The sequence below is a fragment of the Eleutherodactylus coqui genome, chromosome 1 (genome assembly GCF_035609145.1).
Source record: "Eleutherodactylus coqui strain aEleCoq1 chromosome 1, aEleCoq1.hap1, whole genome shotgun sequence".
Taxonomy (NCBI): Eukaryota; Metazoa; Chordata; class Amphibia; order Anura; family Eleutherodactylidae; genus Eleutherodactylus; species Eleutherodactylus coqui.
Window position 1 is genome coordinate 200,793,024 of NC_089837.1, and position 144,179 is coordinate 200,937,202.

The 144,179-nt window shown below is 44.0% G+C and overlaps 1 protein-coding gene across 1 annotated transcript; it reads right to left on the minus strand.

Moving 5' to 3' along the window:
• Window positions 1-1,837: 1,837 nt before the first annotated feature.
• Window positions 1,838-80,491, minus strand: LOC136573863 (deleted in malignant brain tumors 1 protein-like). Its single transcript, XM_066574976.1, has 29 exons — window positions 80,396-80,491; window positions 76,942-77,086; window positions 73,282-73,596; window positions 62,435-62,488; window positions 59,658-59,708; window positions 57,407-57,721; window positions 53,581-53,637; window positions 43,905-44,219; window positions 39,131-39,187; window positions 36,274-36,588; window positions 33,700-33,768; window positions 32,212-32,368; window positions 30,426-30,637; window positions 25,105-25,131; window positions 23,971-23,985; window positions 23,778-23,925; window positions 22,210-22,406; window positions 20,049-20,069; window positions 17,159-17,319; window positions 16,607-16,695; window positions 15,385-15,416; window positions 15,137-15,290; window positions 11,652-11,872; window positions 11,116-11,254; window positions 8,919-9,139; window positions 7,008-7,183; window positions 6,192-6,580; window positions 4,659-4,906; window positions 1,838-2,004 (listed from the first exon to the last, which is right to left on the minus strand). The coding sequence occupies exons 1-29, from the start codon at window positions 80,489-80,491 to the stop codon at window positions 1,838-1,840; spliced, it is 4,563 nt and encodes a 1,520-aa protein (XP_066431073.1).
• Between the last annotated feature and the right edge of the window lie 63,688 nt (window positions 80,492-144,179).

The window sequence follows — 144,179 nt, forward strand, 5'->3', positions numbered from 1 at the left end:
CCGGTGGCTTCCTGGCACCCACCCATGCTGTGGGTCCACAGGGAATTATAAATGCATCTGTTTCCACTTGTAAAGAACCCCAGTCTGACTGGGGCATGCAGTGTGGGCCGAAGCCCACCTGCATTAAGCACGACATTACTACCTCAGCTGTGTTGGGCAATGCAATGGGATATTTCTATGTACCGCCGGTGGGTTCCAGGGAGCCACCCATGCTGTGGGTCCACAGGTAATTATAAATGCATCTGTTTCCACTTGTAAAGAACCCCAGTCTGACTGGGGCATGCAGTGTGGGCCGAAGCCCACCTGCATTAAGCACGACATTACTACCTCAGCTGTGTTGGGCAATGCAATGGGATATTTCTATGTACCGCCGGTGGCTTCCTGTGCACCCACCCATGCTGTGGGTCCACAGGGAATTATAAATGCATCTGTTTCCACTTGTAAAGAACCCCAGTCTGACTGGGGCATGCAGTGTGGGCCGAAGCCCACCTGCATTAAGCACGACATTACTACCTCAGCTGTGTTGGGCAATGCAATGGGATATTTCTATGTACCGCCGGTGGGTTCCAGGGAGCCACCCATGCTGTGGGTCCACAGGGAATTATAAATGCATCTGTTTCCACTTGTAAAGAACCCCAGTCTGACTGGGGCATGCAGTGTGGGCCGAAGCCCACCTGCATTAAGCACGACATTACTACCTCAGCTGTGTTGGGCAATGCAATGGGATATTTCTATGTACCGCCGGTGGCTTCCTGGCACCCACCCATGCTGTGGGTCCACAGGGAATTATAAATGCATCTGTTTCCACTTGTAAAGAACCCCAGTCTGACTGGGGCATGCAGTGTGGGCCGAAGCCCACCTGCATTAAGCACGACATTACTACCTCAGCTGTGTTGGGCAATGCAATGGGATATTTTTGTGTATCGCCGGTGGGTTCCAGGGAGCCACCCATGCTGTCGGTCGACAGGGACTTCACAATAGGGAGTTGTACCTGCCTGTGTCTATGAATTAAAAAGCCCGGTCTGACTGGGGCATGCAGAGACACCTTGACAGAATGAATAGTGTGTGGCACATAGGTTCCCCATTGCTATGCCCACGTGTGCAGCTCCTGATGGCGGTGGCACAGGATTCTATTTCTCATTGCTTCTGTACAGCATTGTGGGCTATCGCCCCGCCCCTTTTAAAGAGGGTCGCTGCCTAGCCGTGCCAACCCTCCGCAGTGTGTGCCTGCGGTTCCTCGTCATGGCAGACGCACTTCTAAATAGACATGAGGGTGGTGTGGCATGAGGGCAGCTGAAGGCTGCGCAGGGACACTTTGGTGTGCGCTGTGGGGGGGAGGGGGGGCGGTTGGGCAGCATGTAACCCAGGAGAAGTGGCAGTGGAGTGTCATGCAGGCAGTGATTGTGCTTTGTTGTAGGTAGTGTGGTGCTTAGCTAAGGTATGCCATGCTCATGAGGGCTTTTCAGAAGTAAAAGTTTTTGGGAGGGGGGGGCCCCACTCTTGCCGCTATTGTGGCTTAATAGTGGGACCTGGGAAATTGAGATGCAGCCCAACATGTAGCCCCTCGCCTGCCCTATCCGTTGCTGTGTCGTTCCCATCACTTTCTTGAATTGCCCAGATTTTCACACAAGGAAACCTTAGCGAGCATCGGCGAAATACAAAAATGCTCCGGTCGCCCATTGACTTCAATGGGGTTCGTTACTCGAAACGAACCCTCGAGCATCGCGAAAAGTTCTTCCCGAGTAACGAGCACCCGAGCATTTTGGTGCTCGCTCATCTCTATTCATGACGTGATTCTGGAAGATCAGGAAATTTCTGCTAAGGCAAAAAGCCAGGGCTATGAACATTTCCAGAGAAAGAGTTGGATCCATAAATCACAATAATCTAGAGAAGAGGAAAGTATCTGCCAGTTGGGTCCCGAAATGTTTGTCAGCAGATCAAAAGCAAGTCTCCTGGGGAATTCTGCAGCTTTTTCGGCAGGATACTGATATTTTCCTTGCATGACTGGTGACGTTGAATAAAATGTGGGTTTTTAGAGTGAAGAAGTAGTCATCGAAGAGGAAGGTGACTGTCTTCTGGGATAAAGATACTGCTTATGGGCTACCTTCCAAAGGGGTTTACTATCATAGATTTATATTACACAAGCCTGCTAGATAAATTGAAGGAGACATTGAAGTCAAAAAGGCAAAGAAAGTAGACCCAAGGTGTTGTGTTCTTGCCTTCTCCCAAACAGAGTAAACTGGCTGACCTGGGCTTTGAATTACTGGATCATTCTCCTTATCCACCTGATCTGGCACCCTTGGACTATCATATGTAATTTTAATAAAAATCTCAAGGTAACCAAATTTGCTTTCATTTCTGGCACAATTGCAATGGCTGAACAAATTCTATCCCCCTTGTCTGCTGCAGATAAATACCAGCAAACTCTTGGGAGAGACTGCTGGTCATCTTAGTTCTTCACTGTTAATCCCACTCAGAGCTGGTGTGGTGCATGCGTGTCAGAAATGTCCCTCTTTCCTTCCCTGAAGATGGTCTGGGCACCTGCTGTCCCTCCCCTCCTTGCGTTCTGGGGTGCGTGCATTGTGTAGTTTGTGGTACGGTGACCACACAGCTGCAGGCGGGCAACAGGTTTCTCCCTTTCCCTGGGCAGGTGTGACCCCCAGACGTCTGATGTCCTATGTGTGTGTCAGATGGGTGATGCCTGACACTGTTCCCTATGTCAGCACAGTGGTTGACTCTCTATTCCCCTGGTGTGAGGACACTTAAACTGGCTATGGTATTCCATCTGTATGCATGTGAGCTCTGGGTGGGGTTCCCATTATATGTGGTATGCACAACCATGTGTGTTGGTGTGAACAGTGACATGTGTTATGTCTGTGCTGGTGGCCAGACATGTGCTTTATATGCAGTCCTGTTCTGTGTTCTATGGGGTATGTGTTAAACTGTATGTTGGTGTGCACAATGACGTATGTTAGGTCTGTGCAGGGTGCCAGACATGGGCTTTATGTGAAGTCATGTTCTGTGTACAGTGTGTGAGTGACCAGTGTCATGTCCCACATGTGTTTAGTGCATCGTCTCCAGGTTCCTGATCAGGGATAGCTGGGTCCCAGATGAAGACTGTGGGGCCGACCTTATCAGGGCGATTACCTAGCTTTTAGGCAGTTTCCTGGATTTCCCCACTTTCCTGGATTAGTAAGGGACAGGGGTCCTTCCATCACTGCCTGTGGAGGTGCAATTGGTCCTTGCAAACACTATGTGGGTGTTTGCAGTTTTAAATAGGACACATTTGCGTTCGTTCTGAGGAGTAGTGCTTTAGTGCGCCGAGCAGACATAACACAAGCTAGTTTCATTTATTAGCCTGACGAAGGGGGCGATATCCAGAAAGCTTGCTGTAACATCGAGTATTTTTGTTAGCCATTAAAAAGGTATCACATCTACAAGATTACTTAATTTCTCTTAGGGCTGTTACCCACTAGCGTTTTTTTTAACGCTGCGATATCGCTGCATTTTTTTAATGGGACTTTCTAATGTTAAAATCGCAAGTTTGCGCTTCTGCAGTTTTTGTACAATGCGATTTTAACATTAGAAAGTCCCATTGAAAAAAAAGGAACAATATCACAGCGTTAAGAAAAACACTAGTGGGTAACAGCCCTTACTGAGACAATAACACTAAAACAGGCAATTCACTGCAAATAACTTTCTACTCCTTTTTTTCCTGTTTATTTTCATAAAAAGGTGACTTACGATTATCATGTCCAGTTTTATATCTGTAGAGTACAAATCTATTTAATAGCTTGGAAGGCAAAGATGATTTTTTAAAGCTCTCCAATTGTCACAAAAAGAATTCTCTCATCTGCATACAGTATTTGTATTCGGCCTCATGCTTGTAACAGAACTGTGCTTACAGAGCCTGTATGGGGACATATAGAGTCCCTGCAGTCCTTGTGGGTATTCCATTTGCTGCCTTATGGTGCCTCTATATGGAACTGTATTACAAAGATATTCTACTTAGAAGCCAAGGTTCTTAGTGAAAAATACCTTTGTAATATGGTATCCAATGTAACAGGTTACCGAATCTGCATTGAAGAGGTGCAGTGGTATGGCAAGGCCCTATGTTAAGGTCGTATTATGGCTCAGTGAGTCTACTCATATACTGTGTGTAACATAAATATTTGCATGTACTACTGATTGGTGGATTTATGATGCATAAATATGTAAAGCCTGTTAATACAATACTAGATTCTATCTATGTCCTATCTTGTGATCCGACATTTAAAAATGGCCCATACACACAAATTGCAAAAAGCAAATATCACATGATCGTTTAGATTAGAGCAAAAATACCTTTACCAGCAGAATAAAGCCAGGCCTATTTAATATGTAAGGTGTAGTAAACTATGTAAAGTGCCTATTGCATTCAAAAAGGCTTTCATTTAAAAACATCTATTTAAATATTTGTATTTCTTTATTTGACATAAATCTATATATGATACAAACTAAATACATACCATTGCACAGCATTTCAGTGTGATAAATACAATATTCTCTACCAGGTCTCCAATTACATTTGCTCATAAAGGATCAAAGTACAATCTACAAATATTAGTTATAAGTAGATGATTGCATGTTTGAATTGCTTATTTATTTCTTTGTATTACTTTTCTCAAACACAACTGGTCCTACTTTTACATTCATTTGCGTATCAGAAGCTGCTAAAGCCCTTTTGCGCCTATTGATGCATCCCCGATAGCAACGAGTGTTGTAGTCATATTCTGGGCACACAGTCACTTTACACTGCAGGTAAACTGTAGAAAACCTTCGGACAAATGCGAAAGCACGGAATCCAAAGCGAGCTTGGTTTGAAAAGTACTTCGGGTAAGTCACATAAGTAGGATCTCTAACACATCTGTAAAAACAAGGAAAAAAGGTAAGCTTATTTATGTATTACACATAGTACATCTTAAAATAATCATCAAACCAGTAGCAAGTGTATGTTTTCTTGAAAGTCTTATTTTGATGAGAAAAGTGTTATCCGCGTCTTCCCTTTACATTTCTCTTTGCCCAAAGCCTTCACTAGAAGGTGGTTACTGCATACAGATTTTTACAGTTCTAATGGAACTCCATAACCAATCTATATAGCGTTAGATCCTAAGTACTCAATAGTACAGGCAGCCAGAATGTGAAGGAAGTATGGATTTGGAGTTCTTAATCAGAAAAAACAGAACTCCAGCTGTTATAAAGACATAATCTGAAAAGTGCACAGTATTGGACCTAAAAGGAAATGTTGTTTGATATTGGAGTGACGCATTAAACCCCAAGAGTATAAAAGCAAAGATTGATATTTCTAATGACTATTTTAGTAAATAATTTTTCTTCAAGCTTCTTTTCTTAAGTATAAGAATTAACATTTATCACAATTTACAAATTACAAGAAGTTTACATAACACACAGTTTCACAACATTTCCTTCCATAGCCCAATTTAGGGCTCTTACCCACGAACATAGGCGTTTTTATGTGTGCCCGCTGGTGCCGTAAAAATGTGTGAACAAGCGCAAAAATCTATCATTTGTACTCTGTTCAGACAGCCCGAACCCGCCATGCCATCGGGCAGGGAAGACAATTTAGCTCTGCTAAACTGTCTCCCCCTCGCCTGCTCTCAACAAGGAGAGGAGGCGGAACGGTGTGGGTACTAGTCTGCTAAGCTTTTGCCTCCTCCCATTGCTGGCTGTGGACAAGGGGCAGAGAGGGGGCAGGAGCTTAGCAACTAGCTCCGCCCCACCCCCTCCCATTGCAAACAGCCGGAAAGGGGCGGAGAGGAGAAGAAAAGGGGGTGGAAGTTTAGCAGTCACGCTGCTAAACTCCCTCCCACTTACCTTCTTTGGCAGCTGTCATAGGCTCCCATAGGAGTCTATGCAGCAGCCAATGTATTTCGGCCAGGAAAGATAGTTCCAGGACTATTTTTCCTGCTCGGCGTAAAAGTGCCCGGCCAAAATGCACTATCTTGACCGGCCAGGCGCTTTTATATGAGGCAAAATCACCTGTCAGATGTGATGCATTGGAATCCAATGCATCAGACGGTAGTGTATATCGGCCGGCTGTGAAAACGGCAGACGATATATGCTTGTGTGAAAGAGTCCTTCAAGAGATTGCATTAACAAACAATTAACAAAAATAAATGAAATAACTTTACCCATTGCGTATTAAAACATAAGTCTGTGTCACAAAATCATTTGGATCTGGGGAGGCCACACACGTATCCAGAAACAAAGTGAGGTTGGTATCAGATGAATGTAGCATCGCCTGAAGATATAAGTTCTGATTCAGATTTACGTAGTATGGATAATTATAGATTGGATAGTTGAAGTTTGGATCCTGGTAGAAGTTAAGTGATGCATAATATAGGCCATATTGGGTCAGATTTTGGCTCGTGGCATCGTCTGCATGATACATGATCTGCATCATGGTATTTTGAAACATTTGACAGCGGAGGTTCAAATGGAATCTTTGGTTACGCACGATCACTTCATCAATATGGTAGCCCATTATTGCATTGGAATAGCTGATTGTATCTTCTTCACCCTATTCAAAGAAAAAGAATATTTGAAGGCTGTCCAGCTAACAGGTACATATCATGTATTCAAGCGTTCAGTGTAGCTTCTTTTATTATTTTGTTACAAGACATTTCCCCCATTTTCTATATCTTGGACAACCGCTTTAATTTCTTTTAAATATCCTACTTTTTGTAAAAAGACTAGCAATAAATCTAAAAATCGATTGCTCAGTGATTTTCAATATAGCATGTCATGAAATGAGGGGAGGGCAATTCCTTATTACTGTCTGTGGTTTTGGACTTTGATATTTTCGTGGAGATATGAATATGAGGTTATGGTTACACCACAGTTTTGACTTGCATCAATTGAGTGTAAGGTATTGGCATTCTACAATAGTTTTTAAGTGTGGATTAATAAAATAGGGGATTGTAAGATTTAAAGAATTAAAATCTTACCTGTCTAATTGTACCACATCTATCAAACGGTATGGAAAAGAATAACCAGTTTCCATTATTATAGGGATGGCATTGGGGATCATTTAGAAAAATGTCATTTGCAGAATATCCTAAAGACTGTAAATATCCGATTCTAATTTGGGCCTCCATAGAGCTGGATGAGCATGAGAGCACAACTGTTAAAAATAAAAATAACACATGTGAATAAATGTACAACCTTATATAAGTAAGATGTATGCGATAAATACATTTTTATGTCAGAAACAGCTGTATATCCACTAACTTTCTAACACTGTACTTCTAAAACATGATTTTCATTCAATGTTTTTTATATGTGAGCATTGAGATTGTAAAAAAAAAATATGAAAAATCTTTCTCTTGATTGCTCATTTATCTGGTATAGAAAGAGAGAGGAAACCAAGACAAACATCACTACACTCAGTTTTAATTCACATAGGGTCACATTACAGTATATGGACATTTTAGAGAAGACAGTCAATTATTGAGCGTTAACGGACAATGCTGGCCCAAGCTTGTTGTCTGCTCTGTGTCCACTGTTTTGTGTGTGTTTTAACAAAAAATAAAGAAATTAAAATAAAAAAATCAATTTTGTTGAGCATACAGATCTATTCATACTACATGGTCAAAAGTATGTGGATACCCCTCCTAATTATTTAGTTCTGATGCTCACACTTGAGAAAGGCTACAGATATAGCCAAAACACTAAAGCCCCTTTTACACGGGGGGTCTCTTGAGTACTTCAGTGCCAGAAAGCCGTTCCAGTGATGATCACTCCGGTGCTTTTAAACAGTAGCGATCATCGCTCAGTGAATAGAGGCGGAGCGGGTCGGAGATTGTTTTGGCCGCTCACCTTCATTCACAGTAAACAGGCAGTCATTCATACATGTTTGCACAGAATGATGTATCGACAGACCAATTTCGATTTTTAGGTCTGCATGAAAGATTCGATCAGCAATTTATCACTGATTGTTCTTTCACTGCATGAATGATTTTCCATTTAAAAGCAGCTTAAATGGTGTAAGGGTTTTTTTCTGAATAAGGAAAGCCATTGTTAGGTCTCTTTCAAACGGGAGACAGCGATTTCGAAGCGAGAAAATTGCGGAAATATCACGTTTTTGTTTCCACGATTTTTCAGCTGCTTTTTTTTCAGAATAATCTCGCATTTCAATTTTTTTTATCACGAAAGTCAATAGGACTTTTTAATGTTAAAAAGGCATCGCACGAAAATCGCAAGTTTCTGCAATGCGATAAACAATGAGGCTTCATAGGGAAACATGGGCTGCAAAATAAAAAAATCGCAAATCATGGCACTATAGAGCATATCTCAATTTTTCAATGCAGCAAAAACATTCAAGGTTTATGTACAAATGTACTGTGTATGGTATTACAGGCACAGCTCCTATTCATTTCAGTAGGAGCTGTGCCTGCAATACCATGCCAAGCCACTGCATAATGTACTGACTCGCCGGTAATTCTCTGACTTCCCGGTGTCGTACAAACATGAATTTTGGCAGGAACATTCTTTAGGTACTAAATAGGAAAAGTGAAGGAGTCACAACTCGATCATTCAATGCTAATTGCAAAAGTATTGGTGCCCCTGTGTAATGTACCTAATCTAATTCTCTAACTTCCCGGTGCTGTAGAAATGTGAAATTTAGCACGAGCATTCTTTAGGTCCTATGAAAAGTAAAGGGGTCACAACTCAATTATTCAATGCTAATTGCAAAAGTAAGTTCACCCCTATGTAATGTAACTTAGGCACAATAAAAAGAGAATCTGGTTGTGTTGCTTTCACTTCACTCCCCAGCTAATACTCATAGTAACTGGGACTGGCTGTAAACTGTTTCCATTATAGGTTTTACATTACTGTGTAGTAAACTGCATATTTACCATTTTGATTGTTTTGGTAAGTAGCATAATAATTTGCCCGGAATCCCCGGATAAAGTTGTTGTTGCTCCCTGTGCTCTTGTAGACAACACTCAAACCATTTAATGAAGAGGTAAAATTCCGTCTTGTTGTCCCACAAAGTTTTGCCAGTAATGGGGAACCAGAGGGTGTCCCATCATATACTGACACGGATCCAGATGAACAGTATGGTGAATTTTCAAGGCTGTTGTGAAAATAAAAAAAACAGCTAAACTTTTAATTAACAAGAGTCTAAAAATTTAACAAATAATTTAGTATCAATGAATTTATGGTCAAAGTGGACAACTTTCAATGTCTCATTGCATGTCTGGACTACATTTGTAAGCTTCACTGCAAACACAAAACTTGTATTGCTTTCTTCCTGTATTATATGTACGGTACTTTCCTGCTCTCTACCGGTACTACATGTAGTACCCTGCTCTGCACCACTGCTACTCAAACTGTACTGCTGTTTACCTGTGCTACTGCTCTATTTGTACGTCTCTACATGTGCCACAATAAGGATATCTCTATTTTACATTTACTGTACTCTGAGTAGCACCCTAAAGAAGCTCATGTCATCTACATAGGAAGTGATTCCCCAGCTTTCAATAGCTCTTTCTGACTTCTATATATGTACGGTCTGACTGTAATTGTATACGGTTGTCTAATCCTTATTTTTTCCTATTTTAGGTTGACCTATTAGGGAATTTGGAAGCAATTACTGGACTTGCTGTGTATATATACATATACAGAAGAAAGGAGTCATGCCGCACTGATCACACATTTCTGTTTGGTATTCTCCTTCTAGTTGTGGTTCTGCTCCAGCATACTGCCACTCTGATTGTGGGGCGAGTGCTTCTGCTGGTCCCCTGCTTTTTAAAATGAAAGTATGTTCTAAAAGCCTATGACCTTTGCCAATTTGCCCCCAAGCCCTTTTAAAGACCCTTTGCACAGTTCTCTGGGCCTGAGCAGTAAGGTCTTATTAATAGCTTCTATCTGGATAGCTGTTTTTGCCTGCTGCTTCTGTTACCAAACTGGCTGGTGTACTTGACCATATCTGCCTGCCTGCTGCCCATACTGACCTTTGCCTGTATACTGCTGATGGCCAAACTCTGCCTGCTTTGACACATGCACTGTCTTACCATGAATCCTACTTGCCACCTTTGTACCAAGTTCTGGTGTCTACTCTTTATTTATGCAACATCCTTTAACAGAGATTACTCCATTAGTCACCTGGATATTTCTTGTAGGAAATTCCAAATATCCTTGTAGGGAATAAGGATGAAGAACGAGCAACCCCTTGGACTCCATTCCCTCGTTTAGCCTTTACGAAAACCCTCTATACCTATTGACCTCATTACAGAAGGTGGAGCATCAGTAGCTGATTTCCAATGCAGCAAGGAAAGCATAATTACAGATGAACAACAACATACAAATATACCACCAGTTAAAAAAAATCATCAAGTAACAGCTACATAAATGCGGAAGCAAACAAACCCCAGTAGGGAAAAATCTATCAGCATTGTTCCTTGCATTAGGTATTGTTCTAAGCACATATATAGTATCATTGAATCAATAAAGAATAGCACATTTGTCTTTACCCTGCTGATCAAAGGTTAAATAAAAGAACAAAACTGTAAGTAACAGTGTTGTATGGAAGTTAATCAGTGTTCCTCTTCCCACTTGCTATGAATCCTTTGGGTAATATACAAATACAGTACGATGCAATAATTTCCTATACATTGCAGATTTCAAAGACCACATTGTTTAATTTCATGTTCAATCAAATCAACCACAAAGTACTGTATAAGATACAGGTTATCAGCAACCATTGATATGATACATGCACAAACGTGATCAGATCCTCTGCCACACAAGCCTAATGGATGTTCAAACATCTAAAAACTTACAATTCAGTCAATAAATCCTCACTCAGGTGTAAAGTTCTGGGGTTCTAGTCTTCTGTGTTGAGGATTCATTTTTTTGTTTCAGATTTTAGATGCAGAGCAGAAGAAAGTTGCTAAGTTGTATTTAGAAAGCTGCTTGTGTGAATGTAACTCCTTGAATGGTAGCATAATGTCAATGTTAGCTTTATCTTTTTTTGTTGGGAAAACTGATACCCAATATACAGCTTTATATGGTAATGTGTGGATCAAATACATTTAAAATATTACTTACGCAAAATCACTAAAATAGATCTGGATTATGCTATTTGGGACTTGAATATGCCAAACACAGTCTGCAGGGTTACGCGAGTTTGGATATCCAGGGCTTTCAATGACACCCCAAGAATCTGTCAGGATCCCACCACAGCTAGCTGTAAGAAGCACATGTCAAAGGAAAAACTGTTATTTCTATGCGATAAAATGGCAGCAGTCTATGTCTGTAATTGTGCAGTTTCTTAAAGGACATCAGTCTGACAAAAATGTGGTAAGATATTTTACAAATGTGACAAATCTTTCCAAGTATTTTACTTGTATGCTGACATGTGACTTGTGAACGTACAAGTCCAAGGTCAGATATTGAATTATAGGCTCAGAGGCTTTAGCAACACACCATATAGAAAATACAGTATAAGTCTCTGTATTTCATAAATATATACTATAAGAAGATATTGCTTTACCTTCTCCTTGATCAAGACAGAAATTATAAAAAAAAATTAAATGTGGCGCAATGCTTTCTTTCCATTATGCCCACTACTACAACAATATTACCTGGAGAGGTAATGTTTTTGGGAGTTGATGAGTATACAGCCTGGAATCCAGTCCTTTGTACACTTCCATCAGTTTGGAAAACAACGCTCATCACATTAGAGGTAGACCTAAATCTTGTAGCGTTAGAAGCAGTACAGAGTCTTCCCAGCTGTGAGGAACTGAATGGGGAACCATCATATATTGTCACGGAGTCATAGACGCAGGAATATTGTTCTTCCAGACTGTTTTGAAAAGAATATAGCCAAAGAAATAATATTTATTCTTGGAAATGGTGGAAAAATTAGTTGGCAGAAATTAGCATATTGTAGAATACAAACTAAATTGGTCTAATGTAATATAGGGTAAATAGTGAATAGAATACCAAGAATATAAAAAGTGAGATAAAAAACACTACTACATGCATTCCTTGCATTGTGAAACATGGCAAACATACACTAACTATCTTAGGGCAAATGTAAACTAGCTGTACAGGGGGTTTAAAAAGAAGGAGCAGATTTGGGGATTTAACTACTAACTGCAAAAGACAAGTACTCAATCCACACATCACTGACAAAAAGCAGGTTCATAGTTTTTATCACATGTTCCATTCTCTGCCCCATCGCAGCACTTGACATCCCGTTTACAGTTTTATGCTCCCTGAAGTGCGTTTACATATGCAACTAAGTTCAGTTTTATGAAACTCGTAAATTTGCTTGTGCTGTTTGTGGAAATGACACTGGAATTTACTTTGCACTTAAACAATGTATTCACACTTTGCAGGATATTGTCAAGTGTGATCTAACCACTGAAAACCCTCCACTTGCCAGAAAGGAGGACCAGTTGGCATTTACTATGTACAGGGCCACTCCTGACCAAGCCCAGCGCAAGTAACTGTAACATCATTCAAGTATCATGCCAGTTAAGTTTCACACTATGCAGGAGGGAAAAATCAAGACGCAGCTATGCTGCTTTTACCTAGCACTGTGGCCCCTTCAATTCAATTATCAGTTTATCAGTGGGGGCTTCCCGCAGTTGCTCTCCATTGATTAGTACGTTAAACGTCGCTTAGTAAAATGTCAACAGTAATAACATGACAGTATGGTTAACCCATTTGATTATTTATTAGATTTTGTTTTGTAACTGCTAAACAAATCAAATGATTATGCAATAATAATTTTACTATTAATTATACGGGGTGATTCTCTCATTAGGAAACCCAAACATTCCTTAATAACTTTTTAACCTTTGTACGGATCCCTATGACAACTGATATATACTCGTATTTACCTTGTATGTTGCAAAACAAGGGCTGCCTAGAACATATGCTTAAAATGGCCTCTCCAGCATCCAAACACTTTTGTGTGCAAGTCTGCATATTAGCGAGAACATCAGCTAATGTTACATTGGTAATGGCAGCAACCTTCTGATGTACTGCGTCTTTCAGGGCGTCATTTGTACGCTGTCTATTGCTGTGTATATATAGCCCTTCAGTAATCAGGTGGCATTAGGTCTGATGATCGGTACTGGTGCATCTTGTCTCCACCGAAAGTATGGGTGGAGACATGGGTTGGCCATCATCAGTGACAGGTAATGCCTTGCTCATGCCCCCAGCTGTGGATTGGGTGCTGTTGGCTGGGATCTCTGAAGTTGAAGTAGCTATAGGAGCCATGTTCTGCTGCTGACTCCTGGGCCCCGACTAGGTATTGTGCTTCTACGGTAGCCACTGGGCTCAGCGGTATGTTTTCAACAGAAGCGCTGTGCGCTGCTGTGCTGGGCTGGTAAACGGCTGCGGCTTGTAGTGTAGGCGTTTGTCCGGCCCCTCGCTGCTGTCATGGCTCATTCTCCTCCGCTGTACTGATTAGCTGGTAATGCTGGCCCATGCATTCAAGGGCGGCCAGAGAGCAGTGTGAGAGTGCAGGTGGAAGCATAGTCCCGAGGCCGCAGTGGAGACTAGCCGCTTGCCCGTGAGCACAGACATCACAGGGAGCAGAGATTGGAGGGTGGCAGGAACTGTAACAGCGGGGCAATTAGCAACAATAACACTGAGAGTGGGTCTATTGCGGGCACACTGCCAACGGAGTGGGAAGGGGGTCAGAAGTGCATATGCCACACTCACAGCTGCGGGGTTGCCAGGGAAACTAGACAGTCACAGCAGCAGGCTCTCAGCGGGTGGAGATGGGAGCTGTCAGGAGTGGGGATGGGAGCCCAGCGGGGAAATTGACAGTCAGCATCAGTAAGGAACAGGGATGGGAGCCCAGCGAGGAAATTGACAGCCAGCATCAGGCAATCACCACCTGTGGACGTCACCAGGCCCTCCCCTGTATGTTAGATGTGTGGCAGTTTGTGCCATCTTCTTTAAAGCAACCATCTGGTAATTGATCATCTGTTTATTGATTCTTCACCAATTTGTGAGAACAGGTTTTGTCTGAACATTTACTTTACCTTACCTAGTCCAGAATGCCCTTTGACATTGTTTAAATGAACCCATTTGCCAACATTCCTAAACAATAAACACACACTGTTCTACAGAGTACATGTTTGTGGTATACACATGGCTGTGTCTCGATGTCATGGGTACAGTTCACTTCGTTAAGAAGTATGATGGTTTCCGTTGATATCAATTTTCATAGTGAACCATATAAAAATTAAAAAGTTCTTGAGGAATGTTTGGGTTTCCCAGCAAGAGCATCACCCTATATAATGCACTATATTATGCAGCACTCTACAGACTGAGGCTACCTGGAGAGTTTTTGAGCACGACTTTCTAATTTTAACTATGAAGCTACAGCCTGGGGAAATACTGCAAGTTGCATGCGACTGAGTACACTCCTGTCAATTGCAGACGTGACTCAATAGTTAAAATTAGAATGCTTCGATACAGAAAGTCTTCATGTAGTCTCAGCCTAATAGTAAAATAGAATAAATCAGATATGTAGATGAGGCAAAGGAAGAGAAGTGGGTCAAAATGATGTTATATCTAAGAGGTGACAGAATGGTAGCTACTGCACAACAAATAATGTAAACGCTGATAGTTTAATGACTGGGAATAAAGAGCTATAAGGAATAATTGGGTAAGAGTATGTGGCTTGCAGATTTGAAGTGGCAGGTTACTAAGGAATGTTCTTTTTTTTTTCAAAAGGGACAAGTCTGAAAGCATGAGAAAGTGAATTTTAGTGAATGGGGAGTTCCTCGTTGGATTAAGTAATGAGTGTTGAGAGCTGCAAAAAGGCACAGTAGATGTGATGAGAATGGTATGGAGAGAACTGTACTTTACAATTTCCAAGATATAAGTTGACTTTACAGTCAGAAGTAAAAATTGACAATTATGAATCTGAAGATAAAGCACAACATTTTTATTCTTCTGTTGACTGGAAGCCAATGAAGAGACTGTCAGAAAGGGGCAGCAATAAAGAATGGTTAGTTGGATGGCTAGATATGTCAAGTGAAAATCAATGATGACCAAGTGTCAGAATAAAATATACACACTATGGAATATGGACACTTACTCCAGGTGTGTGAAAATTAGATCCACAGAACGGCCAGGTGACACTCTGATCTCCCATACGCAATTAGCATTGTTAGGATACAGTCCAGGATAAAATGGACTGCTTAATACTCCAGATGATTGATTTAGAACTCCTCCACAAGTATAGTTAGGTGCTAAAAGAAAAGCAAGCACATGTGAACTTTTTCTGCTTGATCAGTCTCAACACATAGAAGTGAAAATACAATGTAATTACTCACATGATGTTACCCAGGGGCCGGGCCATGTAACATTTCCTGGACCTGGCAAGTTAAACAGAAACAACAGAAGTCATTGTAAAAAGTATACTACTATGTGGACAAGCGCCAGTCATGGGAAATTAAAAACAGCAACAATGACAATATAAATGAGGTATAGAGCCACAGTGCTGCTTAGCTAAGATACCTTATTGGGAACTACATGATATTTTACAATACATGGAAATATACAACTTTTTACACTTCCTAATAACTTATTACATTAAACATTAAAGGGGTTTTCTGGTTGAACAAAGATATTTTAAAAATGGATCTAAATCTGTAAAAACAATAAAAGCAACAATTTTGAGTGAACTTTTCAAAAGCTTGGTTTGGAAGGTTCAACAAATTCCTGGAAAAAGTTTGGTTCAGTCTGAAATAATTCGAACAGAATTGGAACCTCACCACCACCCCTAAAACTAGTGTATAAAACTGTTTAAGAGCAATGTCACCTATGAGTGTGTCCTAGTACTTCTGAGCAGTTTATAAACGGTCAAATTAATATAAACATTAGAGCAACATGTATGGCTATAGGTAAACGGATGGTAACTGGTGGTAACTAACAGCTTGTTAGAAACAAACTACACTAGTGTATTTTTTATGCCCTTAAAATGAACCCTGGTGACAGATGCCTGCCAGTGTTTATACCTATATGGTGGTAATGGAAGAAACAATGGATTTTTCTAAGCATAATGTATAGTTATGCTATACATTATATGTCTTTAAAAAATGGTACCAATAAAACTATAGTCTGGCACCAAAAACGAGCCCTTGTATGGCTATGTTGACAAGAAAATAAAAAAGTTGTGATGCTTGAAAAGTGGAGATGAAAATCCCCAAAACATCATGGTCGAAGATCTAATATAGGCAGCATCACTAAGAGGCTAAACAATTGACAGGAGATCTTTGATGTTATAGGCCTGGTAGTAGTCGGTGGTAGTAGGGAGAGAACAGCAGGGTGGCAGAAATATTAGTATTGAGTCAAGAGCAGCAATCGTAGATCGGTGCAGATCAGTGGCATTGGGCATAGGGGTTTTAAAATTCTCAGCGATCCATGCTAGATTCATTTTCACAAATGTGAGTTTTTTTACAGCTTTTAGTACTGAATCTTGCTCTTAGGGCTGAATACCTTCTCTTATGCTACATTGGAAGGTGTACAAGGCAGTATATCTATGATAGACTGGTCCAGTACTTGCCAATGCTCCAATATGCTGACCCAGAAGTCCACGGGATCTGGGCTCAGGGTATCTGTTGGAGAAAGGGCACAGTCCATTGTCAACTGAACCTGGATGTTCAGGTAGTGGTAGTAGTTTACATCCCTTTGATGATGATAATGATGTGTGTCAGACCAGCATATTGGGTGTAAAACTTTTGTAATCATGTTCTCCAAACAGAATGGCCTGCTACGTGTTGGAGTGGTAGCATGGGCAGAAAAGCGTTCCCTTAGCAGGAAGCGACAAATGGCCTCCCCAGTCACATTTACTTGTAGCAGGTATCTGCCATTTAAAAGGGATGGCAAGCAGGCTGCATAGTTTTTCTTAATAAGCCAATTTTGCCTCACTCCCAGAAGGCATACAAAATTCCCCACTTTGGTTTTATACTGATGGTCTAAAAGTGTGGCTATCCATCAATCAACTCTTTGCTTCATGCTAGCAATATGGCTGTCAGTACACAAGCAATAAACTATACAATTGGCCATCCTTGCTAGCATTCCCAGGGGTTCAATTGCTTCTAACTTCTCTCCATACTGCCATGGTTGTTTGTTGATCGTCGTCGTCGTCATCATCATGTCGGATGTCTACATTGTCCCCTATCCCTTCCTGGGATGACTCCATCTCCAAATCCACCTCCTCAAAAATAGAGCTGTGAGCCAGATGTGATCCTTCCTCCTTTCCTTGCTGAATAATCACTGTGATCGTTTGCGCCAGAATGAGTATCCGTAGCATAACATGATTCATTTTGCTGATATCTACCGACAAATCTTGCCTCTTGTAATAATTGTCATGCATTAACTATACCCATGTATAAACTAACACACAAAGCTTATTTTACATGGAGTATGTTCTAACCTACTAATATTATTCCGTTCAATCTGTATAAACAGATACAATACAATCCTTGAATCCAATAATTTCAAAATCCTCCTTAGAGGAGAGCATACAAGTGTAATCTAAAAGCGTATTACGTCAATGAATGGAGTCAATGAAAGTACATTGATTTTCATTCATCCATTCACACTTACATGTATATACTGCGTATAAAATGCTTGTATATTCTACTGCGTATTATGCGTGATAGATCCCTGTTGTTCTCTATGGCTGCGTAAAAAAACCCACAACATTGCTTAAAGGAAGAGCAAGAAATTAAAAAATCAGGATGGGGGAGATTCCCCTGCCAATGTTACCGAGCGGTGCAAACAGTGCAAACAGTACTAGCACAGGTGCAAGTGTTTTTGCGCTTAGGCTCATCTGAAGTTGCTCTTACACATGCAGTGTTTTGCAACACAATTATGTGAGCCGCCCTTAGTCAGTTAAGTTTCAGGAATATCAATCTGCCCAGTTAGAAAGCATAAGCGAATGTGAATCAATTTCACCTGCTTTGGTGCAAATGAAAATGACAACAGGTGCACTGAAGAGGCATTTGTTTTGCGTTTTGTTAGTGTCCTTGTCATTACTGGTAGCATGAGACAGTACCTGCGGCCCAATCAGGTTGCACAGGTAGCCCTGCTTGTTACATTCTTGTGAGCAAATAAGCACAGGGACTACATAAACGTGCCCAAAACAGGCTGGGTATAACACAAACAAGGACAGAGAACTGCATACTGCAGACAGGATGGACGGACAGACATAATATAGGGACTGACAATCGACCAAAACGCTCACCTTGTATACCTGTACACATAAGCAGATGATATGGCTATAGAAGCACAAGGTATTGGTTCGTACATTGGCCAATGAACTTAAGCCGCAAAACCATGACAAGGCTCCTCGTATCTTGCAGTCCCTACACTAGCAAGACACATCTACTAGAGGACCTAAGGCCTCATGTCCACGGGGAAAATCAGGCCCGCTACGGATGCTCCATGGAGAATCCGTAGCGGGTCCCTCCTGCCCTGCAGACATGAGCGCTGAAAATAAGAATAAACTTACCCGCAGCGGCAGGTCTTCTCTTCTTCACGGCCGGATCTTCTTTCTTCGGCCGGCGGATGTACTCGGCACGCCGGCAGCGTGCCGCGCGCATACGCTGGGCACATACGCCGGGCCAAAGAAAGAAGATCCGGCCGTGAAGAAGAGAAGACGTGCCCGGTCCGCTGCGGGTAAGTTATTCTTATTTTAGGTCTCCCGCAGATCCGGACGGCTTCCATAGGCTGTCCCCGCGGGAGACTCGCATGAAAATGGAGCAGGTCACGTTTTTTTTCATGCTCCATTTTTTTTAAATTCACTTTTATTGACCATCTGCGGGTATTTATCTACCTGCAGGTGGTCAATGCATCCCTATGGGATGCGGATCCGCATGCGGGTGATCCGCTGTGGATTTAAAATCATATTTTGCCCTTGGACATGAGGCCTAAGGGCCACCCTAGCCCAGAAATTGCAAATAACTCAGCAGGACAAAGCAGAGACAAACTGACAGAAAATAAACAAACAAACGAACATGAACCAACAAACTCACAGCAAGCTGCAACGGACAAGGATACATGACTGCTCACTCTGGACACCAAACAGTCACTGACAGGAGCTGGGTTTCTATGTGAGCAAATACCTGGGGATTGGCTAGCAGGAGATCACCACAGCCAGCCAGCTCAATCATGTTGCACCTGTGGGCTTGTGCTGCTAGAAACCAGAGTACAACCGATTCCAGATTGCACAACCTAACACTGCTTCTCCAAGTTAGCACAGCCATATGTACCATGAAAAGAAAGTTTGCTGTGTCTCTAAGCACAGTCTCAAGACCATGGAAAAGTTAGCAGGACACAGGCCGTCACAGGAGGAGAGCTGAGCTGTAGAAAACATCTCAGCATCAGGGCCGGTATTTGTTTTTTTGTGTGAAGAGAAACAGGAGGAGGAAGCTTCCGGTCTACATGTTTCTGACTAAACTCTCAGAAATAGATTCCATGAGGGTGGCACGAGGGCCTGACGTCCAGATTGGAATTTGCCAGAGACACTGATTTTCTGGATGATTTGTAATCTAGCAATTAGTTGATGATTTTGTTTTCCATTGACTTTTGATACAACATTTAGTTCTCAACGAATTGCACAATTTATATCAGTAAAGATTTTCAACTAGCATCTTTTGTTCATCCAGATCTGATGCGTAATTTAAGTGCTCCCTTAATTTTTTTGACCCTTCACAGACTAGACTACTTAATTTTTTTTAATAGTAAAGTACGAGAAGATAGGTCTTTCAAAACAAGTAGACCACCGTGCAGTTCATATGATACACACGTAAGATGTTAAGCCATAATACAAAATTACATCATTTTTTAAAGCGTCTAAGCAACCAGTATAGGTTGGTGAAAGTAACAAAATGCAGTACTCTAAACCACGATATTTTACCAATAAATGACGCTTTAGATGTTATACAGTATACTCTTCAAAAGAATAACATCAGAATTACAAGAAAAGTGTAAAGCATTACCTGCAGGAGTGGGAGAAGCAGCTGCAGAAATAAAAATGAACACAATTTAGAATGAAAATTGTTAAAATATAATAACACCTCAAACTCATATTCCTCTTCTCTATGTTACTTCTTTTATTTCCATGATCTTCTAGCAACAGGAGGATCCTAGTGGGCCCAAGCTTTAACCCTTTCCAATCCAATGTCGGGCCTGCCCCAACATCATCATTTCCCTCCACAGCTCCGATGTCGGGGCAGGCCCGACACTGCAGTGCAGGAGTGCATCTGTACCCGATCATCAGACACATCGGGTGCAGATAACTCCTGCACTGATCCTCATCAAGCACCCCCAAGGAGAAGGCAGAAAGGGTTTTTAACCCTTTCTGCCTTTTCCTTTACACATTACATAGCGCTCAATTAGTGCTCATCATGTGACCGCCGGTGTTACCTGACCCCCAGCAGTCACATGAACGCCAAGCCAGGAGCCTGTACCATGGGGGGAATGGGGAAGTAATGCTTCCGCATTCTCCCTTCTGCCTTCTGGCCCGGCGATCATGTTCACGCTGGGTGCCACCTGACTCCAGTGGTCACATGATCGCCGAGCCGGGAGGCAGAAGAGAGAATGCGGAAGACGCCAGACAGGTAAGCAGGTCCCCCCACAGTGCAGTGAGTACCTGCACCCTCCTGAACTCTGTCAGTTCAGGAGGGTGCAGGGAAAATGTATTTTTTCTCATCCATTCTCCCCAGCTCCAATTTATTTGGAGCTGGGGAGAATGGATGAGAAAACATAAATGGATTGGAAAGGGTTAATATATAATAAGACTGAGCCAGATCAGAGTCAAGGAGTATTAGCATAGACAATCCCACCTGCAGATCTCTTGCAGGTCTTGAAAAATTTTGAGCATGGTCACTAAATCCTTAAATGGGCACTGACTTTTCAAACAACTTGTGTTTATCTGATAGCCAATGTGAAAGACTGAGAATTAGAGATTCAGCCCGTAGAAGGGAAAACTGTTAAAAATACAAGAAACAAGTGATATAATGACCATAAATAGTGTTATTCCTGGCCAATATATGAATCTTTTGATTACTTGATCAACTTGGACTTTCATTCCTCTTACTAGACTTGCCACTGGGTGATTTCCCCTAACCTGTAAGCATACACAAGTAAATTCCCCTGAGAGCCCTGAGCCAAGGTATACCCCCAGCTTCCATCCCTGCAGGAGCTATGCACAGGATCTGCACATATTTGATGGGATGACTACCAAATATATTCTCCATATACTTCACTGGAAACAGAGCCACACACATATGCCACCACCTTTCTATTGAAGTATATGGAAAATGTAGTAGCGGGGAATTTGTAAGTGAGGATCAGGTAACATTTGCATATAGCTATGCAGTGAGCCCCCAGAATGAATTTTACTAGTCGGCCCAGGGCACTCCAATCCAACACAGAGCACACAGATCATGCATTGGTTAACAAACACAAATTTCCGATGGACTAAGGCCTAATGTGTTAGTTAAAAGTGGCAGAATAAAATTAAAATATGCATCTGAGACTTTTTGCTTGTGCATGCCCGGTGTGACTTGATGTGGAGTTTGCGTCCTGAAAATATTGCATGTGCCTTATATGTTTGGAACACACTTATGACAGATTGAACTATACCTCTAAACTGAAAATTGTTTAACATGAGGGAAACCTGCAAAAACTAGTGGTAGGGCAGGTATAAAAATAGCTTGTGTTGTCACTATTTTCAGTGCAAAATGTACTCTAAAATAACTGTCTATGACAGTTTCAATATATATAATGCATCACTTTATGTTGCGCTTCTGTTCATTCTTCAGAATTAACTTAGTTGAAGCTCAGATCTGTTGTGGTTATGTGAACATTCACGAAGTAAACCTCAGTTAATAAAGTTTTAAAGTGTCTAAAATATGTCCTGCACTTATGAACTATGCTTTGATCGCTTTGTTAATAACTAAACATATGATAAAAAAAGATTTAAAATAGATTCTAGATCTCCTCAATTCATTCCTAACGTGTCTTGAAACATCAAAAGGTTGGTCTGAACCCCAAGCAAACCTAACAGGAATCTCAGTGCTCAATCTCTCAGTTTCTGGATTTTATCTTGCTTTTGAAACTTACTAAAATCCTTTTTTCTTATATTATTATACTGACCATATATTGCTGAAAACACTGCAAGAAAGCCGGTATGATGTACGACACTGTCACTTCTGAACTCAATGCTCATGATATTAGCGGATGAGCGGAAAGTGTAGTTTCCAGAACAGATTCTTGCTACTTCAAGGTAGTACTGAGGAGGCCCATCATATATAATCACCCGGTCATGAGGACAAGAGGGATAAGGTTCTAGACTGTTTAAGTAAAAGACAAAAAGTACTTATTAATAGATCATAAGAGAAAGTGAAAGAAAGTAAAAAAGAGCTCTAGAAATTAATGGCTTCCTAGATGTATGGACTATCCACCTCTTAATAAGCTTATGCAGTTTAGACTACTAAACTCTGAATGGAAACTATGATCCACTGGAACAACAGGAAGTGCAGCCATATTGGTTTTCACTGAATCTCCTTCTAAAACCGATTAGCCAAAATGTAATGTCAATAACACAGTGACAAGTTAACAAGTGTTGCTGGGTTCATTCAAATGTTACAGCCAATGTCTTGTTGTTTCTGCTGGCTCTGACAAACTCTGCAGATTAATCACTCTCAAGTATCTGGACTGCATAATGAATATCGTGTATGATGCTGAAATTATATTTTGTTTCCCTTAAATGAGGAAAATTAGCTTCTACCTCACTGGGGTTTTTGCCTTTCTCTGGATCAACATTAGGGTGGGGCAAAGGCTATACTGGATGGACATATGTAGTTTTTCAGCTGAACATGCTATATTATTATGTTACCTGTTGTGCGGGGAACTACTATATGAGGCTTTTCCATTCAAGATAATATGGTTGTGCTGTAGGTACCTGTACAGCCAATGGCAGTTAGCATGGCTATGCTAAGAAAAACTTTAATGGTGCACCTTATGCTAAACTGATAGCCATTCACTAGAACAATTTTTTCACAGATGCAGCCATACACATTTTAGTCTATATTGGGAGTCACTGTCCTTAAAATTGGTCATACATGTTCAATAACACTGGCTAAAAACTTTTCATTAACAATGAATGATCATTTTAGCCAACCAATGACAAACTGCCATCGTCTAGAAAGAAGTTGGCTTGGTCTGAAGTTTTCGCCTGATAGTCAGACAATAAATATTTTGTTTAAGAAAGACCTTTCTTTTAAACAATGTTCCAAGAAAGATCTTTCATCCATCTTCATGTGTCATTGAATATGTATGGCCAGTTGGAACAACTGTAATGGCCAACATGAACTAAAATGTGTATGCCGAAACTGCAAAACAATCCTTCACCAAGCAACCTACTCCAAAGAAAGATCACTCGTTGATCAAAAGATCTATTGTCCAACTATTGGACAAGAATTTAAACGTAGCTGACTTCTTTCTAGACAATGACTGTCTTTGGTCTACTAAGACAATCATTTGTAGTTAAATTCCATCCAATGATTCATTAGTTTAGTTGAAATTGTCCCTTTTTATCAACTTAGTCTAATATGTATAGAGAACTTTAATGATGCAGAATGACCAGCACCTAAATAATTTTTTGTAACCTCTTTGAAAATGGCTTATAAACACAAAATAGATTAAAATGCAAAATAACTTACTCTAAATGAGGAAATGATAGCTGTATAGAGTAACCACTTGGTACATGGATTTCCCAAATACAGTGAGAATTAGGAGGGTAAGGATTTGGAAAGAATGGACTTCTTATGCTCCCATGCATTTGGTTCAAGATACCGCCACAGTTTGGACCTGAAACAAATAAGAAGTGGTCACTTGAAATCTTTGTACACATACCTGTTGTGAAATGCCCTGGGAAGTTAGCAAGATAAGAATGAGAAACTGAAGCTGAATTTACAACAATCATGTTACTACTGTGCATTGTTATGATATTGTATAACAATTCTAGAAAACTTATTCTGGAATCTATCTAAGCAGCAGTAATAAATAGCATTACGTGTGCCCATGTAATCACCCATTGGGAGCAGCTGTGATCAACAGCTACCACCCAGCAACAATATCATTTATCCTCCTTGAAGCTGCAATCAACAACAATAATAATTAAAACAGCAATGTCAGTAAAAAAAAAATACAAAGTATAATTTATTACAGCTATTGCCCAGAGTGTGTGTGCCAATGCAAGTGCCAAAGTCTCACTTCAGTGGTCCCCACGGACTGAAGGATCCACTGTTTATTTTCTACCTCTGCCTGGCACTGTTGCAGCCAGCTTTAAATACATTTTTCAATGGCTTTTGTTGTGTTAGGGTGCCTACCCACTTGCGTTGCCGATTTTCGCGCGTGAAAAACGCAGCGTTTTTCGCGCATTTTTTACGCGTTTTTTGAAGCCCTCCATTGATAATCATGGGTGCATTAAGAGAAAAATAAGGAGACATATGCAACTGACAGTTCCTATGTGAAAAAACCCCACGAAACGGAAAAAAAAAACCCAGATGGACAAGAACACATTCTATACTGATTGCTCTTGAGAAAAAACGCAAAACATCGCAGGAAAAAAAATCGCAAGTGGGTAGGCAACTTTAAGTGTCAATTTACAGTTTGCTGCAACTGTGCATTTAACGTGTTAAGTATAAAGTTAAAGTTTGCTACATCGGTCATCTCATTTCCCAAGCAGGTTGTGTCATCCACTGCCAAGAATATGCGCATAAAGGCCAACTGCATGAGTGGTCTGCCATAAACAACTACGTATCCCCCGATCGGTAGGATCACATAAGACTTTAGGGCTGGTCACTTACACTTTGGGCAATAGGAGTATTCTCAGCTTTTGTCCAGAATATTACTTTAAGAGATTAATATTACTATGTAGTTTGTCACTTTATATAACCTCTTAGCTTATCAATTAAATTATTAATTGCACACATAACTAAACTCTAAATACTTGGTTTAGTTCCAATTATTATATTTTGATATTACCTGTTGGAGTCGGTGTAATGGGATAATCTGAAAATCAGAATACATTCATTATTAGAATAAAAGTGCTCTATGTCTGAAAAGAATGATAAAACATTTTTGTCGAGAGTTGCTATTGGAGGATTTGGCTATGTGCCTCAATGTGACATGCATGATGTGCAGCATCACCGGAAGTAATAGAGGCCAGCAGTGGAGGGCAGATGATTAGCAGGTTGTTCTCCTTTTTAAAATAATGGTCTAGACTAACAATCTAGGATAACATATGCTATGTTTCAGTGTCCATCTTCTAACTCTGAAATAGTACAACACAACAATCATAGCTGGGATTGCCCAGAAACAGGTCCCCACACCTACATTATGTGAATATCTCGGGGCTCTCATCCTTTGTTACAGCAGTAAAGTGACCATACATTCCTTGTATGTCATAAAAGGCATAACTCAGAAAACTGCTGCAAAGCCTGCTTAATTCTGAATAAGTTGCATAAACTCTAAATTTTGACTTACCCTGAGACATAAATCATAGGTTCACTTACAACTCAACCATATGCTGAAGACCATAATGCAATGTCCATTCATTGTATTTTGCATATGATCTCTTCTAAATTGTCTCCTATAGTAAATCCTTATAATCCCCAGAAAATAAAATTCTGGACTATCTCTCCTTAGAGCTCCACAGCAGAAAATACACATGTAAGGGCAAAAACACACAGGTGTATGCACGACTACGGAGCATAGGTGCGCATGAACAGGTACCGGTAGCTTTTTTTATCACAGAATTTTCAAACTCCGCACTAGTGCGTCCGAGTTTGAATGAAACAGTGGCAAGATAGGTCCTGTCATATCTTTCCCCCACGTAGTTAATACTACTACTAGTCTTTTCTCGCCTGTACTATTAGGGCTCAGTCATATGGTCGTTTTGATGTACAAATTTTTTGTGCACAGAACGCAAATGCACAAAAATTAGCATGACTGAAGCGGGTGACATGCAGAAAAAACGCACTTGGCCGCATTTTTCCACACATAAAGTGCGCTGCCGCTATCCCCTGCTGCAGCTGTGACAGCTGCAGCAGGGGATTCCTTTGATGTGAAACCCCTGGATGCTGTCACATCCAGGGGTTTCACTTTTGGTCAATGGGGCCGGCGGCAGAGAACATTGCAATCCTCTGTTACAACTTCAATGAATTCAGCCATTGATAGAAATCAATGAATGGGTGAGTGCTGCCTCTGATTGACTGAGCACTGTGACCAATCAGAGGCAGCTCTCAGCTGTAATTCAATAGCTGAGTGTTGCCTCTGATTGGTCACAGTGCTCAGCCAATCAGAGGCAGCCCTTTCAGCAGCTGGGGATTTTAAATCCGTGCCTGCTGAAAGCACTTCAGAGCAGTGCAGGAGAAAACCCAGCTGGATGCGCCTGAGCCCCAGCAGCTGCAGAGAGATGACTATATATATTTTGTTTTTTACACATTTTAGGGATGATTTTCAGGGACGGGCTTATATTTAAAGCCCTTCCCCGAAAATCACTGCAAGGCTCGCCGTCAGCCCATTGCTTTCAATGGAGTTGTCTGTAGTGCCGGCTCCATTGAATTCAATGGTAGAACATCGCGCTACTGTGCCACAGCTGTCACAGCTGTGCCAGAGGATAGCGATCTGCACTGTATGTTCTCAATGGAGTTGGTGCTCCTGCATCCAAAAAAGTCGGATGCCACAGTTACCTGCATTTTAAAATCTGCTGCCCTATATTTACCGTTGCGCATTTTTGTGCGCAGGTAAATATCTAGCATTTGACCGCTGCCTTTGAAAAGCATTGGTGCTATATAGATGCGGATTGCAAACGCAGGCAACATATGCACATAAAAGCGCCCGTCTGACTGAGCCCTTAACGGGTGAAAATACTTCTAATGACAATGAAACCATAGAAATTAATGGTTTTATTTAGTCTCATAAAGAAGCTGTAAAACTGCACCATTTAGTGCAAACTTTTATATAAAGTTTGGTGCAAAATTCACCCCGTCATAAGAAGAGGTGGATTCCACAGCGTATCTGATACTAAAATTAACATGGTGCGGATTTAAATTCCGTACTGGTTTTGTGCAGATTTTTTCCACAGCATGTGGACAAGATTTAGAAAATCTCATCCCCTTTGCTGCTACTGTAAATGTTGCAGACTTTCAGTGTGGACCCTCCGCTGCAAATGCACCTCATGTAGACATAGCCTAAGGGTGCGTTCACATATAGCGGATTTTCTACAGTGGAAAAATCTGCAGCAAATCCACACCAAAAATCCATGTCAAAATATACACCTTTTGGTGTGGACTTGCAGCAGATTTCACCACTTCAATTGAAAATCTGCAGCAAATTTGACAAATGTGAACATACCCGTTGGCCTCACTTACACAGGCGTTTGCAGAAACAGTGTTTTTCATTTTACTGCAGTTTTCAGCAGCGTTGTCACGCATTTTTGACAATATTCTGGCTGCGTTTTCAGCACAGCTGAAAGCGTAGTGAAGAAAGCTGAAAAAAAATCAATACGCACCTAGCTGGCGCTATCCGGATCCCTGCCGCTGCTCTCCGGAGCTCCAGGCACTTGTCATTGCCGACAGAGCATCTTTTACTAGTGATGGGGTTTGAACACCCTGCCTCCAGCAAGAGATTGCTCTAATTGGCGGAGCCAGCGCTGGATGCACTAATCACATTCATTCAATGGACGCACCAATCACAGTCTTCAAACCCCGTTACTAGCAAAAGATGCTCTGTCGGTGATGACAAGTGGCCGGCAGTTTGCCCAGAGCTCTGGAGAGCAGTGGGAGGGACACGGACGGCGGCAGCTAGGCGAGTATTGATTTTTCTTAGGTAGTATAGATAGCGCTTGCGTTTAGTGCTGTCAAAATGTGGTACCAAGTTGTGCCATGTTTTCAGCAGCGCTGAAACCGCTGCCCATTCATTTCAACGGGCGGCACAGCACAGAAAACTGCCAAAGATGGAACGTGCATCGCTGTCAAAGGGCAGCGTTGCAGGTGCTTGTGCGAGCAGCCCCATTAAAATAAACAGGAGCATTGCACAGTGTTCAGCTCAGCACTAAAAGGCAGAACTAAATGCTATAAAAAACGCTTGTGTGAGGGAGGCCTTAGGGCGGGCTGCTGCTGATTGGTCAGTGTTTATTGTTTGGCCCCCAGGCTAAAATTTCCCAGCTATCCCCTTAAGAGGTACATTTTGCATTTTCTACTATACCTGACTGCATTTAAACTGAATGCCTTCCTTCCCCATGTTATATTCACAGAGGTTCAAATCTTAAAATGTTCTTCAATTATACAAATAATAAAAAGGTTAAAACTGAAATGAAGGAGGGTCATAAGTAGAAAGCAAATCTATGAGTTGATTTCCAGGAGTTGATTACTGATGATCTAGGTCTTTAAAAGCTGATTGTCCAGCGTCTGCTGCTTGGGATCCCTGCCGAACAGCTGTTTTCTAGATCAGCTCTTAGTACTGATGGAGTCACTACATGGTCCGTCCACATTGCAGCCTCCCAGGTTGGTAATGCATGTACAGTTCCTCGCTGATCAACTATTGATGACCTATCCTGAGGATAGATCATCAATAGTTAGGTCATGGAAAACCCATTGAAATATTGTTTCTACGTGTTTTTACAGAGGAATATGAAATGTAAGGTGAAATGCAGAGTGATGAAGTATATACTCAAAAATTGCCAATTTAATCGACGAAGAAGAAGTGCAACTTTAAAAAGATTAAAATTAAAAAATCATTAAGTCCAGATTACTGTATTTTCCGGCATATAAAACGACTTTTTAACCCTGGAAAATCTTGTCCAAAGTAGGGGGTCATCTTATACGCCAGGAATAAGATGTACAAAAAAAAATTAATGCTCACCTCCCGCCTCCAGAAAGCTAATGCTCTGATTGGCTAACTCAACGTGGCGTCAGCCAATGAAAGCTGGCGCTGTGTTAGCCAATCACAGCCATTCAAAGATGTCATTGAATGACTGTGATTGGCTAACGCAGCGCCGGCTTTCATTGGCTGACGCCGCACTGAGTTAGCCAATCAGAGCATTAGCTTTCTGGAGGCGGGGCATTCCAGCCCCGCATCCCGAAAGCAATGCTCTGTCGGCATGGAGGAGGGAACAACAGCCTGCAGCAGCGCAGGAGTTGAGTATTGATTTTTTTTTCTACTCCGTATTCCCGGCGTATAAGTCGACAGTTGGGGGTGCTCTTATACGCCCAGTCATCCTATACGCCGGAAAATATGGTATATACACCTGTAACTTTTACACTAATATAGAAAGGTGTTCTTTACTGTAACAGCAGTGAGACTATGGAACTCCCTGCCTGAGAATGTTTGATTACAAATTCAGTATAAGAGGATTCCAGCTCTGACTGCGACCGGCAACCCTATGTCTTCTTTCCTCTTTTCTGTACTGTGGATGGTTGTAGTGAGCAGTTGTCGGACATGCATAGTACAGATTTTTTTTTTTTTTAAACTCCTGTTTTTCCCATTGAATTCAATGGAAGCAGTCTGTGCAAAAATGGAGCATGCTGCGATTTTTCCTCCGCGAGTGGAAACCACAATTGATTTCCGCTCATGTGTACGTATAATCGATTTCAATAGCATTCTATGGATGGTATTTGCTGCGGATCCACGGTGCGGACACCCGCCGTGGATTCCGCAGCAAAGATCTGCCCGTGTGCAGGCAGCCTAAGAGTTCTATAAGGAACTAGACGTCTTTCTTGGGTGTAACAATATCACATATAGTCACTAGCTCACTTCATAGGGATTGGTGATTCAGGAATTTATTCTGGTGGCAGGTTGGAGTTGGGAAATAACTTTTTCCCCCAGAAGTTAAGAAAATTGGGTTCTGCCTCATGTTTTTTTTTTTTGCTTTCCTCCGGATCAACATTACAGGATAACAGGCTGAACTGGATGAATGTCTTTTTTTCAGCCGTACAAACTGTTTATTAAATGTCAATAAAATGTTTGTTTAGGAAACACTGCAATGTCTGTGGAAAAATAAATGTGACATTCTTTGTTAAGGCTGTTCCCATTGCATTTGCATTGTCTGTTAGGAATATGCGCTGGGGAAACTCACTGTACTGTACTAAGCTCAAACATATGCATAGGCCTCCCATTGAATGCATAGTGGCCAAGAGATTGCCCATTTGATCTCCTTTGGGAAGGTATATGTCAGTATAACTTTTTTTTTTGCTCTATAAAGTGGTACAGTTGGCAATGTTGCTTTATAGAGGCAGTCAGTAAAATGTATACCACAGGATATACAGTATATATTTTTAACATGGACAATGTATGTCAAATACCTGGGGTACTTGTAAAAACAGAGTAGAAAGAGGCCGAAAAGCCTGACCTCTCCACAGAGACGTCACTTCTGAATTCAATGCCAATGATATTGGATGATGAAGAATAAGAAGAGTTTGCAGAGGTGCAAACGGTGGCCAATAAAGAAGAGTTTCGTGGAGGCCCATCATATAGTTTGACCCAATCATAAATACAGCCATTTGAAGACTCAAGCCTGGAAATAACAAAAGACAGAAAAATATTTATCTTTTGAAATGTTTGAGCAGTTTGTAGAGATTACACACACATTCAGAGCACAGACTGGGAAATGTGAGCAGTGCATTCGATTACTTATAAGGTCAGGCTAAGGCTCTGTAAATAACAGCATTTTCTTTCCATTTTTGGATAATGGATCCTTCATCTCAATCTTTGCTCCATTAACAACAGAACCCATGATGCTAGTGTGAGTAGAGCCTATCAGTTATAGCTATATTACCGAAACACGGAAAGAAAGACAACTGTGATAGCAAACTCAGGTTCTGAGCAAACTCAGCCTTCCATATTAATCCAAATATTTTGAGCTTAATTTGTTTCATAACAATAGTATGTAACCTATTACCTATTATAATCTCATATGGTTATTTTATTTTAAAGTCAAAATGTATGAAGAACTCCAGACAGTACATTTCACCTTAAGGGCTCAGTCAGACAAGCGTTATTTTGCACGCAAAAAAAAAAAAGCACTCCACAGATGAGCAAAATGCGCGTGACCGATAGTCAGTGCATATGCTTCGTTCCGTGGAGCAGCTGTGCTTATAGAAGTGCAGCTGCTCCAGGAAGGTCCCCTCATCACTGAACACTGTGACAGCCCGCTGCAGCCAGCCCCTTGAAAGCAATGAGCTGCAGGCAACTCCCACAGTGATTCTAACTGGTCACAGTGCACAGCCAATCAGAGGCAGTGCTTTCTAGAGGCAGGGATTTTTAAATTCCCAGCCACCAGAATACAGAAGAAGACTGCGGGGAACTTCAAAAAGAAGCCGTGCCAGAGCGCTAGGTGATGTATTATTTTCAAAAAAATTTTCTGTCATCTTGGGCTTATTTTCAGAGAAGGGCTTATATTTCAAGCCCTTCCCCAAAAATCACTGCAGGGGTTGCCGGCAGCCCATTGCTTTCAACGGTCTTCTGCCACAGCTGGTGACAGTGTTCAGTGATGAGGGGACTCCCCAAGGGGATCCTATATGCATGCTGGTTAGGTCCATGCTGCGCATGAGGGCACAGATGTCCTATCTTTTGCAGTTGCACATATTTTGTGCCTGTAAAAGACAGACATCTGACCAGTGCCATAGGGAACCAATGGTTCTAATAGACGCGCTTTTTCTTGCACACATAGGTGCGCGCAAAAAAGTGCTCATCTGACTAAGCCCTAATCCCTTAAAGACCAGCCTTTTTTTTGCTTTTTCATTCTGATATTTCATCCCCATAAATGTAAAAAAAAATTGCAATTGGGCCTTTTTGGGAGATTTTGTTTTTACGGTGTTCACGGTGTAGTAAAAATAACATGTTAATTTTATTCTGTTGGTCAGTGTGATTACATGCAGTCAGTTACAGTACTACCTTAATTCCTCCTATAAAGTTTAAATCATGAAAGCTGAGCTGAGGCTGTTATGAGTAGCAACAGCAGTTTTTCTGTTGCATAGTTATGATAAATGGGGCCAATTTAGTTTTCCTAAAGTGTTGCTTTTTTGTTTAACCACTTTTTGTACTCTTTTAATCAAGTATGAAGTATAAATACTTTTAGCATAAACTTACTCTAAGTGCTGGAATGAGAGCTCCACATGGTAACCTGCAGAAGTCTGGATTTCCCATGTGCAATGAGCATTAGGTGGATACAAATTAGGAAAGAAGGGACTACGTATGACCCCAGAAAACTGAAAGAATCGACCTCCACAGTTTGTGAAGTTAGCATCTGGAAATTCAAAATACAATTAATTAATGTGTTATTAGTTGCAGGTAGTTCACAACCTATCCCCTACATCTCTGCACTAATCTAATACCTCCCAACATTTCAAACCATCTAAACTTTAAAATGCAAACTGAAAACTCACATCTCAAGAGCTCTTACACCCGCCGGCGCCATAAAAACGCGTGAACGGGCGCACAAATCTAACGTTAGGGTACCCGTTCAGATCGCCTAGGCCTGGCGCATATACACCAAGGCCGCAAAGCCATTGGACTTCCCTCCCTTCCCTCCCTCTCAACGGCTCATTTCATCTCTCCTCCCCTCCAGCTAAGGTCTCGCCCCCTCCCCACCCCTTGTTTGCAGCCAGCAATGGGAGGGTGTGGAGTGGGTCGCACGTAACAAAGATAGAACATGCAACTGCAATGCTAACATCTAAGGTTCTAAGGTGCATGCTACATGAAAAGATAGGACCTGACCTATCTTTGGTGCGTGATGCGCAGGAGTTTCCATAGACTTCTATGGGAGTAGGATAACACGCACCATGCTGCTCCCAATCGTGTGAATGGGCAATTTCACTGCTAATTAAGCTTAATAGCTGGAAATCGCAAATTCAGACTATTTTTAGTGCAGTATAGCTGCAATCTTTTAATGCGCCAATTCTGCGCTAAAAGCACACGTGTGCGAATAAGGCCAAAGGGAGAGTGGCGGTTGTATCTGCAGTCCACACGTTGCTAGCAGCTGCACAGAAGGAATGGGGTTGGGCACAGCATGAGCCTAAAAAAACTGTAATAATTATCTCTTCTCTTTTTTAAAAAGCACTTGGCTTAGCAATCAGCTGATCATTATGGGTCTGACTTCTCTAACCCCTTGTGATCAGCTGCTTACATCCTGGATAGCCATAGCCAGTCATCTCCTATCTATCTATCTATCTATCTATCTATCTATCTATCTATCTATCTATCTATCTCATATCTATCTATCTCATATCTATCTATCTCATATCTATCTATCTCATATCTATCTATCTCATATCTATCTCAAATCTATCTATCTATCTCCTATCTATCTCCTATCTATCTATCTATCTATCTATCTATCTATCTATCTATCTATCTATCTATCTATCTAATATCTATCTATCTGATTATCTATCTATCTATCTCGTTATCTATCTCATATCTATCTATCTCATATCTATCTATCTCAGATCTATCTATCTATCTCATATCTATCTATCTATCTCATATCTATCTATCTATCTATCTATCTATCTATCTATCTATCTCATATCTATGTAATTTTCCAATTAAAAGCTAAAATAATAACTGGTGTCTTACCTTGGCTGGCGGTGGTCATGTCGTTGGTGGTTGGAGCGGCAGTTGCATTGTGAACTGAATCGTGAGAAGCTAAAAGAGTTTATAATCCATCAGTGCTATTTACAGATAGTGAAATATTACATTGGAACGAATACAGTGAGACCAAACTTGCTAAGTCTGCAACTGGTTCCTACACCTCATTGCCCACAGAACCGTTGCAAAAGAGGTACATTCATACTGAATGGCCTCTTTATTTAAGGCCGCCTGCACATGAGCGGAAATTCCGCCGCGGGATTTCCCGTGGAATTTCCACCACTGGAAGCCTGCATAGGATTGCGTTAGGAAACGCAATCCTATGTAGACGGCTGCGATTTGCGCGCGGCAAACAAATCGCGGCACGCTCTATTTCTATGTCACTCACCGCCCGTCGGCCCCGCTCTGCACATACGCCGGCTGCCTGGCAGCCGGCACATGAAAGAGCCGGGGCCGCGGGAGCAGGTGAGTGACACGCTGCTCTCTGCAGGCGCTTGGGTCGGGTCCCGCGGCGAGAATCCTCGCCGCCGGATCCGACCCGCCCCTCTGCAGGCGGCCTAAGGCACCAATCTAGTAGTGAGTTGGAAAACTTTTCTTCTTCAGAGTCACAGCAATTTGCCATAGTGTTCATCCGCAGGTATCAGCAGACCCAGGGTGTGACAAGAAAGCCTCCACCACACCATTAGTCCACCTCCACCAGCCTGAACTATTGCTACCTGACCGAGGGTTCATCAATTCATGCTGCTTGTGTCAAATTCTGACCCTTTCATCAGCATGGTGCCACTGAAATCTGTATTCATCCGACCAGGCAATGTTTTTCCTCTCCTCAGTGATTTGTTTCTTGCACTTCTAGCCCACTTGTTTTACTATTTCTTTTACAGTAATGGCTGCATTTAGAAACATTACTCGGATCGCCAGTGTTATATTCAGCTGCAACTCGCTTGACTATGTACCTATGATTTGTCAGAAGAATTCTTGACATCTTCCACTGACCCCTTTTATTGACAATTTGTTTATTTTCACAGGATCCCCTTTTACTGGATGTTTCCTGCGATCACATCATTCTCGGTATACTATCAATGCCGTTGAATGGCAAAACCACACAAGGTTGGCAGTGTTTGAAATACTGTCCCTGCCTAGTCTAGCAATTCTTCCTTTGAATTCTCCATATAGGGAAATGCTTATTCCGCCATAGTGAAATTATGTATGTGTATGTGTAAATGGAGGGGGATAATCCTACTACCCAGATTGACTCCTCTGACGAGTTCAGAAAAAAAGAGTTTTGTGTGAAAAGAAAGAATTTTTCATTGCATACTTATTTATTTTTGATTTAGGGCAAAAGCACACTGCCATAGGCGCAACTATGCTTGCTGGTACAGGGCGAAGTTGCACCTTCGAGGGAAATTTCTTCCTCTTCACTTGCATTTTAAACACTCCACTAGCGAGCATGAGTTTGAAAAAAATCTGTGGGAAGACAAGTGCTGCCCAATCTTCCCCACACAATGTATTCATGACCTGCGGGGGACATAGCGCATGTCCTATATTTTCTCGGCTGTAAGATTAACAGACAAGAAATCCCAGCAGTGAAAACTAAACCACTGAAATCCTATTAATAATAATAAACTTTATATCCAGGAATATTAGAAATTAACCCATAAGAATCCAAGAGCAGCAAGTGTAATGTACTATATATAAAAAATTGAAAATTCTCCCTTAGGGCTTAAATAGACACGCTCATGCGCAAATATTTTGCTGCTACGGAGTGTATTTGTGCATCAACAAGTCAAAATTCTTTTTTTTAACCAATTCAATTTCACACTAGTGCACGCAGTTAAAAAAAAGCCAAAAGATAGAGCAGGATTTTTTTCGTATGTATAAAACATGCATTCGAGAAAGATAGGGTAAGTGCTATCTTTTCTTGTACGATAGTATTATCAGGTGAGAATCACATTAGTGAAAACAATACTACTGAAATTAATGGTTTTATTTCATCACGTTTTGTGACTGTGATTTTCACACCCGCAAAACCTGATGAAATCACGTTCCTCTGTTTAAGCCCTTTAAGTAGCTAGAGTATATTTGCCCTGTTTGCCATGACACTTCCATACATCTGACATGGGTTTGTAACAATCCCCGTTCATGCTGCGGAAACAACCCCATTCGGAGTTTGGATCAGATTTTCAGTTGAAGACATTTTTGGAAAATATCTGCCGTGTGTGAACATACCCTGAGGGCTTCTTCAGATGGCCATGATTTTGCAGTGACAAAACGAAACCTTTGATTTCAATGGATTTGTTTTGATTTGTGGGATTCTCGTGCGATATTACTACTAGGCTTAAAAAAAGGCAATATGGCAGCATCAATCAGTGCAAAAAGTAGAAATTCAGTTTATTCTCAGCTAAACTCAGTTTATAGAAAGCTATGTTTCGACCAAAGAGGACTTTGTCAAGCTTGTAGGTCTCATTTGTGCTGCTGGTAATTCCTTGCTTCTACATTACTACTAGACTTGTCATCTTTTGGTTAGAGACTAAGTTTTCAAGTTTTTGACATCTGAAATCCTACCTGAACAGATGACTCCAGCATCCTCACTGTGACCACAATTGTGGCTGCCCCATCCTCTGTGACTGCACTGCCACAAGTATTGTTCACCTCCATAACAATGCACGTCATCAAGCAGAATACTGCCAGAACCTTGTCCAAAATATGCATTACTTAAGGCGGAGGTTCCATATCCACAGTTCATCTGTCTGCATACAATATGTGCATTATTGATGTTCCAGTTATCATCGCACACCGTTCCCCATGCGTAGTTGTAATAGATCTCTACCCGTCCAGCACATCTATCGTAGCCACCAACAAGCCGCATGGGATAAGAGACTGAAAAAAGGAAAGAGCTTCATGAGAGACTTATTTTATATTTCAATAAAAAAAAGAATTCCAGTTATCCATCCTCCATTCCCTATATTTGCCCAAATACATATGCAGGTTGTTGTGACAATCCACAATGACCAACGTTACTCTTCCAATGATAGAAAGTTTCCACACAAACCAGAAAAATGACTATGTAAAATTATTTATATTTTTGCCACATTAGCCATTTTTTACAAAACTGGAAGTGCCGTCATATCGGTTGTTACTTTTGGCTTCCTATTTTGTAAAGTGATGAAATGCTAGGATACGGCACCACTTTATGATCAGTGGGGGTTTCATCCCCTGGGACCCCTATGCATCCCGAGAATGAAGGAGCTGCAGTGTTGCTTTAGCACCTCGTCCCCTTGTAAGGTTTACCTGTTCAGCCGACTTCCCCCTACTTGAGTGGGGCATCTCTCCAGTCCTCCTCATAGTGGGTGGCAGTGCAGAGCAAGCAGCAAAGCAAAAGTAGCACTACACCCATATTGCGGCCCCACTAATCACAAAGTGATGGAATATACTAGTTATTTGCCATCACTTTGCAAGATGAGAATACCACCTTAATATGGAAACATTATCTTTCTATTCATTTTTATATCAGTGGCATGTGAAAAAACAAAAATTCCTTCAGCGCTGTGCTCTTTAATAAATGTGGACTGTGCGGCTCAATACAGATTTATTACTAGGTGGAAATTTGGAGAAGGAATCAAGAGACCACTAGGAGACGATATAACAATGATCATGTAAAAATGTGTTATGTTTTGCAAAATATACTACAGTAACTTAATATTTACTTAAACAGTAACTACACTTTTTGTAATGCACAGAATATGCGATTTTAAGCATTTTTGCAATAAGTATTATCAGCCTATTCTGTGCATTTTACTTACAAAACCCTTAAATTTGATTAGATTTTTTCCATTTTATTTTAATGTGTGAATAGCTCTCGCTCACGACCTGAAGGTTGTGGGTTTAATCACCGCGTGGTTCAGGTAGTTGTCTCAGGCCTTAGTCAGACGGGCGTTTTTAGCCGCGATTTGCGCATGCGTATGCGTCCGGCGATTTTATAAAACCATTACTTTGCAATGGTATCGGACACATGAGCGCTTTTTATGCGCTCGTCCGATAAATTATAGAACAAAAAATCGCAGATCGCACCTATCTGCGATTCCTGTTCTCTTCTGTATATGCGCTCAATGGGGCCGGCGGCAGCAGCGCCGACCCCATTGAGAACATATAGAAGACAAATCATTCTTCTCTGCCACAGCTGTAACAGCTGTGGCAGAGAAGAACGATGTTTGCCCATTGAATTCAATGGAGCGGCAATACAGCCGCTCCATTGAAAGCAATGGGCTGCCGGCGTGCGCGGGGTGAATTGTCGGGAAGGGGTTAAATATATAAGCCCTTCCCTGCAATTCATCCTAAAATGTGTTAAAATAAAAAAAAATTGTATACTCACCTTTCCGCTGCAGCCGGAGTCCAGCTGCGGCCGCTGTCAGTTCTCCTGAACTGCTTCTCGGCACTATTCAGCCGGCGGGGCTTTAAAATCCCCACCTGCTGAATGGTCTGCCTCTGATTGGTCACAGCCCTGACCAATCAGAGGCAGGTTTCACTCACACACCCATTCATGAATTCATGAATGGGTGAGTGACTGCTGCCTCTCAGCGCTGAGCCAATCAGGGGCAGGTCTGACTCACATCCATTCATGAATTCATGAATGGGTGTGAGTGAGGCATGCCTCTGATTGGCTCAGCGCTGAGCCAATCAGGGGGCAGGTCTGACTCACACCCCCTTCACACCCACTGCAGGACGGCCGCACGGAGCTCCGGCTGCCAGGAGAAGGTGAGCATACAATTTTTTTTTATTTTAACACATTTTAGGATGCATTGCAGGGAAGGGCTTATATATTTAAGCCCTTACCGACAATTCATCCCGGGCTCGCCCGCAGCGCATTGCTTTAAATGGAGGCGGCTCTATTGCCGTCTCCATTGAATGCAATGCGCTGGACAGCTCCGGCCCGTTTCTACTGAAACGCGGCTAGGAGCAGATTTTCGGGCGATTTGCGGGCGACTTGCGCGCACCGGTCACGCGATTTGCGGATGCGCATCCGTCATGCGATCCGCAAATCGCACGAAAAAACGCCTGTCTGACTAAGGCCTCAAGGTTGACTCAGCCTTCCATCCTTCCGAGGTCTGTAAAATGAGCACCCAGCTTGCTGGGGGTAAAAGATGACTGGAGAAGGCGATGGCAAACCACCCCGCAAAAACAGTCTGCCGAGAAAACATCACGCGTGTGTCAGTCATCACTTGGTGCTTGCACTAAGGGACTTTACCTAATGTGCGAACTCACCCACAGGCATAAAAACTATGAGAGGGGTCCCACAGTAGTTTCCTCCATATAACTAAGTAGGTCATATGAACAAGGGTTGAGGTGGTCAGTCACCCATATATCTGCAGTATCTCAGATCTTGTTTACATATTAAAAACTACAATGATAACTTGTGTCTTACCTTCGGTGGTGGGGACGAAGTAGTTGGGGGTTGTAGGTCTAACTGGTTCATAAGAGGCTAAAAGAGAGTTTATAATCCATCAGTGCAATTTACAGATAATGAAATATTACATTGTAGCAGACAGTGAGACTGAACTTAACGAGTGTTTAATTGCAATTGGTTCCACCGCCCACAAAATGTTGAGTTAGTTAAAACCACAGAACCGCTACTAATATGCATACAAGGATACATGCTTATTCCACAGTGGTGGCATCATGTGCATGTGTGAGTATGTGGGGGTCCTAGTACCCTTATAGCCACTTCTGAGCAGTTCAGACGAAAGCTTTGTGTTCAAATAAGCAGTTCTACACTGCATGCCGATATATTATTGAGCTGAAGGTGAGCTGTATACAGTAAGCTCCCTCTAGTAACTGCATGCAGTCAGAAGGTTCATTTAAAAAGGCTGTTTGCCTTCTTCTAACTTTCACAGAGTTGCAGGAACAACATTATACTTATAGGCAAAGTAAAAGCATTTTACCAGCACAGCCCAAAACTTCACATTTTAACAGTGCCATCTGACTCGCTGCCAGAATGCAGCCCCTGTCCATAATATAGGCACGACATGTAACCTGACCCGTTCATCAGCGGTCTCCATTGAACAAGGTTACGCACCACATTGCAAATGCATTATTTTCTAATGTGTTGGGCTAAGTTATTGGAGGCCCCTGATGGATGAGTCAAGGCACATTCCCCTCCCTCAGCGGCCATGTTATGGACAGGAATTCCATGCTGGTTGTGATTCAGATGGTGTTTAAGGAAGGGACGTCATTGTAAAAATGTGATGTTTTGGGCTGTAGTCATAAAATACATTTATTTCATAAAAACTGTGAAAACAAGAAAAGTAGCATTACTTTCCCATCCTCAGATGGGGATCTAGTGCTGCAGCCCTGTGGTCCTCCTGGTCTTTGTTTTGAAATGCAAAGCACCTGATTGCTGCAGCCTATGATTGGAGGATGCAGTCAGCACCCATACTGGTACCAGGGATCAGTACTAGGCTCTGATGTAGAAGAACCATCAAGAGGTATATCAAGATATAACTTTGCCCACAAAGAACAGTCTAGTAAGCACTCTAAATTTCTAGGATAGAGAAAAACAATTGTTATAAAGAAAAAAAAAGAGTGCTGGTTGTGGGGTTTCCCAATTGAAAGGAACAGAGGCATAACCTCAAAAGAGGTGTTCTGTCTTCCAGGTGCACAAATCAATGATGTATGTGATAGGCCATCCAGACTCTTTTGTTCTGACTACTACTCATTCATACTAATACATATCACTACAAAAATAATCTTGTAACTATCTGTAGAGACTTTGAAGACCTAGACAGGAAATTGAAGAAACTGGAAGCACAAGTAGTCTTCTCATCCATCCTTATAGTGGCTGGTAATGGAATAAGGAGATAGACCAAGATTCTAGAGGTGAACAACTTGGTATGTCGATGGCACGATCAGCAAGGATTTAGATTTCTAGGCTATGAATTACCTATATTATGGACGCCTTGCTACAGATGGGTTGCACCTTACAAAAAAAGGAATGCATATATTTGGTGAGCACCTTGCTATACTCATTAGGAGAGCTTTAAACTAGAACAATATGGGAAGGGAAAAAATATATACAGCTAATGAGTACAAATGAAAACTTTGCTATTAGAAGTGGAAAGAAAGAACAAAGACAAAAAATTCTGAAGCAAAGTAGAGGAAAAAGATAAACTGATTACAGTAAAATGTTTTTAATCCCCAGAGCATGGGAAACAAACAAAGAGAATGGGCGCTCCTAATACAGGAAGAGAAATATGATGTCATAGGCCGAAACTTGGTGGAATGATACACATGATTGGAATACAAGACTTGAAAGATACAACTTATTTATTAGAAACAGACCTAACAGGCAAGGAGGTATTGCATTGTATGTTAGGAAGGTGTATATCTCCACAAAGATTCAAGTTTCTGGTAATGGTAGTTCTGATTGGGTAAGAATACAATGAGAGAACAACAGAAAGGACACTATTGTAGGCATTTTCTATAGGCTGCCTGGACAAGCAGAAGAAATGGATGAACTCTTTCTACATCAGATGGCCAAGTTCTCAAAAAAGCATAACATAGTGATTATAGGAGATTTTAACTATCCAGACATTTGTTAGGAATCTCTCTCATGCAAAAGGAATGGGTCCAACAAATTCTTATCCGCTCTTGCTGACAACTTCCAAAAAGTACAATAGAAAACAAGGGGATCTGCTATGCTGGACCTAATTTTTACCAACAGGGAGGAAATGGTTGAGGAAGTAAGGGGGGCTGGGACCTTAGGAAGCAGTGATCATGCTACCCTTGAATTTTGGATAACAAGGGGAGGAAGACCTGAGAAGACTCAGACCCCAAGGTTGGGTTTCAGAAAGACAGATTTTAATGAACTCAGAAAGAGGGTAGGAAGGATCCAATGACTGGATGTGCTTAAGGACAGAAATGTCCAAGAAGGTTGGGAAATATTGCAAAATGTGATTCTGAAAGCACAATCTTTAACAATCCCTAGAAAAAGGATAAATTGGAAGCATTTAAAGATAACAGGATGAATAAACACAGAATTTAAATACATGCTAAAAGGGAAGAAAAAAAATGTTATTACATGGAAAGAGGGAGGCATATCTAAAGAAGATTATAACATGCTCTGCAGAAACTGCAGAGCAAGAACAGCTAGACTTAATAATGAATTGAGATGTGCAAGATAGGCCAAACTGAATAAAAATGATTTGGGGGTATGTCAAAAGAAAAGTCAAAATAGTCAAAAATGATCCTGAGAATGTTGTATTTTTAAATTCCTATTTTGGATTTGTTTTCTCTCAGAAAATAAATGTAACATCAGCTGATATCGCCTATGCTATTGGGGAAATAAAGTAATTTAGGCTATCTAAAGACAGAGAGATGGTGAGGGAACACTTAGCTAACTTAAATGAATTCAAGTCTCAAGGTCCAGATGAATTACATCCTATGATACTAAAGGAAGCAGTGGAGGTAATTGTGGAACCACTCGCCGTAATCTTTGAAAATTCATGGAGAATGGAAGAAGTCCCAGAAGATTGGAAAAGGGCAAATGTTGTCCCTATCTTCAAAAAAGGGAAGAAGGTGGATCAAGGAAACTACAGGCCTGTGAGCCTGACTTCTATACCGGGAAAGATCTTTGAACAAATTATTAAACAGCATGTATGCAAGTACTTGGATGAGAATGGAGTAATTAACCAGAGCCAGCAGGGGTTTGTAACAAACAAGTCATGCCAGACAAATTTAATTTCCTTCTATGATATAATCACGAACTGGGTTGATCAGTCAAATGCGGTGGATATAGTATATCTTTGACAAAGTATCCCATACTACCTTTATTGAAAAAATGTGCAAATATGGGATTGACAAGGTAACTGATAGGTGGATTCACAGCTGGCTGAGTGATCGTACTGAAACAGTGGTTATAAATGGCTGCACATCCAAGTGGAAGAATGCCTCAAGTGGGGTACGCCAAGGCTCTGTCCTAGGCCCAGTGTTGTTCAACATTTTTATAAATGATCTGAAGGAGGGAATTGAGGGGAAGCTGATCAAATTTTAAGACTACACAAAGCTAGGAGGGATAGCTAACACTAGAGAAGAGAGGATTTAAAAAGATCTAGACAAGCGGGAACAGTGGGCCACGAATAACAGAATGATAGTAAGCAGGGAGAAATACAAAGTCCTACATCTGGGCAAGAAAAATGAAAAAGTAACAGCACACATGAAGAAGACTTGCGTATGCTATTAGATCAGACTGATAATGAGTCAACAGTGTGATGCAGCAGCAAAAAAGCAAACACATTTCTGTGATGCATTAAGAAAAGCCTAGAGTCTAGATCATGTGAGGAAATTATCCCCCTTGACTCTTACTTTGCAAAATCAAAAAATATGGGGAGTGCTTGACTTTAGGGTCACCGAGGGTCGTGAACGACTAATAACAACAACTTTTAACACATGCAGGACCTTCCTCCAAAGAGGAACTGCATTGTTAGCAAACAAGAAGGTGAAGTTTTGGCCTAAGAGACATTTTATAGGGCATATAGAATGAGAAACAATCACCAGGCCTTTTTGTCCTGGATGGCATGATAATGGGGGGGAGGCATTTACGTTTTTGCTATGGGGCCCAATATCTTCTATGTATGCCACTGTCCAGACCCCAAAAGATATTACAAGAATACTGTCACTAATCCCTAAGTTACTTAAAATATGTGATGTAATGCATGTAGAAACTTGGCAAAGTGAGCCTATCTGAGGTTGGATAGGAGGGGGGTTTGATGACTCTGATGTAGGTGCTCTCTAAAACTTCAGTGTTTACCCTGTTTGTTCACATGTGGCAGTTTTGTTGCAGAAAATTCTGTGACAGTTCAGTATATCTGAATGGAATTAGTAACAATCTACCGTATGTACATACATGCTGCTAAAATAAATCCATCCAGAGGTTTGGAATCGAGTTTTAGTTGAAGAAACTTCTGCAAAATATCAGCCATGTGTGAACATACCATAAGGCTGCATTTATATAGGTGTAATATATGCACTATATATTTTGTGCAATTTCCAATAGAATTTCCGCCTGCTTTAAGCAAAGTAAATGTTCCATTGCATATAGGACTTGTTAGGTCGGGATCAGCCATCACCCTAGGTATAGTTGTTATCTTTTGATTGGAGACTGACTTTCAGTTTTCAATTTCTTGACATTATTGAAATCATACCTGAACAGATGACTCCAGCATCCTCACTGTGACCACAATTGTGGCTGCCCCATCCATTGTGTCTGCACTGCCACAAGTATTGTTCACCTCCTGAACAATGAACGTTATCAAGCACAATACTGCCAGAACCTTGTCCAAAATATGCTTGACTTAAGGCGGAGGTTGCATATCCACAGTTCATCTGTCTGCATACAACATGTGCATTATTGATGTTCCAGTTATCATCGCACACTGTTCCCCATGCGTAGTTGTAATAGATCTCTACCCGTCCAGCACATCTATCGTAGCCACCAACAAGTCGCATGGAATAAAAAGCTAAAAAAAGGAAAGAGCTTCATGAGAAATTTATTTTTTATATTGCATTAGAAAAAAATTCAGTTATCCATCCTCCATTCCCTATATTTGGCCAATACATGTGCAGGTTGTTGTGAGAAATAATTCACTATTAATTTACAAATGACCAGAGCGTCACACTTCCAATGACAGAGAGTTTCCACACAAACAAGAAAAATGGCTAATAATGGATATTTTTATTTTTGCCACATTAGCCATTTTTTGCACAACTGGAAGTGCAGTCATATTGGTTGTCACTTTTGGCTTTTGTAATTTCTAAAGTGATGAAAAGCAGATATACACATAAGATATAAAAGCAGATATACATCTAAGCCCTATTCCTGCTTCCCCACCAATGATACCCATTTTGTGTATCATCCCAGCATACACAAAATGGGTATCATTGATGAGGAAGCAGGAATAGGGCTTAGATGTAAGCCTTGGCTATACTGTATATTATTAGGTACTTGAGATGAGCGAGCGTACTCGCTAAGACAAACTACTTGAGCGAGTAGTGCCTTATGCGAGTATCTGCCTGCCCGTCTCAAAAGATTCGGGTGCCGGCGGGGAGCCGCCCCCCCCCCCACTCCCCCCCACTTCCCCCCCCCACTCCCCCCTGCTCACTCCCGCAACTCACCGCTCTCCCCCGCCAGCACCCGAATCTTTTGAGACGGGCAGGCAGATACTCGCATAAGGCACTACTCGCTCGAGTAGTTTGCCTTAGCGAGTACGCTCACTCATCTCTAGTACCTAATAATATACAGTATAGCCAAGGCTTATATCTAAGCCCTATTCCTGCTTCCTCATCAATGATACCCATTTAGTGTATCCTGGGATGAGAAAAGGCATCTAATTATTATTTACAGACAGGGGTTTTCTTATCCTGAATAAAATATATAAATGGGCAGATTTGTGTTTTTTTGCTGACTACTTTTGCAGCAATTCTTGGAACAACTAGTCCTTACACTCTGACATCAGCTAGATGGATGGGTAGTGATGCCTATATCCAACATTAAATTATTGAAATATACAGAGTGAGTGATATATTAACAATGTGTCCCTGTAGGAAAATAGTCACGTCACTCCCTGCGCTTGCGTAAGAAGAGTTATTTTGTGTCACCACTAGAGATGAGCGAACACCAAAATGTTCGGGTGTTCGTTATTCGAAACGAACTTCCCGCGATGTTCGAGGGTTCGTTTCGAATAACGAACCCCATTGAAGTCAATGGGCGACCAGAGCATTTTTGTATTTCGCCGATGCTCGCTAAGGTTTTCATGTGTGAAAATCTGGGCAATTCAACAAAGTGATGGGAACGACACAGCAACGGATAGGGCAGGCGAGGGGCTACGTGTTGGGCTGCATCTCAAGTTCACAGGTCCCACTATTAAGCCACAATAGCGGCAAGAGTGGGGCCCCCCCCTCCCAAAAACTTTTACTTCTGAAAAGCCCTCATTAGCATGGCATACCTTTGCTAAGCACCACACTAGCTACAACAAAGCACAATCACTGCCTGGATGACACTCCGCTGCCACTTCTCCTGGGTTACATGCTGCCCAACCGCCCCCCCCCCCTCCCCCCCACAGCGCACACCAAAGTGTCCCTGCGCAGCCTTCAGCTGCCCTCATGCCACACCACGCTCATGTCTATTTAGAAGTGCGTCTGCCATGAGGAGGAACCGCAGGCACACACTGCAGAGGGTTGGCACGGCTAGGCAGCGACCCTCTTTAAAAGGGGCGGGGCGATAGCCCACAATGCTGTACAGAAGCAATGAGAAATAGAATCCTGTGCCACCGCCATCAGGAGCTGCACACGTGGGCATAGCAATGGGGAACCTATGTGCCACACACTATTCATTCTGTCAAGGTGTCTGCATGCCCCAGTCAGACTGGTAATATGTACCTTAACAGTAACCGCGTTGGTGGTAATGTGGTGGTGACTGCGGACCTAGTAGCGCGGTTTTATTTTGTTGGTTTTCGGAATGTGGCCATGATTAAGTGGGCCGTGGCGGGGGGATGGTGGGGGGGCTCTCTTGTAGTGTCGGTAAAGGTGAAATTCTTGGACTGCCACCAGACGAACCAATGCAAAGGCATTTGCCAAGAATGTTTTCCCTGTTGGAGGAGGAGGGGGATGTTTTTGAGGCACTACGTGTCCTCTCCACGTGTCCGTGGTTATATGCACCTTAACAGTAACCACGTTGGTGGGAAATGGCCTCGCCGCCATCATGTCTTTGGGAAGCCTCTGTTTCCACACCCCAGAGACATACCATTAGCAGCGGTATAGGCAGAGCCCAGAATTCGTAACATTTCAGCCGTAGCATTAGGACAGGCCCCACTAACATATCACTAGCAGCATTATAGGAGGAGCGCAGTCTTCGTTCCATGTCAGCAATAGTAGCACTCAAGACAGGCCCCAGTAACAATTCCGAAGCAGCAGTATAGCGGGAGTGCAGTCTTCGTTCAATGTCAGCAATAGTAGCACTCAAGACAGGCCCCAGTAACAATTCCGAAGCAGCAGTATAGCGGGAGCGCAGTCTTCGTTCCATCTCAGCAATAGTAGCACTCAAGACAGGCCCATTAATCGCTTTGGTTAATGTGGCTTAAGTGGTAACTAGGCCTGGAGGCAGCCCAGTTTAACGAAAAATTGGTTCAAGTTAAAGTTTCAACGCTTTTAAGAGCATTGAAACATATAAAAATTGTTTAGAAAAATTAGATGAGTGAGCCTTGTGGCCCTAAGAAAAATTGCCCGTTCAGCGTGATTACGTGAGGTTTCAGGAGGAGGAGCAGGAGGAGGAGGAGGAATATTAGACACAGATTGATGAAGCAGAAATGTCCCCGTTTTGGATGGTGAGAGAGAACGTAGCTTCCATCCGCGGGTGCAGCCTACGTATTGCTTACGTATCGCTGCTGTCCGCTGGTGGAGAAGAGAAGTCTGGGGAAATCCAGGCTTTGTTCATCTTGATGAGTGTTAGCCTGTCGGCACTGTCGGTTGACAGGCGGGTACGCTTATCTGTGATGATTCCCCCAGCCGCACTAAACACCCTTTCCGACAAGACGCTAGCCGCAGGACAAGCAAGCACCTCCAGGGCATACAGCGCTAGTTCAGGCCACGTGTCCAGCTTCGACACCCAGTAGTTGTAGGTGGCAGAGGCGTCACGGAGGACGGTCGTGCGATCGGCTACGTACTCCCTCACCATCCTTTTACAGTGCTCCCGCCGACTCAGCCTTGACTGGGGAGCGGTGACACAGTCTTGGTGGGGAGCCATAAAGCTGTCCAGGCCCTTAAAGACTGTTGCACTGCCTGGGATGTACATGCTGCTCGATCTCCGCACCTCCCCTGCTACCTTGCCCTCGGTACAGCGCCTTCTGCCACTAGCGCTGTCGGCTGGGAATTTTACCATCAGCTTGTCCGCAAGGGTCCTGTGGTATAGCAACACTCTCGAACCCCTTTCCTCTTCGGGAATGAGAGTGGGCAGGTTCTCCTTATAGCGTGGGTCGAGCAGTGTGTACACCCAGTAATCCGTTGTGGCCAGAATGCGTGCAACGCGAGGGTCACGAGAAAGGCATCCTAACATGAAGTCAGCCATGTGTGCCAGGGTACCTGTACGCAACACATGGCTGTCTTCACTAGGAAGATCACTTTCAGGATCCTCCTCCTCCTCCTCAGGCCATACACGCTGAAAGGATGACAGGCAATCAGCCGGTGTACCGTCAGCAGCGGGCCAAGCTGTCTCTTCCCTCTCCTCCTCATCCTCCTCATGCTCCTCCTCCTCCTCCTGTACGCGCTGAGAAATAGACAGGAGGGTGCTCTGACTATCCAGCGGCATACTGTCTTCCCCCGCCCCCGTTTCCGAGCGCAAAGCAGCTGCCTTTATGCTTTGCAGGGAATTTCTCAAGATGCATAGCAGAGGAATGGTGACGCTAATGATTGTAGCATCGCCGCTAACCACCTGGGTAGACTCCTCAAAATTACCAAGGACATGGCAGATGTCTGCCAACCAGGCCCACTCTTCTGAAAGGAATTGAGGAGGCTGACTCCCACTGCGCCGCCCATGTTGGAGTTGGTATCCCACTATAGCTCTACGCTGTTCATAGAGCCTGGCCAACATGTGGAGCGTAGAGTTCCACCGTGTGGGCACGTCGCACAGCAGTCGGTGCACTGGCAGCTTAAAGTGATGTTGCAGGGTGCGCAGGGTGGCAGCGTCCGTGTGGGACTTGCGGAAATGTGCGCAGAGCCGGCGCGCCTTTACGAGCAGGTCTGACAAGCGTGGGTAGCTTTTCAAAAAGGGCTGAACCACCAAATTAAAGATGTGGGCCAGGCATGGCACGTGCGTGAGGCTGCCGAGCTGCAGAGCCGCCACCAGGTTACGGCCGTTGTCACACACGACCATGCCCGGTTGGAGGCTCAGCGGCGCAAGCCAGCGGTCGGTCTGCTGTGTCAGACCCTGCAGCAGTTCGTGGGCCGTGTGCCTCTTATCGCCTAAGCTGAGTAGTTTCAGCACGGCCTGCTGACGCTTGCCCACTGCTGTGCTGCCACACCGCGCGACACCGACTGCTGGCGACATGCTGCTGCTAACACATCTTGATTGCGAGACAGAAGAGGAGGAGGAGGAGGAGGAGGGTGCTTTAGTGGAGGAAGCATACACCTCCGCAGATACCACCACCGAGCTGGGGCCCGCAATTCTGGGGGTGGGTAGGACGTGAGCGGTCCCAGGCTCTGACTCTGTCCCAGCCTCCACTAAATTCACCCAATGTGCCGTCAGGGAGATGTAGTGGCCCTGCCCGCCTGTGCTTGTCCACGTGTCCGTTGTTAAGTGGACCGTGGCAGTAACCGCGTTGGTGAGGGCGCGTACAATGTTGCGGGAGACGTGGTCGTGCAGGGCTGGGACGGCACATCGGGAAAAGTAGTGGCGACTGGGAACTGAGTAGCGCGGGGCCGCCGCCTCCATGATACTTTTGAAGGACTCAGTTTCCACAACCCTATACGGCAGCATCTCAAGGCTGATGAATTTTGCTATGCGGACGGTTAACGTTTGAGCGTGCGGGTGCGTGGCGGCGTACTTGCGCTTGCGCTCCAACAGTTGCGCAAGCGACGGCTGGACGGTGCGCTGAACTACACTGCTGGATGGGGCCGAGGACAGCGGAGATGAGGGTGTGGGTGCAGGCCATGAGGCGGTAGTGCCTGTGTCCTGAGAGGGGGGTTGCATCTCAGTGGCAGGTTGGGGCACAGGGGGAGAGGCAGGGGTGCAAACCGGAGGCGCTGAACGGCCTTCGTCCCACCTTGTGGGGTGCTTGGCCATCATATGTCTGCGCATGGTGGTGGTGGTGAGGCTGTTGGTGTTGGCTCCCCGGCTGAGCTTTGCGCGACAAAGGTTGCACACCACTGTTCGTCGGTCGTCAGGCGTCTCTGTGAAAAACTGCCAGACCTTAGAGCACCTCGGCCTCTGCAGGCTGGCATGGCGCGAGGGGGCGCTTTGGGAAATAGTTGGTGGATTATTCGGTCTGGCCCTGCCTCTACCCCTGGCCACCGCACTGCCTCTTGCAACCTGCCCTGCTGCTGCCCGTGCCTCCCCCTCTGAAGACCTGTCCTGTGTAGGCGTTGCACACCAGGTGGGGTCAGTCACCTCATCGTCCTGCTGCTCTTCCTCCGAATCCTCTGTGCGCTGCTCCCTCGGACTTACTGCCCTTACTACTACCTCACTGCAAGACAACTGTGTCTGATCGTCATCGTCCTCCTCACCCACAGAAAGTTGTTGAGACAGTTGGCGGAAGTCCCCAGCCTCTTCCCCCGGCCCCCGGGAACTTTCGAATGGTTGGGCATCAGTGACGATAAACTCCTCTGGTGGGAGAGGAACCGCTGCTGCCCAATCTAAGCAGGGGCCCGAGAACAGTTCCTGGGAGTGTTCCCGCTCCTGAGCAGGTGTCATTGTAGTGGAGTGAGGAGGCTGGGAGGAAGGAGGAGCAGCAGACAGAGGATTTGGATTTGCAGCAGTGGACGGCGCAGAACTGCGTGTTGACGATAGGTTGCTCGAAGCACTTTCTGCCATCCAGGACAGGACCTGCTCACACTGCTCATTTTCTAATAACCGTCTCCCGCGTGGACCCATTAATTGGGCGATGAATGTGGGGACGCCAGAAACGTGCCTCTCTCCTAATCGCGCAGCAGTCGGCTGCGACACACCTGGATCAGGAGCTCGGCCTGTGCCCACACCCTGACTTGGCCCTCCGCGTCCTCGGCCGCGTCCACGTCTTCTAGGCCTACCCCTACCCCTCAGTATGCTGTATTACCAGTGATTTGATTTCACAGGCAGGAAATAAATTGGCGCAAGACTGCAGGCCAAATATAATTTTTTCCCTTTTTTGAAAACGAAAGGCCCCACTGCCTCTAGTGAATGAATAATCTAACTTTAATAACTGTGCTGTGGCCCTGCTAATGTGTCACAGAACGTGAGGGTAGCAGAGTTATTATAACTCTGGCAGAGCAGGTATTTTTTTTTCCAAATTAAGGAAAGCAAATGGCGAAGCCAGGAGTAAAACGTAGCTGGGTGCGTCTGATTTTTAAACGTTGCACACGCAGCCGACACGTGTCCACCGCCCTTAGGACGGACAGAGGCAGGACAAATAGAATTTTTTTCAGTTTTTTTCCACCAAAAGGCAGCACTGCGTATATTCAATGAACATGAGAAGTTTAATAACTGTGCTGTGGCCCTGCTAATGTGGCACAGAACTTGAGGGTAGCAGAGTTATTAACTCTGGCAGAGCAGGTATTTTTTTTCCCAATTAAGGAAAGCAAATGGCGAAGCCAGCAGTAAACCGTAGCTGGGTGCGTCTGATTTTTTAAACGTTGCACACGCAGCCGACACGTACACACAGCCCTTAGGACGGACAGAGGCAGGACAAATAGATTTTTTTTCAGTTTTTTTCCACCAAAAGGCAGCACTGCGTATATTCAATGAACATGAGAAGTTTAATAACTGTGCTGTGGCCCTGCGAATGTGGCACAGAACGTGAGGGTAGCAGAGTTATTATAACTCTGGCAGAGCAGGTATTTTTTTCCCAACTAAGGAAAGCAAATGGCGAAGCCAGCAGTAAACCGTAGCTGGGTGCGTCTGATTTTTAAACGTTGCACACGCAGCCGACATGTACACACAGCCCTTAGGACAGACAGAGGCAGGACAAATAGTTTTATTTTCAGTTTTTTTCCACCAAAAGGCAGCACTGCGTATATTCAATGAACATGAGAAGTTTAATAACTGTGCTGTGGCCCTGCTAATGTGGCACAGAACTTGAGGGTAGCAGAGTTATTGTAACTCTGGCAGAGCAGGTTTTTTTTTCCAAATTAAGGAAAGCAAATGGCGAAGCCAGGAGTAAAACGTAGCTGGGTGCGTCTGATTTTTAAACGTTGCACACGCAGCCGACACGTGTCCACCGCCCTTAGGACGGACAGAGGCAGGACAAATAGAATTTTTTTCCACCAAAAGGCAGCACTGCGTATATTCAATGAACATGAGAAGTTTAATAACTGTGCTGTGGCCCTGCTAATGTGGCACAGAACTTGAGGGTAGCAGAGTTATTAACTCTGGCAGAGCAGGTATTTTTTTTCCCAATTAAGGAAAGCAAATGGCGAAGCCAGCAGTAAACCGTAGCTGGGTGCGTCTGATTTTTAAATGTTGCACACGCAGCCGACACGTGTCCACAGCCCTTAGGACGGACAGAGGCAGGTCAAATAGAATTTTTTTCACTTGTTTTACAAGCAAAAGGCCGCACTGCGTATATTCAATGAATAATAACTGTGTTGTGGCCCTGCCTACACAATTCTTTCCCTGCAGTATCAATGGAGGGTGCAATGCTCTGCAGAGGCGATTTTGAGAAGAAAAAAAATATGCAGCACAGCTAACAGCAGCCAGCACAGTACTGCACACGGTTAAACACTCTCCCTGCCTATGCAACACTTCTGTCCCTAATGCCGGGTGCAACACTCTGCAGAGGCGATTTTGAGAAAAAAAAAAATTGCCACTGCTAACAGCAGCCAACACACAGCTATCAGTGGCCCTAATAAGGACCTTTGGCGGTCTTGAAGCCTACACTAACTACAAATTCTTTCCCTACAGCAGCTCCAGTACAAACAGCACTGTCCCTCATCTAACTCACAAGGCATCTGAGGCGAGCCGCGGGAGGGGCCGACTTTTATATTCAGCGGACACCTGATCTCGCCAGCCACTCACAGCAGGGGGGTGGTATAGGGCTGGAACAACACAGGAGGAAGTTGTAATGCCTTCCCTGTCTTTCAATTGGCCAGAAAAGCGCGCTAACGTCTCAGGGAAGGAAGTGAAAGTAACCCGAACACCGCATGGTGTTCGTTACGAATAACGAACATCCCGAACACCCTAATATCCGCACGGATATCAAGTTCGGACGAACACGTTCGCTCATCTCTAGTCACCACCTGTGTTTTTGTAAGCAACCTTATAATACAGGAGACTTTTACGCATGGCGATATTATAATATGCATGCTAAGCGATAAATATCGATCCTGTATAATTAATCAGTAAAGGTTGCTTTGGTGGTTTGAAGAATTTATCCCTCTCATTGGATATTAGAAAGGAGAGCATGTATATTTAGATATATGTAGAGCAGTTATTATAATAGTATACACGCCATAATATTTTAAATTGATTTAATAAAAGTTAATTTTTAGTTCTTTTTAGTGATTCTGTATAGCCAGTGCTGGTTTAAATGAGGGCAACCTGCTGGCCTCCATTAATATGTGACTATGTGATATGGGTGGGCATTGGAGAAAGGTGTTGGCAGCTCAGGGACCCTACTTCATCTACTGCAGATATGATTACTGTTTCTTTCGTAAAGAAAATTATGGGGAATTCAACAAGCTTAATCAGACCTTGGATGTGACAGGGCTACCAATAAAAAGTACCATGTAAAGCACAATACCATTTTAAGGTGGATACAAAGCTCTCTATAAGAGGATTGTCTCCTGAAGATAACCTGCTTTTAAAAAGAATCTGGCATGGCAATCAGCTGATCACTGTGGAGCTGACTTTCCTAACCGGGATGATTAGCTACTTGTACCCAGGGCAGCCATGGCCAGCCACACATTCTCCCTGCACTGAATAACTGCCTATGTAATGCATAGGTATGCCGACTGCCAGAATGGGAGATCTTCTTACACAGCTGATCTCTGTTCTAGCACTGAGAGGGGTCCCACAGAGGTTTCCTCCACATAACATAGTAGGTCATATGAATAGGGGTTTTTGTGGTAACCCATATATCTGCAGTATCTCAGATCTTGTTTACATATTAAAAACTAAAATGATAACTTGTGTCTTACCTTGGGTGTCGGTGGGGATGAAATAGTCGGGGGTTGTTGGTCTAACAACATGAGAGGCTAAAAGAGAATTTATAATCCATCAGTGCTATTTACAGATAGTGAAATAGTACATTGTAGCAAAGAAAGCGAGACTGAACTTGCTGAGTGTTTAATTGCAATTGGTTACTTCCAGCCATGGATTCTTTCTACCCTCTTTCTGAGTTCATTAAAATCTGTCTTTCTGAAATCCAACCTTGAGGTCTGAGTTTCTCCCCTTGTTATCTAAAATTCAAGGATAGCATAATCACTGCCTCCTAAGGTCCCAGCCACACTTACTTTCTCAACCATTTTCTCCCTGTTGGTAAGAATTGGATCCAACATAGCAGATCCTGGTGCCTTAACACTCTGTGCTACACTAGGCCCAATATATTTGATAGTATTTAAAGAGATCAGGATGGATGAACACAGAACTGAAATACATGCTTAAAAGGAAGAAAAAGATGTTATCACATGGAAAGAGGGAGGCATATCTAAAGAAGAATATAACGTGCTATGCAGGAACTGCAGAGCACGAATATCTAGAACTAATAATGAAAAGAGACGTCCAAGACAGGACAAACTCAATAAAAATGATTTGGGGGTATGTCAAAAGACAAGTCAAAATAGTCAAAAATGATCCTGTGAAGGCTTTTAAATTCCTATTTTGGATTTGTTTTCTCTCAGAAAGTAAATGTAACATCAGCTGATCTTCCCTGTGCTATTGGGGAAATAAAGTAATTCAGGGTTTGTATAAACAGAGAGATGGTGAGGGAACACTTAGCTAACTTGAATTCAAATGTGCAGGTCCAGATGAATTACATCCTAGGATACTGTAGGTACCACTTGCCATAATCTTTGAAAATTCCTGGAGAACAGAAATCCCAGAAAATTGGAAAATAGCAAATGTTGTCCCTATCTTCAAAAAAGGGAAGAAGGTGGATCCAGGAAACTAAAGGCCTGTGAGCCTGACTTCTATAGCAGGAAAGATCTTTGAACATATTAAAGAGCATGAATGCAAGTCCTTGGATTAGAATGCAGTTAACTAGAGCCAGCATAAGTTTGTAACAAACAAGTCATGCCAGACAAATTTAAATTCCTTCTATGATAGAATCACGAACTGGGTTGATCAGGGAAATGCAGTGTATATAGTATATCTTGACTTCAGCAAAGCATCCGACAAAGTATCTCATACCATCTTTATTTTAAAAATGACCAAATATGGGATTGAAAAAGTAACTGATAGTTGGATTCACAACTAGCTGAGTGATCGTACTCAAAGAGTGGTCATAAATGGCTGCCCATTCAGTTCAAAAAATGTCTCAAGTGCGGTATCACAAGGCTCTTTCCTGGGCCCAGTGTTGTTCACCATTTTTATAAATGATCTAGATGAGAGAATTTAGGGGAAGCTGATCAAATTTTAAGACTACACAAAGCTAGGAGGGATAGCTAACACTAGAGAAGAGAGGATTCAAAAAGATCTAGACAAGTTTGAACAATGGGTGGCGACTAACAGAATGGTATTAAACTGGGAGAAATACAAAGTCCTATTTCTGGGTAAGGAAAATGAAAAAAGTAACGGCACATGTGAAGAAGACTTAAGTATGCTATTAGATCATAGACTGATCATGAGTTAACAGTGTGATGCTGCAGCAGTGTGATGCATTAAGAAAATCTAGAGTCTAGATCATGTGAGGTAATTACCCCCTCGAGCCTAACTGGGGCTGGGTAGGAGGGAGATCTTGATGACTCTGATGTAGGTGCTCTTTAACCCCTTCCCGCTCCATGACATACCGGTACGTCATGGAGTGGCGGGGTATGTATGAAGAGAGGTTGCGAGGTTGCGTTCATTACAGCTGACACCCACGGGCAATAGCCGCGATCAGCCGTTCGGACGATCACGGCTATTAACCATTTAAATGCGGCTGTCAATTCCGACAGCGGCATTTAAATCCCCCGAACGATGTTCATGGGATGCCTTACCAGATTGCCTATGAAGCCATCCCCGTGGGGTGTCTTGATAGACTGCCTGTTAAATTGCAGTATGACGTAATGCTCTAGCATTACGTCATACTGCAGGAGCAATCAAAGCATTGCATCTTAAAGTCCCCCAGGGGGACTTCAAAGTAAAGTAAAAAAAAAATCAATAACGTTTTTTTAATTGTAAAAAAAAAAAAGTTATAAAAGTTTAAATCACCCCCCTTTGCCATATCTATTATTAAAAAATCTAAATCCGTAAAGGTCCAATCTATCAAAGTAGTGCATTATTTTTCCCGCATGGTGAACGTTGTCCGAAAAAAAAAAATAAAGAACGCCAGAAATGCACTTTTTTAGTTACCCTGTCTTCCAGAAAAAACGCAATAAAAAGCGATCAAAAAGTCATATGTATTCCAAATTGATACTATTGGAAACTAAAGGACATCCCGCAAAAAATGAGCTCTTGCTCAACTAGGTCAAAGGAAAAATAAAAAAGTTATTGTGCGCACAAAATGACCGCAGAAAATAATTTAAAAAAAATGTCTTTGAAAAAAAAAGAGTAGTATAGTATGAAAAAACCTACACAAGTTTGGTATCATAGTAATCATACCAACCCATAGAATAAAGTTATCCTGTCGCTTTTGTTGCCGTTTGTGCGCCGTAGAAACAAGATGCACTAAAAGATGGCGAAATGTCGTTTTTTTTTTCATTTTACTCCACTTAGAATTTTTTAAAAGTTTTTCAGTACATTATATGGTACTTTAAATAGCACCCTTGAAAAATCCAACTCGTCCCGCAAAAAACAAGCCCTCATACAGCGATGTCGATTGATAAATTGATTTTTTTGAACGGGGGAGGAAAAAACGAAAATGGAAGAGAAAAAGGGGCCACGTCATTAAGGGGTTAAAAACCAGTGTTTACCCTGTTTATTCACATGTGCAAGTTTTGTTGCAGAAAATTCTGTGACAGTTCAGTATATCTGAATGGATTTATTTATATCTGAATGCAATCTATGTACATACATGCTGCTAAAATAAATCCATCCAGAGGTTGGGAATGGCGTTCCAGTTGAAAAAATTTCTGCAAAATATCTGCCATGTGTGAACATACCATAAGGGCGCCCACCCACTGGCGTTTGCGATTTTCGTGCGTGAAAAACGCAGCGTTTTCGCAGCGTGTTTTGCCGCGTTTTCGCGGCGTTTTCGCGGCTTTTCCATTAATTTCCATTAACTTTCATGGGTGCATTAGGAGAAAAATAAGGACACATATGCAACTGACAGTTCCTATGTTAAAAATCGCAACGCAACGCAAAAAAAAACGCCAGTGGACAGGAGTACATTCAATTCTAATTGCTCTTGAGAAAAAACGCAAAACGCAAAGAAAAAAAAATCGCCAGTGGGTGGGCACCCTTAGGCTGTATTTATATAGGTATAATATATGCACTTTATTTTTAGTGCAATTTCCAATAGAATTTTGTCCCACTTTGCTTAGTAAATCTGTCCCAATAATTTTTACACGGGAATGTTACATTGCATATAGAACTTGAGACTCTTACCCACTTGCGTTTTTTTAACGCTGCGATATCGCTGCCTTTTTCTAATGTTGTTGTCAATGGGACTTTCTAATGTTAAAAACGCATCGCACAAAAATCGCACAAACTTGCCATGCGTTTTTAACATTAGAAAGTCCCATTGCGATATCGCAGCATTAAAAAACGCAAGTGGGTAAGAGCTCTTATGAGGTCAGGATCAGCCATCACCCTAGGTATAGTTGTCATCTTTTGGTTGGAGACTGACTTTTGGCTTTCAATTTTTTGACATTTTTGAAATCATACCTGAACAGATGACTCCAGCATCATCACTGTGAGCACAATTGTGGCTGCCCCATCCTCTGTGGCTGCACTGCCACAAGTATTGTTCACCTCCATAACAATGCACGTCATCAAGCAGAATACTGCCAGAACCTTGTCCAAAATATGCATTACTTAAGGCGGAGGTTGCATATCCACAGTTCATCTGTCTGCATACAACATGTGCATTATTGATGTTCCAGTTATCATCGCACACCGTTCCCCATGCGTAGTTGTAATAGATCTCTACCCGTCCAGCACATCTATCGTAGCTACCAACAAGTCGCATGGAATAAAAGCCTGAAAATAGGAAAGAGCTTCATGAGAGACTTATTTTATATGTATATTGCATTAGAAAAAAATACAGTTATCCACCCTCCATTCCCTATATTTGCCCAAATACGTTTGCAGGTTGTTGAGAAATAATCCACAATGACCAACGTCACACTTCCAATGAGAGAGAGAGTTTCCACACAAACTAGAAAAATGGCTATGTAAAGATATTTTTTATTTTTGCCAAATCAGCCATTTTTTTCAAAAGTGTAAATGAGTCATATTGGTTGTCACTTTTGGCTTCCTATTTTGTAAAGTGATGAAATGCTAGGATACGGCACCACTTTATGATCAGTGGGGGTTTCATCCCCTGGGACCCCTATGCATCCCGAGAATGAAGGAGCTGCAGTGTTGCTTTAGCACCTCATCCCCTTGTAAGGTTTAACTGTGCAGCCTGTTTTCCCTTCTTGAGTGGCGCATCTTTCCAGTCCTCACAGTGAGTGGCAGTGCAGAGCAAGCAGAAGTAGCACTGCACGGCCCCACTTATCACAAAGTGATGGGATATACTAGTAATATACCATCACTTTGCAAGATAACAATACCACCTTAATATGGAAACATTATCATTCTCATTTTTTTAATATCAGTTGCATGTAAAAAACAAAAAATTCTTGAGTGCCATATTCTTCAATAAATATGGATTCGGCAGTGCAAGGTACTGGTGTATCTAGTCTCCACCAGAAGAATGGGCTGAGACAAGCTGCACGCCCGCAACTGATGCCCAAAACTTGATAGGCTGAGCTGGAGAATGCCTCTGCCCTCCTGTGTCCTGTGATACCAGGGTCCCATCTGTGCTCCTAGCTCCGCTGTGATACTTCCCCGGCAACCTTCTTCCCTACCAGCTCCGGCAGTGTCGGTCCCCCCACCTCCCCTGCATTGCCCCGCTGTCAATATCTCCGGGCGGCAACTCCTCAAGCCGGACCCACTGTGTGCTCCTAGCTCCGCTGTGATACTCCCCTCGGTGACCTTCTCTCCTGCCGGCATCGGCGCTGTAATTTCCTACCCACCTTCCGCCGCATTCACCTGTTATCACTGCCCCCCGGCCTTCTCAGGCACAGTCGGTCAGCCGCTGTCAGTCTCCTCGCCAGCCTCACATAATGGTTGCAATATGAGATGACAGCTAGAAGACTGACAGCACAGGAGGCAGGAAGGGGACAAGGGAGAGTGGCGGACAGGGTGAGTAACACAAGGCAGGAGATGAGATAATGGTCACTCATTATCCAGCCAAGCCAATCAAGTTGTGGGCGTCGGTTGTGGGGATGCAGCTTGTCTCCACCCATTCTTCTGGTGGAGACAAAATACCCCAGTACCACAGAGCAATACAGATTTATATAAGAGACTCTGCTATGGGTGAGTATTGGAGAAAGGTGTCAGCAGCTTAGGGACCCTCCATCTACTGCAGATATGATTACTGATTTTTTCTTAAAGAAAACTATGAGGGTTCCACCAAGCTTAATCAGAACTTGGATGTGGAAGAGTTGCGAATAAGAAGTACCACGCAGGGCACCATCCCATTATAAAGCTGTCCACAAAGTTTCTGTGAAGAGGATTGTCTCATGAAGATAACCTGCTTTTAAAAAAAGAAGCTGGCATGGCAATCAACTGATCTGTGGATCCGACTTTCCTAACCCTAATGATTAGCTACTTTTACCCAGGGCAGCCATGGCCAGCCACACATTCTCCATGCACTGAATATCTGCCTATGTAATGTATAGGTATGCCAAATGCCAGAATAGGAGATCTTCTTACACAGCAGACCTCTGTTCTAGCACTGAAAGGGGTCCCACAGCGGTTTCCTCCATAGTAGGTCATATGAACAGGGGTTGTTGTGGTCACCTATCTATCTGCAGTATCCCATATCATGTTTACATATTAAAAACTAAAATGATAACTTGTGTCTTACCTTGGGTGGGGTTGAAGTAGTCAGGGATTGTAGTCGGGGGTTCATGAGTGGCTAAAAGGGAGTTTATAATCCATCAGTGCAATTTACAGATAGTGAAATATTACATTAGCAAAGACAGTGAGACTGAATTTGGTGAGTGTTTAATTGCCATTGGTTCCTTGCACCCCACTGTATTGGGTGCAAATGTTTAGTTAGTTAAAACCACCGAACCGCTACTAATGTGCATACAAAGATACATGCTTATTTCCAAAGTGGTGGCATCATGTGCATGTGCGAGTATGTTGGGGTACCCAGATAGTACCCAGATAGCCTCTTCTAAACAGTTCAAGAGAAAGCTTTGCGTTCAAAGAAGCAATTCTACACTGCATATGTGTGGACAAGACATGGGAAAGAAAAGCAAGAAACAAGGCATGGTATAATAAAGAACTGTCTTATCTCCGCAGAAAATTGCTGTGAGGTATTTAGGTTTTTTATTTTCTAAAGGATCCCTTGTAAAGTATTGACTGGTGTTAATGTATGGGACACTATTTTACCAGTATAATATGATTGCTGGACAGTACAGAATTGTTATTTAGTCTGTGTGGAAGTGTTCTTTGACCAACTTGTGGCACTGTTATTTGGAGCCATAGTGTATGGCACTGATACTTGTACACTGCAGGAATAACCATACCATGTGGTGCCTAACAGTACACAGTATATCCAGGGCTGATGTAAAGGAGGACACCCTGGTGGCCTCCACCATTATTAATAGACTGTGCTATGGATGGGTATTGGAGAAAGGTGCCAGCAGCTCAGGGACCCTCCTCCATCTACTGCAGATATGATTACTGTTTTATGGGGTATACAATAAGCTTAATCAGATCTTGGATGTGACAGAGTTGCCATCAAAAAGTACCACGCAGGGCACCATCCCATTATAAAGCTGGTCACAAAGCTTTCTTTAACCTCTTAACAGCACAGGATGTAAATGTACGTCCTGGCTGCGGGATACGTAACGCAACAGGACATACACTTACGTCTTGTGGAAAGCACGAGATCAGAATAGATCCCACATTATCCGACGCAACAGCGGGGGTGCATCGGGTGAGCGATCCCCGCTGTTAACCGCTTCCCTGCCGCTATTTATGTAGATCACAGCATGCAAAGGGTTCACAGAGGGAGAGCGCTCCCTCTGTGATGTCATCGGACTCTTGCGATGTAATTGTGAAGAGTCGATGAGTTGCCATGGCAACAGGATGCCAGCTACAGGCGCCCTGCATTGCCATTGCCTATAATCGTTAATACAAGCGATAAGGCACTGCAGGACAGAATTCCTACAATGCTTTATCATAGTGATCATAGGTGTAATTGTACAAGTCCCCTACAGGGACATAAAAATTGTAAAAAAAAAATAAGTAACTTTTTTTGTGCTTTTTTCCCATATTACATTATTTTTAACAATTGAAATCCCACATATTTGGTATCGCCGTATTTGTAACGACACGTAAAATAAATTGAACATCCTGCACGGCACAAAGCCTTAAAAAAAACCTAAAAAATGCATAACTTTTTCATTTTGCCTCCCAAAACACGTAATAAAAGTGATCAAAAAACCTGTATGTACCTAAATATAGTACCAATAAAAACTTCAGCTTGTCTTGCAAAAAATAATCCCACAAAACGTTTGTCCATGGAAAAATAAAAGAGCTATAGGACTTTGAATGCAGCAATTTAAAAAAAATAATAATTAAAAAAAAAAGGGGTTTTATTGCGGAAAAGTCGAAAAACCTAAAAAAAAATAAGAATTTTGTTATCGTTGTAATTGTTCTGACCATCAAAAAAAAAAAAAGTGTCATTTATGCTGCGTGATTAACACTGTAAAAAATCTATGGCAGAATTGGTGTGTTTTCTCTCCCTTCTTTCATGAAAACATTAATAAAAGTTTTACAATATATTCTGTATAGCAAAAAAAGGCAGTAATAAAAACTTCAGTTCACCACGCAAAAAACAAGCCCTCATACGGCTGTGTCGATGGAAAAAAAAAAGGATATGGCTTTTGAGGAATGAAGATGAAATTCCGCCAAAAATTGTTGCGTCCTTAGGGCGCCCACCCACTGGCGTTTTTTTACCTGCGTTTTGCGTTTTGCGTTTTTCCTGCACAGGCATAGAGATAACATGTGCTCCTGTCCACTGGTGTTTTTTTTGCGTTGCGTTTGCGTTTTTAACATAGGAACTGTCAGTTGCATATGTGTCCTTATTTTTCTCCTAATGCACCCATGAAAGTCAATGGAAATTAATGGAAAAGCCGCGAAAACGCCGCGAAAAACGCCGCGAAAAACGCGTGGAAAAATCGCGGTAAACGCGGCGAAAACGCAAACGCCAGTGGGTGGGCGCCCTTATGCCCAAAATTGGCATTTCCTTAAGGGGTTAAAGAGAGTTGTCTTATGCAGATAATCCGCCTTTTAAAAAGAAGCTGGCATGGTAATCAGCTGATCACTGTGGATCCGACTCTCCTAACCCCGATAATTAGCTGCTTTTACCCTGGGCAGCCATGGCCAGCCACACATTCTCCCTACACTGAATATCAGCTGCGTAATGCATAGGTATGGTGACTGCCAGAATAGGAGATCTTCTTACACAGCAGCTCTCTGTTCTAGCACTGAGAGGGGTCCCACAGAGGTTTCCTCTATATAACATGGTAGGTCATATGAACAGGGGTTGTTTTGGTCACCTATATATCTGCAGTATCCCAGATCTTGTTTGCATATTAAAAACTAAAATGATAACTTGTGTCTTACCTTGGGTGTCGGTGGGGATGAAGTAGTCGGGGGGTGTAACTTCATGATGAGAAGCTAAAAGAGAGTTTATAATCTATCAGTGCAATTTCCATTTTAATGAAATATTACATTACCAAAGACACTGAGACTAAACTTGGTGAGTGTTTAATTGCCATTGGTTCCTTGCACCCCACTGCCCACAAAATGTTTCGTTAGTTAAAACCACCGAACCGCTACTAATGTGCATACAGAGATACATGCTTATTCCACAGTGGTGGCATCATGTGCATGTGTGAGTATGTGGGGGTCCTAGTACCCAGATAGCCCCTTCTGAGCAGTTCAAGAGAAAGCTTTGTGTTCAAAGAAGCAATTCTACCTGCATGCCGATATATTATTGAGCATACAGTGAGTTCCCTCTAGTAGCAGCTACAAGCAAACAAAAGTTTATCCTTTAACCCATCGAAGGACTAAGCACCGCAAATTTATGATGCTTGGTCCTGGGCTTTAATCCTGACTGATAGTAAACATCTAGTGCAGGATTAACACTTTTCAATACACTGTCTGACATCTAAAGACATTCTGATTGAAGGCTGTACGGCTCCCATGTCGGAAGACATCAGGCAGGGTATTCTTACTGTAGATTACTGGCCGCTCTGTTGTCGGGTGGCCTCTCCAGCATGTCCCATACCGCAGTGCTGGCTCTAGCCAGCAGATGGTCATTGTATAATGGCAGAAGGAGAAAGCCCCCTAGAAAACCCTGAATCCAAAATTGATTGCAAGGGGTTAAAGCTTCTATTCCTGTAATTAAGCAGATGGTTGGGTCTTCAGCTGTTAATCACAGCCAAGCACCAGGAGGAGAAGGCAACCACTTTCAACAGCTCCTGCTTTCTCCCTTGCAGACGACATAGCATTTAGGGTGACTACCCACTAGAGTTTTTTTTCCCCTGCGAAATACGCTGCATTTTTTTTCTGCAGGGGTCTATGGGACTTGTAATGTTAAAATCACGATCGTGCAAAATCGCAATTTACCGCAAAATTTAAACATTACAAGCCCCATAGACCCCTGCAGAGAAAAAAATGCTGCAAATTTCGCAGGGAAAAAAAACTCTAGTGGGTAGTCACCCTTAATGAGTGCTATGTTGGGAGGAGATAAAGCAGAAGTGTCTTTTTGGTTATTCGACCTGGCGATCACGTGATGACATCATTGGGGATGTATATGGTAAAAGAAAATAGTTACAAAAATAATTTAATAAAAAATTACAGAATAGACTAAAAATATATATGTAAAAAAAAGGACCCACCACTGACGCTAACCAAAACCATTGCCATATGCACCCTGTAATACGAGACTATACAAATTATATATCAAAACATATGAAAGAAAATTAGGAACCCATTCCTGTTCTTTTCTTTTAGTGTAATTATACTAATTATAAAAAATGTTAAAAAAAATTGGTTTTTAACTTTTTACCCCCAAGCTAAGTTAAAATGAAAAAAAAAATCAATGGAGAAATATATGTCATGTTAAAACACTGTAAAATTTTGCTAGCTGAAAAAAATAAGGCAGTAAAACCAACATATAGGTAAAAAAGTGTCTGCTGATTTTGGACCAAAATACCTTAGTCCTTAAAGGGGTTGTCCCGAGGCAGCAAGTGGGTCTATACACTTCTGTATGGCCATATTAATGCACTTTGTAATATACATTGTGTATTAATTATGAGCCATACAGAAGTTATAAAAAGTTTTATACTTACCTGCTCCGTTGCTGGCGTCCTCGTCTCCATGGTGCCGACTAATTTTCGCCCTCCGATGGCCAAATTAGCCGCGCTTGCGCAGTCCGGGTCTTCCCCTCTTCTCTATGGGGCTCCGTGTAGCTCCGTGTAGCTCCGCCCCGTCACGTGCCGATTCCAGCCAATCAGGAGGCTGGAATCGGCAATGGACCGCACAGAAGCCCTGCGGTCCATGAAGACAGAGGATCCCGGCGGCCATCTTCAGCAGGTGAGTATGAAGACGCCGGACCGCCGGGATTCAGGTAAGCGCTGTGCGGGTGGTTTTTTTAACCCCTGCATCGGGGTTGTCTCGCGCCGAACGGGGGGGGGGGGTTTAAAAAAAAAAAAAACCCGTTTCGGCGCGGGACATCTCCTTTAAGGGGTAAAAAGGGTTGGCCACCTTCTAATATCTTTTATAGAGGTGTAGGAATTACATTTATAGGCGAAGTAAGTGTGTTTTACCAGCACAGCCCAAAACATCCCATTTTTTACAGTACTGCCCTTTCCTGAAGCACCATCAGACCTACTACCAAAATTTGGCACCTGTCCATAACATGGGCACTGATGGAGCAACATGTGACCTGATCCATCTATCAGCAACCTTCATTAAACAAAGTTGCACACAATATTGCACATACATTACTTTCGAATGTGTTGGATATTGGAGTCCGCTGATGGATGAGTCAAGTCACATTCCCCTACATCATCGGCCATGTCATGGATAGGAGTTCAATGCTGGTGAGTGAGATAGTCTTTAAGGACAGAATGGCGCTGTAAAATGTAAAGTTTTGGGCTGCGCTGTTTGTAAAACATATTTGCATCTGTAAAAATGTATCAAGCGCAGCCAATCCTTCTGACTCTATAGATGTATGAAGAGAATCAGGAGATCTGGAGCCCTTTATCAGAAGAACAGAGCTCTGACCCCTGTAAGAATTTTGAACCTATTTAAAGTTAAATGGGTTGTCTGGATTCTATACAATTTTTCAAGCATAGATCCAACTCTGTGTAAACAATAAAAGTAGCATTACTTTCCCGTCCTCAGCTATGGGGATCCAGTGCTGCATCCCGGTTTTGTTTTAAAATGGAAACCATCTGACCGCTGTAGACTATGATTGGGATTGTAACAAAGAAGTCTAATCTAATTCCCTTCTATGACAGAATCACTGACTGGGTTGATCAGAGAAATGCGGTGGATATAGTATATCTTAACTTCAGCAAAGTATTTCACAAAATTCCCCATACCAACTTTATTGAAAAATTGTCAAATAAGACAACTAACTGGTTGAGTGATTGTACTCAAAGAGTGGTTAAAAATGGCCACACATCCAATTGGAAGAATGTATCAAGTGGGCCACCACAAGGCTCTGTCCTAGGCCCAGTGTTGTTCAACATTTTCATAAATGATTTAGATTAGGGAATTGCAAAAAATAAGGCTGAGAGGAGACTTAATAGCTGTCTACAAATATCTGAAGGGCTGTCACAGTGCAGAGGGATCAGCCCTATTCTCATTTGCATAAGGAAAGATTGGAAGCAATGGGATGAAACTGAAAGGGAAGAGACAAAGATTAGGTATTAGAAAAACTTTTTAACAATGAGGGTGATTGATGAGTTGAACAGGTTGCTATGGGAGGTGATGAGTTCTCCTACAATGGAAGTCTTCAAACAGAAGCTGGACAGAATCATAGATATCAGTATGGAATGATTTAGTGAATCCTGCATTGAGCAGGGGGTTGGACCTGATGACAATGAAAGTTCCCTCTAACACTGCAATTCTATAACTTTTAAGCTACTCCAGAGCCCAGGATGTATGCACTATAGAGGAAGACCATACAACTGTTATGGGGCCCCTAGAGGTAACGCTAGCTCTGATTGAATCATCTCTATTGCTGCTGTGTAGCGAGAACATATGCAGGACCTTCCTCCAAATACAAACTGCATTGTTAGCAAACAACAATGTATAGAATTGGCCCAAAGGACATTTTGAACGGCATTTAAAACTAGACACAATCACTAGGCACTTCTGTCATGGGTGGCACCATAATTGTGGGGGGGCATTTAAGTTTTTTCTATGGGCCCCCATGTCATCTATGTACGCCACTGTCTAGACCCCAAAGAGATATTACAAGAATACTATCAATAATCCCTAAGCTACTCAAGATGTGTGATGCAATGCATGTCGAAACTTGGAAAAGTGAGCCTAATAGTCGGCTGTCCACGGGCGGTGCGATATACCGCCGCTGGAGCTGCCGTGGGGGAGCAATAATGTCAAAGCGATTTTATGCTTGTGTACATCAGGCTGTGCTTTCCATCATTATCCTAAGGAAAGCATTCATTGCGTTACCCGCGTGCGAATTATCGCTGTGAGTAACACGGTGAAATATCGCCCTCGGACAGAAGGCCTGGGGGTGGGTAGGAGGGAAGGTTCGATAACTCCAATGAAGGCACTCTCTAAAAGTCCTGCGTTTACCGTGTTTGTTGACATGTGACAGTTTTGTTGCTGAAAATTCTGTGACGCTTCCGTATATTTGAATGGAGTTGGTAACAATCTATTTACATACATGGTGCTAAAATAAATCCATCCATAGGTTTGTAACTGTGTTTGAGTTAAATACATTTCTGCAAAATATCAGCCATGTGTGAACATTAGAGATGAGCGAGCACCAAAATGCTCGGGTGCTCGTTATTCGGGACGAACTTTTCGCGATGCTCGAGGGTTCGTTTCGAGTAACGAACCCCATTGAAGTCAATGGGCGACCCGAGCATTTTTGTATTTCGCCGATGCTCGCTAAGGTTTCCTTGTGTGAAAATCTGGGGAAATTCAAGAAAGTGATGGGAACGACACAGCAACGGATAGGGCAGGCGAGGGGCTACATGTTGGGCTGCATCTCAAGTTCACAGGTCCCACTATTAAGCCACAATAGCGGCAAGAGTGGGCCCCCCCCCCCTCCCAAAAACTTTTACTTCTGAAAAGCCCTCATTAGCATGGCATACCTTAGCTAAGCACCACACTACCTCCAACAAAGCACAATCACTGCCTGCATGACACTCCACTGCCACTTCTCCTGTGTTACATGCTGCCCAACCGCCCCCCTTCCCCCCCATAGCGCACACCAAAGTTTCCCTGCGCAGCCTTCAGCTGCCCTAATGCCTCACCACCCTCATGTCTATTTAGAAGTGCGTCTGCCATGAGGAGGAACCGCAGGCACACACTGCAGAGGTTGGCACGGCTAGGCAGCGACCCTCTTTAAAAGGGGCGGGGCGATAGCCCACAATGCTGTACAGAAGCAATGAGAAATATAATCCTGTGCCACCGCCATCAGGAGCTGCACACGTGGGCATAGCAATGGGGAACCTATGTGTCACACACTATTCATTCTGTCAAGGTGTCTCTGCATGCCCCAGTCAGACCGGGCTTTTTAATTCATAGACACAGGCAGGTACAACTCCCTATTGTGAAGTCCCTGTCGACCGACAGCATGGGTGGCTTCCTGGAACCCACCGGCGGTACATAAAAATATCCCATTGCAGTGCCCAACACAGCTGAGGTAGTAATGTCGTGCTTAATGCAGGTGGGCTTCGGCCCACACTGCATGCCCCAGTCAGACTGGGGTTCTTTACAAGTGGACGCAGATGCATTTATAATTCCCTGTGGACCCACAGCATGGGTGGGTGCCAGGAAGCCACCGGCGGTTCATAGAAATATCCAATTGCATTGCCCAACACAGCTGAGGTAGTAATGTCGTGCTTAATGCAGGTGGGCTTCGGCCCACACTGCATGCCCCAGTCTGACTGGGATTCTTTACAAGTGGAAACAGATGCATTTATAATTCCCTGTGGACCCACAGCAGGGGTGGGTGCCAGGAAGCCACCGGCGGTACATAGAAATATCCCATTGCATTGCCCAACACAGCTGAGGTAGTAATGTCGTGCTTAATGCAGGTGGGCTTCGGCCCACACTGCATGCCCCAGTCTGACTGGGGTTCTTTACAAGTGGAAACAGATGCATTTATAATTCCCTGTGGACCCACAGCAGGGGTGGGTGCCAGGAAGCCACCGGCGGTACATAGAAATATCCCATTGCATTGCCCAACACAGCTGAGGTAGTAATGTCGTGCTTAATGCAGGTGGGCTTCGGCCCACACTGCATGCCCCAGTCAGACTGGGGTTCTTTAGAAGTGGACAGATGTAGGTTAAACTCCGTGTGCACCTACAGCATGGGTGGCTCCCTGGAACCCACCGGCGATACACAAAAATATCCCATTGCATTGCCCAACAGAGCAGATGTAACGTCAGCTGTAATGCAGGTGGGCTAAAAATTCATTTGATTACACTGTAGGCGAGGGCCCACAAAAATTGCTGTATCAACAGTACTAATGTACATCCAAAAAATTGGCCATGGCCAACCAAGAGGGCAGGTGAAACCCATTAATCGCTTTGGTTAATGTGGCTTAAGTGGTAACTAGGCCTGGAGGCAGCCCAGTTTAACGAAAAATTGGTTCAAGTTAAAGTTTCAACGCTTTTAAGAGCATTGAAACATATAAAAATTGTTTCGAAAAATTATATGAGTGAGCCTTGTGGCCCTAAGAAAAATTGCCCGTTCAGCGTGATTACGTGAGGTTTCAGGAGGAGGAGCAGGAGGAGGAGGAGGAATATTAGACACAGATTGATGAAGCAGAAATGTCCCCGTTTTGGATGGTGAGAGAGAACGTAGCATCCATCCGCGGGTGCAGCCTACGTATTGCTTACGTATCGCTGCTGTCCGCTGGTGGAGAAGAGAAGTCTGGGGAAATCCAGGCTTTGTTCATCTTGATGAGTGTAAGCCTGTCGGCACTGTCGGTTGACAGGTGGGTACGCTTATCCGTGATGATTCCCCCAGCCACACTAAACACACTCTCTGACAAGACGCTAGCCGCAGGACAAGCAAGCACCTCCAGGGCATACAGCGCGAGTTCAGGCCACGTGTCCAGCTTCGACACCCAGTAGTTGTAGGGGGCAGAGGCGTCACGGAGGACGGTCGTGCGATCGGCTACGTACTCCCTCACCATCCTTTTACAGTGCTCCCGCCAACTCAGCCTTGACTGGGGAGCGGTGACACAGTCTTGCTGGGGAGCAATAAAGCTGGCAAAGGCCTTGGAGAATGTTCCCCTGCCTGCGCTGTACATGCTGCCTGATCTCTGCGCCTCCCCTGCTACCTGGCCCTCGGAACTGCGCCTTCTGCCACTAGCGCTGTCGGATGGGAAGTTTACCATCAGTTTGTCCACCAGCGCCCTGTGGTATAGCATCATTCTCGAACCCCTTTCCTCTTCGGGAATGAGAGTGCAAAGGCTCTCCTTATACCATGGATCGAGCAGTGTGTACACCCAGTAATCCGTAGTGGCCAGAATGCGTGTAACGCGAGGGTCACGAGAAAGGCATCCTAACATGAAGTCAGCCATGTGTGCCAGGGTACCTGTACGCAACACATGGCTGTCCTCACTAGGAAGATCACTTTCAGGATCCTCCTCCTCCTCCTCCTCCTCCTCAGGCCATACACGCTGAAAGGATGACAGCCCAGCAGCATGTGTACCCTCACCAGTGGGCCAAGCTGTCTCTTCCCCCTCCTCCTTATCCTCCTCAACGCGCTGAGATATAGACAGGCGGGTGCTCTGACTATCCAGCGACATACTGTCTTCCCCCGGCTCTGTTTCCGAGCGCAAAGCATCTGCTTTTATGCTTTGCAGGGAACTTCTCAAGATGCATAGCAGAGGAATGGTGACGCTAATGATTGCAGCATCGCCGCTCACCACCTGGGTAGACTCCTCAAATTTTCCAAGGACCTGGCAGATGGCTGCCAACCAGGGCCACTCTTCTGTAAATAATTGAGGAGGCTGACTCCCACTGCGCCGCGCAAGTTGGAGTTGGTATTCCACTATAGCTCTACGCTGCTCATAGAGTCTGGCCAACATGTGGAGCGTAGAGTTCCACTGTGTGGGCACGTCGCACAGCAGTCGGTGCACTGGCAGATTAAACCTATGTTGCAGTGTCCGCAGGGTGGCAGCGTGCGTGTGGGATTTGCGGAAATGTGCGCAGAGCTGGCGCACCTTTCCGAGCAGGTATGACAAGTGGGGGTAGCTTTTCAGAAAGCGCTGAACCACCAAATTAAAGACATGGGCCAGGCATGGCACGTGCGTGAGGCTGCCGAGCTGCAGAGCCGCCACCAGCTTACGGCCGTTGTCACACACGACCATGCCCGGTTGGAGGCTCAGCGGCGCAAGCCAGTGGTCGGTCTGCTCTGTCAGACCCTGCAGCAGTTCCTGGGCCGTGTGCCTCTTCTCTCCTAAGCTGAGTAGTTTCAGCACGGCCTGCTGACGCTTGCCCACCGCTGTGCTGCCACACCGCGTGACACCGACTGCTGGCGACGTGCTGCTGACACATCTTGATTGCGAGACAGAGGTTGCGTTGGAGGAGGAGGAGGAGGAGGAAGGTGCTTTAGTGGAGGAAGCATACACCGCCCCAGATACCACCACCGAGCTGTGGCCCGCAATTCTGGGGGTGGGTAGGACGTGAGCGGTCCCAGGCTCTGACTCTGTCCCAGCCTCCACTAAATTCACCCAATGTGCCGTCAGGGAGATATAGTGGCCCTGCCCGCCTGTGCTTGTCCACGTGTCCGTTGTTAAGTGGACCTTGGGAGTAACCGCGTTGGTGAGGGCGCGTACAATTTTGCGGGAGACGTGGTCGTGCAGGGCTGGGACGGCACATCGGGAAAAGTAGTGGCGACTGGGAACCGAGTAGCGCGGGGCAGCCGCCGCCATCATGCTTTTGAAAGCCTCCGTTTCCACAAGCCTATACGGCAGCATCTCCAGGCTGATCAATTTTGCAATGTGCACGTTTAACGCTTGAGTGTGCGGGTGCGTGGCGTCGTACTTGCGCTTGCGCTCAAACTGTGGCACTAGCGACGTCTGGACGCTGCGCTGAGAGACATTGCTGGATGGGGCCGAGGACAGCGGAGGTGAGGGTGTGGGTGCAGGCCAGGAGACGGTAGTGCCTGTGTCCTCAGAGGGGGGTTGGATCTCAGTGGCAGGTTGGGGCACAGGGGGAGAGACAGTGGTGCAAACCGGAGGCGGTGAACGGGCATCATCCCACCTTGTGGGGTGCTTGGCCATCATATGCCTGCGCATGCTGTTGGTGGTGCCTCCCCAGCTGATCTTGGCGCGACAAAGGTTGCACACCACTGTTCGTCGGTCGTCAGACGTCTGTGTGAAAAACTGCCACACCGTAGAGCACCTTGACCTGTGCAGGGTGGCATGGCGCGAGGGGGCGCTTTGGGAAACAGTTGGTTGATTATTCGGTCTGGCCCTGCCTCTACCACTGGCCACCGCACTGGCTCGGCCTGTGCCCACACCCTCACTTGGCCCTCCGCGTCCTCGGCCGCGTCCACGTCCTCTAGGCCTACCCCTACCCCTCAGCATGCTGTATTACCAGTGATTTGATTTCCCAGGCAGGAAATAAATTGGCGCAAGCCTGCAGGTCAAATATAATTTTTTCGCTTTTTTGCAAAGGGAAGGCCCCACTGCGTATATTCAATGAACAATACGTTTAATAACTGTGGTGTGGCCCTGAAAAAGTGTCACACAACTTTAGTTTAGCAGAGTTATTAACTCTGGCAGAGCAGGTATTTGCCAGTCAGGAAAGACAATGGCGCAAGCCTGCAGTAAACCGTAGCTGGTTGCGTCTGATTTTTGTACGTTGTCCACGCAGCACACACGTACACGGAGACCTTAGGACTGACACAGGCAGGCCAAATATAATTTCTTTTCCTTTTTTGCAAAGGGAAGGACCCACTGCGTATATTCAATGAACAATAACTTTTAGAACTGTAGTGTGGTCCTGAAAAAGTGACACACAACTTTAGTGTAGCAGAGTTATTAACTCTAGCAGAGCAGGTATTTGCCAGTCAGGAAAGACAATGGCGCAAGCCTGCAGTAAACCGTAGCTGGTTGCGTCTGATTTTTGTACGTTGTCCACGCAGCACAAACGTACACGGAGACCTTAGGACTGACACAGGCAGGCCAAATATAATTTATTTTCCTTTTTTGCAAAGGGAAGGACCCACTGTGCCTATTCAATGAACAATAACTGTGTTGTGGCCCTGCCTACACAATTCTGTCCCTGTAGTATCAATGGAGGGTGCAATGCTCTGCACAGACGATTTTTAGAAAAAAAAAAATATGCAACACTGCTAACAGCAGCCAGCACAGTACTGCACACGCTTAAATTTGGCCCTAGAAAGGACCATTGAGGTTCTTGAAGGCTACACTCACTCCTAACACTCTCCCTGCCTATGCACCACTTCTGTCCCTAATGCCGGGTGCAATGCTCTGCACTGCCGATTTTGAGAAAAAAAACACAAAAAACACTGCTAGCAGCAGCCTGCACACAGGTAGATGTGGCCCTAAGAAGGACCTTTAGGGTTCTTGAAGCCTACACTGACTCCTAACGCTATCCCTACAGCAGCACCAGCACGATAGTACTTTCCCTCAGCTAACTCACAAGGCATGTGTGGCGAGCCGCGGGAGGGGCCGACTTTTATACTCGGGTGACATCTGATCCTCCCAGCCACTCACTGCAGGGGGGTGGTATAGGGCTTGAACGTCACAGGGGGAAGTTGTAATGCCTTCCCTGTCTTTCAATTGGCCAGAAAAGCGCGCTAACGTCTCAGAGAGGAAACTGAAAGTAACCAGAACACCGCGTGGTGCTCGTTACGAGTAACGAGCATCCCGAACACCCTAATATTCGCACGAATATCAAGCTCGGACGAGTACGTTCGCTCATCTCTAGTGAACATACCATAAGGCTGCATTTATATTGGTGTAATATATGCACTATACTTTTGCCACAATTTTCAATAGAATTTTGCCCCACTTTGCTTAGTAAATCTGTCCCAATAGACTTTCTGCATGCTTTAAGCAAAGTAAAATGAATCACAGTAACATATGTCTGCAAATTTCACAGAGGACTGTTCCATTGTATAAAGACTTATGAGGTTGAGATCAGCTAGAGTTGTTTTAGGTTGGAGATTGACTTTAAGCTTTCAGTTTTTCATCATTTCTGAAATCCTACCTGAACAGATGACTCCAGCATCCTCATGGTGACTACAATCATGGTAGCCCCATCCTCTGTGACTGCACTGCCACAAGTATTGTTCACCTCCTGAACAACGAACGTCATCGAGCAGAATACTGCCAGAACCTGGTCCAAAATATGCTTGATTTAAGGCGGAGGTTGCATATCCACAGTTCATCTGTCTGCATACAATATGTGCATTATTGATGTTCCAAACATCATCGCACACCGTTCCCCATGCGTAGTTGTAATAGATCTCTACCCGTCCAGCACATCTATCGTAGCCACCAACAAGCCGCATGGGATAAATGTCTAAAAAAAGAAAGAGCTTTATGAAAGATTTATTTTATATTTCATTAGAAAAGAATTTCAGTTATTTATCCTCTGATCACTATATTTGCCCAAATACATGTGCAGGTTGTTGTGATAATCCACAATGACTAACGTCACACTTCCACAGCATGACTATCTTTTGCTGCTGATTCTTTCCACCATAAGGGAATTGGCTGCTTTAAAGCACCATTCACTTATATTGTACTGTATTTCAACTCACATACCACAGCAATTTTGTAATGTGTGAACTCCCCCACAGACATAGAAACTATACCAGCACTAATCACACCCAAATACATATATACGTCTCTGCACAAAACTTGGGAAAGCAGAGCAAGAAACAAGGCATGGTATAATAAAGAACTGTCTTCCCATCTCAGAAAGTTGTTCTCAGGTATTTAGGCCTTTTGATTTTCTTAATAGGCCCTTTTAAAGTATTGTTTGAAGTTAATTTATGGAACATTATTTTGGCAGTATAATATGTTAGCTGAACTGTACAGAATTGTTATTTAGGCTGTGTGGAAGTGTTCTTTGACCAACTTGTGGCACTGTTATTAGGAGCCATAGTGTATAGCACTGATACTTGTACACAGTAGGAATAACCATACCATGTGGTGCCTAACAGTACACAGTATAGCCAGGGCTGGTCTAAAGGAAGGCACCCTGGTGGCCTCCACCATTAATAAGGGACTGTGCTATGGATGGGTATTGGAGAAAGGTGTCAGCAGCTCAGGGACCCTCCTCCATCTACTGCAGATATGATTACTGGGTTTTTTTTCGTAAAGAAAATTATGGGCTATTCACTAAGCTTAATTAGACCATGGATGTGGCAGCATTGCCAACACAGGGCACCATCCCATTATAAAGCTGGCCACAAAGTTTCTATGAAGAGGATTGTCTTATGAAGATAACCCACCTTTTAAAAAGAAGCTGGCATGGCAATCAGCTGATCACTGTGGATCCAACTCTCCTAACCCCGATGATTAGCTGCTTTTACCCTCGGCAGCCATGGCCAGCCACACATTTTCCCTGCAGTGAATAACTGCCTATTTAATGCATAGGTATTGTGACTGCCAGAATGGGAGATTAAACAGCAGCTCTCTGTTCTAGCACTGAGAGGGGTCCCACAGCAGTTTCCTCCATATAACATAGTAGGTCATATGAACAGGGGTTGTTGTGGTCACCTATATATCTCCAGTATCTCAGATCTTGTTTACATATTAAAAACTAAATGATAACTTGTGTCTTACCTCTAGGGATGCTGTTGGTGTTTCTATTTCTAGTTGCATTTTGAGAGGCTAAAAGAAAGTTTATATAATCCATCAATGCAATTTACAGATAGTGAAATATTACAATGTAGCAAAGACAGTGAGACTAAACTTGCCAAGTGTTTAATTGCAATTGGTTCCTTGAACCCCACTGCCCACAAACCTTTTAGTTAGTTAAAACCACAGAATTGCTACCAATGTGCATACAGAGGTACATGGTTATTCCACAGTGGTGGCATCATGTGCATGTGTGAGTATGTGCAGCAGCCCAGACCCAGGTGAAGTTTAAGAAGCAAGGGTAAATTGAGATGGTTGTCACGGTGGCTCTGCTGTTCCTTCTAGAAAGGTGGTAGGTGGTAGAGTTAATCTGGGGCTGAAACTACTGCAGTTGAAAATTATATTTGCATCTTTCACTGTGGGCTGCCTGCAGAGTCTGGCAGGGTAAGATGTTTGTTGTGACACCAGCTCATGTACAGATAGGGACTCATTCCGAGCAAAATAATAAAATATGAAAATTTGGAGAAATAAACAAAAATGGGGGTAGTAGTACTGGCTTCTAGAGTGTAAAGTGTGGTACCTCAGTACAGATGGTATAGCCGGTGTGAAGTTACTCCAGGAAGCAGACTTGGATAGGGAGTTATTTTCCTGGTAGCAGTTACACTGATTGCATTTGTGTTAAAATGGAGCAGATCAGGACAGACATTATTTGAACACAAACGCCATGTTCATCATTCACTATAGATTTTGTTAGCTGGTTCAGACTGCCTAAGGGTTAACTTGTTACTAGCTTGCTTCTTTACACTGACTCTGACTTCTGTCTCTTTTCCCTGAACTTTTCTCTTCTCTGCTAACTCTCCAGAATGACTTTGCTTTGAGTACTCACACTTTAGATGTCCTAGCTATGCACTGCACTGCTTTTGAGTAAAGATGTTCTTCTGGTTTCTCCCTGGTCTCTGTTTTAGGCTCCCCTGGACTTAACTCTTTCCAGACATGGACTAGACTCCTAAATCAGACTACGTAACTCTGCCCACTCTCTACCTTTTACACTGCCAAGATAGCTAAACCTGTGATGGGGATCTAAAATACCAATCCCAGGCCCTCTATTCTTGCTATGCTTGGCTAAATACTCCCCTGACTGTTGCTAGGTGACTTGTATACACCAGGAACTGGAGAATATTCACAGAACATACATTTCAGTAGAGAAACATGAACAATAATGTCATAACTTTACACACTTATCAAACATCACCTTAAGACCTGATTGTAAGGATATATTCAACACAGAACATGCTGGGGTAGCCAACTCAGGGGTACTACATATGTAGAGGTTATAGTACCCAGATAGAACCTTCTGAACATTTCAGGAGAAAGGCTTGTGTTGAAAGAAAGTATTTTACACTGCATGCCGTCTTTATGTCTAAATGAATAACATTCAAAGGTACTGAAGGAGATAGCAGAGGTAATTGCTGAGCTATTCGCCATAATATTTTAAAAATTTTTGGAGAACAGGAGAAGTCCCAGAAGATTGGAAATGGGCAAATGTTGTTCCTGTCTTCAAAAAGGGGAAGAAAGTTGATCCAGGAAACTACAGTCCCATGAGCCTGACTTCTATACCGGGAACAAATTAAATTATTAAACAGCATGTATGCAAGTACTTGGATAAGAATGGAGTAATTAAGTAGAACTGTAGGGTGAGTTTCAAAAAATCTAAAAACAATGAATTGAAGCTTGCAAGAGAGGGCAACATCAATAAAAAATGATTTTGGGGTATGTCAAAAGCAAAAGAAAAGGCAAAGATGCTATAGGATGAAAATCGTGAATTAGTCACATTTATCATCTTTTGGCTTAGGAATGACTTTAAGTCTTTTTTGTTTTACATTTCTGAGACCACACATTGCGGAGCTGATTGAGAAATTACTGGGAGGGGCTGGTGAGGACCTGGCAGACTTGGTTCACATTGGCACCAATGTCAAACTAGCTAACTAGGCTATGTAACTAGGATGTAAGCTTTAGTCAAGGACCTCCAAAGTAATATATTCTGAAATACTTCCTGTACCATGAGCCACACCAGAATGGCAGTGGAAATTTGGAAGGTAAACAAGTGGCTCAAGAGTTGGTGTAGGAAGGAGCGCTTTGGGTTCCTGGAGAACTCGGTGGACTTTGCTGTTGGCTACAGGTTCTACTGTAGGGATGGGGTGCATCTAAATGGGGAAGGTACAACTGTGCTAGGGGGAACATGGGTAGAAGGCGGAGTGTTTAAACTAGGGACAGGGGCGGGGAGGGCAACCATAGAGACAGAGGGAAAGATAGTGTAGACAATGATCTGGAACCAAGTTATGTTAGTACAGTTAGATCTGGCAGAACAGTACATAGGGATATACTTAAAATAAAAAATAACCAAATACCTCTAACCTATGTTGTGACCAGTGCAGAAAACTATTACATAGTGGGAATAACAGAGACATGATTGGATGTAAGCTGTGACTGGGCGGTTCATTTACAGGATTATAGTTTGGTCAGAAGGGATTGTAGAAACCAGAAAGTCGGAGCGGTTTATCTTAATGTAAAATCCTGTTTAATGCCCACACTACATGAAGATATATGCAAGGGAGAGGTACATATGAAATTTCTATGGGTAGAGATACATGGAGGGAAAAAAATGATAAAATCATCATAGAGGTTTTCTATCAACCACCAAATACACTAATAATAAGAAAAAATCAAATCGGAATCTAATGTAACTTTATGTGTGTAATTGTAACTTTAATATAAGTAAGTAATTACAACATCAAAGCAAAAGGATAATTTATTGCGGAAAACTGAACACAAGAAAGGAGGCTCTTGTACCCTGTTGGGCTGCCTTTAGCTTGGATGCAAGATGTGATATAGGCGGGCATGGAGGCATGCAGGTCCATATGGTATCCTGTGGCATATCGGTCCACATTTGCTGTAACTGAGCCTCTAGATCATTTAAACTTCTAGGCTGTTGAAGCTGGCATCCCAAATGGTCCCATACATGTTCTATTTTTGAAAAATCTGGTGTCCAGGCAGGCCACTGAAGTGTGACAAAGTTGTGTAAGCATTTTTATGACACTCTTGCTGTGTGCGATTGAGTTGGAAAATGCCTCTTGGCAGTGCTGGCATAAGATACAACACATGTGGCTGCAGAATGTCCTGAACATATCGCTGAGGTGTCATTGTCACTCATACCACTAATAGGGGTAACTGACTGTTGCATGCGATGACCCCCCAGACCATCACACCAGCAGTGGAGACAGTGTGCCATAGCAAAGGCAGGATTGAGGTGCTCACCAATAGGTCTCCAGACAAGGCAAATAATAAGCACGAGCAGCACTCTTATATAGACTCACAGTGAAGCAGGACTGGAAAAATTCAAGCCACTAAGAGGAATCCGGATCCAGGATTCCAGCCAGACACGGGAAAAAGTAGTTCGTGGCAGCATAAAGTGATTCAATAAAAATCAAAACTTTATTTTACCTTCAGAGTAAAAGCTGCAACGTTTCGATCTCTACAGGAGATCTTTGTCAAGCAGGACTACTTTTTCCGATCTCCAGACATGGCCATGGCCATCACAGTGTTCAAACTAAACCTGGATTCATTGCTGAAGACAACCCTGTTCCACTTCATAGCTGTCCAGTAGAGTCGTTCACAATACCAGTGCAAATGAAGGCAATGGTGGGTGTCAAAGACAGTACATGTAATGAGTGCTGTGAGACTAAATGTCCTTCAGCTAAGTGCCTGGAAAGGGTTCTGACAGACATAGGGGCCTGTAAAGATTGGAGTTGCTCCTGCTTGTTGGATGATCAGACGATCTTCTCTATTGGTGAATTGTCGAGGACATCATGAGCCTGGTCACCTTGTGTGTGTGTTCTCTCTTCCCAACACTTCTTAACAGTCTGGTCAGAAAGGCCCAGGTTGCAGGCAGTTTATCAATACGACCATCCAGTTTCTAGCATTCCAATAATGTGCTCCTCTCAAACTCTGTTAACTGGGAAAATTATTTTCAATTGAGTCGTAGAGGCTTGTCTAGTGGTCAACAAGCTCTACACAAGCAAAAATTAGGTCCACTACATACAAGCAGCCACTGAGAGCCTCTTGTATAGGGCTTCAGCTGGCAAGATCGTTCATCTAAACACACCACAACTCTAATCATTTGCATATCTGCCTGAGATGTAACTACATACCGCGTTTTGCAGCAAAATGACAACTCCTTCTAGGTGCTTGATTTTTTTTTTTGACAAAGAGTAGATTTAGACTCCATGGTGATGGGGTCTGTTACACTGGATTGATGCATTGCAAATGTGGTGTCAGTATTCAAAAAGGTGTCAAAAAGAGAACCTGGAAATTGTAGGCTGGTAAATTTAACTTCTATTGTGGGTAAAATGTTTGAGGGGTTTCTAAGAGATGCTATCCTAGAGTACGGCTGCCTCTGCGAGACCTGCACAGAAATAGAACATGCTGCGATTTATTTTCCGTGTGTGTTTTTTGCACATGGTCAAATCGCGGCTGTGTGCATAGGATTGTATTTTGTAATGCAATCCTATGCAGGCGGGCACGGGCAGAAATTCTGCAGGAAATCTCATTGCGGAATTTCCACCCCTGTGCGGGGGGCCTAATTCAGAGAAAATAGCTGTATCAGCATTGATTTATGAGGGTCACTTCTGTGAAACTAATCTGATCAGCATGTACGAGGAGGTAAGTTCTAGACTAGACCAGGGAGAGTCATTGGATCATAATGTGGAAAAGGTTGACATATAAAATGAGAATGCTTGGTCTGGGCGAGAATGTGTGTAAGTAACTGACATGGTGATAAAAAGCAGAGAGCGGTTATTAACCCCTTAGTGACGGAGCTTTTTTGCTTCTTTCCATTTTTGTTTTTTCCTACTCCCTTTTAAAAAATCGTAGCTCCTTTATTTATTCATCGACGTAGCTGTATGGGTGCTTGTTTTTTGCGGGATGAGTTGTATTTTTCAATGGCACTATTTATTGTACCATATAATTTACTGAAAAACTTTTAAAAAATTGTAAGCGGAGAGAAATGGAAAAAAACCGACATTCCACCATCTTTCGGTGCGTCCTGTTTCTACGGCGCACAAACTGCAACACAAAACGACCTGATATTTTTATTCTATGGGTCAGTAGTACGATTACTATGATACCAAACTTATATTATATTTTTTTTGCTGTAGTACTTGGATTTTTTTTTAAAGATATTTAATTTTTTCAATTATTTTCTGCAGTCATTTTTTGTGGGATGTCCTGTAGTTTCTGATAGTATCAATTTGGAATACATACAACTTTTTGATCACTTTTTATTGCGTTTTTTTCTGGGAGACAGGGTAACTAAAAAAGTGTATTTCCGGGGGGCGTGGCTTAGAGAGGCACCAAGATGGAAGTTTTTGCATAGGCTCCGTCTAGAACAGGACTCTAAGCAACATCAAAGCAACTCCAGAAGAACAAAAAATACACCACAAGCTGCAGGAACCTACCAGGAACCCAGCTATGGCAACAAGGAGGAGAACAACAAAAGTTAAACCTGCCAGGCTGGAGGATTTCTTCCCAGCACGCAGCCCCCCCTCTGACATGGCCGACAGCTCACAGACAGCTAAGGTGCAGGAGGCTCCGATCCCAGCTAACAAAGGTGAGCGAGGGGACACTGCAGAGGGGATAGAGGAGACAGGAGATATCCCAGAGACAGGACAAGAGATGGGAGCAAGCAACCCTCCCCTGATAGAAGACAGCATAAAGCGCTCTAAGGGAGATAAGATGGCTTCGGACACGCTGTCACTGAGTGCCCCCTCCCCCACAAGCAGTCCCGAGAAGCAGAGGCAGAGAATGTCAGATAACACATGCATAGAAGCCCCTGAAGTTCCTGCAAATGCTCAAAATAGCAAGAAGGAGAGCGGGCTAGCTAATCTATCAGCCTCAGATAAGCCAGCCTCAGAGTTATATATTAAAGAGATAGTACTAGCTCTGAGAGAAACTATACAGCTAGATCTAAAAAGCCTAACATCTCATGTTGACACTTCAGTTCAAGAGGTTAACAACCGTATAGAAAAAACAGAAACAAAAATGGGAGAGATAGTTAAATCCCACAACTCCTTGATTGATGCCCACTACGAATTAGAGGGGACTGTTGCCAAACTACAACAAAAATTAACGGATCTTGAGGACAGAAATAGACGTAACAACGTCAAACTGCGAGGTGTCTCAGAAAAAATCTCCAACTCTGAAATAAAGGGATTTATCACACGATTCCTTAAAAAGATCCTCCCGAACATCCCAGAACAGGAGCTGCAGATAGACAGAGCCCACAGACTCCCCCTCCCAAAGTTTCTCAAGGAAAATACACCTAGAGACATCATAGTACGCATACATCACTATAGCACCAAAGAGGCACTCATGAACACTGCGAGAAAGCTAAAGGTGCTTCCAAGTCCTTATGCTGACATACGTCTATTCATAGACTTGTCACAAGCTACTATGGAGGCGAGACGTAGTTTTGCAGCTGTAACAACGGCATTGAGAGAGGCAAATATTCCCTACAGATGGGGCTTCCCCACAAAAATCATTGCTACAAAAGCTAATACAGTATATGTATTTCACAGCCCCTCTACAGCTATGGAGACACTAAAATCGTGGGGCGTACCAACCCCCGCCCCTAAACAAGTTCCGCCCTCTACCTCCGAGAAAAGCAGTTCCGACAAGTTTGGAAAATAAAGCTAGAACAAGAAGAAGGAAGAAAAGATCCCACTAAATTTTCCCTCTTTATGTTCCTGGAAAGGAAAAAGAAGAAAAAAAAAACCGTTTAAAAAACCAAAGGACACTTAAGGACACATTAAATCTACAGTCCATTCTGGAATACAGAGATGTGAGTCCTCTCACTTTAGTGACTTTGACCCCCCCCACCGAACATGCAGGCACAAGCTTGTATAAACATTTTTTTGAAGGTTTATTGTTGTTTCACCTTGCGTCTCATGCAAAAACCCGCTACCAGCGAAGGAACAGTTACAACTTGTTCAATACTATCCTGTGCGGTATTCTCTTCACATGGCAAAAACACTTCTGGTAGCAAGGTTGATACTGGTAATCTGATGCATTACTCGTTTGTTGTTGTTTCTCGTTTCAATTATTTTTTGGCAGATAAACACAGATACCTCCAGTCTTCCGTCCTCCCGTGCAAACGACCCGCCATGCGAAAATGGCCACAAAATTGATGTCTCTGAACGCCAATGGCCTGAATTCCCCTTACAAAAGAAGCTCCGTGTGGAGAGAAGCATGCCGTCTCGGCGCGGATATAGTATGTATCCAAGAAACACATTTAGTAGACACAGACAGTCATAGAATGACACACAAAAAATTCCCCCAGGTTATACAAGCCTGCGCACAAAAGAAACATGCAGGAGTGCTGATAGCATTTAGAGACACAGCCCCGCTAAAAATTGATAAACAAATATGTGACCCAAAAGGACGTTACATAGTACTGGTGGGCACGCTAAAAAACACACAGGTCACTATAGCTAACGTATACGTCCCAAATTCAAACCAAATCAAATTTCTAAACAAAATAAACAAAAAAATAAACAAAGTAGCCAAGGGATCTATAATCATAAATGGCGATTTTAACCTGGTACCAGAGAGATCTGTCGACACCACAAGCGACAAAGTGAGAGGGGGTATGTCCCTAGGCAACTGGATAAAGAAAGCCGCACTTTTTGACACGTTTAGGTGTCTCAATGCCTCCGCCAGGGAGTACTCATTTTTCTCTGCAAGACATAGGTCCTTTTCTCGCATAGATCTGTGCCTGGTAGACAGGTCTCTCATAACCTCTACAATCAGGGCTGAGGTTGGCACAATAACTTGGTCGGATCACGCCCCGATACTGACATCTCTGGCAATTGGGGGATTCCGCCACCTTCATAAAATGTGGAGAAACAATACTTATCTAATGAAAATACCCAAATTTCAAAAAGATATCCAAAACGCAATTGAAGACTACTTCACTTTAAATAATACGCCTGATGTAAGCCCTGAATTGCTCTGGACAGCACACAAAGCTTACATGAGGGGTATCCTTATAAAACTAGGAGCTAGGTACAAAAAGGAAAAACTAGAAAAAACTGATACCTTACTGACAAAAATCCAACAATTAGAAAGTCTAGCCCAGACTAATGCAAACCAGCAAATATATAACGACCTATTCAAAACAAGATTAGAACTGCGTAGGGTGCTGCAAGGGGATCACGACAGGGAAATAACCTCCCAACGTGCTAATGTCTACGCATCCCTAAACAAACCCTCTAAATGGATGGCAAACCTGACAAAGAAAAAGTCAATTAAAACTAACATCCCATACATTTGGAACTCAAAAAACAAAGAATTTAAAATATCCCACCCGAAACAAATATTGGAAGCATTCCGCCTATTCTATAGTAAATTATACAACTTAAAAGATGACCCACAAACTTCCCACCCTAACAACGAAGATATAGAAAAATTCCTGAATAAAATTAAACTACCATCAATAAACTCAGTCCAAGCCGCTAGTTTAGATCGCCCAATAACGGTATCCGAGGTGGCGGAAACAATTTCCTCCATGAAAAACCAAAAAGCGCCTGGCCCAGATGGATATTCGGCAGAATATTATAAATGGTTCTCAAACTCCCTATCTCCCTACTTGGGAAAACTCTACAGTTCAGCTATGGAAAAAGGATCGTTTCCTGAAGAGATGCTCCAGGCTACGGTGGTAGTGTTGCCCAAACCAGGAAGAGAGCCAGACGATCCAGCAAACTTTAGGCCCATTTCCTTGCTCAACACAGATGTCAAGATATATGCAAAGATATTAGCAAATAGATTACTCGATGTCCTACCGAGTGTTGTGCATTCTGATCAGGTGGGTTTTGTAAAGGGGCGGCAGGCCTCGGACGGCGCGAGGAGGGTTCTCAACCTTTTATATTCCTCACAAATCTCTAGATCCCCAACAACTATGATAGCTTTGGATGCAGAAAAAGCTTTTGATAGGGTTCACTGGGGATATGCGTTTCAAACGCTAAATAAATTTGGCCTCGGGGGGGGGGTGTGATTCGCGCCGTCCGGGCCCTGTACTCCTACCCCACAGCTCGAGTGTTAATAGATGGCGACATTTCAGATAAATTTACCATTTCCAATGGTACACGCCAGGGATGCCCACTTTCCCCTATACTATATGTCCTCATGGTGGAACCCCTGGCCGAAATCATAAGATCCTCTATAGAAACAAGAGGAATTCCTCTAAACTCCCGCCAACACAAAATTGGCCTATTCGCCGATGATATTATCCTCACATTAACACACCCCCTGGAGTCTTTGAGAGCTGCCTGCCAGATCCTCGAACATTTTAGCAAAGTATCCTACTACAAGCTTAATGTTGACAAATCAAAAATACTAGGCATAAACATCCCACAAAGCCTACAGCACGCAATCCAATCAGAATTCTCTTTCAAATGGGGGGCTGACAACATCCCGTATCTGGGCATATTACTTTCTGCGGACATAAATAAACTAGAGGGAATTAACTATACTCCACTCTTAGAAACAATCCAAAAAGAAATCGACCATCTATCAAGAATAAATTTATCTTGGCTAGGCAGGATCATGACCTATAAAATGAAAATATTGCCAAAAATCTTATACCTTTTCAGGGTCCTGCCGATCCCCATATCAAAAAGCACAATCAAAAAACTACAAGCACAACTATCTGCATTCATTTGGAAGGGAAATAAACCACGATTAGCCCTTTCAATCTTAGCCTCAAACCGGAGAAAAGGAGGCGCAGATATACCTAACCTAGAAAAATATTTTAAAGCTACTATCCTGAACCAAACCAGATGCTGGACAAAAAGAGACAACACAATGGCCTGGGTAGGCATGGAAACTTGCCTCACAAAAACACCCAAAGGACACCTACTGCTACTTGGCGCATCACTCGCGGCCATGTCAACCAACCTTGCCCTAAACATCCCTCCCAAAAATTTGCCTCCTACAGTGGCATCCTCCCTAAAAATTTGGGAAGAATACACAAAAAAAGTAGCCACCTACGATACCCACAAAAAACCAAAACTGCCAATTGAAATACTAAACTTGTTTATATCTGATTTAAGAATTGACACCTGGAGAGTAAGGGGTGTGGAAAACTTAGAGGACATAATGACAGGAGAGGAACTAAAACCTTTTGAAATCCTACAGGAAAAATGTAACCTTCTCCAAAAAGACCTCTTCAATTATACCAGAATAAAAAATTTCCTTAAAAAGTCTCCTATATATAAGATAGAAATCCCGATGGAAGTCCAAAGAAAGATCACATCAGAACCCCTCCTGAGAAAGTCCGAAACCAGATATTTCTATGATATTCTGACAGGCGACAACAAATTATCCAAAAAAACACATATGCTTAGTTGGGAAAACGAACTGGGTACAGTTATTTCAACGGAATCATGGGAAAAGGCGTATAAAACGGCATGTGGCTCAACCAAAGGTCTGGGGATACTGGAAACACAAATTAAAGTAAATCTGAGATGGTACTACACACCGTGCTTGTTGGCCACAAGATTCCAAAACACCAATGACAAATGTTGGAGGAACTGTGACCAAAAGGGTACTCTAACGCACATATTTTGGGCATGCCCTGCTCTTGAGAGATACTGGGATCTTATTCTTAATCATCTAGACGAAATTCTAAAAACCCGTATCACAAGATCCGCAAAACTAACCTTATTATTGGTTGGCTTAAATAAATACCCTACAAAAATTAGTTATTTGCTGGGTCATGCCCTTATGACAGCAAAATCTCTCATTGCGAGAAGATGGAGAGAGCCCACACCTCCATCCTTTGGGGAATTTAGGGACCGTATGGCAGAACAACAATTATTCGAAAAGTGGATAGCACTAAGAAACAACTCTTTAAAAAAAACACAAAGAGGCATGGGAGCTATGGAGGTAACCTTATTAGAAAAAGTTAAAGCTGCACAAAAATGCCAAGTTCATTCAATACGATACATGTTGTATCGAAGTATTTCTTTTATATACAATTTCTGAAAATGTTTATCCGTTCTAATATTATTGATATAAGGAAAAAATGGGATTTGACAATTGCATGATTTAAATAGAAAACAACAACATAGTAATGTTAACATGTCTGCAACTATTACATGTCTTATAAACTGTGTGTATATTACATGTCTATATCCCAAATAAAGATTTAATATTGAAAAAAAAAAAAAAAAGTGTATTTCCGGCGTTCTTTATTTTTTTTTCGGACGACGTTCACTGTGCAGGAAAAATAATGCGCTACTTTGATAGATCGGACATTTATAAACGCGGCGATATCAAATACATATTTTTATTTTATGATTTAGATTTTTTAATAATAGATATGGCAAAAGGGGGGTGATTTAAACTTTTAAAACTTTTTTTTTTTAACAATTAAAAAAACTTTATTGATTTTTTTAAACTTTACTTTGAAGTCCCCCTAGGGGACTTTAACATGCAATGCTTTGATCGCTCCTGCAGTGTGACGTAATGCTATAGCATTACGTCATACTGCTTTTTGACAGGCAGTCTATCAAGCCACCCTGTGTGGATGGCTTGATAGGCAGTCTGTTAAGGCAGCCCTGGGGCCATTCATTAGGCCCCCGGCTGCCATGACACCTGCACGGCTCCCCCGATACCACCGCGGGGGGGGCTGCGCGGGAACCCCGAACGGGGCTGCGCTTTCGGGGCATTTAAAGGGTTAATAGCCGCGATCGGCCGAACGAATTGCCCGCGGGTGTCAGCTGTAATAAACAGCTGACGCCCACGCTGTATGGAGGGAGATAGCGCCGCTACCTCCCTCCATACACGTCCTGCAACAGCAAGACGTCGTTTTACGATAGCCCCGTCACTAAGGGGTTAATGGTACATACTCAGATTAGATCACCATTACAAGTGGGGTAACACTGGGGTTAGGACTGGGCCCTATTCTTTTTAATATATTTATAAATGATCTTGTAGAAGGATTGTACAGTAAAAGATCAGAATTTGCAGAAGATACAAAACTAAGTAAAGTAATTAATACAATAAAGGGAAAGAATATGGTTTCAAAATGGACCTGGATAAGTGGGGGCTTAGACAGAAATGTGGCAAATGAGGTTTAAGACTGATAAATGTAAGGTTCTGTACATGGGCAGGGAAATACATGTCACCATTACACACTAAATGAGAAATCATTGGAAAACCCTGACATGCAGAAGGACTTGGGGATTTTAGTTAACTGTGAACCTAACTGGATTAACCAGTGTAAAGTAGCTGCTACCAAGACAAATAGGATCATGGGTGCATCAAAAGAGGTCTAGGGGCACATAATGAGAACATTGTTCTTCCTCTTTACAAGGCACTGGTCAGAACACACATGGAATATTGTGTACAATTTCGGGAACCAGTACTCAAGAGGGACATATCAGAGCTTGAGTGGGTTGAAAGGCGGGCAGCTAAATGAATAAAAAGGGCAGACTATAATACCCAGAGAGATTACCAAAATTGTGGTTATTTACTTTAGAAAAGAGGTGCGACATAATAACTATGTATGGACATATCAGGGAACAATACAGCTATCTCTCCCATGATCTATTCATACCCAGGACAGTGACTATAACAAGGCGGCATCCTCTACGTCTAGAGGAAAAAAAGTTTATACACTGACATAGAAGAGGGTTCTTTACTGTAAAAGCAGCGAGACTATGGAACCCTCTACCTGAGGATGTAGTGATGGAGAATATGATAAGAGTTTAAGAGAGGCCTGGACACCTTTCTTGAGCATTAAAATATTGCATGTTATATGCTCCTTTTACATGAGCATCACCAGCTTATCCGCAATCAGGCAGTGTGTTTAGACTGCACGATTCTCGTTTAGAATCATACAGTTCTCGTTCACTTATCGTTCAGTGTTTCACATAGAAATGTGAAATACTGAACGAGCAGCACTTAAACTGCTCTATAAATCAACAAGGCGACACTGGTTTTTATGCCAGTTGAACCCCCCCCCCCCCCCCTCCCTCTCCCAGTGGCAGAGGATCAACATCGTCTCCCATTGCTTTCAATGGGGCAGGTGCTGCTTCCAGTGGTCCCAGTGGAAACAGTAGGCAAGATTGCAAAAATAATAGACGAGATCGCGACATGCTGCGATTTTGTTTTCACGCTGCATTGCATATGTGAAGGGAGCCATTAGAAGCCATTGGCTTCATAATTTTGTGATTTCTTGCAGCTTCGCAGCGCTAGAAAATCATGTGATTTCATTGCCAGTGTGAAGGCATCTTAAAGGTATGCTTTATTTAGGATTCACAGCCAAATATGTTTTATAATGAGCTCTACATCAGTGTTTTATCACTGTGGGCAGATTTATATGTTTGGTTGTGCTGACAGGTTCCCTTTAATGTATTATCCTTTAAAACTGTTGTGAAAAATTATATCAGCAGCAGCAAGTAATACATTCTACAAATAAATTGCTGCAAGAACAACAAATTGCATGTATACAGACTTTCTACCATTGTGAAAAGATAAATGAGGGATTCACAGCACAAAAATATTTTATGTTGTGGTAAAGTACTTAAACTTTTATATTGTAATTAAAATGCAATGTACTTACCTTTAAAAAACTTTGTTGTGAAAGTAGACCCTCCTGAAAGACACAAATGTAAACTGTTGTAAATACCCTCTATATTATAAACAATTAAAATACATAGATTTTTCTGAACTTTAAAGCTGGCTGCACACGACCGGGTTTGAATTGCGGAATCTGTGATCGTCTCCAGTACGGACGATCCGCGGCATTTCACACCAATTCAAAACCCATAGAGCATCTGCATGTCCGCATACACAATGGCACAGCAATAAATGAAAGGTATGCGGGGTCACCGGCCAGCCACAGGGTCGGATTCCGGTGCGGGATCCCGCATTCAGAATCCGATCCGGTTATGTGCAGCCAGCCTAAGACCAACTGTAGCAATAGCAGTACGAACAAGATTTGCTCACCGTCTCCTGTCCGTCCTCTTGCGTCAGATGATGTGGCTGTATGTGTTTCACCTCGCGGTGGTGCGTGCAGTCCTCCACGCAATCCATAAAGGTAAATCCAACAAAAAAGAGATTCCACCAGCAGTATGGAAACTTGCAGCCTTTATTAATACAGTGTCACAGCTTCATAGGTTACTAAAAGGGATGCATTTCGGTCGTAAGACCTTGGTCACCCACCTTGGTCACCACGGTCTTACGACCGAAACGCGTCCCTTTTAGTAACCTATGAAACTGTGAAACTGTATTAATAAAGGCTGCAAGTTTCCATACCGCTGGTGGAATCTCTTTTTTGTTGGATTCAACTGTAGCAATATCTACATTGGCAAGATCTACATACTTTATATTTATATTACCAATGTTTGTTTACTTACAAGTCTTAGAGTCTATAGGCAGAACATATTTTGATTTCATGATGGATTTTATACGATCCTTTTGACAATTTTCATCAAATAAGTGTTAAAGAGCTACGTTAGGGCTCCTGCACACTTGCGTTTTTCTTGCGTGTTTTTTTCACGCGATTGTCAATCGAACTTTCTAATGTTAAAACGCAACGCACGAAAATTGTAAAGCACCAACTTGCGATGTGTTTTTAACATTAGAAAGTCTCAGTGACAATCATGTGAACAAAAACGCAAGTATGCAAGAGCCCTTAGGCCTCATGTCCACGGGGAAAATCAGGCCCGCTCCGGATTCTCCATGGAGAATCTGCAGCGGGTCCCTCCTGCCCCGCGGACATGAGCGCTGAAAATCAGAATAAATGAGAATAAACTCACCTCCCATCCGCTCCGTTTCTTCTCTTCGTGGCGGCGCCATCTTCTCTGCGTCGCGGCTGGATCTTCTTTCTTCGGCTCGACGGATGCGCATGATGACGTCGGTGACGTGCTCCGCGCATGCGCCGTCTCGAAGAAAAAAGATCCGGCCGCGACGGAGAGAAGATGGCGCCGCCGCGAAGAGAAGAAACGGAGCGTGTGAGTAAATTCCTATTTTAGGTCGCCCGCGGATCCGGACGGCTTCCATAGGCTTCAATAGAAGCCCGCAGGAGCCGTCCCCGCGGGAGACCCGCATGAAAATGGAGCATGGTCCAGATTTTTTCATGCTCCATTTTTTTTAAAATCCCTTTTATTGACCATCCGCGGGTATTTATCTACCCCGCGGGTGGTCAATGCATCCCTATGGGATGCGGATCCGCGGGCAGGAGAAGAGTTAAAATCCGCTGCGGATTTTAATTCTTATTTTGCCCGTGGACATGAGCCCTTAGGCTGCATGTCCACGGGCGTAATTCAGCCGCTGATAAATCGCCGGCGAATCACGCTGTCTGAAGCTTTCCATAGCGTTGCTATCGAAAGTGCAGCTGCGGCGTCCACGAGCGGAGAATCATAGCGATTCTCTGCTTGCGGGATTCAAATCACAGCATGCTGCGATTTGCCACGATTCTCCACGGTAATCCTAACTGTCAGATAGGCTCAGTTCGGAGAACCGTCAGCTGTCTCCTGCTCCCCGGCGGCGGCTCCCACAGCGGAGATCTGCCGTGGGATATCGCTACGCCTGTGGACAGGCAGCCTTAATTTCACAAAATGTGAAAGACATGAGTAAAATATATGAGGTAGATTCTCTATATGTGTATATACTGAAGCGAATGTACCTCACCTTTATGTGTATATACTGAGGAGAATCTACCTCACCTCTATGTGTATATACTGAGGAGAATCTACCTCACCTCTATGTGTATATACTGTGGAGAATTTACCTCACCTCTACATGTATATACTGAGGAGAATCTACCTCACCTCTATGGGTATATACTGAGGAGAATCTACCTCACCTCAATGTGTATATACTGAGGAGAATCTAATGCACCTCAATGTGTATATACTGAAGAGAATCTACTTCACCCCTATGTGTATATACTGAAGAGACTCTACCTCACCTCTATGTGTATATACTGAGGAGAATTTACCTCACCTCTACATGTATATACTGAGGAGACTCTACCTCACCTCTATGTGTATATACTAATGAGAATCTACCTCACCTCAATGTGTATATACTGAGGAGAATCTACCCCACCTCGATGTGTAAATACTGAATGGAATCTACCTCACCACTATGTGTATATACTGAGAAGACTCTACCTCGCCTCTATGTGTATACGCTGAGGAGAATCTACCTCACCACTATGTGTATATACTGAGGAGACTCTACCTCGCCTCTATGTGTATACGCTGAGGAGAATCTACCTCACCACTATGTGTATATACGGAGGAGACTCTACCTCGCCTCTATGTGTATACGCTGAGGAGAATCTACCTCACCTCGATGTGTATATGCTGAATGGAATCTACCTCACCTCTATGTGTATTTAATGAGGAGAATATAACTGACCTCTTTGTGTTTATACTGAGGAGAATATAACTGACCTCTATGTGCATATACTATAAGGCTGTAAAGTACATAAGGAAGCGGCCATGGACTGCAGGGAAGCAACATGTCTTTAAGACTAAAAAGGGGCTGTAGCCTCCAGTCTGGGAGTAAATTTGAAGAAAAAGGGTCTGTAGCCTCCAGTCTGAGAGTAAATTTGAAGAAAAAGGGGCGTCACCTTTAAGAGTAAAAAGTGAATATAGTGGGAGGGGTGGCACATTCTGCAGAGGGACATGGGTACATGCAGTCTGGGGAGAATCTAACGCTCCTCTCTGTGTATACATATTTTTTCCTCAGTTACCATGACTTCATAACATTTTTCGTGCAAACAACAGGTAAACACCTGTACCAAATTAACTCGGGCAAAGCTGCTTATATTAGCTAGTTATCTAGTCCATATTACACTAGATATTTGTAAAAACAAAAATGATAAATAATACACTTTTTATATATATTAAATTACTGCAATAGCACTGCCAATGAAGGGATATATTATCTCTAGATATGGTTGTCGGTTCCCCAAAGGGAAGTAAAAAAAACAGAATGTGGTAATGTTATTAACTACCAATATTTTTATTTAAATTGGAACCCCTAATGAAACCAATTTTTTTTTTGTATATATTCTTTATTTTTCGATATAATAAAACCAATTTTGCTTACTATATTTTAATATAACTAATAAAGTTTTGTAATTCTCATTACATATATTCTTACTGATAGATAAGCATTTAATAATGCAATATTTGCTTGGTTTATACCAACACCTTACAGTGAATTTATTTTGTAATGGCGAAAACTAAAAACAATTTTTAAATTAGCTTTACATCTACTTAAATATAGCACACAAAGTTACTTAATGTAAGACAGTTACAGTTTAGAGCTGTATAAAAGTACCAGTCTAAAGTATACAAGTAATGTTTAACTACCTGAAAGAAGTAGAGAACCAGTAAGAAGAAGTAGCATCGGGCTGACAGTCCCCATTGTGTCCCGTAGCATAGTGGATGTGTATTTGCCTTTTATACATGCTGGAAGATGTAAGGACCCACTCAATGATGACACAATCTGCCACACCTTTTCTTTCCGGAATAAAGTCGGGGAATTTTCTGCCAAGAACCTACTATAAAATATGATTTGCAAACCAGTTTTGAATATAGATTTGCATCTCTGGACTTTGGCCTGAGAATGTTAAATTATTACCTGCTTAATAAAGAGCTCCATACAATACATTTTCTATATATCATTGATTATGGTTAATAATTGCCAATATCAAGTTAAGATACTTTATTTCTGTTAAATACCTGCTAACATTTATTACTAGGAAATTAATAATTACACAACTTATTTATTACTTGTAATGATGTATGTTCTAGATCAGTGTTTCATAGGGCTCTTTCACACGAGTGCTGTTTAACGCTCAGATAGCCCCGCTATTAGCGAGTGTGCTGCTCCCCCTCCCTTTGCTGGTCGGCTCTCATAGAAGTCTATGAGATGTCCTATCTTTTGATGAGCAATTTTCTTGGCACGTCAAAAAAATGTTCATTCGAAAGAACTAGAGATGAGCGAGCGTACTCGTCCGAGCTTGATACTTGTTCGAGTATTAGGGTACTCGAGATGCTCGTTACTCGAGACGAGCACCACGCGGTGTTCGAGTCACTTTCATTTTCTTCCCAGAAAATTTTGCGCCATTTTCTGGCCAATAGTAACACAGGGAAGGCATTACAACTTCCTCCTGTGAAGTTCCAGCCCTATCCCACCACCCTGCAGTGAGTGGCTGGGGAGATCAGGTGCCACCCGAGTATATAAACTGGGCCCGCCTGCGGCTCGCCACAGATGCACGCTGAGAGACATTAGGGAAAGTGCCGTCTTGCTGTAGCTGCTATAGGGAGAGTGCTAGGCTGTTATTCTTCATCACATCTGACCGTGTGCAGTACTGTTGAGGCTGCTTTTAGCAGTTTTGCAAAATTTTTTTTTGGTATATCGGGCGTGCAGACCACAGCGTCCTCTGTCTGCAGTCATTTTACTGAGTATAGGGGCAGTACTGGTGAGGCAGGGACAGTGGTACAGGGAAAGAGGTATACTGGCTATATAGGCAGTGGGCTTTTTCAACAAAATTGGAAAAAAATACTATATTTGGGCTGCCTGTGACCGTCTTCAGTTTACTGTGTGTCTGCTGGGGGTAGTAGTCGCTAATTAATACCCAGCCTTGCGCATAACTTTGTTCTGGCTGCACTGTGCTTTCAATAACCACAGTCATCCTCCAACAGGGAAATCCATATACAGGCTATATAGGCAGTGGGCTTTTTCCCCAAAATTGGGGAAAAATAGAATATTTGAGCTGCCTGTGACCGTCTTCAGTTTACTGTGTGTCTGCTGGGGGTAATAGTCGCTAATTAATACCCAGCTAAGCGTTACAGCAGGCTTGCGCATAATTGTTTCCTGGCTCTGCTGTGTCCGTTACATGATCGCCGTCATCCCGCCAGAGGAAAAGAGTATACAATATATACGCTGCATACGGTGTCTGTCTGGTTTTTCACCTCACCATTTTAAAAAATTTAAGCAAAATACTTAAGGCCTACCACTGGCCTTTGGCCACTTGACTGGTTTTGCACTGTGAATTCCAGTAGCTCAGTCATATGCACCTAGGTCTCACTACAGGCTTGCACATAATTGTTTCCTGGCTCAGCTGTGTCCGTTACATGATCGCCGTCATCCCGCCAGAGGGAAAGAGTATACAATTTATACGCTGCATACGGTGTCTGTCTGGTTTTTCACCTCACCATTTTAAAAAATTGAAGCAAAATACTTAAGGCCTACCACTGGCCTTTGGCCACTTGACTGGTTCTGCGCTGCGAGATCCAGTAGGCGTACGGGTAGGCCTAGAGGACGGGGGCGAGGACGCGGAGGCCCAAGTCAGGGTGTGCGCACAGGCCGAGCTCCTGGTCCAGGTGTATCGCAGCTGACTGCTGCAGGATTAGAAGAGAGGCAAGTTTCTGGGGTCCCCAGATTCATCTCACAATTAATGGGTCCACGCGGTAGACCTTTATTAGAAACTGAGCAGTGTGAGCAGGTCCTGTCGTGGATGGCAGAAAGTGCATCCAGCAATCTATCGACCACCCAGTCTTCTACGCCGTCCACAGCTGCAACTCTGAATCCTCTGGCTGCTGCTTCTCCTTCCTCCCAGCCTCCACACTCCATGAAAATGACACATTCTGAGGAGCAGGCAGACTCCCAGGAACTGTTCTCGGGCCCCTGCCCAGATTGGGCAGCAATCGTTCCTCTCCCACCGGAGGAGTTTGTCGTGACTGATGCCCAACCTTTGGAAAGTTCCCGGGGTCCGAGGGATGGGGCTGGGGACTTCCGGCAACTGTCTCAATAGCTTTCAGTGGGTGAGGAGGATGATGACGATGAGACACAGTTGTCTATCAGTGAGGTAGTAGTAAGGGCAGTAAGTCCGAGGGAGGAGCGCACAGAGGATTCGGAGGAAGAGCAGCTGGACGATGAGGTGACTGACCCCACCTGGTTTGCTAAGCCTACTGAGGACAGGTCTTCAGAGGGGGAGGCAAGTGCAGCAACAGGGCAGGTTGGAAGAGGCAGTGCGGTGGCCAGGGGTAGAGGCAGGGCCAGACCGAATAATCCACCAACTGTTTCCCAAAGCGCCCCCTCGCGCCATGCCACCCTGCAGAGGCCGAGGTGCTCAAAGGTGTGGCAGTTTTTCACTGAGAGTGCAGACGATCGACGAACTGTGGTGTGCAAGGTTTGTCGCACCAAGATCAGCCAGGGAGCCACCACCACCAATCTCACCACCACCAGCATGCGCAGGCATATGATGGCCAAGCACCCCACAAGGTGGGACGAAGGCCGTTCACCGCCTCCGGTTTGCACCACTGCCTCTCCCCCTGTGCCCCAACCTGCCACTGAGATCCAACCCCCCTCTCAGGACACAGGCCTGCACCCACCCTCACCTCCGCTGTCCTCGGCCCCATCCAGCAATGTCTCTCAGCGCAGCGTCCAGCCGTCGCTAGTGCAACTGTTTGAGCGCAAGCGCAAGTACGCGGCCACGCACCCGCACGCTCAAGCGTTAAACGTGCACATAGCCAAATTGATCAGCCTGGAGATGCTGCCGTATAGGCTTGTTCTCCTCAAGGCAGAGTAACCACTGCACTCATTGAACATGCAAAACAAAACAAAGCCATCACTGGCCGCTGGAAACACTGAATGAACTGCATTCAAACTAACCGAATTTCCAGCGGCCAAACGATGGTTTTTATGCCAGTCTAAAAACATTGGCTAATGACAACTGAACAAATAGTGCGTGACTGCCCGCGTTTACATGTAACAATTATCGCTCACATTCGGCCATTTGAACAAATTTTGAGCGATAATTGTTCAGCATAAAAGGCCCTTTACACTGAAAGATAAATACCTCTATGTAGATAACACCAGATCCACTATTCCCAATAGGTGATCAGCTGTGACTATCTACTCCCCCTCTCTGTAAAATGACTTCTACACAGGTCACAGAACATGTCAAGAACAGTCTCTAATATAAGTCAATGGGTCCGCTTCTGTCCATTGGGTGAATGTCCTATGAGGCTAAATTCTCTTACTGCTGGTAAATTTAGCTCAGTAAAGATGGCAGCCCTTATAGTTATGTACAAACAACAGAAAAAAAATATACAATCAAAAAATAAAAACAGATTAAAAAAATTGCATGTGTGTCACTTTCTGGTTTTAGGCCCTTACGGACACGGCCCTTTTTTTCCCTCCATTTTCATTTTCTCCTCCCCCTTTTAAAAAATCCTAACCCTTTTTTATTTAACCACCGAAGTAGATGTCTGAGGGCTTGTTTTTTGCGTGACAAGTGGTATTTTTCAATGGTGCTATATAATATATCCTGAAAAACTTTTAAAAAGTTGTAAATGAAGTGAAATGGAAAAAAAACTAAAATTCTGTCATCTTTGGGTGCATCTTGTTTTTACGGCGTACACATTGCAGCAAAAATGACATGATAACTTTATGCTATGGATCAGTACAATTACTACAATACCAAATTCATATAGTTTTTTTTGCTATACTTCTTTTATTTTTTTCCAAAGATATTTAAGTTTTTTAAATTATTTTCTGCCGCCATCTTCTGATAGGCATAACTTTTGTATTTCTTCATTGTTGCGTGAAGGCTCATTTTTTGCAAGACGTCCTGTAATGTCTATTAGTACCATTTTGGAGTACATACAAGTGTTTGATGGCTTTTTATTACATTTTTTCTTAGAGATAGCAACCCCCGAGTTGTTGTTTTTTTTTTTCTGACGACATTCACCGTGTGGGGTAAATAATGTGCTACTTAAATAGATCAGACTTTTACGGATGAAGCAATATGTTGTTTTGTTTTGTTATTTAGATCCTTTTATTATAAATAGGGAAAAGTTTTTTTTATGATTACCTTTTATTATTTTAATAATTAATAAAACATTGTATTTAACAAATTTTTACAGGTTTTTTTGTAGTCCCCATAGGCTGCTACCTGCATGGTGAGAGGATTCAGCAATCAGCCCTCCTTAGTCAGTAAGTCTGTGGCCATTTTCTGTGATTGTTTTTGTGTTTTTATATTTCCCCTTCTGTGATGTATTTATAGTAGTATAGGGACCCACTACATGCAAGGAACCTTGACGAGGTTAGTGGGCTGATGTATCATTACATTATACATTGATCTGACAGGCAATCTATAAAGCCATGACACAGGCATGGCTTGATAGGTAATCTGCAATGGCAGCCCTTGAGGCTTTCAGAAGGCCCCTGGGTGCCATGATAACCGCATGGCAATCTGCGATCATTCGCGGGGGCATTACGGAACCTCCAAACATCAATTGGGGCATTTAAGTGCTGCTGTCAGAATTGACCATGGCATTTATAGAGTTAACAGCTTTGATCAGCGCCACGGCTTATCGGAGCTGTTGTAGGTAGATATCGGCTGTAAGAAACAGCCAGCACCCACATTGTATGGAGCGGGATCAACCTGCGATCACCCTCCATGCATATCCTGAATTTGCAGGGCATAAATGTATGTCTTGTAGTGTTAAGGGGATAATTAATACAAAATAATTTTGGTGATTACACATCAGCGTCTGAGGTTCCGTTCAAAGCACCCATTGCTGATTTCCGCTAGAAAACAGAATAAAACACTGCAGCCATTTGATGCCATATGGTTCTGTCATAAGATGGATCCATTTGGCCAGGGAGGGGGTGCAGATTTTTTGCTCCCTGAAGAGAGCAGAAAAATGGAACTCCCAAATACTGATATGAATGAGCCCTAAGCCAAGCAGCCGCAACTCAAACAATTGTATCAAACACCCATTAAGCTATAATCATACACAATATTGCCCATTAAAAGCACAGCTTTTTTCCTCTTTTTTTAGGACGATTTACAGGAATAAGGCACTTTACAAAAAAGCTACACGGAAGCTGAAAGTTCCCCTGCCCCGCAGCCATGTGTACACAAGAGAGTAAGAGAAGACAGCCAAGTTTCAGAAATCACCCTTCTTGCAAAAAAACTGCTGCAAAATGGGCAATTCTGAGTTGAAAGGCTTTGGCACATATGTGGCAGGCAAACCTATCTGTGTGGAGGAAGCCAACAAGGGCACAGTAAGAGACTTTTATTGGAAGCCTCCAACAAAGGCTTCACAGGCAAACTAGATGATTCATACACTATGCATAGTCACAGTCAGCATCCACCCCTACCACCTCCACAAAACTTTCACTGGAATGTGGCTCGGGTGGCTGTACAAGTTCCAAAGCATGCAGTGGAGTAATCGGCGGCGGCAAGGTCAGATTCTATAGGAGAGGCGTAACTTGAAGATTTGGGGCCCAATACAAAACCTGTAACAGGGCCCTCAACTATAATGCTTTATTCATAGTACTGGTCTCCCTATATGGAGAAGAGAGGCCTTATGGGCCCCCTAAGGCTCCTGGGCCCGGGTGCAACCGCATCCCCTGCATCCTCTAAAGTTACGCCCCTATTCTATAGACAACACCCCCCCCCCCCTCCCCACTCCCTTCCTCTTTCCTGACTTCTTCCATCCGTCTTCTGTCTTTTTTACCATGCTATTTTCTCTACTCTGTTAATAGGTTGCATTAGATAGAGCTCTCTCTCGGCCGGGATCCAGAATTGGGTGAGGCTCCAGATTGGGAGAGATCCAAGCGGAATTAGGATATTGCAGGCCATTGAATGATTGTTAAATTATCTCAATCTCAAATGTCCTATTTCTTACATGTAAAGCTTGAAAAAATTCTGAAAAAATTTGATTTAAAAAACAAAACAAAAAAAAACCACAACTTTCAACCGAACTGTTCTAATTTGGAAAACTATTCTTGGTACAATTTTCAACCAAGTACCCCCATGCCTAGATGTCTACCCCTTCATAGTACCATACCACCCCTTATCGGCCTTAAGGCACTTATGACAGTGGTAGAGTCTATATCCTGCTACAATAACTGAATGCTTTATTGCCTATTTAACTTTTGCTTCTGAATTTTACTTTGAATTAGCATCTGTGTTTGACTTGTACCTTTGTGTCCATGTGCAGATAAATGCACCACAAGGCCTGTCTGTCTCCTTGCAGCACATTCATGCAAGCCTATAAAGTACATATTGAAAGTGGGAGGATCCGTCATGATTTGACACTAAGCACCCACCTCTATTCACCTCCAGTAGGTAGTCATTGCTACATAAATGACTGTCATTTTGCACAGGAAGATAGTCGATTTGTCGCATATAGCCCTGTGAGCAGCTGAGTACACAGTCTATCACTCAGCATTTTTTTCAGCAGTCATTGCTTACAGGATGCATAACAGGACACATAACAGAGGTTGCAGGCCATTTTTTAATCAAAGTGTGAAGACACAAACACAGAAGAAAATGTTCCTTTTAAAAACAGCAGCACTGTTAGGGCTTGTGCAGAAGAGCATAGGCGTAAATACGCTCACGATAGCTTGATGCAATAGCGATATGAAAGGAGCGCTGTCGCGCTTGTAACTGCACGCTCTTCTGTACCTTTCTACGCTGCAGCCCCTTTCACATCAGCGTGGGACAAACCTGTGCCGAGATTGAACATACAGCCTGATTAGTCCTGGATGTTATCGATTAACACTGCAAAATTGTGCAATTCAGTGGCTCACTCCTATGGTGCCTTGGGTGTGAAAATGCACACAAAAAAAGAGTGTGTCGTGTTTATTTTCATGCATGTGAAAACTGAGTGTAAAAATGCAGATTGTGAGGGAACCCATTAAAATGAATGAGTTCTATTCTCCGCGTTTTGCCAACACAAAAACGCGTAAAATCACCCATTTGCAGAAGACCTTAAGTAGTGTTGTGTTTCATAATGGCTGTATATATATATATATATATATGTATATATATATATATATATATATATACACATATACATATACATACATATATATACGTATATTGTAACAGTGTCCTCCAGGGGGTGGGGGCGGCAACGACACACTGAACTCAAAAGTGCATAACAGCTTACTGCAGTCTTTATTTTAACGTATGCTTCCAGGCAAGAAAACAGCAACACAAAAGTCCATGCACTATAACATATGCAATGCTTCACCATGCAGGCTGCTCTGAGCTTTCTCCAGGTCCCGCTGTAAAGTGGTATTCCCACCTCAGGCTGTCAGACACCGACTCCTTGGGAGCTGCAGCCTTTAATGCCCCAGTAACGGGGTCAGTGCCTACAGCTGAGTTTTCTAAGGACTGGACCGCCATCCTGTCAAGACTAAGAGCCTGGGAAGGAGATATACTCTATCCACAACTTCACCCTTTAACTGCCTACATATCCGCCCCCCCCCCCCTCTTCTCCAGACCGTAGGGCTGGGCCTTTTTGGTGATCAGACAATGCACCCTAGACAGGGCATCAGCATTACCTTGCGACTTGCCTGGTCTATATTCGAGGGTGAACTCGAAGTTCTGAAGCGAAAGAAACCACCTTGTCACCCTCGCATTCTTTTTCCTATTTTGCTTCATCCAGGTCAAGGGGGCATGGTCTGACACCAATTTGAACTCTCTCCCCAAGAGATAATACCTTAATGTTTCCAGTGCCCATTTTACTGCTAAACATTCATGTTCAACAATAACATAATTCTTCTCCGCAGGAGAAGTTTCTGGCTTAAATACAGTACTGGATGTTCTTCCCCATTTATGGACTGGGACAACACCTACATTAGAAGCATCTGCACAATAAACTCGAGAAGTCGGCCGTTATCAACACTGGCTGTTGGCAAAAGGCAGACTTTAAACTTTGAAAGGCCTGCTCGGCCTCGGCTATCCATGCCACCATTACCGACTTGCCCCCTTTCGTCAAGTCTGTAAGTGGTGCTGCAATGGAGGCAAAATTAGGCACGAACCTACGGTAGTACCCAATCATTCCTAAAAAAGCTCTGACCTGTTTTTTTGTTAAAGGTCTAGGCCATGCCTGTATGGCCTCTACCTTGTTGACCTGGGGTTTAATGACACCATGGCCAATAACATAGCCAAGGTACTTGGCTTTCTTCAGGGCTAGTGCACATTTTCCAGGGTTTAAGGTTAAACCTGCCCCTTTTATAGCATCCATGACCACCTGTACCTTCCCAAGGTGACTCTCCCAATCGGTACTATAGACTACGATATCGTCTAGGTACGCGGCAGAATAGTTACGGTGAGACCTCAAAATCCGATCCATTAACCTTTGAAAGGTAGCAGGCAAGCCATGTAATCCAAATGGCATGTCTTTGTACTGAAACAAGCCCACTGGGGTTGAGAAGTACCCAGTCTCTCAATTAATTTATCAACCCTGGGCATGGGATACGCATCAAATTTGGAGATTTCGTTTAACTTCCTGAAATCATTGCAAAACCTCCAAGTACCATCTGGTTTGGGGGCTAACACAATGGGGCTTGACCACTCGCTTTTTGATTCCTCTATCACTCCTAATTCCAACATGCTCTTAAACTTGGCAGAAACTGCTTTCCTACGTGCTTCTGGGATCCTATACGGTTTTACGTTTACCTTCATTCCGGGTTCAGTTATGATATCATGTCTTATGACGTGTGTATGACCGGGCAGGTCAGAGAATTTGTCTCTGTTTCTTTGCTGGAACTCTGCTGCCTCCTGCCATTGGCACACTGAGAGGGCCTCACCAACTCTAACACCGGGCAGGGAGGGCTGCGGCCCACCCCTCCTGATGCTTGAGGTAGCCAAAACTTCTCTATCCTTCCAGAGTTTTATTAAATTAACATGGTACACCTGATACGGCTTCCTTTTCCCGGTTGGTGCACTCTCTAGTTTACGTCGCCTAGCTTCTCAACGATTTCGTAGGGACCCTGCCATCTAGCGAGGAATTTACTCTCTACAGTAGGCACCCAGATGAGAACTCGGTCACCGGGACTAAAAGTTCTCACCCTGACAGAACGATTGTACACTCTGCTTTGGGCCTCTTGTGCCCTCTGCAAGTGTTCCCTGACAATTGGCATTACAGTATTATTGCGGTCCTGCATCTGAGCCACGTGCTCTATGACTCGGTCTGCCAGGTTTCTCTGGCTATATCCAACAACCCTCTGGGGTGCCGACCATATAGCAACTCAAATGGCGAGAAGCCTGTAGAAGCCTGTGGTACTTCCCGTATGGAGAACATGAGATAAAGTAACAGACGGTCCCAGTCCCGACCATCTTTCTCTACTACCTGCTTTAGCATTTGCTTCAGGGTCTTATGGAACCTCTCCACCGACCCATCCGTCTGAGGGTGGTATACCGAGGTTCGTATGTGATCAATTTTAAAAAGTTGGCACAATTCTTTCATTATTTTGGACAAGAAGGGGGTCCCTTTGTCCATGAAAATTTCCTTGGGAAGACCCATTCTGGAGAACATAAGGGACAACTCTCGTGCAATGTTTTTGGCAGTAGGGCTTTTTAAAGGGATTGCCTCAGGGTATCGAGTGGCATAATCTAACACGACCAAAATGTATTGATCTCCTCTAGCCGACTTGACTATGGGAACTACTAAATCCATCCCAATTCTTTCAAAGGGAACCTCTATAATCGGGAGAGGCACTAAGGGACTGCGGAAGTGCGACACAGGAGTGGTGATCTGACAGGTGGGGCACGACTCACAGTACTCCTTTATGTCCTTGTATACCCCTGGCCAGAAGAACCTTTGAAGAATTCTATCCTGCGTTTTATCAGTTCCTAATACATGATGATGTGCTAAGTCAAGCACCTTGCGCCTGTACGGCTTCTGCACGACCAACTGTTCCACCACTTTCCCACTTGTTTTTATTACTCTATACAACAAGTTATTATTCATGGCAAAATGGGGAAACTGTTGGTCAGAACTTGGTTCCTATAACACACCATTTATCACTACGACATTTTCTTTTGCATTGATAAGCGTGGGGTCCCTTAACTGGGGTGTCCCAAAGTTCCCAGGCGCATCCTCCAGATTGGACACATCCTGAACCGAGGGGTAGACTTCCTCTTCAGCATCATCTCCAGCTAAGACCTGTAAAGGAAAAGTTACATCCTCTGGTTCAACGTCCACATTTACCCCCGCTATCCGGCGTAGGTGTAAGGTCAGCTGGGTTTGCATCAGTCTCTTTAGAAGGGATTATGATTTTTCCCCACAAGTCCCAGAGTACAGGGAAACCGCATCCCAATATCACGCTGTCCATTAAGCCTTTGACAACACCTACATCGTAGGTCACAGTTCCGACATGAGTCTCAAAGTTACACTGCACCATAGGATACACGCTGGTATCACCGTGTATACATACCACACTTATGTGCTTACCCGGTATGAAGCCTTCTGCTATCAGGCTAGCATGCACTAAAGTGACCAGGCTACCCGAGTCCAGTAGGGCCTCCACAGAATGGTGGTTTACACTTATGCGACACAGTTGTGGCTCAGTCTCTAGTCTCTGTGAGGCATTGCAATTAGGCCTTGTGAACAAGGACCAGTGCCAAGCACCGTCACACTCCATAGGCTCATTGGTCATAGGGCACTGAGCCAACACATGCCCGAGCCCCTGGCATCTCCAGCACCTCAAATGCCCTGGTTCTCTTGGCTTAGAAGACTGGTTGGGGCTATCAGCACCTTTTAACTCAAACAGTGCCCCTTCCAGTGGCCCGACTTCCTTCCCGCCATGCCACAGCTTTACTCGGGCATCCAGTGGTCTCTTACCCCGTGTAGGCCTGGAACTTGTAGTGGGGGTCTGGACGGAATGGACGTCCCGGAGGTAGTTCTCAGTTGCAGTGTAGCGGTCGACCAGATCTACCAGCTGGTAATCATCCTTGGGTCCTCCATGGCCGACCCAGCGTTGCAGATCTGCCGGCAGGGTATACTGATCCAACACAACCTTATCGACCATCTGGGCGGGCACGCACACATCCGGTTCCAGACATTTTTTTACCAGATGGTACAGGTCAAACATCTGCAACCTGGCTGATTGGTCGGATCTGTAGCTCCAATTATATACTGTTAGAGCCCGGACTGCCGTTGTAACACCAAGACGAGCCAGGATCTCTGCTTTTAACATGGTGTAGTCGGTTACCTCTTGAGCACTGAGGTCGTGGTATGTCTTCTGTGGTTCCGCAGTGAGGAACGGTGCTAGAACCTCGACCCACTCAGCCTTGGGGAGTTTCTCTCGTTTGGCAGTTCTCTCAAACACCGTCAGATAGGCCTCAACATCATCATCAGGCGTCATCTTTTGCAGAAATTTTTGCACAGTCTCTCTGAGCCTGGCCATAGTCGGAGCTCCATTCTTCCTCAAGGCAGGATGTTTTAGGAGGACATCCGTCAGCCGGTCCATCCGTGCCAACAGCTCCTCAATAGCTGGGGTTGGTGCTTGCATCCCAATTGCAGGCTTTACCCAGGACATTCACCAGGTGCCGTGCCATTGCCCTCAGCAGTCAGGATTGCTGCCCGCATCCAAACACCAAATGTAATAGTGTCCTCTAGGGGGTGGGGGCGGCAACGACACACTGGACTCAAAAGTGCATAAAAACTTACTTCAGTCTTTATTTTAACGTATGCTTCCAGGCAAGAAAACAGCAACACAAAAGTCCATGCAATATAAGATATGCAATGCTGCACCATGCAGGGTGCTCTGAGGTTTCTCCAGGTCCTGCTGTGAAGTGGTATTCCCACCTCAGGCTGTCAGACACTGACTCTTTGGCACCTTTTATGCCCCAGTAATGGGGTCAGTGCCTACAGCTGAGCTTCCTAAGGACTAGGGTGAAGTTGTGAAGTTGTGGCCTGGACCGTCACCCTGTCCAGACTAAGAGCCTGGGAGGGAGATATACTCTATCCACTTCACCCTTTAACTGCCAACTATATATATATATATATATATATATATATATATATACAAACATTGCAATTTGTTGTGGTTTTATTTACTACATATGTGTATAACAAAACATGCACTACTACATGTGGGAGGACAACAGCAGCATCCCTGTGCGAGTGCCCTAAGCCCCACATGGCATAAGGGGTTGAATAGCAGCAGTAATGCAGAACATCAACAGGTGCTGCATCACTACCAGCATGCGAACACCCTGGCCACGCGAGCTAAAGAGACATACAGGGCCTTGCTGCTTGGAAGGAAAAAATTGCCCTATCATATTTGAATATTTGCCTTAAGTAACATTAGTTGCAAACCTGATTGTATTTGTGGATCCATGAACCAATTATTACATAAACTCACTAGATTAGGTATACACTGAATGCAACAGCAAAGGAGTATACAACTTACCACTACAACACAAAATATACTGAAAAGTCGATGAAGCCAAGATGGACTGAACCGGAAACCGAAAAGCCAATCAAACCATCCCTGGTCCTTATCTTGCCTGGTTATCTGTACTACCTTTTTGATATCTTGAATATTTTTATGAATATATTCATCAGTCAAATTCCTCACATCCAGGATTGAATACCATCAATAGCAGCTCTGTTCTGTAGAGCAGCTTTCTGAGTACCTTGTACATCAAACAGTAATAAGTCAAGAGTCTGTGAGGTGGCGTTAAGGGTTTTTGCTGTATCACCTGCTATACCATTTATTTCCTGACTACTAGTTATTGTTAGTTCCAAGACCCCGACTATTGATGCCCCTAGAGCTATTTCTTCAGTATTACTCGACAGTGTGGGAGGTCCATCACAAGGCTCATCTAGCTGACAGGATTCCCGTTTAGCTCTAAATTGTAGTCATGTGTTTGATACACGAGGATACCTAAGTGTGATAAAGTACAAAATATACTGGCATATACCATTCTTGGGCAGTTGTAAGGTAATCTAGCACTATTGTTTGTTGGTTAGTAAAAACAATCAATTAAACTGGAATTGCATTGGTTTTGATTAGCCAGTCCTAATACTGTGAAACATTTATCATCTATATAGTCTGTAGCTTCTGCTAACTAATCCCTCATTTGTGGTATGAATGGGCAAATAAACCATTCTGTTACCCAGGCCCATAGACACTACATGAAGCTTACCATTTGGCCTTCAAGAGTGTGTGTTCAGGGCTTACCATTTATGACAGACCATTATGAGGTAACAGAAAGGTGGCATGGCTACTACCATGTGATCTAGGAAACCAGATAAATGTTGTCCAAAGCTCAGGACATCCTATGTTCTGGCCCAATTTTCTACTGTGTTATGTTGTCCCACACATTGTACACATTTATTAAGTAGTCCATTGTGATCTTGATAGGGGGTATAATTCAAAAATTGAGTAGTCCCATAATTTGGAACCGCCACAGTGAGGAGTAAAGCCACAAAGGGCATAGAGGAGGATGATGTAGGCGCATGAATACACATTCCACAATTACTCCGTTTTCTGTATCATCAAATGCTACAAGAAATACTTAATGATTTTTAACAAACTTATTGCCCCAATAATCTTTCAACACAATATTGAATCCATATATGTACAGCAGCACATAGCAACAGTGACAAGAGTCTTTTTCTGGTTCTGGAGTAAGGATTCTCTTGCAGTGGCTGACATGTATCCAGTTGTGTTTTCATTCCAATATGACTGAAGTGATAGTCACCAACTAGATCTGGTGTGGTCCATCAAATCTTGGTTTCAAACTTTTTCTTATATCTCCTTTTGAAGACAACCCAATCACCTGAAAGCAAAACTATGCGACTCCTCTTTTGATTCTGGATTTGGAATTGAGGAAAATGCACGTTTATAAGTGACAGTTAACTCCTGATATAAAGCACTTATAAAGGAAGTGAGTCCCTCATGCTGGGAAATTGAAGGCCTTTTACAGGGGCCCTACCAAACAAAACTTCATATGGGCTAAACTCAGTCTTATGATTTTGCACAGTCCTGACTGAGTAGAGGACTAATAAAAATGTGTATCTGTTATTTTATATGACTTCTGGTACACTATATCATTCAACAATTTCTTAGTCGTAGTTTTGGCATTGGAATTTTTATTTATTTTATTTTACCAGCCACACCTCTAACCAGCATGAGAAGAGGTCTATGCAAACCAACATAAACTCCAAACCATCTAATTTTTGGTAGCTGTATGCAGTCAATCTGTAGTTGCTAAAACATTTAGTCTGTCCTTGAAATAACAGGGAGGAGGTGCTTTGACCAATTGGCCTGGGTTGTGATGGGCCAGTACCATGCATCCCTGTACAAACCGGGTTGCAGAAGTGTTGAACCCTGGGGCAATCCAAGTAGAAGGCACTATACCATACATTACCTCCTTGGATTAATGCATTGGCCCGTGTCTCAGAGGGACATCATGGAGTAGAGCATGCAGGAGAGTCACAGGAGCTTACCCTTCCTCCAGACCCGTCAGTGTTCTGTTCGCTCCTCTCTTTTGCCACTCTTGCCTTTCTCCCTTTTAAGGCCTGTTCCTGCAATTTAAGCAACAGAGAGATATCCACACCAGCTTCAGCTGCAACCAGGTTAACAGCTATTATCTCAGTAAAGGGGAGTTGGCCTGCTGTTTTGGCTAATGCATCTACTCTCCAGTTCTGTAGAACCTCAGGAGTCACTTCCTTGGTTTGAGCCTGGACCTTGATGACAACTACCTGTTAGGGAAGAGCTGAAGCCTTGTACAACAAAGACACTTCTTCTACATTCAAGATTGGTTTACCCAATGATCCAAAGAAATTTCCACTGCGCCGCAAGGGTGAAAAATCGAATGTGATTTCCAAAGCATAACTTGAGTTGCTGCAGACATTAACAGTCTTACCTTCAGCCAGTCTATACACTGCAGCGAACGCTATCAATTCCGGCCTCCTGAGCAGACGTCTGAGGAAAGGAATACTTTTTCTTTTTTTCCCTACAATTACCAATGTTGGTTACCATTGCATATCTTGTTCTGCTTGTCTATCTTCATGATATCTAGAACAATTTACAAAAATACATCAAAATCTGTAATAGCAATTGGTTTATCTTTAATGTGCTCAAATCCAACAGTTTTCAGTGTCATAAGGACAATGCAATCATGTTGACATATGACATCTTGTTGTTCTGTGGGCTCTAGTGATTTAAAATGCTGCCTCTTGTGCGGAGATCAGGGTGTATTGATCTCCGCACAAGAGGACGTGGGACTGTAAGCTTCCAATATCTGTCTTGCTAGTCGCCCATTGCAGCTGTGGGACCTGAATAAGATGGGCTATATCTGAAGGGGGCCTGGACTTGTTAGCTTTTTCTAAAAAGGCAAAAGCTTTTAACAAGCAAATGAACGGATCATCCACCTTAGAGCCGAGGGTAACAGTACAATTAGGTGAGAGGTGGATAGTGGCTTGTCAGGTTAATAACACACCGCCCAAACAGATTTACAGGTGTAGTGTCGCTGACTAGGAATTGTGTTAGAAATTGTGTCAATATCTACATTAGGAATGGAAGTTTAAACGTCATTTTTTGAAAACCCCTAGTTTCACTTTCAATAACTCCAGAAAAACATGTGGTTAAAAATTCAATATCATGGTCTACCCCTGCTGCCTCTACCTCTCCCCTTTCCAAAGTCATCAGAAGGCATGAAGCTTTATTTAGAACCATTTTGATTGTCATTTAAGGGTGTTAGCAGAGTGGTCTCATATTTAGTGAATCTGATAGCGGAAGGATTTTTAATTTGTGCTCAATTCAGTATTTTCAAAACTGTATGAGGGACCATGACAATAAGAGAGCCATGAGACCTATGGTACCTGCGCAAAAACTTGTTGTAGATAGGGAAAACATTTACAACCTAGAACTGCACAAATGGTCGTTAACTGCTGGCACATTAAAGGCTTAATACCTGTTTGGGTTATATTCAATTTCTGCTTGTATCACTGTAAGTATGTCTACCCTAACAAGGTACCTGGGCAGGTCTTAGACATCATAAATCTACCCACATTGGAAATGTGATACCCTTCAAGTAAATTTTTCTTCTTAATTTGATTCTATTTGCAATGCATTCATCAGATTTGTAAAGTACATAATTATATCATTTTAGCATCATACTCCAATAGCATTTAAATAAGTAGAACTCAATATTCGGAATACACCATGCACTTGTGTTATGCATATCAGAGACTTTTTTTTCTTTGCTAGACTGGTCTGTATTAATAAAGGGCACAACCATCATACATACTCTTCTTCCCTCCCTTTCCTTACATCATCTTGCTCAACCCTTTGCAGTCTGGCTCTCTGTTAGAACTTATCTTTCACACTTCAGGTCAAGTGCTCCGACAGCACATCTTATATATAACACATACATGAGTCATTTAATCTCACGCATTTCCAATTCACATATTTTGTACAGACAACTTCTAATTGCCATAGATAAACATCCTTTCAATTCAACATCTTTGTAATCTTCAGCATACACTTGTTGTGACACTTTTATGCATTCATCCATTTTTTCCTTAATTTTTTTTCTTCACAATCTAATATTCAGCCTTCACTTCTACTTATTCAAAAGACCTATATCACGTGCTACAGTCCTTCTGATCCACTGTGTAAACTTCTCCTAAGCTGAATTTACGTTATCTTTGAAGAAGTAAGAAAAAAGGAATGAGAAACCATTCACTGTTTCTAGTGAAGTACCTACATAAGAAAGCTTCCCCCCTTACAAACGGCAAATCCACGTGGCCCAAACATTTTTCACAATTCCAACCAACCAACCTTTACTGGGAAATGCAGTTTCACTCTCTTGGGTATTCCTGGGAGGTGATCAGTCCCCCCTTCTGCCATTAAATATAGGCAGTCCATTATCACTGAACCCAGGTTCTCTCCTGTCCTAATGGCGTAGTTCCCCTTTTCTATAGTTCCTGCACCTCTCATGGGTTCCTTGTGCGTAGGACTCCCGGAAAAGTGTTTCCCTCTCTCAGAGCAAAGTGACCCGGTGGTGCTGGGTGGTCGTAGTCTCTCTCAGTCATCTAAGCACAGAGCTTTGTGCACTAGTAGGTAAAATTACCATCTCCAGATCCTGGACGAGGCCCCAGAGACTTTGGAGGATTCTTAGTCTAGAAAAAAGGACACCAAGACTGTTTCTTCAGGAAGCATAGAAATTTATTGTGCCAGCACCTGGCTCAGAGGATTATTATCCAGAGTCTGAGCAAAGCATATAAACGGGACATACACTTTTGTAAACAAGGCTGATACACATATACATTTTTACTTCTCCTTTTTATCTATATGTAAGTTGATTGGTTACAATCTACTGCATTTCATGCAAGCGCTGTAGCTTCTTTTTTAATATATTGCTGTCTCATTTTCTTGCCTTTTAACCCCTTACCGCTCCAGGACGTACATTTACGTCCTGGAGCGTTGGGGTATGCATGCAAAGAGGTCGCAACCTCTCTGCATACAGCGTGGATGTCAGCTGTTTAGTATAGCTGACACCCACGGGCAATAGCCACCATCGGCCGAACGGCCAATAGCGGCTATTAACCCTTTAAATGCGGCATTTAAAGCCCCCGAACAGTCCTGTACGGCTCCCCTGCCGTGAGATCGGGGGAGCCGTGCAGGTGTCATGGCTGCCGGGGGCCTTCTGAAAGGCCCCAGGGCTGCCTTGGGAGACTGCCTATCAAGCCATCCCTGTGTTTTTTGTTTTTTTTTTCATTTTACTCCACTTAGAATTTTTTAAAAGTTTTTCAGTACATTATATGGTACATTAAATAGCATCATTGAAAAATACAACTCGTCCCACAAAAAACAAGCCTTCATACAGTGATGTCGATGGATAAATAAAGGAGTTATGATTTTTTTAAGCAGGGGGAGGAAAAAACGAAAATGGAAAAAAAAGGGCCGAGTCATGAAGGGGTTAATAGGCATACTTCCGCTCTCCATTTTATGGCATCCACCAGCTTACTTGCATTAACTCTTTCTTATCTGGATCCCTGCTACCACACTATCATATTTGGAATTGCTCATACATATATTTAAAAAAACACCATGATGACAGAGGTGGTGTACACTCTTGCACCGTAGATGGCATACAGGGTCAAATGACCCAGTGATGCAGCATATCAACAGTAGCTGCACCACTGCTGACATAGAATTGACCCCTCATGGACATAACACAAAACAGCACAGCAGGATAAACCTTTTGCAAGAAAAACATGCAAACATGTGAGAAGACTGAACAGAACTACTTGTTAGCAGGCTCCAGCATCTACTCCACCCTTTTCGACAACATGTTGAACTCTTGCTGTTGCTGGTGTAGTCTCTGCTGCAAGAACAAAATTTCAAGGGACACCTGGCTAATTGCACCAAGGTTATCTGTGCTTCTTTATGCTACAGTCTGTAGAGAATTCTGATAAATATGCTCTCGTATCGACACCTAGGAATAAGGAAAGTAGGCCTGTTGAGAACATGTACATATAAACACTTTGCACACAGTGATAAGGGTTGTTGTCCACTTATTTCCTGGCATAGAGCTGGTGAACACTTCTTCTACATCTGGGCTGTCGTTGTCCTGTACATCAATGGCTAGTATTACACATGGCTGGTTTTACCCTGCAGCAGCTCTCCATCTTCAAGCGCTGATTCTACCAGAAAGGAAGGAACAGCAGTTTTAAACCATTTTACCTTTCACTTATGACCGTAGACCCTTTCCTCCCTCTTTCTCCCTGCCTGCTCACCTGTGCTGTCTTGTGCTTCCAATGTGTTGGCATCCAAAGTTGCCTCATATGTTTCCGCTGCACCTGCACTCCCAAAAAGTTTTTATTGTTTGCACAATTGCATTTCAAAGCACAAAATCATAAGCAGACAGTTCTTACCTGTTTCACACAGCACACTCTCATCCTCCTGCTCCACAGTGCTTCTGCCTTCAGCGGCTGATGGCGACGTCTGATTTATGCTGTGGCTGCTGTGTGTTATGTGCTGGTCTGAAAGTTAAAAAAAACCTTGTCATTCAGCATTCAAGTAGCCTTTGTATGCGGAATCACCCCCCCCACACACACACACACCCCACCCACACTCAGCCAACCCCACACGCAACCCCCAATATGCAGTCTCAGGCTGCCTGCACACAGACGGACATCCGCCTCTGGGTTCCACAGCAAATACCGTCCATAGCACGCTATGGGAAATTGATTCTTCCTGCGAAGTAAAAATTTGCAGCATGCTCAATTTTTGCGCAGATTCTGCACGGACAGCTTCCATTCTAGTCAATGGAAGCTGTCCGATCCACAGCCTTTCCACAATTCACATTGCAGAAAGTTCACAGATACTGCATGATTGCGCACCCAACACCCACACAATTCTGGGTTCCTATGTGTGTGTTTCCGTTATATGTAGGGTTGTCACCTGACCGTTAATTCATCAGCCTGGCCTTTTTTTTACCGACAGGCCGGTGACTGTATTTTTTTTTTACCGCCCCTATTAGAGGCAGGTATCTTTGAATGTTTCCTGCAGGGAGATCCTGGATGAGCGGTCAGTGAAGGCCAGGTACACGGACGGACTGCGGAGCTGACAGCTGGCTTTGATCTCCTCATGAACTGGCAGCGCTCATAGAGGAGATTCTCCCACATCCCGATATAGGATGCTGCAAATAGTGTATGGGCTACAGTGTATGGGCTGCTAGGAAGAAGGGTCACCTGACTGGACTGGAAGGGGCGGGGCTTATCATTAATGTATCTCTATGGAAGGAAGAGATAGCTGCTGCTGTGGAGGAAGATAATGAGGAGAGGAGAGGGAGCAGAGTGTAGGGAAGGTAATGAGGAGAGGGAGCAGAGTGTAAGGAAGCTAATGAGGAGAGGAGAGGGAGCAGAGTGTAAGGAAGGTAATGAGGGGACGAGAGGAGAGGGAGCAGAGTGTAAGGAAGCTAATGAGGAGAGGAGAGGAGAGGGAGCAGAGTGTAAGGAAGCTAATGAGGGGAGGAAAGGAGAGGGAGCAGAGTGTAAGGAAGGTGATGAGGGGAGGAAAGGAGAAGGAGCAGAGTGTAAGGAAGCTAATGAGGGGAGGAAAGGAGAGGGGGCAGAGTGTAAGGAAGCTAATGAGGGGAGGAGAGGGAGCAGAGTGTAAGGAAGGTAATGAGGAGAGGAGAGGAGAGGGAGCAGAGTGTAAGGAAGCTAATGAGGGGAGGAAAGGAGAGGGAGCAGAGTGTAAGGAAGGTAATGAGGATAGGAGAGGGAGCAGAGTGTAAGGAAGGTAATGAGGATAGGAGAGGGAGCAGAGTGTAAGGAAGGTAATGAGGAGAGGAGAGGGAGCAGAGTGTAAGGAAGGTAATAAGGAGAGGAGAGGGAGCAGAGTGTAAGGAAGGTAATGAGGAGAGGAGAGGGAGCAGAGTGGGCCACGACCCTTTTTTCCATGGCTGGTATTTTTTCGTACAAAGGTGGCAACCCTATTCATATGTGATGCTAAATGTTGTGCAATCTATACCTTAAGTTTCAGATCACTCAGTTTTTTTCTTGATTTGTCGTTTCATTCGGACCGTTCCAAATCTTCACTCCATTTCCCTCTAGAACACAATGAATAATTGCATCCTTTCTCGCATTGAGCCTCTTAAATGGTCTGCGCTTTATGTCGTACTCATGGCTATCCATCAATTTCAAATGGCTGTGACTCAGACCACACTTACAGGGGGTGTTTTGTAGACTACCCTGGGACTCTCCAGACAATCGTCTGCAACCACTAATAGGAACCCCTCTGGTCATGGCTCCCCCACACTATCTTTCTATATTTCTCTCCCAGGACTTGGTCTCTCACTATTCACATTCTCCAAGTCCGGCAGCCTAAGAAGTTTAGCATTCTCAACCTTCTACAGCCTCAGAACTCTCTTCACAGGTCACTGTTGAGCACTTCTTGTTGCACTACTCCTCCCCAGTGTGGTGCATTTTAAGATTGAAAGTTTCTCTCCACCTTTCACTCTGCTACCACAAGGAGCTGTAAGCAGCCTCATTATATAGCATAGTGATAGTCACAGGGCTGTGTGGCACAATCTTAGTGCATTTGTATATGTAACCTAATACACAGCCAGAACCCTGGGCCAACATATAGAATCATAGAGTTTGAAGGGACCTCCAGGATCATTGGGTCGAAAACTCATGGTGAATGCAGGATTCATTTAAATCATCGCAGACAGATATTTGTTCAGCCTTTGTTTGAACACTTCCATTGAAGGAGAACTCACCACCTCCTGTGGCAACTTGTTCCACTCATTAATCACCCTCACTGTCAGGAAGTTTTTTCTAATATCTAATTTGTGTCTCCTGCCTTTCAGTTTCATTCCATTGCATTTAGTCTTTCCTTGTGCAGATGAGAATAGGGCTGATGTTTCTGCACTGTGACAGCCCTTCAGATATTTGTAGACAGCTAATAAGTCTCCTCTCAGCCTTTTTTGCAAGCTAAACATTCCCAGATCCTTTAACCGTTCCTCATAGGACATGATTTGCAGACCGCTCACCATCCTGGTAACTCTTCGTTGAACTTGCTCCAGTTTCTCTATATTTTTTAAAATTGTGCTGCCCAGAACTGGACACAGTATTCCAGATGAGGTCTGACTAAGGAAGAGTAGATGGGGATAGTAACCTCACACGATCAAGACTTTTATGAGGGGAGTTCATTAAAGATTTCCCCTGACCCAGTTTTATTTATTGCAGGATGCTGAAACTGCACGTGTAATGATACAAGTCTCTATAGGCTATGTGCCAATTTGCAACTCTGAACTGATAACAGTCTTTCTTTTACAGGTGCTGAGGTGGTGCGAGGTCTGATAATGGACCAGGTGGAATATAGAGCAGTCATCAAGTTCCTTTACTTGAAACGCCGCACACCAAGGGAGACTTTCGATGAGATGAAAGTGGTTTATGGGGAGGAGTCCCCATCATATGATGTAGTCAAGAACCGGCATTGTCAATTCAAACTGCTCCAATTCCAGGATGACCACACTCCGCTATCAATGAACACACCATCCAGCAAGTGCAAGCTGCCATTTTGGAAAATCGCCACTTAACCATTCGCAACCTAGCCCAAAATGTCAAGATTAGTGTGGGGTCCATGAAAAAAATCATCCAAGATCACCTTTTTGTAGTGGCCTAGTATATGCTATCCTGGCCCCCTCCATAAATGTCATATATGTCATGTCTTTTGTTGGTGCGCTGTGCAAAAGTGTCATGTCATTCTGTTATGTGTATTGCACAGCTGTAGTAAATGAAGAGTTCAGTGTCTGTAAAAGTGTGGCTGATGCATGCAATGTATCAATTTGGCTTGTCATGTGGTATGAGTGAGGATATAAATATGAGTGTTGGTTTGAATTCTGGGTTCCATTCTGTGGTCTCCAAGAGGTTCCACTGCTCCTGAGTTCTTGAGAAGTCCAGCCACATGGGGGTACCTTCAACCCTCATGTGGTGAAGAATGGAGGAGGAAGAGCAGTTTCTGACTACTTGTGTGACAGCAACAATGGCAGAGTGAGTCCCTTGAGAGGAGAGAGAGCATGAGTAGGAGAAAGTGCATACGGCCAGGCCTAGTGCAGAGGTACTTAGTGATTATTTTTCCTACGTGATCTAGGGGATCACCACGTAGAGGTACACCCATTTGTTTTCACATCCGGCTGTGCTAAAGTCTGGATCACCAGGTGGAGGTACTCTCAAATCTGCTTCTTTACCTGCACTGCCAATCTTGTGTAAATTGTGCCATCATCTGGAACTTGTGTTCAGTAAAGTTTTGCCAGGCCCTGACCATTCCCAAGAACCTGAGGTACGTTACTCTTGTCTGCAGCTCTATTATTTACTGTCGAGGGTCATACTGGTGGGTAGCGGAACGGTGGCGTCACCCGTGACATCTGCTATCCCTGTCCTCCAGTTTATTGGGCTCCCCTATCCTAGGGGTGTCTGGAAGAGGCCCAGCACTGCTCTGGCTGAGGCTATGTGTGTCCCTCCAGGAGGGAGCCTGGTGAGTGCCACCATGACAAGTGACCACTCTACACTCCCAGCTCCTCAACATGTGTCTTGTGTCTGGGGGTCACCCTATGGGATACTGCATTCATATGCATAAGCTATACACTCTCTGGGCTTCCTGGCTGCTTACACCATTCCAGAAGCAGGAATGAGTCGAATGCTCCGAGGCTCATTTGACCATGTGCCATGGAAGCCAGGAGGAGTTTTTCAACAGACTGATCACACAGGATGAAAGCTGGGTCCATCATTATGATGTCAGTCAATGCAATGGAAGCATCCGGACTGACCCAACCCTCGGCAGGCAAGGACATGCTCAGAGTCTTTTTGGACTTTCACCTCTTTCAAACAATAAAGTTATTTTTGAAGGGCAAGTATTTTCTAGGTGATAAGATTCTGATTTCTGAAGTCCTAATGTGGCTTTTGGAGCAACCTGTCGACTTCTACAAGCGAGGTGTTTACAATTGCATAAAGAAATGGGAGAAGTGTGTGTCCCAAGGCGACACCTATGTAGAGAAGGACTAATAACTGTGCCAAGTTTCGTTACTCTTAGTCCACAGGAAGTGGGTCAGGGAAAATAGTTATTGAACGCCGCTCGTAATACATCCCAGAAATGTGTTTGCCTTTTTGGCTGCTGCATCACTGTGTTGACACATATTGAGTTTGTGATCTATAAGTATACCCAAGTATTTTCACATGTGCTGCTGCTTGGCCCGATTCCTCACATTCTGTATGTGATTTTTTTCCTTTTTCCGGCCAAGATGTAGGACTTTGCAATTCTCCTTGTTAAATACCATTCTGTTTGTCACCACCCACTGTTCAAGCCTGTCTAGATCTAATTGAATTTACTCTATCTCTGCTCTAGTTTTAGGCATCCCTTCTAGCTTTGTGTCGTTGGTACATTTGATCTGTTTTCCCCCGTTAACTTTCTCTAGATCAGTTCTAAAAATGTTGAACAACACTGAGCCAAAGACAGAGTCTTGTGGTACCACACTTGACACATTCTTCTAGTTGGTTGTGCAGCCATTTATGACCACTCTTTGAGTACAATCACTCAGCCAGGTGGGAATCTACCAAGTAGTTGACTTGTCAATCCCATATTTGGTCATTTTTTCATTAAGTATGGTATGAGATACTTTGTCAAATGTTTTACTAAAGTCAAGATAAACTATATCTACTTCCCCTTGTTTTCTCTTCTATCTTCGGGAAGCAGGAGCAGATAAGAATTTTTTGGACCCATTCCCAACAAATGTCTGGATAGTTAAAATCTCCTATGATCACTAATTCATACTTTTTTGAGGGCTTGGCCATCTGATGTAGAAAGAGTTCATCCATATCTTCTGCTTGTCCAGGCGGCCTATAGTAAATGCCTACAATGGTGTCCTTTCTGTTGTTCCCTCCTTTTATTCTTGCCCAAAAAGTGTCTACAGAACTACCATGCTCTGAAGCTTGAATCTCTGTAGATGTGTATGCTTTCCTAACATACAATGCAACAACTCCTCCCCTTTAACCCCTTAATGCTCCAGGACATACATTTACGTCTTGCAACGTCGTGGTATGTATGAAAAGAGATCGCAGGGTGAACTCTCTCTTTATACAGTGTGGGCGTCAGCTGTTTATTACAGCTGACACCCACGGGCAATAGCTGCAATAAGCTGATAAGCACTATTAAACATTTAAATGCTGTTGTCAATTCTGACAGTGGCATTTAAATCCCCTTAATGATGTTCAGGGGTCCCGTGCGCCCCCCCCCCCCCCCCCCCCCCCCGCGCGATGAGATCACAAGGAGACGTGTAGCTGTTATGGCAGCTGGTGGCCACAAAAGCATCGCTAGTTGTGGTCCCCTAGGGTGGCTAAAAAAAAAGCAAAAATAAGATCAATAAAGTTTTACTAATTGTAAAAATAAATAAATAAAAGTTTAAATCACTCCCCCTTTGCCATATCTACAATAAAAAATCTAAATCATTAAAAAAATACATATTTGGTATCGCAGCGTCCGTAAAATTCTGATCTATCAAATTCGTGCATTAGTTACCCTGCATAGTGAACGTCGTCCAAAAAAAAAAATTAAAGAACGCCAGAAATGCACTTTTTCAGTCACCCTGTCCCCCACAAAAAATACAATAAAAAGCGATCAAAAAGTTATATGTATTCCGAAATGATACCAACGTAAACTACAGGACTTCCCGCCCTCGCACAACTACGTCAACAGAAAAATAAAAAAGTTATTGCACGCAGAAGATGGCGACAGAAAATAATTTAAAAAAATTAAATGTCTTTAAAAAATAATAATAATTTTAAAAAATTAAAGTAGTACAGCAAAAAAAAAACTATAGAAGTTTGGTATCGTAGTAATTGTACTGACCCATAGAATAAAGTTGTCATGTCATTTTTGCTGCAGTTTGTGCGCTGTAGATACACGACGCACTGAAATTTGGCGGAATGTCGTCTTTTTTTCATTTTACTCCACTTAGAATTTTTAAAAAGTTTTTCAGTGCATTATATGGTATATTAATAGTACCAGTGAAAAATAAAACTTGTCCTGCCAAAAACAAGCTATCATATAGTTACGTTGATAGATAAATAAAGGAGTTACAACTTTTTAAAAAACGAAAATGGAAAAAAAAGGGTCGCGTTCTTAAGGGGTTAAATAAGTCTGTTTTTTTTATAAATAAGTTGTATCCTTCAAGCCTTGTATTCCAATCATGTGTATCATCCAACTGATGACATCATATTTCTCTTTCTGTTTTAGAACCTTTAATTCTCCTTGTTTCCCATGCTTTGTGCATTTCTGTAGAAACATTTTCGTTTGTGATTGGTTTCTCATTATTCATACTCTGTATATTTTTGCCTGGCCCTTAGCCTCCCTTCCCATATTGTTCTAGTTTAAAGCTCTCCTGATGAGTGTAGATAGACACCTGCCAAATATATGCTTTCCTGTCTTTGTAAGGTGCAACCCATTTCTAGCAAGGAGTCCATCGTATAGGTAATTCACTCCATGCTCTAGAAATCCAATTCCTTGTGGACGGCACCATCAACGTAACCAGTTGACCTCTAAAATCCTGTTCCATCTCCTTATTCCATGGCCATCCACTGGGAGGTTGGATGAGAAGACCACCTGTGCTCCTAGTTCCTTCACCTTCTTTCCGAGGTCTTCAAAGTCTCTGCACATAGTTGCAAGGTGTATTAATAGAATAAAATCCATCCAGAGGTTGTCCATGGTCAGAGTTGAACCTCTAACTCTAGCACAGCAAAGCAGCAGTTCTAACAATTGAGCTACCCCACTTTTTTCTCAAAGTTATGGCGTACAATTATCATCAGCAGCGTGCGTAAATAGAAATGTATATTTATGCATAATGCTGATGTCGTGCAGCACATAACATGATAGCATAAAGGGGGTTGGGTTCACTCACAGTCCACATCAGTTTCCAGGACTCTTACAAGCTGGAGTAAATACCGCAGCAGTCACATGATATATCTGATGTTTTGATTAACATTGTGAGAGTGACTAAATGATTGACTCTACTCTATCTGGCCACTGTGATTTTCAGTTCACCAACATTTCTTTGCTATTAACTGTAAATGTGGCGGTAAATGGTTTCTTTGTTCATTCTTTCTTATTGTATGCTTCTCCATATTCTGAGAGCCATAACAGATTTATTCTTCCGTCAACAATCGCGGCACAAGAGCACTGATGGCGAGGCAGACAAAGCCACCCTCACCTCTGTTTAACCACTCAGATGCTGCAGGTGCTATTGATTATTAGTTACTGTATTTCTGATCCAGTCTGTTGCAGCAGTGTCAGCTGTAAAATAAAACTCCCACTGTGGATTTACAGGTCTGCTGCTAAATACACCCATGTCAAAAAAAATCAAGCACCTAGAAGGAGTTGTCAGAATAGAATAAAACTTTCTATGTGTGATTGTAACATTGATATAAGTGATTGCAATATCAGAGCAAAAAGAAAAATGAAAGCAGAAAACTGAACACTTGAAGGAAGGCTCTAGTATCCTGTTGTACAGCCTCTAGCTTGGATATAAGATGTGATACAGAGGGGCATTTCTGTGACCCCCTTGTGTGTGCGGCCGAGCATTATCCTGCTGGAAAATACCTCTTGGAAGACACCATGAGAGGAACACATGTGGCTGCAGAATGTCCTGAACATATCGCTGAGCTGTCATTGTCCTTCGTACTACTACTAGGGATGACTGACTGTCACATGTGATGGCCCCCCAGACCATCAAACCAGCAGTGGGGGCAATGTATCGCTCCACAGCAAAGGCAGGATTGAGGCACTCACTCCTAGGTCTCCAGACATGAACATGGCTGTCGTCAGTGCCCAAACTAAACCTGGATTTGTCACTGAAGATAACTCAGTTCCACCACTCAGCAGTCCAGTTTCGTTGTTCACAATACCATTGCAAACTGTGGTGACAGTGTGTGTCAAAAGCAGTACATATATTAGGCCCCATGAGACCAAACGTCCCACAGCCAATTGGCTGCAAATGGTTCCAACAGATTCCGGGGGCCTACAACAATGGCGCCACCTGTCTTTAGAAGACAGACAACAAAACTATTGCATCTGCTTGTGCTTGTCTGACAATCAGACAATCTTCTCTACTGGTGCTCTGTCGAGGGCGTCCTGAGCCCGGTCGCCATGTGTGCTTCACTGATCCCAACACTTCCTAACAGTCTGGTCAGAATGGCCCAGGTGGTGGGCAATTAGTCCATACGACCATCCAGATTCTCACGTTCCAATAATGCACCCGCTCTCAAATTCTGTTAACTGAATTCTAACAATTCTAACCATTTGCATATCTGCCTTAGATGTAACTGCATGCCGAGTTTTGCAGCAAAATGACAACTGAGGGTGACTACCCACTTCCATTTTTTTTCTCTGCGAATTCGCAGCGTTTTTTTCTTCCAACTGTCAATGGGACTTGCTAATGTTAAAATCGCAACGCACAAAAATCGCAATTTACCGCTAAATTGCAATTTTTGTGCATCATAATTTTAACATTAGCAAGTCCTATTGACAGTTGTAAGAAAAAAAGGCTGTGAATTCGCAGCGAAAAAAAAATGGTAGTGGGTAGTCACCCTAATTCTAGGTGATTTTTTTTAACAAAGAGAGTACATAGCGCCAACGCTGTATATGTCAAGGGATTGATAAATAACTTCTGCAAGAAAAGGACATTACAGTTTTAGATGAACAGAGCTCATTCTATTTTAAAAGGGTTTAGCTCCGATTCTATCAGGGCTACAGACACAATTTTAGTGCATTTTAAAGTTATGATTCTTGGCACCAAAATGACGCCAAAACCATGTTCATAGTCCTTACAGAACCAGCACTACAGCTGTTGTAAGTGGATTTACGAATATTGAATTTACAGCTAACATTTTTAGTCAATGTACAGAGGAGAAAGAGGGGGAGGGAGAGACCAGCTAGCAGCAGTCTATATTTGTGATTCTTCTGTATATCTCTGTCACATCCCAGAGGTGACATGCATTTCTGCTTACATTATTATCTCCCAATCAATCAGAGAGCATATTTGTTCTCTGATTGTCATATTTGGTTTTTTTCTCAAAAAAGGAGTGAAATGCTGAGGACTTGTTCATCTAATCATTCCTCACCACCATTTAATTCCACAGATGTTGCAGTCACTGCTGACTATGGCATTTAAATGCTTTTACAGAAAAAAATGTAAAAGCTTTCTTCACCTTACACAAGGTTTTAATCCCTTAATGCTCTAAAATGGACACCCTCCAGGACCAGTGTGATTAGGACAGTGTTGGGACCCAAGTGGCTAGATGCACCTGAGCCCTGGCAGCAGCGGAGAGGTGAGTATATATTTTTTTATTTTTTAAACCAGCTGGGAATTATTTTCAGGGAAGGGCTTATATTTAAAGCACTTCCCTGGAAATCACTGCAGGGGTTGCCAACAGACCATTGCTTTCAATGGGCTAACCGGCAGCAGTCACTGCCCCATTGAAAGCAATGCTGCACGGACCTACATTTACGCATGTTCGTGCATGTACCTGGGCGGGCCACTTTTGTGCGCACCTATGTACGCACCAGCACATGCTTGTCTGAATGCAGCCAAAGGCCAAAGGGAAATATAAAAACAAACAATTACTGAAAATGGTGATATACTTACTAATACCGGAGGGCAGATATCTGCAACCCCTCAGCATGCAGATAGCCAAACCGCCAAATGAGGGAGCCAATTACACATGTGGAGAACACCGATGAAATAGCCACTCATACAAGCTCCTAATATAGTAAGGGTTGGCTGCTTAGTGTATACTCCTACACAGAGTATTAGATACAGAGTGACAGACCATTCTGATACATGTAGTGCGCCATGGAGGCTAGCAACCTATTAATGACGCCATATCAGTTCGTCGGGTTGCCCTGCACCACAAAAAGTGAAACACATTGGTACTGTCACATTGGGCTCCCCCGGCGTATAGAAGCTGCACTGCATATAAATAATATATAATAAATGCGAGGTATTAGATGGATTTTGGCCAAAATACTTGAGCTCACAAGCCACGTTAGGGCTCCTCACTTTTGTGAGTACCTACTCTAATATAAATATATCACAGAAAGGGAAATAAAAAAAGGAAACAAACAATCACTGAAAACGACCATATAGTGAGGCTTCTATACACCAGGGGAACTGATATACATTCATTATTAGGTGGTTAGCCTGCATGGGGCACTACATGTATCAGAAGGGTCTGTCACTCTGTATCTATTACTCTGTGTAGGAGTATACACTAAGCAGCCCCCCTCTATATTAAGAGGTTGTGTGAGTGGCTTTCTCATCGGTGTCCTACATCGGTGTAACTGGCTCCCTCATTTGGTAGTTTGGCAGCCTGCATGTTGAGGTGGTGCAAATATTTTCCCTCCTGTATTAGTAAATATATATGTCTGTTTTCAGTGATTGTTTTTATATTTCTCTTTCTGTGATACATTTATATTAGTGCAGGGACTCACAAAAAGCAAAGAGCCTTGAAGCGGCTTGTGAGCTCAAGTATTTTGGCCAAAATCCATCTAATACCTCACATTTATTATGTATTATTCACATGCAGTGCGGCTTCTATACGCTGGGGGAGCCCAGGGTGACAATACCAATGTGGTTCACTTTTTGAGGTACAGGGCAACCCGCCAAATTTATATGGTGCCACTAATAGGTTGCTAGCCTGCATGGTGCACTAAATGTTTTAGAATGGTCTGTCAACCTGTATCTACTACTCTGTGTAGGAGTATACACTAAGCAGCCCTCCCCCCCTCTATATTAAGAGGCTGTGTGAGTGGCTGTTTTATTGGTGTTCTCCACAGGTGTAATTGGCTCCCTCATTTGGCAGTTTGGCTGCTTGAATACTGAGGGGCTGCAGTTATCTGCCCTCTTGTATCAGAAAGTATATTGCCATTTTCATGACATGTAGTGTGTATGCCGTAGAAACTAGATCCCCCAAGGATGGCGGAATTGCAGGGTTTTTCCCCATCTCACTGCACTTTTTTACAAATTTATCAGTACAATATAAGGTACATGAAATAGTACCACTGAAAAATACAACCCGCCCTTCAAAAACCAAGCTTTCAAAGCTACGTTGATGGATAAACAAGGTCGCGTCCTTGAGGGGTTAAATATTGAAAAATAAAAAGTACAAAAAAAATTCTACAAATAATTGGCATCACATTATTTACATTATTTGTCAGGCACGGAAAATGAAAGAGAAAAAAATTCAAATTAGCTGTTTTATGGATCATCTCGCTTCCCCTAAACAGGAATAAACAATTAAAAGAACATACATTTCTTAAAAATGGTACCAATAAAATGTAAACGTAAAAACTAGAGATGAGCGAGCACCAAAATGCTCGGGTGCTCGTTACTCGGGACGAAAATTTGGCGATGCTCGAGGGTTCGTTTCGAATAACGAACCCCATTGAAGTCAATGGGCGACCCGAGCATTTTTGTATATTGCCCATGCTCGCTAAGGTTTCCATTTGTGAAAATCTGGGCAATTCAAGAAAGTGATGGGAACGACACAGCAACGGATAGGGCAGGCGAGGGGCTACATGTTGGGCTGCATCTCAAGTTCCCAGGTCCCACTATTAAGCCACAATAGCGGCAAGAGTGGGCCCCCCCCTCCCAACAATTTTTACTTCTGAAAAGCCCTCATTAGCAATGCATACCTTAGCTAAGCACCACAACTACCTCCAACAAAGCACAATCACTGCCTGCATGACACTCCGCTGCCACTTCTCCTGGGTTACATGCTGCCCAACCCCCCCCCCTCCCTGCATGACCCAGTGTCCACAGCGCACACCAAATTGTCCCTGCGCAGCCTTCAGCTGCCCTCATGCCACGCCACACTCACTCATGTCTATTTATAAGTGCGTCTGCCATGAGGAGGAACCGCAGGCACACACTGCAGAGGGTTGGCACGGCTAGGCAGCGACCCTCTTTAAAAGGGGCGGGGCGATAGCCCACAATGCTGTACAGAAGCAATGAGAAATATAATCCTGTGCCACCGCCATCAGGAGCTGCGCACGTGGGCATAGCAATGGGGAACCTATGTGCCACACACTATTCATTCTGTCAAGGTGTCTGCATGCCCCAGTCAGACCGCGTTTTTTTATAAATAGTCACAGGCAGGTACAACTGGGAATCCCCAACTCCGCAATGGGAATTCCGTGTGCACCCACAGCATGGGTGGCTCCCTGGAACCCACCGGCTGTACATAAATGTATCCCATTGCAGTGCCCTGGACAGCAGAGCTAACGTCAGATTAAATGCAGGTGGGCTTCGGCCCACACTGCATTCCCAAACCTGACCGGGCTTTTTAATTCATAGACACAGGCAGGTACAACTCCCTATTGTGAAGTCCCTGTGGACCGACAGCATCGGTGGGTGCCAGGAAGCCACCGGCGGCACATAAATATATCCCATAGCATTGCCCATCACAGCTGAGGTAATGTCATGTTTAATGCCGGTGGGCTTCGGCCCACACTGCATGCCCCAGCCAGACTGGGGTTCTTTAGAAGTGGACACATGTAGTTACAACTCTGTGTGGACCGACAGCATGGGTGGGTGCCAGGAAGCCACCGGCGGTACATAAATATATCCCATTGCATTGCCCATCACAGCTGAGGTAATGTCATGTTTAATGCAGGTGGGCTTCGGCCCACACTGCATGCCCCAGTCAGACTGGGGTTCTTTAGAAGTGGACACATGTAGTTACAACTCCGTGTGGACCGACAGCATGGGTGGGTGCCAGAAAGCCACCGGCGGTACATAAATATATCCCATCGCATTGCCCATCACAGCTGAGGTAATGTCATGTTTAATGCAGGTGGGCTTCGGCCCACACTGCATGCCCCAGTCAGACTGGGGTTCTTTAGAGTGGACACATGTAGTTACAACTCCGTGTGGACCGACAGCATGGGTGGCTCCCTGGAACCCACCGGCGGTACATAAATATATCCCATTGCAGTGCCCAGCACAGCTGATGTATCGTCAGCTGTAATGCAGGTGGGCAAAAAATTAATTGGATTACACTGTAGGCGAGGGCACCAAAAAATTGGTGTACCAACAGTACTAATGTACCTCAGAAAAATTGCCCATGCCCAACCAAGAGGGCAGGTGAAACCCATTAATCGCTTTTGTTAATTTGGCTTAATTGGTAAATAGGCCTGGGGGCAGCCCAGTTAAAATAAAAATTGGTTCAGGTGCAAGTTTCAACACTTTAATGAGCATTGAAACGTATAAAAATTGTTTAGAAAAATTATATGACTGAGCCTTGTGGGCCTAAGAAAAATTGCCCGTTCGGCGTGATTACGTGAGGTTTCAGGAGGAGGAGGATGAATATTATACACAGATTGATGAAGTAAAAATGTCCCCGTTTTTGATGGTGATAGAGAACGATGCTTCCATCCGCGGGCGCAGCCTACGTATTGCTTAGGTATCGCTGCTGTCCGCTGGTGAAGAAGAGAAGTCTGGGGAAATCCAGGCTTTGTTCATCTTGATGAGTGTAAGCCTGTCGGCACTGTTGGTTGACAGGCGGGTACGCTTATCCGTGATGATTCCCCCAGCCGCACTAAACACCCTCTGTGACAAGACGCTAGCCGCAGGACAAGCAAGCACCTCCAGGGCATACAGCGCGAGTTCAGGCCACGTGTCCAGCTTCGACACCCAGTAGTTGTAGGGGGCAGAGGCGTCACCGAGGACGGTCGTGCGATTGGCTACGTACTCCCTCACCATCCTTTTACAGTGCTCCCGCCAACTTAGCCTTGACTGGGGAGCGGTGACACAGTCTTGCTGGGGAGCCATAAAGCTGGCAAAGGCCTTGGAGAATGTTCCCCTGCCTGCGCTGTACATGCTGCCTGATCTCTGCGCCTCCCCTGCTATCTGGCCCTCGGAACTGCGCCTTCTGCCACTAGCGCTGTCGGATGGGAATTTTACCATCAGTTTCTCCACCAGGGCCCTGTGGTATAGCATCATTCTCGAGCCCCTTTCCTCTTCGGGAATGAGAGTGGAAAGGTTCTCCTTATACCGTGGGTTGAGCAGTGTGTACACCCAGTAATCCGTAGTGGCCAGAATGCGTGTAACGCGAGGGTCACGAGAAAGGCATCCTAACATGAAGTCAGCCATGTGTGCCAGGGTACCTGTACGCAACACATGGCTGTCCTCACTAGGAAGATCACTTTCAGGATCCTCCTCCTCCTCCTCCGGCCATACACGCTGAAAGGATGACAGGCAAGCAGCATGGGTACCCTCAGCAGTGGGCCAAGCTGTCTCTTCCCCCTCCTCCTCATGCTCCTCCCCCTCCTCCTCCTCAACGCGCTGAGATATAGACAGGAGGATGCTCTGACTATCCAGCGACATACTGTCTTTCCCCGCCTCCGTTTCCGAGTGCAAAGCGTCTGCCCTTATGCTTTGCAGGGAACCTCTCAAGAGGCATAGCAGAGGAATGGTGATGCTAATGATTGCAGCATCCCCGCTCACCATCTGGGTAGACTCCTCAAAGTTTCCAAGGACCTGGCAGATGTCTGCCAACCAGGCCCACTCTTCTGTAAAGAATTGAGGAGGCTGACTCCCACTACGCCGCCCATGTTGGAGTTGGTATTCCACTATAGCTCTACGCTGCTCATAGAGCCTGGCCAACATGTGGAGCGTAGAGTTCCACCGTGTGGGCACGTCGCACAGCAGTCGGTGCACTGGCAGATTAAACCGATGTTGCAGGGTCCGCAGGGTGGCAGCGTCCGTCTTGGAGTTGCGGAAATGTGCGCTGAGCCGGCGCACCTTTCCGAGCAGGTATGACAAGTGTGCGTAGCTTTTCAGAAAGCGCTGAGCCACCAAATTAAAGACATGGGCCAGGCATGGCACGTGCGTGAGGCTGCCGAGCTGCAGAGCCGCCACCAGGTTACGGCCGTTGTCACACACGACCATGCCCGGTTGGAGGCTCAGCGGCGCAAGCCAGTGGTCGGTCTGCTCTGTCAGACCCTGCAGCAGTTCGTGGGCCATGTGCCTCTTCTCTCCTAAGCTGAGTAGTTTCAGCACGGTCTGCTGACGCTTGCCCACCGCTGTGCTGCCACGCCGCGCGACAGCGACTGCTGGCGACGTGCTGCTGCTGGGACGACACATCGGGAAAAGTAGTGGCAACTGGGAACCGAGTAGCGCGGGGCCGCCGCCGCCATCATGCTTTTGAAAGCCTCTGTTTCCACAAGCCTATACGGCAGCATCTCCAGACTGATCAATTTGGCAATGTGCACGTTTAACGCTTGAGCGTGCGGGTGCGTGGCGGCGTACTTGCCCTTGCTCTCAAACAGTGGCGCTAGCGACGTCTGGACGCTGCGCTGAGAGACATTGCTGGATGGGGCCGAGGACAGCGGAGGTGAGGGTGTGGGTGCAGGCCAGGAGACGGTAGTGCCTGTGTCCTCAGAGGGGGGTTGGATCTCAGTGGCAGGTTGGGGCACAGGGGGAGAGGCAGTGGTGCAAACTGGAGGCGGTGAACGGCCTTCGTCCCACCTTGTGGGGTGCTTGGCCATCATATGCCTGTGCATGCTGGTGGTGGTGGCTCCCCGGCTGATCTTGGCGCGACAAAGGTTGCACACCACTGTTCGTCGGTCGTCAGGCGTCTCTGTGAAAAACTGCCACACCGTAGAGCACCTTGACCTCTGCAGGGTGGCATGGCGCGAGGGGGCGCTTTGGGAAACAGTTGGTGGATTATTCGGTCTGGCCCTGCCTCTACCCCTGGCCACCGCACTGGCTCGGCCTGTGCCCACACCCTGACTTGGGCCTCCAAATCCTCGCCCGTGTCCACGTCCTCTAGGCCTACCCCTCAGCATGCTGTATTACCAGTAGTGCAGAAACAGAACGCTGTAATTAAATGTGCCACTTATTGGCCTGTGGTTGGAGGCTGACTTCGCTTACGGAACGCACAGCAGAGCCAGGAAATAATTTTGCGCAAGCCTGCTGTAACACTTAGCTGGCTGCGTATGAATTAGGACAACTACCCCCAGCACAGACCCAGTACACTGAGGACAGTCACAGGCAGCCCAAATAGATTTTTTTTCCCAAATGTTTTTGGAAAGGCCCACTGCCTATATACACTGTATATGTCTTCTCTCTCTGCGTCACCACTACTGGCCCTGGAGTATGTAAAATAACTGCAGACTGTTGCACTGTGGACTGGAATACAGCGGTGATGTAACAGCCAACACAGAGCCAGGAAATAATTTTGCGCAAGCCTGCTGTAACACTTAGCTGGCTGCGTATAAATTAGGACAACTACCCCCTGCACAGACCCAGTACACTGAGGACAGTCACAGGCAGCCCAAATAGATTTTTTTTCCCAAATGTTTTTGCAAAGGCCCACTGCCTATATACACTGTATATGTCTTCTCTCTCTGCGTCACCACTACTGGCCCTAGAGTATGTAAAATAACTGCAGACTGTTGCACTGTGGACTGGAATACAGCGGTGATGTAACAGCCAACACAGAGCCAGGAAATAATTTTGCGCAAGCCTGCTGTAACACTTAGCTGGCTGCGTATGAATTAGGACAACTACCCCCAGCACAGACCCAGTACACTGAGGACAGTCACAGGCAGCCCAAATAGATTTTTTTTCCCAAATGTTTTTGGAAAGGCCCACTGCCTATATACACTGTATATATCTTCTCTCTCTGCGTCACCACTACTGGCCCTGGAGTATGTAAAATAACTGCAGACTGTTGCACTGTGGACTGGAATACAGCGGTGATGTAACAGCCAACACAGAGCCAGGAAATAATTTTGTGCAAGCCTGCTGTAACACTCAGCTGGCTGCGTATGAATTAGGACAACTACCCCCAGCACAGACCCAGTACACTGAGGACAGCCACAGGCAGCCCAAATAGATTTTTTTTCCCAAATGTTTTTGGAAAGGCCCACTGCCTATATTCAATAAATATGTCTTCTGTCCCTGCCTCACCACCACTACTTGCCCTGGACTATGTATAATTACTGCAGGGCGCAATGCTCTGCACGGCCGATATACAAAAAAAAAAAATGTGCAACACTGCAAAAAGCAGCCTCCACACTACTGCACACGGTTAGATGTGGCCCTAAGAAGGACCGTTGGGGTTCTTGAAGCCTAAAATACTCCTAACACTCTCCCTATAGCAACTCCAGCAAGATAGCACTTTCCCTGATCTCTGTCAGAACGCATCTGTGGCGAGCCGCGGGAGGGGCCGATTTATATACTCGGGTGACACCTGATCTTGCCAGCCACTCACTGCAGGGGGGTGGTATAGGGCTTGAACGTCGCAGGGGGAAGTTGTAATGCCTTCCCTGTCTTTCTATTGGCCAGAAAAGCGCGCTAACGTCTCAGAGATGAAAGTGAAAGTAACTCGAACATCGCATGGTACTCGTCTCGAGTAACGAGCATCTCAAACACGCTAATACTCGAACGAGTATCAAGTTCGGACGAGTACGTTCGCTCATCTCTAGTAAAAACAAAACAATGTTTATATTACACAGAAGTGGAAAAACATAATAAAACCTCTATAAATTTGGTGTTGCGCAATTGTAATGACTCAGAGTAAAGGTAACATAATATTTATACCACTCTGTGAATGTTTAAAAGTAAACTGAAAAAAGCAATGATGAAAATGTTTTTTTCAATTGCCTCCGCAAAAAAATACAAGTAATAAAAAAAGTATCATGCAGATGCATTGGAAAAAAATTAAAAAATACTGGAACACATAGGCCTCCTGCAAATGGCCAGGTCGAATTCCGCTGCGAGAATTCTTGCATTGGGATGCAAGCCGTGCCCCTGCAGTGACCCGGCGCTCACCTCCTCCCAGAGTTAATCGGAAGTGAACCACTGCTTGGGATCCCTGCTGATTACCAGGCCCGCTGTTGGTACAGACAGCCCTTGAAGCAGATAGTGTTCTCCACAATAAATTAAATAGGAGCTGTGACTGTAGTACCAACGCAGGCCATTGTAGGTTTGACAGTGCTATCTGCTTCCAGTGCTGTCTGCACTGGCAGTAGACCTGGAGAACAGCTGCCAGATAGGGAACCCAAGTGGTGGATCCCCACGAATCCTATATTGATAATCTTTGCTGAGGATCATCAATAGTAAAAGTCCCAGACAATCCTGTTAACTATGTTCTGCCACCTGTAATACAGGAAGTATCTGCAGTTCTTTCATGTAACTTCAATATATTTTTATCAGCACAGCATGTCAGAATGTATACTTTAACTCCTGTCTTCTGCACACTGGTGCTGCTTCACTCATGCCTAAAAGAGGAGTCAGGGTATGCATGCGCTCCTGGTAAGAGTTTCGGTGCCCAGCAATGACAGGCCTGTTGCTGCAGTGAGGGGGCTTTTGAGCCTCTCAGATTAGAGCACTGGTCACATAACAATATTCCATCCCTTATTATGCAGGGAAAATCCCTTAAAATGGGTATTCCCAGGATTAACATTTATCAATAACCCACAGAATAAGGGATAATGGTCTGATCACTGAATGTCCTACTGCTGGGACTCTCATTAATTGCAAGAACAGGGATCCCATGTTCTCCTTTCTTTTTTCAATGCACTCCCCCTTCCCCCCCCCCCCCCCCCCCCCCCCCGCAGTAATGATGAGCTTGAGTGAAAATCACACAATTTTTGTCGCCTAAAGGCTGTTTGTGTGTTTTGGGCTTTTTTTTTTTAATGAAATCCTATGCTCATCTATGCTTTTTTGTCACCCTTTTTTTTTGTTATAAATGTAATTTCTGTTCGGTATTTCTTTTGCTATAGAGAAGCCAGTGGGAGAATGCCTGAAGAAGCACCATTCCCAGAGCATGCAATGATTTTGAAAAAAGCACCATAAACACAAGCAACACAGCAGAAGCGGGAAAAAAATGCCACCAAAAATGACCCGTGTTTGTAGAGCTTTCAGGGAAACAGGTATGAGTTAAATTCCTCTGAGGAAAATATGGAGCTCTCACAAATCAGCTGAGACATGTATATATTATATTCTGCATTTATTGAATACTGATAAAATGTATAATTAAAATATAAATAGAAAGGATTATGCAACATGCTGTGGGAATTCAAAGATTCCCACGTCAGCAGCAGAAAATTACACAACAGTTATATGGGTGACTTTTGACATTAAATACCTTGCACTTCCCCGTTTGGCGTCACTACCTATTTTCAGTGTATGCATAATCTTTGCTGTCTGTACTATATTTTTATCTTTTGTATACCCAGAGTATAGTTATGATCATTTGAACAGCAGAAGCTAAGTTCAACGGACAAAGTAAGGATGGCCATACACATGGTCATCAATAGAGATGAGTGAGCACCAAAATGCTCAGATGCTCGTTGCTCGAGTCGAACTTTTCGTAATGCTCGAGAGCTCGTTTTGAGTAACGAACCCCTTTGAAGTCAATGGGCGACTCGAGCATTTTTGTATGGGACCGATGTCCCGCATAGGTGATGACTTGTCAAACACCAGAAAACATCAGAAAGTCATGGAAACACCACAGAAACGGATAGAGAAGGGCAGGGGCAGCATGCATGGCTGCATCTGAGGCTCCCAGGTCCCACTATTAAGCCAACATGGGGGCAAGAGTCTGGCGTCACCCCCCTAACAATTTACTTCGGACAACCCCTCATTAGCAAGGCACATGCACTGGCACATCTTAGCTAAGCACCACACTACCTGCAACCAAGGACAATCACTGCCTGCGGGTGACACCGCTGCCTCTTCTCCTGGGTTACATGCTGGCATTGCTGTCCAACCTCCCTGCACGACCCTGCATCCACAGCGCACCCAAAATTTTCCCTGCACAGCCTTCAGCTGCCCTCATGCCACACGCTTGCTTCATAGCCACACCACCCTCATGTCTATTTATAGGTGCATAATGGATGAGGAGGAACTGGAGACACACACTGCAGAGGGTTGGCAGGGCTAGGCATCGACCCTCTTTGAAAGTGTGGGCGATAGCCCACAATACTGTTGAGAATGGATGATAAATTGACGTACGATCATCATTCCAATCCTGTGCCACCTCCATCACAAAATTGTCAGGAGCCGCAAACGTGGGCATAAAGGGGACTCAGGTGCTCTGTGTGGGAAGCACGGAAGCGGGCCCAGGGTCAGGCTCGGTTCCAGCCTCCACCTTGTGTGACCCAAGGTGTCGTGAGTTACATAGCAATGGGAAATCTGTGTGTCCCCACACAATTTATTCTGTGTACGTGTCAGATAACTCAACACCCCAATGTGAAGTCTTTGAGTTCCTAGGGCTCGCCTATGCTGTCGGTGCACAAAGATGGTATTACACAGGAAGAAATCAGAGTGACCAAACTTAGCAGAGTTTCACCCCACCAAGTCAGTCAGTGTATTTGTGCCAAACAGGTAAAACACTGCCATGGGACGTCTTTGTGCACCCACAGCATAGGCGAGCCCAAGGAACTTAAACATGGTATTACACATGAGGAAATCAGAGTGCCCAAACATGGCAGAGTTTCACCCTGCTAAGGGCCTCGGCCTTGGCCCACATTTCTGCCCTAGTCAGTCAGTGTATTTGTGCCATACAGGTAAAACACTGCCATGGGAAGTCTTTGTGCACCCACAGCATAGGCGAGCCCAAGGAACTTAAACATGGTATTACCTATGAGGAAATCAGAGTGCCCAAACATGGCAGAGTTTCATCCTGCTAAGAGCCTCGGCCTCGTCCCACATTTCTGCCCTAGTCAGTCAGTGTATTTGTGCCAGACAGGTAAAACAACGCAATGGGAAGTCTGTGTGCACCCACAGCATAGGCGAGCCCCTGGAACCCAAGGAAAGTATTACACATAAAGAAATCAGAGCGCCCAAACTAGGCAGTTTCACCCTGCCAAGGACCTCAACATCGGATCACACCCTAAGTAATCATGGGCGTAAAGCGGACTCGGATGCTAGTGCAGCTGTGAACATCTCATTAATGCAGTAACGCTCCTTTTGTTTGGCCCAAACCACTGTCTCAGATATTTGTGGTAACGCAAGAGAAAATACATGTTGTCCAGCGCTGATCCCCAGACCCCAAGCAGGAGGAGGAGGTGGCATAACAAGGCCGAGAAACCATGAACAAAGTAGGACCCGCAATACTCTGTGTGAGAAGTACGTGAGCGGGCCCTGGGTCAGGCTCGGTCCCAGCCTCCACCTTGCAAGACCCAAGGTGCCGCGAGTTACATAGTAATGGGAAATCCATGTGTCCCCACACTATTCATTCTGTGTAGGTGTCAGATAGCTCAACACCGCAATGGGAAGTCTTTGAGTTCCTTGGGCTCGCCTATGCTGTCGGTGCACAAAAATAGTATTACACAGGAAGAAATCAGAGTGCCCAAACATGGCAGAGTTTCACCCCGCCAAGGACCTCGGCCTCGGCCCACATTTTTGCCCTAGTCAGTCAGCGTATTTGTGCCAGATAAGTAAAACACCACGATGGGAAGTCTTTGTGCACTCACAGCATAGGCAGACCCCAGTAACATTTCTGTAGCAAGAGTATAGGCGGACCCCAGTAACATTTCTGTAGCAAAAGTATAGGCAGACCCCAGTAACATTTCTGTAGCAAAAGTATAGGTGAACGCCTGTAACATTTCTGTAGCGAGAGTGTAGGCTGACCACAGTAACATTTCTGTAGCAAAAGTATAGGCAGACCCCAGTAACATTTCTGTAGCAAAAGTATAGGCGAACGCCTGTAACATTTCTGTAGCGAGAGTGTAGGCTGACCACAGTAACATTTCTGTAGCAAAAGTATAGGCGAACGCCTCACACCATTCAGTAGAAACTGTATAGGCGGATCCCAGTAACATTTCAGTAGCCAAAGTATAAGCGGACCCCAGTAACATTTCTGTAGCAAGAGTATAGGCAGACCCCAGTAACATTTCTGTAGCAAGAGTATAGGCGGACCCCAGTAACATTTCTGTAGCAAAAGTATAGGCAAACCGCTCAAATCATTCAGTAAAAACTGTATAGGCGGACCCCAGTAACATTTCTGAAGCCAACGTATAGGCAGACCCCAGTAACATTTCTGTAGCAAAAGTATAGGCGAACCCCTATAGCATTTCTGTAGCAAAAGTATAGGTGAACCCCTCAAACCATTCAGTAGAAACTGTATAGGCAGACCCCAGTAACATTTCAGTAGACAAAGTATAGGCGGACCCCAGTAACATTTCTGTAGCTGGAGTATAGGCGAACCCCAATAACATTTCTGTAGCAAAAGTATAGGCAGACCCCAGTAACATTTCTGTAGCAAGAGTATAGGCGGACCCCAGTAATATTTGTGTAGCAAGAGTATAGGCCGACTCCAGTAACATTTCTGTAGCAGAAGTATAGGCAGACCCCTGTAACATTTCTGTAGCAAAAGTAAAGGCGAACCCCTGTAACATTTCTGTAGCAAGAGCTTAGGCAAACCCCTCAAACCATTCAGTAGAAAAGGTATAGGCAGACCCCAGTAATATTGCAGTAGCCAAAGTATAGGCGAACCCCAGTAACATTTCTGTAGCAAGAGTATAGGCGGACCCCAGTAACATTTCTGTAGCAAAAGTATAGGCAGACCCCAGTAACATTTCTGTAGCAAAAGTGTAGGCAGACCCCAGTAACATTTCTGTAGCAAAAGTGTAGGCGAACGCCTGTAACATTTCTGTAGCAAGAGTATAGGCTGACCACAGTAACATTTCTGTAGCAAAAGTATAAGCGAACGCCTCGCACCATTCAGTAGAAACTGTATAGGCAGATCCCAGTAACATTTCAGTAGCCAAAGTATAGGCGGACCCCAGTAACATTTCTGTAGCAAGAGTATAGGCAGACCCCAGTAACATTTCTGTAACAAGAGTATAGGCGGACCCCAGTAACATTTCTGTAGCAAGAGTATAGGCGGACCTCAGTAGCATTTGTTTACCAACAGTATGGCGAAGCCTGGAAAAATTAGTTTGCTAACAGTATTGGCAATGGCCTGAAAAATTGGTATACCAAGAGTACAAGTGTACCCCTGAAAAATTGCTCAACTGCGAAGGCAGGTGAAACCCACAAACATGTTTTGAAGATACAGCTCGGTTAATATTGGTTAATTTGTAACAGAGCCTGGAGGCAGCCCTCCGCAAAATTTGGTTTAAGTTTAACTTTTAAAACTTTAAAAGCTTATTAAACTTTTAAAGGTTTTAAACAGAGCAATTTGGGCCGCATAGAAATTGGCAGTTCAGTGTGATGACATGCTGTTTTAGGAGGAGGAGGAGTAATAATATCCGAGAGGGATACACAAAGCTAATTCTCCCCTTTTTTGGGGTGAGAGAGGATGCATTTTTCTCCTGTTGCAGCGAAAAGGTTCTTTAGGATTCGCTGCTTTCCACCGGTGGAGAAGAGAAGTCTGGGGAAATCCAGCCTTTGTTTATCTTTATGAGGGTTAACATGTTGGCACTGTCAGTTGACAGGCAGGTACGCTTATCTGTGATGATTCCCCCAGCTGCACTAAACACCCTCTCTGACAAGACGCTAGCGGCAGGGCAGGCCAGCACCTCTAGGGCGTACAGCGCAAGTTCGTGCCACGTGTCCAGCTTTGACATCCAATAGTTGTATTAAGCAGAGGCATCACGGAGGGCGGTGGTATGATCGGCGACGTACTCCCTCACCATCTTTTTACAGTGCTCCCTCCGACTCAGCCTTGACTGGGGAGTCATGACACAGTCTTGCTGGGGAGCCATAGAGCTGGCAAAGACTGGACTTGCTACCTGATCTCTGCTCCTTCCCTGCTACTTGGCCCTCTGAACTGTATCTTCTGCAACTAGCGCTGTCAGATGGGAACTTTAGCATCACTTTTTCCACCAGGGCCCTGTGGTATTGCATCACTCTCATACCCCTTTCCTCTTCGGGAATGAGAGTGGAAAGGTTCTGCTTATACCGTGGGTCGAGAAGGGTGTACACCCAGTAATCCCTGTTGGCCAGAATGTGTCTAACGGGAGGGTCATGGGAAAGGCAGCCTAACATGAAGTCAGCCATGTGTGCCAGGGTCCCAGTACGCAACACATCGCTGTCCTCACTAGGAAGATGACTTTCAGGATCTTCCTCCTCCTCCTCTTCAGCCCATACACGCTGAACAGATGAGAGGTAAGCAGCATGGGTACCCTCTGCAGTGTGGCCAGCTGTCTCTTCCCCCTCCTCCTCCTCCTCCTCCCCTCCTCCACAACGCGCTGAGATATAGACATGAGGGTGGCCTGGCTATCAAGCGACATACTGTCAACCCCCTGTTTCCTGTTCCAACCGCAAAGTGTCGGCCTTTATGCTTAGCAGCGAACTTTTCAGCAGGCAAAGCAGCGGAATGGTAACACTAATGATTGCTGCATCGCCGCTCACCATCTGGGTAGACTAGTAAAAGTTTCCGAGGACCTGGCAGATATCTGCCATCCATGCCCACTCCTCAGTAAAGAATTGCGGAGGCTGACTACCACTCCGTCGCCCATGTTGCAGCTGGTATTCCACTATTGCTTTACACTGCTTGTACAGTAGACGCGGTGCACCTTGCAAAGCAGGTCAGAGATGTGGGGGTAGTTTTTCAGAAACCGTTGAACCACCACATTGAAGACGTGGGCCAGGCATGGCACGTGTGTGAGGCTGCCGAGCTGCAGTGCCGCCACCAGATTGCGGCCATTGTCACACACGACCATGCCCGGTTGGAGGCTCAGCGGCGAAAGCCAGAGGTCAGTCTGCTCTGTCAGACCCTGCAACAGCTCGGGGGCCGTGTGCCTCTTGTCACCTAAGCTGATTACTTACAGCACAGCTTGCTGATGCTTGGCCACCACTGTGCTGCCGCGCCGCGTGCTACTGACTGCTGGCGACGTGCTAACACTTCTTAATTGAGAGGAAGAGGTGGCAGAGTAGGAGGAGGGGTAGGGTTTGGAGAACAAGGCATAAAACGCTGCAGATACCAGCACCGAGGTAGGACCCGCTATTCTGGGTGTGGGTAGCTCGTGAGCAGTCCCAGGCTCTGACTCGGTCCCAGCCTCCACCAAGTTCACCCAATGTGCCGTCAGGGAGATATAGTGGCCCTGCCTGACAGTACTTGTCCACGTGTCCGTGGTTAAGTGGACCTTCCCAGTATCCGCGTTGGTGAGGGTACTATTTATGTTGCGGGAGACGTGCTGGTGTAGGGCTGGGACGGCACACCGGGAAAAATAGTGGCGACTGGGGACCGAGTAGCGTGGGACCACGGCCGCCATCATGTTTTTGAAAGCCTTCATTTCCACAAGCCTGTACAGCAGCATCTCCAGGCTGATTAATTTGGCAATGTGCACGTTTAAGGCTTGTGCATGCGTGTTGGTGGTGGCGTATTTGCGCTTTCGCTACAATGCTTGTGTTAGTGACAGCTGAACAATGCGCTGAGAGACATTGCATGATGGAGATGAGGACGGGGAAGGTGAGGGTATGGGTGCAGGCCGGGAGGCACTCATGCCCGTGTCCTGGGAGGGGGATTGGATCTGTGTGCCAAGTTGTGGCACAGGGGAAGAGGCAGTGGTGTGACCCGGAGGGGGGAGCGGCCTTCGTCCCACCTTGTGGGGCGCTTGGCCATCATATGCCTGCGCATGCTGGTGGTGGTGAGGCTGGTAGTGATTGCTCCCCGTCTGATCTTGGTGCGACACAGGTTGCACACCACTGTTCGTTGGTCATTCGCGCTCTGGCTAAAAAACACGCACACATTTGAACACCTAGCCCTCTTCATGGAGGCTTGCCGCAAGCGGGTGCTTTGGGAAACAGTTGGGGGATTCTTCGCTCTGGCCCTGCCTCTACCCCTGGCCACTCCACTGCCTCTTCCAACCTGTCCTGCTGCTGCACTTGCCTCCCCCTCTGAAGCCCTGTCGTCAGTAGGCTTAGCAATCCAGGTGGGGTCAGTCACCTCATCATCCAGCTGCTCTTTCTCCGAATCCTCTGTGCGCTCCTCCCCCGGATTTACTGCCCTTACTACTACCTCACTGACAGACAACTGTGTCTCATCATCCTCATCCACAAAAAGCTCTTGAGACAGTTGCCGGAAGTCCCCAGCTTCATCACCCGGACTCCGGGAACTTTTCAAAGGTTGGGCATCGGTCACAACAAACTCCTCAGGTGAGAGAGGAACCGTTTTTTCCCACTCATGGCAGGGACCCGAGAACGGTTCCTGGGAGTCTGCCTGCTCATCAGAATGTGTCATTTTCATGGAGTGAGGAGGCTGGGAGGAAGGAGAAGCAGCCAGATGATTCAGAGTTGCAGTCCCTAGGCCAGGAGTAGTGGACTGCGTAGAACATTGCGTGGTCGATACATTGCTGGACACGTTTTCTGCCATCCATGACAGGACCTGCTCGCACTGCTCTGTTTGTAATAAAGGTCTACCACGCGGACCCGTAAATTGTGATATGAAGCTGGGGAGCCCAGAAACTTGCCTCTCTCCTAATCCCGCAGCAGCCAGCTGTGATTCACCACGCCCAAGAACTTGGCCTGTGCCCAAACCTTCACTTGGACACCCGCGTCCTCGACCCTTACCCCTACTCCTCATCATGGCGGATTAGGAATAGAGCAGGGCCCTAATAAATTACCCCACTGTACAGCACTGACAACTGTGGCTTAATTCACTGCACACAGAGACTTGTAGATAGCGGAGGCTCTATGCTGTGACTTGAAAAAATTAACCCGCTGTCTTGCGCTGATACCTAGGGGTAATTTACCACTCGCAGAGACTTGTAGATAAGAGAGGCTATATGGAGTGGGATAAGACTCTAAAGCCAGTGGATAGTGCTGGTAACTGCGGCTATATCAACCCTACCAAGGAAAGGGTATTGTGAGACGCTCTGCACAGGAAATATTACAATACTGTTTAGCGGTGAGACCTCTGTCTAATGCACTGCAGACACAGAACGGTATAACTGAAGTCGTTTGCAGTAGGCTAGGAAATGTTAGAGTGCAGTTTCACGGTGAGAGCTGGTTGTACTGCACTGCAGACTGAGAATGCTATTACTGAAAGGCTGGGAACGGGCCTAGATGCGTAATACAAAAATTGATGCACTACTGCTCCCAGCAAACCACAACTATAATGTGCACGGTGAGATGTAGCCCTAAGAAGGACTGTTGGGGTTCTTGTACAGAGACTGTAAAACTTTCCCTATATAAGTAGCTGTGTCCCTACACTCTGCCTTATGCACTGCACACACAGAACAGTTTAGCTGAAATGGCCTGCACAACCCCTAGATGCTTTAAAAAAAAATTGGTGCACTACTGTTCCCAGCCAGCCACAACAGTAATGCACACTATGAAGAGTGAGTAGCCCTAAGAAGGACCGTTGGGGTTCTTGAAGACTGGATCCTACTCTAACGCTTTCCTTATATCAGCAGCAGCACTTTCCCTAACCTCTGCCAGCATGCTCCTGAGGCGAACCACATGCAGGACCAGTTTAAGTACTCGCCGGTCACCTGATCGGCCCAGCCACTCACTACTGTGGTGGGGGGGAGAGGGCTGGCACGTCACAGCAGGAAGTGGTAATGCCTTCCCCGCATGTCTATTGGCTAGAAAATGGCGCTAAACATGCGGGGAAGGAAATGCAATTGACTCGAGTACCGTGTGGTGTTCGACTCGAGTAACGAGCATCTCGAGTACCCTAATGCTCGAACGAGCATCAAGCTCGGACGACTGTGCTCGCTCATCTCTACTCATCACTACTAATGAGAAGGCACTTCTGACAAGGAAGTTCCTTTGGGTTCGTGGCTGTTTGTATGTGAGGAGAGGTAAATCTGGAAATATTTCCTTCAGTCTATATAGAATATGGGTTGAAAACCTGCAGTGATTTTTCGCAGAATAGCAGAAAATGCAATACCTGTACCTCCATCCTACCAACAGACCTGGTGCACATACCCAACATACAAAGGGGACTATAACATTTCTGATGCCTTCTCCTGTACATCCTCAAATGTCGTGTACATGATACAGTAAACAAAGTGTCTGGAAGGAAATTATATCGGAGACATAAAACAGAAACTACAGTCCAAGATGAGTCTGCACAGACACACAATAACAGAGATGCTGGATACACCTGTGGAGACCTGTTCTCCAGACTGTATCACAGTTTAATGGATCTAAAAGTCTTAATACTAAAAGAACATTTTTAAAAATGACGAAAGCAGAAAAATATGGGAATTTAAACTCATAAGGGCTTTCCAGACGTGATGGTCTGAATTTAGCCCAGGGCAATGTATCCTTTTACCTGGACATTTCATATCAATAACCTTATCTGTGATTTCCTAGTTATCACCTCTCCCCATTTCATCTTGCACAAAACCTTAGCCCTTTGACTCCATTGTCATCCAGCCCTTTTCTTAATTGTGGATTAATCACACTTTTTCTCTACTCCATTATACATAGTCAAGTCACATTATAATGACTACTAGCTAATATCCAGAGTCAGTAATGTATGCCATACGACAGCAGCTAGACGAGCTGGAAGTGACTCAATAAGGGGTTCTTGGGTTGTTTTAGGTATCTGGAACCATGCAGACTACAGTGAATTCCACAGTTGTTAGAGGGTGGTGGGGGAGGATCCATAGAGCGAACACGACAATCAAGGTGGTCCCTCAGATGCTTAACCGGGTTCAAGTCTGTGGAATTAGGGATACTTCCAAGCACTGTCAGACTTTTTGAGCTGTGTGACATGTCGGATTGTCTTACTGGAAGATCCCATCTGCCACAGGGAAGACAAACAGCATCTATAGGAGTATGTGATCTGCAAGAATGTATTCAAAACCAAATTTGTTCAGGGTGCCTTCCACATTAATGAGTTGGCCTAGTGAATGCCTTAAAAAAATTCCCCAGACCATAATGCTGCCACCACCAGCTTGTGTTCTTCCAGCAATGTTTACAGAGTGTTCATTCTCTGATGTTTCTTTCTTGACACACCAATGTCTATCTGTTCGATGAAACAGAAAAAGTGACTCATCAGAGAAGGCAACCATTGAAGTTCTTAGATACTACTGTGCAAATTAAAGACTATTCCAATGCCCTGTAACCATAGGTGCATTGGCCATCTGTTTGCTTTGGAGCCCCATATGCAATAGGGTTTGCTGAACTGTTTTAGACACATATCTGGTAGTCCCTGGTTCACTTTCACTGTAGTGTATTGGTCGTTCCTCATGAGCAGCAGCTCAGACCCGGGAGAGGTTAAGCAGCAAGGGGAAATTGAGATGGTAGTCATAGTGGCTCCACATATGGTGGCTCCACAGATTCCATGTGCATCATTCATTATAGACTAAGTTGGCTGTTTCGAACAGGCAAGGCTTAACGTGTTACTGGCTTGCGTCTGTACACTGACTCTGGCTTCTGTCTCTTCTCCCTGAACTTTTCTGTCCTCTCACTCTCTCTTTCTCTTCTCTGCTAATACTCCAGAATGACTTTGCTTTGAGTACTCACACTTTAGATGTTCTAGCTTTCTACTGCACTGGCTCTTGAGTAACAATGGTCTCCTGGTTCCTTCTCGGTCTCTATCCAAGGATTATCCCCCTTTTGTCCCTCCTATTGGAGCATATGAATGGTATCCTACCTTCCCTGGTTTTATTTGTAGGCTTAGTCCCAAGAGAGGAGCATTCTGAGAGGCAGGAACACAACTTTCCCAGGTTGAGATTTACCACCTGGTATTAGTGTTAGGACCCATCTGAGAGCTTGGTCACCTGGACATTGGTAGATGGGATAACTCGATCGAATTATATACCAAGAACCTTGCATTATTTAATGTGGTTAGAGTATTGATTATAGGTATGTATACCTCTGATAGTAAATTTATTTTGCGTGCTGTTGCCATTTTTGGTTTCTGCTTCTATCCCAGGATTGATTCAGACTCCTGGGTCAGACTACCTAACTCCGCCCACTCTCTATCTTTTATACTGCCAAGCTAGCTAAACCTGCCTAAACTCTCTTCTGACTGTTGCTAGGTGACCTGTACATACCAGGGTCTGGAGAATATTGCCAGAACATGCATTACAGTGGAAAAAGTTGAACAATAACGTCATAACTTTACACACTTATCAAACATCACCTCAAGACCTGATTGCAAGGATATAGTGGGCACAGAGCATGCTGGAGTACCCAACTCTGGGGTACTACACACACACCTTTGTAGCAGAGTTCCACCTCTCATATAAATGGCACATGGTGCTCTGCAGTTTCCATGTCAGTTTTTCCCAATAGTGCCATTTGTCCACTCACGATACACTTTCACCACAGCAGCACGTGAACAGTTCACAAACTAAGAAATACTGCTGCCCTTTTGCAGTATTTACCAGCCTTTTACCCATAATCATAACAACAGCGTGTGATGTGTGAGCAGCCCATGGCACACCTTATACACTCACCAAGCCAAAAACCTGATATATATTTTTTCAGCTGTATGTTTTTACTCTAGTCTGTTGAAGAGGCCTTGTAGCCTTGAAAGCTTGCATATATACTTTTTCTGGTTAGCCAATAAAGCAATCACCTCTATAATACTTTTGTCTTTCGGATTTAACATCATAGATTTTTATGGCTTATATGGAACCACACTATTTTTGCTCCACTTCTTGGTTCAGAAGTAGCAAATTTTAATCAACAGTCTTCTGGTTATCAAACTGGGCCTGCAATATATAGCCCCACCAATCATAGAGGCAGCCCCAATCCAAAGAATTAAACCCCTTCACAAACAGGATGTGTGCTTCTAAAACTAAATTTTATTTGTATAAACTTAAAATACTAGGGTTCAAACAGACGAACGTATATCACACCCCAACTAGTGGTTGTGTCCGAGAAAATAGAGCAAAGAGTAGAGATTATGTAGACCGCAAGGGTGGATTCAAGACTAGGGGTTAGTAGATGGATAATACCCTGTTATCCACCTACGTAGATGCAGAAAAATGCTGTCTTCAACGAGATAGTGTCCACAAGTCTTTATTGAATGAAGTGCTACATAAAAACAGTCAGACGTCTACACAGGACACGCTTCCACTCCTTGAGGAACCGTGATCAAGACTCCTCACGGAGTGGAAACGCGTCCTGTGTAGACGTCTGACTGTTTTTATGTAGCACTTCATTCAATAAAGACTTGTGGATGCTATCTGTGTGAAGACAGCATTTTTCTGCATCTACGTACCTGTGTACCGCAATTGGACGGAGCGGTTGAAGCAGTCTGAAAGAAATCCCAAGCCGATGCATAATCTTTTCAAAGGAGGAGACACCTAGGCAGTGGGTGAGCAAAAACCTTTCTAATACATATCCTGTTATCCACCATCTACTAACCCCTAGTCTTGAATCCACCCTCACGGTCTACATAATCTCTACTCTTTGCTCTATTTTCCTGGACACAACCACTAGTTGGGGTCTGATATACGTTCGCCTGTTTGAGCACTACTATTTTAAGTTTATACAAGTAAAATTTAGTTTTAGAAGCACACGTCCTGTCTGTGAAGTGCATTATATAGCCCCAACTGTAAAGTTATAATGAGCTCAAATGCAACTAATTGCATAAGATTCTGTGCTGCTTTCACCTACTAATTTACTGATAGTAAAATCATTATCCAATATTTTTATGTCAGCGGGGTACTATATAACCCCATTTTGCCTTGTAAATGTGTTTGATTAAGGTACATTGGAATAGCCAGTGATATAAGCAGTACTGTATAATAAAGATTAGAAAGGGGAGTATTATACATTCTTTATAAAAAAAAAAAAACGAGCACCTGGAAGGAATTCTTGTTTTGCTGCAAAAATCGGCATGTAGTTACATCTCAGGCAGCTATGTAAATGATTAGAGTTATTATGTGAGTAGATGAACAGTCTTGTCACCTGAGACCCTAAGGGCTCATGTCCACGGGCAA

Excerpts from the sequence above, each read along its gene's own strand:
- LOC136573863 (XM_066574976.1), bottom strand. The coding sequence starts at position 80,491 with ATGTCAGAGGGGGGGCTGCGTGCTGGGAAGAAATCCTCCAGCCTGGCA. Across the intron at positions 44,220-53,580 it reads CATCCCCACCGACACCCAAG|CTTTTTATTCCATGCGACTT; the intron begins GTAAGACACAAG and ends TCCTTTTTTTAG. Across the intron at positions 9,140-11,115 it reads ATCTATTTTAGTGATTTTGC|CCTTGAAAATTCACCATACT; the intron begins GTAAGTAATATT and ends TTTTCACAACAG.